Source organism: Muscardinus avellanarius (genome assembly GCF_963383645.1).
Source record: "Muscardinus avellanarius genome assembly, chromosome: 6".
NCBI lineage: Eukaryota > Metazoa > Chordata > Mammalia > Rodentia > Gliridae > Muscardinus > Muscardinus avellanarius.
Genome location: NC_137791.1, coordinates 501,534 through 645,103, shown reverse-complemented (window position 1 = coordinate 645,103; position 143,570 = coordinate 501,534). Strand labels below are relative to the sequence as shown.

Below are 143,570 nucleotides of genomic sequence, written 5' to 3'. Positions count from 1 at the left end.
ATAGGCCCGCCCATTATCTCTGGTGCAAGCCTTTTGATATGATTATGGGAATTTACTATCTCTCATCCTGCTTACCCCAAAGCCTTCTTCCTGTCCTGATGGAGGTGTGGACAAGCCCCTCATCTCCATGACCACGATGTGCTACTTGGTTAACAAAGTCAGGGGTCCAATGGTATCTGCCATCTTTAACAAAGGCCTGCACCATCCTCCCGCATCCTTGGGGAGTTTTAGCCTATCTGCTACAAGTTATTTATTATGTAAACTTGTCTTTAAAATATGAAGGCCCTGAGCTACAACTCTTTTGTGAATTTGCTCATCACTTTGGGTAACAGCTGCCCCCCGTCCCTGCCTGAGTGTCTGCGCAGCACCCAGGCCCTGACTACTTTTACATTTGAAATTAATACCAAAGCAATTTCCCAATACTGGCACATTTCCCATCAAGGAGTTCCCTGGAAATGGGAAGGATTCTACAATGGGGACTAGGGAAGGAAGCCGGCTTTCCCTGGAGCCTTGAGTCTCGGACTGGCCATGTGAAGCTCACACAAATACGCCATCTGCTGCGCCCTCTTCCCAACACATCTTTTCATGTTCCCCCATTCCCCTGGGCCTCTCCTGCCCCACCACCCGCTCTGGAGGCCATTACATACCCCTCATTCCTGGAGCTGCCACTTCCTCTTCCATCTGTAACAGATAAACAGATCTCTCAGCTCACAAGCACAAGTTCCCTTGCCTGTTCAAGATAAACAGATGAACAGTAGAGAACCAGCAGTGTGTGAGAACTTCCTGCAGACTGGCTCCTGCCAGAGAGTCTGAGTCTTCAGCCATCGATAGAGGAAAGGACATCTGCATTGCTGGTTGCTGTAAGGCTGAGAGAGGCACAAATAAAAAACCTTGTACTGTGCTGCACACACAGTCGCAGTCATCTTTTCTCTTCATAAAGTTCAATGACGCCACAGGTTTGGAAATTAAAATAGCTGCCACGTCCCCAGAAATCGACAGTCTGCAGCCCCCGGTCCCAGTCCGTATGTTTAAAAATGTCATATAATTGACGAGCATTTGCATCTACACCTTCGACTCCCAAGGATATTTTTAGCTTTTTTTTTTTTTTTTTTGGTGGTGGTACTGGGGTTCCTGGAAGCCCTTCTACCTCCGGGCTACGCTCCCAGACCTATTTTATATTTTTGAAACAGGGTCTCTTATGCCAGCGCGGCTGGCTTCGAACCTGCGCGATCCTCCTGTCTCCGCCTCCCAAGCGCGGGGATTACAAGCGTGCGCCACCACGCCCGGCTATTTTTAGCTTTATTATGAATTCTAATTCTTGAAAACCTTGGGGGAAAGTGTTCTGTAATATAGTATGTCAAACACAAGCTCTGTTCCTGCTTATTTATACTCAGTAGCCTCTAACCTCCAGTCCACTGTGTAGAACGAGATTTATTTACCAAGTCTGGGGCCAGAGCTGGAGTTCCCCGAGTTCTGAGCATTCATGAACTTCCCTGCAGCAAATTATTGTGGGTCAGTTTTCTTATGTGACTTTGATTTCGGCATGTTTGTCTACTTATGTTTAGAAAAATACATAGTTACGAACAATTTTTCCCCACTGACGGCTTTCTTCACTCTTAAGAGAATCCTATTTAGAACTAAAACTAAATTTATTGACTGTATTCCCACGTGGATTACAAGTTAAATTCTATAGTCAGTGAAAAAGCAACCCCTACATCCTCAGAAAGTCAGGAGGTTCTATAATTTTCAAAATATCCAGTGAGCTCAACTGACCACATTTTGAAGAGCATTCAGATTTGCCTGTGTGGATAAGGAGTCCACAAACCCATGTTTACCCACTTACCTAACTCTCCTCTCTTCTAAGATGTGGAAGAAATTAAATTTATTTTTACTAAGTAAATGACATGTTCCAATAACAATTGTCCTGCGTCTACTGGACATGGCTATCTAACCGGGAGATAACATTAGTGGAAAAGAAATTCATTTTGCAAGAGGTGGTGAGGAAGATAAGTTTTTTTTTTTTTGGTAGTACCAAGGATTGAACTTGGCATTCTACCTTTGAGTTACATTCCCAGCCCTATTTTTTAGCTTTCATTTTGAAACATGGTCTTGCTAGGTTGATGAGAGTCTCACTACTTGCTGAGGCTGTCCTCAAACCTACAATTCTCCTTCCTCAGCCTCCCAAGTACTGAGATTATAGGTGTGTGCCACCACGCCCAGTAAAAGTATCAATTTTCCCTCCAAATCTTCAGTGTTTTATCAGGTGTCCTCAGCACATTAGCAAAACTAAAAAATAAAAAGCATAATTTAAAAGATAACATCCACATGGTTGCTTTTGACACTATTCTTTGTAGAGTACTTATAAAAAGTAGTTTTGAATTGAGACATTAATAGATAAAAACTTCATGAAGTGAAAAAGTTGTTCCCTGCAGAAATATGTCTCAACTAAAATTTAGTGATGGCCGAGACATCAGTTTAACTTGAGACTGCCTAAAACAATATAAACACAGCCGGGCGTGGTTGTGCATCTGTTGCTGGTGGTGTGACCAACCCCAGCAACTTAGTGAGGCCCTGTTTCAAAATAAAACATAATAAAATAGGGCTGAGGGTGTGGCTCAGAGCTAGAACGCCCCTTGGTTCCATCTCCAATACCACAAAAAAGCAAGCAAAAATAGTAACAATATAATCATAAACACACGTGATGTTTAAAATGCTCTTACCTACACTATCATTTATTCACAGATATAAGCCCTAATAAATTCTTTTGAGTTGCTCAAAATGCAGAAAAGGCCACATTCATATCTCAAATACCTTTTATTAGCATCTTACTGATAAAGAAGTAGGGCATTTTGCCAGAAGAAATAAATGTAAGTTTCAAACAAATATATCAGAAAAGTGGTTTTCTTTTGAGGGTAAGACTGTGTACACCATGGTACAATCAGTCCTACTCAGTGAGACCTTTACAACTCAGTGAGACCTTGTTTCAAAATAAGGAATAAAAAATAGGGGCCGGGCATGGGGGCACATGCTTGTAATTGCAGCATTTGGGAGGCTGAGACAGGAGGACTGTGGTTTGTGGCCAGCCTCAGCTGCTTAGTGAGGCCCTTTGCAACTCAGTGAGACCCTGTTTCCAAAGAAAGAATAAAAAATAGGGCAGGGGGTGTAGCTCAGAGGTAGAATGACCCTAGTTTCCATCTCTAGTACCACAAAATAATAATAATAATAATAATAATAATAATAATAACAACAACAACAACAATAATAATAATAGAACCGCAGCCCAGAGCCAGGCTGAGGATGAGGACCAGCCCAAGGTAGAGTTGCGCGTGGATGGAGTAGGCGCAGGCAGAGCATCCTGGGAGTGGAGGGCAGAGCCTGCCCAGGGCTGACCTGGCAGAACAGGGAGCAGTCTTGGAGAACCACAGAGCCCCGCACACACCCTTGCAAATTGGACCCATGGTGTCTCGGCTTCTTTCTCTCGGCTCCTAGTTTCCTTCACTCTCCCAACCAGTACAGAGGGAAGCTTCTCCCTGATTTCAGTGCAACAAGCTCCTGACTGCCAGGGGCTCCAGGGGCCAGGGACACGGTGAGGGTGACTGTCCAGGTTCAGTCAGGAGTGGTGTGGGGAGTTACATTTCTCCTCTATGTGACAACCAGCGTTCTCTGCACTTTTCTTAGCTGCTGCGCCGTATTTAACCAACCCGTAACACTGGTGGATTGCGCCCATGGGTGTGGCCAGGTGTTTTCTGGTATCCTGGGAGGTTTCTGGAAATCAGCGTGTCCTCACACACAGTTAGTGAAGGGAAGGACCAAGTGAGTTGCAGGAACCTACGGTGGAATCTTGAATTGGAAAGTTGCCTCACCATCCATGAAAACGTCTTCTGCAGCAGGTGCCCGCTGGCCGACCACGGCCAGAGGAGTCCACGGCCATCTCGACCATCAGGAAATGGATGAAATGGAAAGCCCCAGAGACTTCTGTTGCTTAGGTCTGCGTGTCAGAAAGACAGTGATGCTACAGTGAGCCGCCCCTTCTCAGTTCACGTCTTACACACATGTAACACACATGCACACAGTGCACATGTGTAGGAACACCGTCTTGTTTTGCACACACATGTAACATGTGCACATGTGCACATACGTAGGAACACCGCCTCGTCTTGCACACACGTGCACATGTGCAGATACGTAGGAACACCATCTCTCCTTGCACACACATGTAACACACACATGTACATACGTAGGAAAACTCATCTTGCACACACATGTAACACACACGTGCACATGTAGGAACACCATCTCGTCTTGCACACACATGTGCACACTTGCAGACACGTAGGAACACCGTCTCTCAACCCCTAACACCTCCTGGCCTGGGATGGGGCCTCAGCGAGCTGTCCTCCTCTCTCCTCAGAGCAGAACCCACAGCCCCTGCACACACAGGCGCATAGGCAGCCTCCTAAATATTTATTTGGCTAAAAGTCCGGCAAATTCCAGTCCTCTGAGGATTAGCTGGTCATTATTTCTGTTGGAAGGCTTGGCTGTCGCTGAAGCCCGGGTTCTGTTTATCTTCCAAGGAACATGCTCGGGATCACGCAAACGATGAAATGCTGGCCGTGGACAGTGGACACACACTTTAATATTGGGGGACCAACGGCTGTTTGGAAGAAGAGGGGTCATCATCTGACTTTCAAACGGTTTCAGCCTTTGTAGAAGTGGCAAGATGAAAGATTTTAGCTGTATAGAAGTGGCGTTTCTAGCCACTCCTTGGTGGTTAAAACTATGCGGATCCCTCTTTATGGTGAATGGGTAGTTGAGACCTCACAAAGGTCAGTAGATTTCGTTGAAGTTAATTATGTTGGCTTCCTTCTGCTGCAACATCACTGTTTGGAAAACTGGGAGGAAATAGAAAAAGAAAAGCTGTGCTTCCAAGCTGTTCTTTCTCCTGGCCATGCAGCAGCACAGGCTCTACTGAATTAGGCAAATACCCCACAGCTGAGAGCCTGAAGGACAGCAAACGCCGCAAACCTCATCAGTCCTCGGTGACAGGAAAGGGAGTATTGCAGGCTCGGCTTCTGTACTAATTACTGACTAGAGAAAGCACAAAGTCTGCTGGGTTGCCACCAAATGGAGGCTCCCTCAACATTCTTACCCCCTCTTTTTTGACCAAAATGCATGTTAACGTTAGAACTCTTTAAAATAACACATCATTTAGGAAAAAAAAATAGTAAGATTTTAGTTTCTTCTCTAAGTATGTTTCCACGAAAGTCAGTGAGGACTCCTTGGCTATATTGCTTGTCTTGGTGGCTGGGTTTTTAATATTCAAACATAAATAACTCTCCTATGATGTAAGCATTATACTCAAAATGCATGTTATGAAAAGACAGGCCTTAACTTAATCAATGGAAGTTGAAATATACATTCTTACCCTTCTTTTGACCCACATTCTATTCAATTACCATTCACTATTCGACAGCCTTTTATGGTGTTGTGGTACTGGGGACTAAACCAGGGCTGTCCTTCCTCCACGTTATACTCCTAGAACTTAGTTTTTGTTTTGAATAGGATCTCACTAAGTTTCTTAGAGTCTCTCTACATTGCTATGGCTGTCCTAGAACCTGCGATCCTCCTGTCTCAGCCTCCCAAATACTGGGACTGCAGGCATGTACCACCACACCCTGTTTCAACAGATATTTACTGATTGTAGATCAGATGCAAGGAGTTTATATTTTAACATTAACAACTACTATTTAAAAATTCGTGCCAGGCATGGTGGCACATGCTTATAATCACCATGCTTGGGAGGCGGAAACAGGAGGATCGTGCAAGTTCGAAGCCAGCTGCTGGTTTAAGAGACCCTGTTTCCAAATAAAAAGTATAAAATAGATCTGGGAGTGTATCCCAGAAGTAGAAGGGTTTCCAGGAACCCCAGTACCACCAAAAAAATAAAAATTAAAAAATTAAAACTCACTTTTCAAGAGTCAGGCATGGTGGTGCACACTTTTAATCCCAGCATTCATGAGGCTGAGACAGGAGGATTGAGGTTCTCAGGCGGCCTCCACGGCGTTCGTCACCTAGTCTGGTATAAAGATGAGCACCATGTCTCGTGCTAAGCTCACGAACTTGGCCTCCCCCACAGCAAAGTTGGGCACTGGTATGTGTCCTTGTCCAGAGCCCACGTGAGCCCCTTGTACAGCATGGGGTGCTGGAGGACATCACTGCCTGGACAGTGGCTGTCGAGGACCACTAGGTCCCATGTGCGGTGACCCAGCAATCAGGTGCAGAGCCGGGCTAGCCTTGGAGAGTGACGTGGGCTTGCTGTGGACGTGTGCACGTGTGTCCCCGCAGCCCACCCCCTTTCTTCTCTGGATTTCAGATTAACCACACTCAAGCCCCTCTCTTCAGCTCTCTCCTCCACTGAGCGCCCAAATTTCTGGACCACAAACAGCAAAACAGCTTCTGCTTCGGAAGCAGCAAGAACTTTCACCGTTCTGTCACCATGGGACCTTACAAAGATAGCTGGGCCTGATGGCACACACCTGTCAGCCCAGTTCTTGGGAAGCTGAAACTGGACGATAGCAGGAGGCTCACCGCCCTTCCAACCCTTCATCTCTTCCTCCCTTCTGCTCAAGATACCAGAGCCTTGTGCTCCAAGTAAAATCCGTAACTTCGTGACGGTCCTCGGCTGTATCCCCAGTAAGTCTTTAACCACTAGGAGATATTGCGGCTCTCTTATTTCGGTGCCAGAAAAGTCCCCGGGCCTTAAGAGTATGCCCATGGTGGCTTGCTCCAGCAGTGGCCAGCGGGAACTGGATGGCGCAGCCGAAGAAGGCACCATGAGAAAGGATTATTTTTAATGTTTATTTTTTGCTCAGCTAAAGTTAAAGCAACAAGTTGATTCAAGACTTCTTAAACAGTTCTGTAAATATGCTCCATTAGTTCTACTTAAGATGAAGTCAATGAATCTAGTGTAATACGTAAACAAATCAACGTTATAAACCCGAGGTTTATTGGTGCTGAAGGATGAACATTGTGGTTGAAGGGGTAACTAGCTGACGGTACATTCTTCAGTGCCACGTGTAAAGCATGAATGAGACAGCGCTCCCCGCAGTGTCCTCCCGAAGCTAGTCTGTATTATAAAGACACAGGTCAGACACTGCAGTGGGTCATTTCTGCACTCGTATACAAACACCATTTCCTCTTTGCTTCTCCTTGTAAATTTTCAAAGTCTAATATTTATTAAGTTGTGTTTGCCAAAGGGACGTTAAAATGCAGCTAAGGCGGGGCTGCACACTGGCCAGCGAGAGCTGCTCGGTGGTCACCTCTGCCTCCCCTGAGAAGAGCATGTGGCAGAACGTCCCCAGCAGGGTGAGCTCTGACTCTGTGCGGGTCAGCATGGTCGCCGCGGGAACGACCAGTGAATTTCCTTTCGTTGCAGTCAGTTTCGGTGTAAATTCAGATCCCGCCCTGCTGGGTGGAAGCTGCTTTGTCTGGTACCACATTCAGCAGTTTGTTGTGTTTCGTTAGCACTAAATCTGCTTCTGTAGAAATCATGATTCTTTGACCCGGATTGACCTACTCTCTCATTGACCCAAGGACCTTAGTAAAAATATCTGACAATCAGGTTCATACTGTAAAATCATTACAGATCAAAGTAATTTTCATAGAAGCATGAGCTAGTTTAGAACTATTAGAATTATTTGAAAACTAAAATAATCGAATATACGCTAGTTACATGATGATGGAACATTTATTTTCCATTAGCTTGGAACAGATCTGAGAGAGGCTTTGCTTGAAAACATTCCTTACTCATTTATTCAAACTGCATCAGACACAGACAACACTGGTGGTCCAAAGCTTGCTCCAAGAAGGTCTTTGCATTTGTAAAGCATCGTGACACTTTATCTACTGTACTGCTCACAGGCAAAATACCAGACTTTTCCAAAATCAGTATAGTGTTGGTTTAAACGTTTTATTTAATTATATTTTGCAATGATTGTTATTTATATGGTTATATTTTTTGTGAACTATAGTAAGGTATATGTGTGTGTGTGTTTAATATATTGCATAGTTTTTATCTACATATATAGATAGCAATAAGTTCTTGATATTCCAGTATTTAAATGCTGATTTAGTTTTTAATATAGTATATAGTGGTATTGTAATAATATAAACATATATGTAGCAGTAAAAGTACTAGATAGCTATAGTAAATACTTTAAGTATACTTATAAAACCATAAGAACAAACATAATTATGTACTAATATGAGGATAAGTACAACTTCTTTTAATTTCCTGCATTCATATTATTGTAATGTCTAATATACACTACCATTAGTAAAGATAATGAATTGGTTTCATTTAATGAAAGATGCTTACTAAGTTTATTTTTCAGGAATACCAAGAATAGGTTGTTCAGTTCCAGCTCCCCCAAACAAGTCACCCAGCCTATCTATAATGCAAGTTCCCCACTGAGAAAGGGCAAACAGTCTCTCCTACTACGGGGTCATTCTGCGGAATAAGAACACTCACCAAGAGTGCTTTAATACTGCGGGGCATGGTGGTGCAGACCTGTAACTCCAGGACGTGAGAGGCTGAGACTGGAGAATCCCAGGTTCAAGACCAGCCTCAGCAACTTAGTGAGAACTTTAATAATCTAGTGAGACCCTATGTAATAGTTTGGATTTAGAATGTTCCCCTAACCTTCATGGAAACCAGGCAGCCATGTTGGAAGTGGGACTTGGTTCCCATGGAGGAGCTTCTGGGGACATGCCCTTGGGGCATGAAGTGAGAGCCTTGTTCCTTCACCTCTGTTTCCTGCCTCCGTGCCTGAATTCTGCAGACATGGCCAGATACAGATGGAACCTCTGAAATCTCCAAAATCTGTAAGCAAATAAATCTCCCTTCCTCTAAGTTGGGTGGTTAGTTGCTTTGGATTATATCAGTGAGAATGCTGTTAGAGAAACCCTATTTCCAAACAAAAAATAAAAAGGGATGGAGTATAACTTGGAGGTAGAATGCCCCTGGATTCAATCCTCAGTACCAAAAAAATGTGCTTTAATGTTTTAACTTTTCAGTAAAACTTGATTGTTATTAATTATTATTAATCAGACATTCTACCAGGTAAAGTAGGTGAGTATCAGATCCAGGGTCAGCTTTTTAGAGAGACTCATTGGGAAGGGGCTGGCAGTGCTCAGTACACAGTACATCAAGTACTGTGCAGAAAACAAACCTAGAGCTTATGTACAGGAAGGTTTTTACTCGTTGGTATCTAAGTGTGTAGGTAAAAACTTCAAGTATTTTCAGTGTCTTATAGAATGTTAACTTACTTATTCTTTTCCATTAAGTACAAGATTAGTCCATCCACAATCTCTTGTATACTTTGCACTTTATTTATTTATTTATTCATTTATTTTGTGGTGCTGGAAATTGAACCCAGAGGCATTCTACCCTCAGGCTATTTTACTTTTATTTTGAGACAGCTTCCCACATACTTGGGTTACCCAGGCATGGTGGTGCAGGCCTATCAACTCAGTACTTAGGAGTTCAACACAGTAGAATCACAGGTTTGAGCCCAGCCTCAGAAATTTAGCAAGATACTGTTTCAAAAATTTATAAAGGGCCAGGCATGGTGGTGCATGCTTGTAGTCCCTGCCCTTGGGAGGCAGAGACAGGAGGATTGAGCAGGTTTGAAGCCAGCCTTGCTGGCTTAAGAGACCCTATTTCCAAATAAAAAATATAAAAATAGGTCTGGGAGTGTAGCCTGGAGGTAGAAGGGTTTCCAGGAACCCCAGTACCACACATACAAAAAAAAATTTTAAAGGTAGCTGGGTGTGGTGGTGTACACTTGTAATCTAGCATTTGAGAGGCAGAGACAGAAGGATCATAGTTTGTGGCCAGCCTCAGCCCCTTAGTGAGGTTCTTTGCAACTCACTGAGATCCTGTTTCAAAAAATATAAAGAAAAATAGGGCTGGGGGTATATCTCAGAGGTAGAATACCCCTGGGTTCCATCCCCAGTACTGCAAAAATTATATATATATTTTTTTTTTTAAAGATGAAAACTGAGGGTATATCTCGGAGATAGAACACCTCTGGGTTCAATCTCCAGCACCAAAAAATAAAAGTAAAAATAAAACAAGGGTAAATGACATGAAGTCATTGCAGGAATAGCCCTCCACATTGAAAATAAATTCATTTTTCTCTGGCAGATATGTGTATATAAAATTGAAAACATGGGCTTTACTCAATATGCCTATAAAGCCAAAGAATGAACATATTTAATTTTTTAAAATCTACTCTGGGAACTTGTTTGTGTATGGTAAATGCTGTTCTAGAAAGAATGTAATGGTTGGGAAAAGCTCTGACCCAAATTCATGATCAGAGACTTTGAAGGAGAGCCTTGAATCAGATGTCTAAATGTCACCCTGCATTCTACAGGAGCAGCGAAGCAAACCCAACGGGAAAACTGAACATCTCGATTTTGCCAACTTGCCAGCCCTCACAGAGGCACATCTCTGACCATGCCTAGGTGGTGTTACAGTGCATGGCACGTCTCATGGTTTAGTTCGGCCCTTGCACCTAACCCCACTCCGCAGCCAGCTGGTGGCAAAGATGTAAAGGGAACGGCTCACCCGGGCTGCGGCTGCACAGGGCCGGTGGGCAGGCAGCAAGCTCTGCTGCTGGACCCTGTTTCTTTCCTTGTATTAGTTCTGTGACCATTCGCTTCTCTAAGAAATAAGCTCACACATGCGTGATAGCGCCACTACAATAGGGACTTACTTTTCACTCATGGAAAATCCCAAGCAGGAGTCCTCAGCTGACAGGTGGTCTCTTTGAGCAGAGACCCAGCCTCCTTTCAGAACTGCTTCCACAACTCCTCATGCTGTGGCCACTCCAGCGTCCATCAGATCCAAGGGGAAGAGCGGGATGGAGTGCAAGGCCTTCCTGGACAAGACCCGGGAGACACTCGGCCAGGGCCTCCCCTCTGCCAGGGGAGCTGGAGCGGAGCCTGCGTCCTGGCGTGGTGACCGCCCTGTCCACAACACTGAGTGTCCACCGTCTGAATTCACCGCCTCCCCTCTGCCCCCAGCTCTCTCTGAGGCTAGTGAGGGCACTGTGTGCTGACCAGGACAGAGCTGAGGGGCGCTCCACCGCTCCACACTCTCGCTCGCCTAGCACTGTCTGCACGAGGCCTGGGCTGAGCACAACGCAGTCTAATAACTTCCCATTGTGCCACCTGCAGTTTCAGAACTCCTTTGACTTTATTCCCACGTCTATGGAAAAGTGCAGTACCATTTATTTCAGTAATCATAACACCATGCATTATATTTATACTATTCATAATTCCATTTATTATTATATTGGAAATGAGAACTAACGACTGTTAGTCTGAAATATAGACACTATCAAACTTAAGGCCCAAACTAAAATTATTTCTGGCCTGGAGAGTGATCATCCCCTCCAAACCTCATGCTGAAATTGCTGCTGTAACAGCGTCAAGAGGGAGGGCTGCAGGACTCAGGTCCTGAGGGCCCAGGCTGGTGGGTGGATGGCTGCTGCTACCACAGGCCTGGGTTGTGGTGAGAAGGATGAGGCTGGCCCGGGTTTCCTCCCTGTCTGTCTTGCACGTGCTCACAGGTAATGTTGCGGTCCAAAGCCCTCACGATGTTCCCAGACACCCAGCTTCCAGAACCGTGAGCCAGGCCGACTCCTGCCCTTTATAAAGTACCCAGCCTGTGGTATTCTGTGATAGCAGGGAAAAATAAACCCAGACCAAGACACCTCAGCCTCCTCCCTTGTCCTGCCGACAGACCACTGTCAGGGGATTAAGGCAAGTGTTAGCTATATAGGAGGAAGAATTTTACATCTATCTCAACCAAACAAGACAATCCGGAAAGGCTGAACCTCACTGGTGATGGATGTGCAACCTCAGAAACCGGCCGCCTCGGGCCCAGAGAATGAAATGTTCCACCATCAGGCCGGAGGGCAGCGCCACGGGCTGAGAACCGCTCCCTAATGAATTTAGGCCTGACAGTCACTGTCTTTCTCTGGCCCTGGCCAATCAGCCCGCTCATCGCCGCTCAGGGAGCGCACGCCAACCGGCCCGCCCGCCCAGCCGCGCACAGGGTGGCAGCGTGCACAGCAGCGTAGGGTGGCAGCTGTTTGACAGGCCGGGAAGGCGTCCCGAGGAGCCTGGGCAGACGGCAGGCCGCACTTCCCGCTTCTGCTCAGTCTCCTTTTATAGACAGGAGCTAAGCACACAGGCCTCTGCGTGCTTGGATTAACGCGAAGCGTGGAAATAGAAGGAAGGCCATATCCAGTGGACTGCGGCCGCATCTCTCTGGACATTGGGTCAAACGTTGTCTTTTGAGGAGCAGTAATGGCTAGCAGAGTTTTTAAACATGCATAATCCATCTACTAGTAGGATATCAATCATGTCACCATCAGGTAAAGCCAGTAGTGTTTAAATATTGCTATTTCATTTTCACTGGCCTAGAAAGTAAGTGAGAAAAACCGGCTTCCTTTTCTGGAGCCTGAATTTTTCCGCTTATAGAAACAACAACAATAAAAATCATCTTTCTCTTTCTGTGATAACAGGAAAGGTCTCACAAACGTAATGTGAACTGTCTCTTCAGGACGGGTGGCGTGGGGCTGGCTCAGGTACCAGCACCTAACAAGCCAAGTTAATCTCAAAGGCTCGTTGGTCTTTCTACCCGTGTTCCGCCTTTGTTCTGATTTCACAGTCTTTTTTAATTAGCTATTTATTTATTTATTTGGGGGGCAGTGGGAATGAAACCCAGGCAGGGACATTCTACCTGTGAGCTGCACCCCCAGCCTTATTTCATTTCTCTTTTTGTAACAGGGTTTTAGTAAGTTATGTAGGGCCTCACTCAGTTGCTAAGGCCTTCCTTCTGTCTCAGCCTCCCAAGTATAGGGCCGCAAGCAGGCACCACCACACCCAGCTTGATTTTATTATCTTTTAACTTGTTCCAGTTCATATGTATTTGTATGATACCTGCTGTGAATCCTTCTGTACTAGAGCAGAGGTATAAATGATCCCAATTTAAAGAAATGCTCTCTTTGGTTGGGTTTTCCAGAACACATGCTGGGTCCTGGGGGACAAAAAACAAGGGACAGTAGGAGGTCCCAATCCATTGTTCAGAAGTCCTAACTTTATTTATTATTATTATTATTATTATTATTATTATTATTATTATTATTTTGCTGGTATTGGGGTTCCTGGAAGCCCTTCTACCTCTGGGCTACACTCCCAGACCTATTTTTTTTTTTTTTTTGGAAACAGGGTCTCTTAAGCCAGCGTGGCTGGCTTCGAACCTGCGCCATCCTCCTGTCTCCGCCTCCCAAACGCGGGGATTACAAGTGTGCGCCACCACGCCCGGCTCTAGGAGTCCTAACTTTAAAATGCACACGTCACAAACAGCAAGGCTCTCCTTAACTTTCAGCAAGAACTCAGTATCTGTTAATACGCTTCCACACTACCTACTGTGGGCTAGACACTACCGCCACTGCTCTGCACGGATCCTTTCAGGCCGTCCACGTGGTGATTCTCTGAAATGTGCTCTATTATTACCACTGTCTCCAAGGGGCTGAGAACTCGCCTCTCGCCACGCGGGTGGGAGCGGCCGCCCGCTTTGACCAGGCAGGCTGGTGAAGAGCTGTCACGCCACCACGCAGCAGCCCCTGCAGACAGCAGAAGATGGACCTGTAGACGGCCCTGTGAGTCCCAGCGCTGAGGTTAGCAGCATCGTCTTAGAGAAGGAGGTTGTGACGCTCTGAGTCAGGGCCCCCTCGGACATGTCAACCGTGTTTTCTAAAAGCCCCACGATGACTTCTGTTCCTTCACGCCAGTTAAGGTCGACGGAAGCAGATGAAGCACTGGTTTCTCTAACGGAGAGAGGTGCAGCTAGGGTGTTGGAGGGACGTTCTATACCCAGAGCGGCCTCTCAGTGACTCAATAAAGCAGCGTCGCGGTGGCAAGCGGTGATGAGAACGCGCTCTGAGCCGAGGGACCAAGCCATGCGCAGCCGGGGCCACTGTCCTGCCAGCAGACGTCACCGGATGGTCCCCGTGGAGTTCCCTCGCGGCCCAGGGGTAAGGTGGCCGGCCCACGCAGCGCCCCTCATGGCCTCCGCCCAGGGCCCCGTCCACCGTAGAAATGGGGAAAACAACGGCAGGGCCAGACGGCTGCTGCTCGGCTCGGCCAGGGACAGACACACCGCCTCTGACCGTACCTCAGGACGAGAGCGTCCTCTGAGCCCGACTTGGAGTCGCAGCCGTAACTGTGCAAAAGAGCCTCGTGACTGCAACTTGTAAGAATGCAGAGACTGGAGGGTCTGCGTTAATTTACACTATACTAAAATTGTAAGTGAGGCCTTCTTGGAAGGACAGAGCAGAGGAGGAGCAAGGGGCAAGACGAGCACATGAAGGGGCCGCACAGGACCCTGGGAGCAGCCGTCCTGCGGGGTGGAGGCCTCTGGGGTGGCCCTCCTCGGCCTGTGGTCCCCCTCAGCACCTGGAGCGCTCAGTAGCACAGGGGATTGTAGAAATTACAGGCAGCGAGCGCGGGCTGTTCACGGGACGTCTCCGTGCCTTCCGTCCGGGTCCACACCACGGGGTGCAAATTTAGGCAGGGAAAGGCGACTGTCTTTTTTTCTCAGCAAGGGCTCAGGTGCTCTGAATCCTTTGTAGCACCAGCAGTGCCAGCCATGGGCACATTAACTCTTAGTGTATTCTGTCTGCCATTTAGAAACCACAGGAGAGAAGGTGTGATCACTGATTCTAACTTTCCAGGGTCACCATAAACATATTGCTTCACATCCTTACAATTTTTTCATCTGTAAAATGAGGGGATTAGCTGGGCATGGTGGTACACACCTCTGATTTCAGTACTTGGGAGGCTGAGACAGGAGGATCACAGGTTTGAGGTTAGCCTCGGCAAATGAGAGAGAACCTGTTCCAAAATAAAAAATAAAAAGAACAGGGTGTAGTTCGGAGATAATGCTCCTGACTCAATCCTCAGGACCAAATAAAATACAATGCAAGATTGATCACTGCTAAAGTTCCCTCTGGTTATTTCACTTACAACTTTCCAAAGTAATACACTTTTTAAAAGCCAGATTCAACTGTGCGTAATAAAGTGTAGCCAAGTGCCCATTTCTTTAAAAACATCACAACTATGTCTAGGTCTTCATCAGAGGTTGGTCAAGTGGGAAACACTTTCCATATGGGAAAAAATAAATAAATTCTCTTCAAGGCTCATTTCTGTATTCTTTTGAGATAATAGAGAAAGTACCTGAAGATAATAGAGCAATTCCCAGCAAAGAAATTTTATATCTTGCATTCTTATCCCACTTGAATTACAAGTTTTATCTGGAAAATTCAAGAAGAACAGAAAGTGGCACGCAAAGATACATGAATCCCAACTATGCCCATGGAATCAGCATCTCACGGCCTCCGGTCTCCAGCGCCAGATGGCTGCGCCAGAGGCCTCATCCCCGGCAGGACTAGAAGCTGCTACCAGAACATAGTCTTGCCTAAAAAGGAAAAGGGTGGGAAAGAGAGCCGGTCCTCTGCACAGCTAGATGTGTTCGATACCGTTAGAGACATTTACGAGTTGAGGTAATTTAAACGCTTGTCATGGCTTTGTGGTGTCGTTAATTTTATTCCCTATTTTATAGAAAAGTCAGTTGGAGTTCAGGGCACGGAATCCCCTGCTTGGGAGCACACTGCTGGTAGGATCTAAAGTCTGAGTCCCTGTGAGATGCCCAGAGCACTCCTTCCCAAGCCATCCCACCTGCCTGGGCCACCGGGAAGGAGGCCCTGAGAGGTAGGAGCCTGGGAGGGCAGTCCTCCCTCCCAGAGGGTGCGCTGCCTTGCACCCCCAGCTCTGGGCTCCTGTTCAAAGAACATCTCCTTGGTCCAAGCCTCACATCCTGGGGAAGCAAGTGAGGGGGCCGTCAGCCACAGTGGACTGCATTTCTTAAATGTTAGATGGAATGAGTTCACGCCACAGACCCAGCATGCAGGTCCTTGTTCAATGTTTGAAAATCTCAGTGTCAAATGGGATTGTTACCAGAACTCCCCCAAAACATACAGGGTCGATGGGAAAGTGACAGGAAGCAAGAGTGGGTCAGAACTCTGAAGGTGCACAGGGATGGGTTTTACGTGCAAGGAGCGAGACCTGGGGAAGACAAAGCCATAAAAGAAGCATTTATAGGCATCAAAAAGTGCATTTCAAAAACGGATTTCAGTTATGCAAGGCAAGAGAATAGGTCAAGAAGCTTGCTCCTCTGCTATAGAAGGAGAAAATGACAGCCTTTTCACAAACTAAACAACTGTACTCTTTCACATACTTTATTTTTTATTAAAAATAATATACATGAAGTGTGTGCATAACTCCCACATTTATATAGCATACATAAAATAACATACATGTTTACAGTGAATTAGCTATAATGCACAACACAGAGAATTCTGAAGGGAACGGAACCAGGAACTTTACACATCAGGACAGTGCAGGGTGCGCTCCCGGGTGTGACCTGGGTGGTTTGAGTTCCTCGCTGGGTGGTCATTTATCGTACATTTACGGACTCTTGGCCTGTGGTCAGCTTGACTTCTGTGAAGGTGTGGAGTGCGCAGGTTCCTGTGTCTGCCCCTTCGTGTGCCTGAGGAGCCGGCCAGTCACCGGCTGGGCGACTGCCCACTCCTGGCACCATGCCTACCGGAGCGTTCACCAGCTCCTGGTGCTCCAGGTTCGTGAATCTGATTAATTTTAGCCATTCTGGAAAGTGTGACGCGGTGTGGTGTGTTGTGGCCGTAATTTGTGTTTCCCTGATGGCAAATAAGAGGCGGGAGATTTCCCTGTGCCTCCTGGGAGGGCGGGTATGCTTTTGGTGAAGAGCACGTCCAACTCTTCCGGGATGTGTTCCATCTTTTCCTTCCTGACTTGTTGGAAAGTATTTCCTTTTTCTTTTTCTTTTAAGCTACAAGTCTTTGGCTGGTTCCTGTGTTCAAATACCTCCTCCGATTTCATGACTTGTCTTTTCACTTTAACCTGATAGTTTTATCAACAGAAGTCTTGGTATAGAACAAAATATCAGTGCTTTCCTTTATCACTAGCATCTCCTGTATCCTGCAGGATTCTCCCTTCTGGGCTCTGAGGATCTTGTGCATTATCTCTGTAATCATTACTGTTTCACCCATCCCATTTGGGTCTCAACACCACTTGGAGTTGATTTCTGTGTATGGTAGAGTTTTATTTTAAATATACAGATTTTAGTCAATGATCCAGGACAAATCTAGAAAGATAGAAAATCACACTAGAATGAGAAAAATAATTTTTTGTGGTACTGGGGATGGAGCCCAGGGACATTCTACCTCTGAGCTACACCCCCAGCCCTATTTTTTATTCTTTATTTTGAATCAGGGTCTCACAGAGTTGAAGAGGGCCTCACTAAGTAGCTGAGGCTGTCCTCAAACTGCGATCCTCTTGTTTCAGCCTCCCCAATGCTGGGATGACAAGCGTGTGCCACCACGCCCGGCTGAAAAAAATAATGTAAAGAAATCTGAAAATGTTCAGATTTGCAACCTTTGGGCTTGAATATGGGATCCTTTTCTACAAAACATATTGGAAGCGGCCACTCCCATCTCAGCACCTTTCTTCTCCCGAAGTAGGAATAGGGAGTGGAGGCTTCTAGTTTCGCCAGAGGCGAGGGGGCTGGAATCCCTGGAGAAGGACTCTTGGGTCAAGGGTCCACACTTGCAGCAGCCGCAGTCATTGGACTGGCTGCGTTACCACTGTCTCCGGGGTGGGTGGAGAGGAGATTGCTCATGGTTTCTGCTCTGTTTACCCCTGCGTCTCCAGCACTTACGGCAGCTCATGTCACGCAGTGGGAGTGTACACCCCACCGTCATTGCGGCTCCTCACTCTCTAACTGGAACAGTCTAGAGCCGTCATCAAGGGGGGACGGCAAGAGGCTTAGAGGCCACCTGGACACTAGAGACGGTCTACTTTCCTGGCTTTTTCAAAGCAAAATTAGATGAGAAAGTAGAACATCATCACTTGAAATGTCCTTGGAAGTCCAGAAATAGAGCCATTAGCATGCTTTTGTGAGCCTGAGTACTACTAGAAAAAGCAATTTATTTCCTTTCCCAATATATAGCCAAGTGGTGTTGATAAACAGGAAGTTGTACATTTAATTCCTTTACTCATCAAAAAGGCCTTTAATTTTAGCCCACCCCTAGAAATGCAAGGTCCTCAGACCTGCCAAGTCAGACCCGCCCTTAGCAAGCTCCCCAGCAGAATCCTATGCACATTCATTTGGAGAAACACTGGACCAGACAATAAAATATCTACTGATCTGCCGGGCGTGGTGGCGCACGCTTGTCATCCCCGCGCTTGGGACGTGGAGACAGGAGGATCGCGCAGGTTCGAAGCCAGCCGCGCTGGCTTAAGAGACCCTGTTTCCAAATAAAAATATAAAATAGGTCTGGGAGTGTAGCCCGGAGGTAGAAGGGCTTCCAGGAACCCCAGAACCACCAAAAAAAGAAAAAAATATATCTACTGATCTGATACCCACGTCTTCAGAGTCAAGTCCAGAGTAAGGATAGAGAGGGTGGAGCTGGGGCAGGCCCAGCGCCCGTGTGGGGTCCGGTCCCTTCTACCTCAGCTCAAAGAGGACTGAAGCAGGTGAAGGAATAAGAAAGGGAAGGCGAACCTCGGCCCAGCATCTGCATCACCACCAGGCACCTGAGCACACCCACCTTTCTCCTCCTCTACATCTGACTTGGGGCATTCTCTCCATCTTCGAGGCCCTCACTTATCAATAATGGGCAACCAAGTTTCTAAGGTATGCTTTGCCAGCTGATTTCTGGTAGGACGCTGGGGTGAGTTAAATAAATGAAATGGGTGCTTCTGATCAGTGTTGTGATCTGTGAACTTGGACCGTGTGAACTGCTGGATGGCTAGGTCCACGCTGTTGCACACACCCAAAGACTTGTGTACAGCAGACTGCTTCCTTAGAGAAAGCTTGCAAAGAACTATCACTAATACGCATTGTGTGAGAAAAACATGCTAGGTGCTGCGCTAGGTGTCTTGGATATGTCCTTGCATTTAGTTTTCTCAGCTATAAAACCCAGGGAGTTAGGGAAACTCTAAATCGGTACTTATTGACTGGGCTCCCGTGTTCAGATGAAAGCACAGGTTACTTAAGTTGGAAAGAGTCGCCAATTAACCAGAGATACAGTGGATTCCCACTCTCTGAAGGCCGCCATCTACGCCAGGGCCCAGGTTTCCGCCCTCTGTTCCTTGTTTGTGGTACCAGGCATCCAGCAGCAGGTGGAAGCCTGCAGTCCTGCACAGTGAGAGATCCCGGTGAGGACGCTGGGTCCACGGAAGGGATGCAAGATGTTTCGGGACACTGTACATCGCAGACATAACAGTGGCCTTGGCAGTCCCGAGCCAACAGAAATCAGGTGGCTGAGGAGTAAAGAAGAGACAATCAGCAGTCTATTGACAAGATATGTTCTTCAAAAAGGATGATTTAAATATCAAGAGTACAATCCTGCCTTAGAAGCAGAGGATCCAGGGAAGCTTGTCCATCATGCCATCTACTGATTTTATCCCACGAAAATTACGCCAGAACGAACACTCAACTTAGTCCCTATTTATGCTCAGAAATAACATGCCTTTGAGGTGTTTGCTATGAATTAGGAAGAATTCATTCCCACTTAGCTTAGCTTGAATATTTAAAGAAGAGTTTTCAAGATTCTTACATCTTGGAATATAATTTTAAGCTACCTAAGTGAATTTGTTTTAGGTTAATTTTTCTTCCACTATCAAACTTACTCGGGTAAGGAGCTTTTGCTGTTTTACCAATTTGATCTAAGGGGATACTGAGTTTTTACATGGCTCCAAATTCGGCCAAGATCACAGCTAGCTATTCAGTTTGAAATATATGGTGTTGATACCTAGAAAGTACTGATTCTAAAATTAAGATTCTGAGATCATTCTAATAAGAAGAATTTTTATTAAAATAACAATGAAAGGACCAAAAAGCGAGCTAAGGGACAGTAAAGTCAACAAGAGAGAGAAACTTTAGATCCCTGATTTTTAAAGTTGTTGAAAGCAATCTAATGGCATATGATATTGTGCAGGGCCAGTGGAACTCTCTGAAATCATTAATTGGGGGCTCTTTCTTCAAGTGGAAATCGTTATTTCAGGGAAACTGGCACTGAAAAAAAACCTTTTGTAGAAGTGCAACATTGGGTCGATCACGTAAGAAGGCAAAATTTGAGACGGGAGAGCATCTGGACCCAGGAAACCATGCCATACTGCATCTGCTCACTCACCGGCTGTGAGTGTGTGGCTGATTGCACCTGCAAATCAAACAAGTGCCATAGACAGGGAGGTAGGGACCTGGGCCGACCTTCCAGGGCCGCACACTTTGGGCCCAGACGCTCAGGTGCGCAGCTGATGGCAGCGTGGTGGCTCTCCTCCGGGCGTCCACTGCATGGCAAGTGTGCCGTGCTTCTGTTGAGTCCAGTTTCTAGAACACGTGGACTGCCGAATCAGGTTAAGCGCTTGTACAAATACGCAGCATTGAATGCTGCTAGTGCGTAGGACGGTGACGCACCAACAGCAAGAAGATATTAGACCCGTGGCTTTGTCCACTCTCCTCTTCGTGTGGTTGGGAGAAACCAATCTTCCTTCAGATTCCTCCAGTCTTAACTGGATTGTTATCCAAGTGGATAACAATCATATCCCTATACGAGCAAGGAGGAGAGACCATTATTTATTTATTTATTTTTGGTGGTACTGGGGTTCCTGGAAGCCCTTCTACCACCAGGCTACACTCCCAGACCTATTTTATATTTTTTTTATTTGAAAACAGGGTCTCTTAAGCCAGCGAGGCTGGCTCTGAACCAGCGCGATCCTCCCGTCTCCGCCTCCCAAGCGCGGGGATTACAAGCGTGCGCCACCACGCCCGGCTGGAGGAGAGACTATTTTATATGGTCCAGTAAGAGCACCAGAATCACAGTAAATGTAAATTTGTTAAAAATGCAAAGGACAAGCCAGGCGTGGTGGTACACGCCTATAATCCCTGTACTTGGGAGGCTGAGACAGGAGGATCGCAGGTTCAAGAACAGCCTCAGCAGATGGTGAGACTCTCATCAACCTAGCAAGACCTTGTTTCCAAATAAGAAATAATATTGGGCTGGGGGTATAGCCCAAAGGTAGTTCAATCCCCAGTACCACACACATACACCACACACACACACACACACACACACACACACACACACACATCCAAAGGATAAAATCAAGACATGTTACTGGCGAGGAAGACAACCTGAACTGCAGGAGTTAGTTGCCTGTGAATGTCAGTCTGTGGAATCAACTAAGACTGTCATCCTCCTTCTTAGGAAAAGCCATCATAGTACAGAAACGTGCAAAACACACAAAAAAGTGCTTTACAGTCTACGTGCATTAGCCAGGGTTGGTGGGTAAGAAGGAGGCTCGGGGGTCCATCATGGTGAGTTTATTTCAGCTAACCCCCCCAAGCATCCGTCATATGTATGAATTGTTCTTCCACATACACAATCCGCTTCACTCTCCTTTTTCTTTTTTGCATATAGTTAGAAAATTAGCGATGGGCTGATTGAAGCCTTTGAGCATTTAGCTGTGTCTTTAAGAGTGACTGTGCACCAGGCTGAAGTCCAGCCATGCACACTCCACGGCATCATGAGGAAGCCAGGATGTCTGGGGTGAGGCTGCAGAGGATGGCTGGATTAGAGCATTCGCATTGTCAGGATAATGGTGAAAGGACCAAAAAGCCAACTAAGGGACAGTAAAGTCAACGAGAGAGAGCAACTTTAGATCCCCGACTTTTAGAGTTGTTGAGAGTAATCTAATGGCATATGATATTGCACAGGGCCAGTGGAACTCTCTGAAGTCATTCATTGGTGGCTCTTCCTTCAAAGAGAAATCATCATTTCAGGGCAACTGGTACGGAAAGGAAGCCTTTTCTAGAAGTGTGACATTCTGTCGATCATGTGAGAAAGGCAACATTTGAGACCGGAGAACATTTGGAAACAGGACCACACGCTGTTTGTAGAAAAGGCCAAAAGAGGTCCTGAGGGGACAACCCATTATTAGTGCTGCTAATAATGAAATCCACAGGCATGGGAAATGAATGAAAGAAAGAGGCCTTCTGTTGATGACTAAGGTAAAGGCTTCTGAGGAAATGGAGAAATACTCAATGTGCACACACAAGATCTTTGGAAGAATATTTACAGAAACATGGAAGGAGGGCCAGGCGTGGTGCCATACACATGTAATCCCAGTGCTTGGGAGGCCAAGACAGGAGCATTGCACAGGTTTGAAGCCAGCCTCAGCTACTGAGTGAGGCTCTCAGCAATTTAGTGAGACCCTGTTTCCAAATAAAGTATAAAATAGGTCTGGAAGTATAGCCCAGAAGTAGAAAAGCCCCTGGGTTCCACCCCCAGTACCACAAAAAAAAAAAAAAGAGAGAGAGAGAGAAAGAAACATGGGAGGAATAGGCAAAGACTCTATCAGAATGTACGTGGATACATCAGCAGAGTCTCCCCAAAGCCCTAAGACTGCAGAAAACAGCTCCCGGCATCTGGCCGGCTCTTCTCTGCATGAAGAATCCATCTGGGCCAATCATTCTTGGCATTTTTGTGTGTAAACTGAATTAATCCTCTCCTCATCTAGAGGCTCAAGTGCTGGTCACAATCCCAGTCACCTCATCTGCAAGACTGCCTTGGGAATACAGGCATAAAGGCACAAACAGCTGCAAAAACATATGTCACCCCCGGCCCAGCCACATGTCCAAGTAGATTCATCCAACTTGTAAAACCTACTGCAAAGTCCCGACACCCTGCTGAGCAGCAGAGGAGGATATAGTGTGCTTGTTAAGTGTTCAAGCAACTAAGTTAGGTGAGCCTCAAAGGACCACATATTGTATAATTCCATTTATACTAAATGTCTGGAATAGCCAATTCTAAAGGACAGAAGGTAGACGAGTTGTCTCAGAAAGGGTCGACGATAACACTCTGGACCTGTGGGCAGTGTACGAAACACTGCTTTTGGATACCTTAGAAGAGTGGGTTCTATGTCTTATGGATTACATTTCAATTTAAGAAACTTGAGTAGTGCCGGGCGTGGGGGCGCATGCTTGTGATCCCAGCATTCGGGAGGCAGAGACCGGAGGATCATGGTTTGCAGACAGCCTCAGCTACTTGGCGAGGCCCTCCGCAACTCAGTGAGACCCAGTTTCAAATAAATAAATAAACAAACAAACAAACAAACAAACAGACTAAAAAATAGGACTGGGGGTATAGTTTGGAGGTATAATGCCCCTGGGTTCCATCCCCAGTATCGCAAAAAAAAATAAAAAGAACCAAAACAACAACAACAGAAAACCTTGAGTAAATGAGAAGGGAGACCCTAGCATTAGGGAAAAAGGGCTCTGTTCTAGGAAGAGTTTTGTCTCAAAAGCAAAACTTCAGCAGCTATAAACTATTCATTAAAAGGAGGGTGCACAATAGTTGCCCTACTTTTAGAAGAGATGAAATAAAATCATAGACTATAAGATTAATGATGCACGGGTTCCCATCCGGTTGGGGCAGACATGCATACAACGCATACAGATGAATGTGGCACCATATTTATAAAACAGAGAAATGAAGAGGTCTACGCAGGTGCTCAGGAGAGGAGGCCCATTTCTGCATGGCGCCCTGGGCTTTGGAGCCTCAAAGAGAGGACGGCTTCTCCTGAGCCTTGAGGGAGGGATGCCTGTTCACCAGACAGGCAGGGTGAAGGCCACGTATTTGGAGCCGTGGGAAGAGAGTCAAAGATCAGGAGATCCAAGGGGTCAGCTTCACAGACCGCGCAGACCACGAGGCTTTGCAGAACGAGGCTGAAAAGGTTTTGTTCTTAAGGTGAAAGAAAACACAAGCTCCGTTTCACAAGAGGTGGAAAGCCATCAAAGACGGTATCAGAGGAAGTGAAATATTCAGATTCTGGCCCAGGTAGACCATCTGGCAGACATGCGGAGGGGGATAGAAGGAGTCTGAGACTGGAGGCTGGGAAGGCTCAGACAAGCGGGTGCAGAAGCCCTTGGAAGAGGAGTGAGGCAGCCGGTGACCAGGACACTTAGACAGGCATCATGAGGCCGGACTAAGAATGACTCAGGAACCCCGTGTGCTGTTGGCATTTCTAGCCAAAGGGCATTTCAGTGGTAATGCTGCTTTCGAAGTGTCTGTCCCAGGCGGAGGGAAGTCTGGGCTGGAGGTGTGAACTGCAGGGATCATCAGCGCACACGCAGAGCAGGAAAGGTGAGCTGGCCCAGGAAGAGCAGACGGAGAACTCCGACGTGAGCGGAGGCCACCGGAGGCCTGGCTGTGGGAGAGAGGTGCAGCCCCCACCCAGATGAGAGCAGATGCAGGCCACATCTTGAAAACCAGGGAAGAAAGAAAATGGTAGAGGTGGTGGGTGGGGCAGAGGCTGCTGCGTGGGGGCAAGGAAGGATGGGGTCCCTGCTGGATGGGGCCAAGCAGAAGTGGCCTGACTGAGCACTTTTCTATGGAGCAGAGTGAAGACGAGTAACTAGCATGAGCTCAGGAGAAAGCCTTGTGAGGGCAAAAGTGGCTGTGGTCCCAGCAACAGACAGCAGCAGGCAGCTTGGCTGTGGAGAGAGTGGAGCCAGGCAGAGCCAGGGCAGAGGCGCAGCCCCGGGAGGACTGGCACACGCGGGACGGAGACCCCGCAGCCTGTGCGGTGCTCGGTGCTCAGAGGACCAAGGCACAGCCGTGCTGATCACCCACAGCAGCAGGAAGCACAGAGCCTGTGGGGCCAGCTGTGGGACGGGTGATGGATTTGGCGGAACTTAGCTTTGCAGATAAGAGAGAGGGAGAGTAATAACTTTCCACCAAGCTGGAAACCAGAACAGCTAATTTTATTTCTATCTAAGAATTAATATGACAACTGTTAAATGCTGACCTAAGTGGGACAGCGTATCATTACCTAGAAATAATGCCTCTATTTTTAGAAAGTCATTCCAATCTCTTCACAAACGTGAGGACAACATACCGTAAACATTTGGTTATAGGAAGCAGTGGGGCTTTGCATACCAAATAATATTAAAGTATTTGCATTGGAATCCACGTGAAGGAACTTTTAATACAACTGGAAAGTTTCTACGGTCAGTTGAAGAGCCTGACATTAAACAGGAAGCCAACATAGCAATATTTACTTTAGGAATACAAATCCAAATCAAACACGCTCAAGGGATACAATTCCTTGCAAAATGAATGGAAAATAATTGCTCTAATATCCGTATTCCCAGCAATCATATCTTTCCACAGATCATTTTGAAATATTCACAGTTTCTTTTACTTAGGAGGCACTCAAAATTCTTTGATATTGGACACAAAAATGGGTGGATAAACCCTGGAGAAATGGGAGGTAGCCCATGAATCTTGAATTATTCTGTCCCTGGCCGCCTCCTACCCCCAGAACAATGCCTGTTGGATCCTAAAGCAGTATAAATAACTTTATAAACTCTACATTCTTTAGCTTCTGTAAAAAAAAAAAATCACATCAGAGATAGAGATATCAGAATAGATTCCAACTTTACTAGACCCTGGAAAATGGAACAAACAGGAAAGGTGACAGACTTTGAACTGGTTTTAGGAGACATCTTGTTTTCAAAATATATAAGCCGAGCATGGTGGCGCACGCTTGTAATCCCTGCACTTGGGAGGCTGAGACAAGAGGATCACATAGGTTCAAAGCCAGCCTCAGCTACTTAGTGAGGCTCTCAGCAACTCCGTGAGACCCTGTTTCCAAATAAAGTATAAAATAGGTCTGGGAGTGTAGCCCGGAGGTAGAAAGCCCCTGGGTTCCACCCCCAGTACCACCACCACCAACAACAAAATATATACTTTTCTAGTAAATGCAAAAATATTAAAAAGAAATCTTTCTGGGATTGCAAAATCCAACCTTCTAGAGCTTACATATACTCGAAAAAAATGTGCCATCAATGATCTTTCAGCCAGGTGTGGTGGTGCACACTTGTAATCCAGCATTTGGGAGGCTAAGACAGGAAGGTCCGGGTTTGCAGCCAGCCTCAGCTACTTAGGCCCTTTGCAACTCAGTGAGATCCTGTTTCAAAATAAAGAATAAAAAAGAGGGCTGGGGGTATAGCTTGGAAGTAGAATGACCCTGGGTTCCATCCCCAGTACTGCAAAAAAGGAAGGAAGGAAGGAAGGAAGGAAATCTTTCTTTACTCTCAGACTCAAAGACACTGCAGGTTTTTTTCTGTACCACTTAAAGCCTAGTATAGATAGTTCTCTAATTGTTTAAAACTTTGATAGCTCATTGAAATTCTGAATACTCTCTTCTAATATTATGTGTACAGCTATCATCTACTCAAGAGTCAAATGTTCTTTTTAAGGTAAAAAGTACCATTCACAACTCAAAACACATTTTAGTGGCTCTGATTCTAGTACTCTTCAAATGTGCTTCAAAACTTTCATGCTTAGCTTAAAAGTTTTCCTTAATTTGTTGGATTTTAAAAGTCTGTTAAGCATTTTGAAAATTGTAATTATTTCATGGCAAAGGCCATATGGAAATTCGTACACAAATTAGACACCCATCTTCCCTCTTCATCTTCTTTTGCCATAAGAATGATTGCTTGGCTGTCTTGCCATCCCAGAAAACATTTTATTTCATGAAACACACAATGCACACAGTTAGGAAAATGGAACTTGATGACTTCAGATGAACAAGCATGTTTGAATTGGATTTTTTTTTTTTTTTTTTTGGTGGTACTGGGGTTCCTGGAAACCCTTCTACTTCCGGTATACACTCTGAGACCTATTTTTATACTTTTAAATTTGGAAACAGGGTCTCTTAAGCCAGCCTGGCTTTGAACCTGTACAATCTTCCTGTCTCCGCCTCCCAAGCATGGGGATTACAAGCATGTGCCACCACGCCCAGCTGGAAAATTTTTTAACTGATGTCATTTAGAGGGTGTGCGGTTTGCCATGCACCTGGATAGAGACTTCTGGGTTGGCACTACAGTCCCTGCACTATCATATCAGGAGCTAGGACTCACAGCATGGGAACTAATTGGTCCTGTGAGAACTGACCCAACTCCTTAAGACCGCATCAGTCTACTTGCCAGGGTGGAGCAGCCATGACCTCTGTCTTCTCACTCACGAGGTCCCACCCCTTAAAAGTTCCCCGCCTCAACGCCACAAACTGGGCACCACGTTTCCAGCTTGGGAACCTCTGAGGGACAAGAGTCAGAGCCACTAACCAAGAACATTTCCCTAGTAGTGGCAGGAGCCACACACACACACAGCTGAGGAGAGGAGATGGCTTCAGAGAGGGTGTCTCTGAGATGTTTTGGCAAAAAAACCCAGCCATCCGGGGATGGCCCAGCCTAGAGGTTTCCAGCCAAGTGTGTGGTTATTTACTGAAGTGCAAAAACTACCCCAAACTTACCAATGTAAACCAACACTTATCACCAGGCTCAGGACTATGTGGGCCAGAAATGCTGGCAGGGAGGGCACTGTGGGAAAGGATGGTCCCTTTCATAGCCGGAGCTCCATGGGCTCATCTGAAGAACTCCGGATGGCTGGGCCAGCCTGACAGGCCGTATATGTGGGCCTCCGTCTGCCCTGGCTGGATTCCTCGGTTCTCTTCATGGTGTATTTGACGAATCTGAGACTCCTCCAATACCTGACTCCTTCGCATGTCTGCCCAGGGGCCTGCAGTACAGAGCAGTGGCCGAGCAACCACCTCTGTCTCTAGCTCCTGATGTTCCCCGACAGGCAGGCCAGGACAGTCAGATTACTCACATGGCCACTTACAGCCAGGCGTCTCCGCCTTGTGCAGGGACCTGGGAAAGAGACCATGCTGCGTTTCAAGAAGCCTGCTCTGACACTTTTGCAGTGGACCGGCGAGGAGCCAGCCGCAAACAGCCTGCGGCTCTATCGAGAGGCACGTCCACATCCTGTGGACAACTCCAAGTCGCTACGGAGTTTTAGAGGGGAATTGACAGAAGCAGACTCTCAGAAAGGCCACGTCCTGCCATACGGAGAAGACACTGGCCTTCGGGTTGAAGACAACTGCTAGATGCAGGATGGAGGAAGTGGGATGGGTTTGAAAGTCAGAGGTGAGGCCGGCCCTCAGGACCCCAGGACAGAGCTCCGGAAGAGAGAATTACAGCATTAACTAGGGGCCCCAAAGTCGAGAGCTGACTTTAAAGGTTGGATTTGGAGGGGTTTGGGAATCACGTGGAAAAGGCGTTTGATAGGAAGGAGGGGCGGAGTCCTTACGCCCAGTTACTCTCCAAGGATCGGCGTCTACTGTGTGCACTTCCTTTTGGCTCAGTTGCCATGAGGATCCCAGGCAGGGGCTGCATCCTACTACCATGAGCAGGGGCGGCCTTGATACCCTGAGTGAGTGACCCACAGTCACACAGCCAGGAGCCAGAAAACAGAAGGACATGTAAACTCCCAGGGTGGAGAATGGAAATTGTTCCCATTTCTCTGGAGCCATTTCTGATTTTGTGAAAATAACTTGCTTTCATTTCCCACCAGAGCATAGGCGGAGTGAGTTTTAGTATTGAATCCTTTGCAACTCAATGAGACCCTGTTTCAAAATAAAAATAAATAAATAAATCGGGTCGGGGGTGCGGCTTGGAGGTAGAATGCCTCTGGGTTCCATCCCCAGTACTGCAAAAAAATAAAATAAAATAAAAATAAAAGCATGGTGACGTCCCACTTCAGATATTACTGGGATGTTTTTGTATTCATGGGAACTTTTAGCCACAGCATGAAAGTGTCGCGTAGACCTTGCTGCCAGGCCGTGGGGCCCCCCGCACCCCGGTGGCCCAGCAGCCAGGGAATCATGAGGGCGTGGGAGGAAAGAATGGCCTGTCCTGGGAGCTGTTTCTTCTTCCCCTGACTTATTGATTACCCCTCTTGGAAGTGCTATGATTTACAGACGGCATTTCTGTAAGCACAGATGAAATGTTACCCTGGACCTTCCAGACTGGAACAGCTGCAAGTTGTTTCCGTCAGCATCCTGTTAATCTCCTGCAGGAGGGGATGGGAAGCGGGGTCCCTGATCCTGGATCTACAGAGGAGGCCTGGCGCAGCCCAGATCCCGCGCCCCTGGCCCATCTCAAACACCAGCATCAAGTCAAAATTATTCTACCCCTTGGCGTGAACTTGATTTTGACATCTTTCTTAACTTTTAATTGATTTTAGTAAACCACAAAATGCTACTTTATTTTTTAAAAAGGAATTGATTCAAAGAAGTTTATCCAGTGACTATTTCTAAAAGATAAAAATCACCTGTATACTTGAGGTTCTTTCTCTTTCTCTGGCATGATAATTCAATCACACTGTTTTTACACATTTGGGAAGGAGCAGGTTTTATAACTATGACTGAAGCATGTCTACTTGGGGTTTTCAGACAAGTCTTTGAACATCAAATAAAAATGTTTATCTACAGTTTATAAAGGAAAAACAATTATCTAGACATTCAAGATCAGTAAACCTCTTTTTCTTTTTCTTTTAAGAACACACATCTCTGTTCCTTCCATTTTTAGTCAATTTTAACTGTCCTACTTTAAGCTGTTTAATTTAGTTACCTGTGCCCCACCTTGACAAGTTAACTGGAAAGCTATTCACTTGCCTACTATTTCTCTCTAAACCGATCATTGTATTCTTAGTCCTCCTGACTAGTGTAGGGTATTTTCTCTAGAGAATGGAATCTCTTCTTTAACAGAAAAGAAGAAGGGAGGGACGCACATGTCCTCACTGGGAGCCTTTCATGTCGTTTTGTGTTTCTGTGAGTGACTAACATTGTTTATCGATAAAAACGACATAATTCCTCATCTAACGTGGGCTGCGTGTAAAGGCCAGCAAGGCGCCTGAGAGGTCTGAAGGTCGAGCCGTCCCCGAGACAGGACTGCAAAGCGCTCTCAGCAGATGGCTGTCCACCCCGTTCACGAGACTCTCCTGGGGAAAATTCCAGTTGTCTTTCCTCGTGAGTCCATCCGGATTGCACCCATCTGTCAGGAAGGTGTGCCCAGTATCTGTCCAGGTCCCGCCTGCTCTGATGGAAGCTTGTCTCCTCCATGTGTGACCTCTGTTGACACGGCGAGCAGCTGCTCCTGGTCCTGTGCATGGGCTTCTCCCACGCATCAGCTTTTCTGTGTCCACCTGCGTTCTCGGCTGCTGCCAGAGGCTGGGGTAGAAACCCGATATTGGACGTGGGGACGGGAGCTGTGTGCTTTCTCGAATCACTGGGCCACAACACAGAGTTGTTTCCACAACGTGGCTTTGTACATAACACTGAGTCAGGGTCTGATTTAAAGTCTAAACGAAGGAGAAGAAACCATAGGTGAGCAAAGAAGGAGGCCTCACTGAGGGGATGGGAGGGGAGGAGGGAAACTCCCCAGTGCACAGGATGTACATCCGCAAACATATCAGTCAATCACTAAGCCAAACATGAGCAGGAGGGAGGGGGAGGGGATAGGGTGGGAATTGGGGAAGGGCTGATTGAGTGACGTGTGCATGTGTGTCTCCACCATCTTGTACCCCGTTGAGATGGATGACTACAATACATCAATAAAATTTAAGAAAAAAATGTCTAAACTAGTAGGCCGATCTTAAGCCCACAGGGTAAGAGAGTGAAGCAGGTGCCCCTGCACCATCAACAGGAATGAGCTCCTTCACGTGGGCTCTGGGCTGTACGACGGGAAAGGCGGTCTTTCAAGACCACAGAAAGAGGCCAGTCTTCCTCAGAGATGGACTGTTGACATATTCACAAACAGCACACAGAAAAACTATACAGCTCTCCAAGGCAACTCCCACGTTTCTTCTTAAACTGACTCAATAAACACGCGCCCAGCACGTTTGCTGGGCTCCGTGCACCAGCATTGTGCTGTGGTGTTCCTGGGACTCTGACGGTGGCTGTGTGGTCCCTCTCCTCACCCGGGCAGGCCTTGATTTGCTCCCCAAAGACACAATACAGCGAAGGAGATGGGATGCTGTGAATATGCTTGTCAGATGATGAGGCCTGCCCTTGCTGGCTTTGAGGGAGCCAGTGGCCACACCGAGGAGCTCCGGGTGGCAGGGACTTGTGAGCAGCCTCCAGCAAACAGCCCAGAGAGCCGGGCATGGTGGCGCATGGGAGGCTGAGATGGGAGGAGGATCGTGGTCTGCAGACAGCCTCAGCTATTTAGTGAGGCCCTGTTTCAAAATAAAGAATGAAGCCGGGCGTGATGGTGCACGCTTGTAATTCCTGCGCTTGGGAGGCAGAGACAAGGGGATCGCACAGGTTCGAAGCCAGCCACGCTGGCTTAAGAGTCCCTGTTTCCAAATTTTAAAAAAAGTATAAAATAGGTCTGGGAGTGTAACCCGGAGGTAGAAGGGTTTCCAGGAATCCCAGTACCACCAAAATAAAATAAAATAAAATAAGATATGGGCTTTTGGCTTGTCCCAATATACGTGATATTAAATCTACCATGCGGCTAGGGTGGTATCTACAAAACCCCTCACTGTAAAGCAGTTATTTTGCCATGGTTTAACTAACGAGCACCTTATGATGGCACGGCCCAGGACAATGTAAACATTCAGTTCATCCTCAAATTCTCACCTATTCATTTCAGCAGCTATAAGTGCTTCCTAAACTGGATGGTAACTTTTATATTTATTAGTTGACATTCTGCCATTAAAAAGCAGAATTTTATTATTTTTGTTTATTTTTATCAATCTAGAGTCATATCTTCCTAATTTAGTCAGTAGATTATAATTTGTTATCATTATACTTTTTTTTTTTTTTTTTGGTGGTACTGGGGTTTCTAGAAGCCCTTGTACCTCCAGGCTACACTCCCAGACCTATTTTATACTTCTTTATATTTGGAAACAGGGTCTCTTAAGCCAGCGCGGCTGGCTTCAAACCTGCGTGATCCTCCTGTCTCTGCCTCCCAAGCGCAGGAATTACAAGCGTGCGCCACCACGCTGCCGGGCTCATTATACATTTTGATATTCAAATCATTCCACCTTTGTCCATCAAGAGTACCCTTTGAGCTGGGTGTGGTGCACACTTGTAATCCCAGCATTTGGGAGGCTGAGGCAGGAGGGATCCCAGGTTCACTGCCAACCTCCACTACTTAGTGAGGCACTCTACAACTTAGGGATACACTGTTTCAAAATAAAGAATAAAAAATAGTGCTGGGAGGTGTAGCTCAGAGGTAGAATACCCCTGAGTTCAATCCCCAGTACTGCCAAAAAAAAAAGTGCCCTTTGAAAGATAACCTCTGTCTTTCTAATAGTTCTCATTCTTCCTTAAGGCTTTCATATTTACAGGCAAAATAATATTTTTTCCAGGCACATCTCATACTTTTTCTTTCCCAGACCTGGAAGCTTCTCTCTAAATATACGGGCTTTTGTAGTGGAGAATGGTGTTTAGAAACCCAGTCTGGGTGCCAAGTGGGCTCATGGCCACTGGGCTGTCACTTCTTCTAGCATTTCTCAATGTAATGGGTAGAACATGCATAGCAATGCAAATATCATAACGTGGGATATTTACTCTGAAAACTGCAAGGGATTGCTGGGGAAAATGGAAAAGATCTGGATAAATGAATAGTTATACCATGTTCATGGATTGTGTGGCTCAATATTATTAAAACATCAGTTACTACTGTTCTCCTCAGCCCCTCACAAGTTACAATGGTCACTGTTTTGGATGGTGATCTCCGAGCTACATCCCCTGCCCTATTTTTTTTTATTCTTTATTTTGAAACAGGGTCCCACTGAGTTGCAAAGGGCCTCACTAAGTAGCTGAGGCTGTCTGCAAACCACTATCCTCTGGTCTCAGCCTCCTGAATCCTGGGATTACAAGCGTGAACCACCACGCCCAGAAAATAGATGTCATATTTTGGTATCAGGTTTTTTCTGGCTTAATGAAAATGTTGGCATGATATTCATTCTTTATCACTTTTCCCTTAAATGTTTGATTGAACTATTTCCTTACATCCTCGGTTGCTTGGCATATAGTCGTTGTTCCACTTGATGGGTCCTAGGTTTGCAGCAGAGGAACAGAAGTCAAGGTGTGGTGGGGGAACCAAGGCAGGATGATGTCATGCCTCTTGAACTTTGTGTTCTCCCTTTGTGAAGAAGAATTTAATCGCTCATCATTTTATTTGCGTGTGTGTGTGTGTGTGTGTGTGTGTGTGTGTGACCAAAACTTTTAACAACAGAGGTAGGTAAAAGCCCAACAATGCCAGACCTTACACACCACATGCTGTATGGTTCCAGAGTGTCCCCAAGGCCATGAGTTGAAGCCTTGGTCCTCAGCGTGGTGCTGTTGAAGGGTGGTAGGCCTTTTAATGGGGGTGTCTGGCAAGAGGCCTTCAGGTCACTGGGGCATGCCCTCGAAGGGGACTGTGGGATACTGGTCTCTTACACTCAGCCATGAGGTAAACAGGCCTTGTTAGCTTGGTACCCCCTCCAAAATGTACTGTGTTGCCACAGGCACTAAACAGGTGAGCCATGGACTGAAAGCTCCAAAATGGAGGGCCAAAATAAACCTTTCCTCTTTTTAAACTGATTGTCTAGATACTTGTTATAGCAGTGGAAAGCTGACTAACATGAATGCTAAGAGTTTTGTATCCCTGGCACAACAGGGATACAATGTATTGAGTCTCTATGTGAACTCACTGCACATTGTTTCTTAGAAATAGCATTAATGTCACTTCTAAAGTTATTTCCTGAGAATGTTTATTATTTTATTTATTGTTCAACTCATTCCAAAACAAGGTCTGAATTGCTTAGAGCAAGGCATCCCAACAAGTTAAAATATAAAATGACTGAGCAAACCAGGAAGAAGAATGGAGCTAGAAAAAAAGAGGCCAAAATAAAGCCCGCTCAGAACATGCGAGGCGGGCGTGGTGGTCCATGCCTGTAATCCCAGTGGTTGGGAGGCTGACATGAGGATTGCAGGTTCAAGGGCATCCTTGGCAACTTAGCAAGACCCTGTGTCAAAATGAAAAAGAAAATAGAGCAGGGGTGTACTTCAGAGTCTGAATGCCCAAGGTTCATCTTAGTACCAAACAAGCACGCAAACAAAAAGTGCTTACCTTCAAGTTCATCATTCAGAGTTCCAGGAGATACTGCCAAAACCTTCCTGAGCATCCCAGCTTAGAACAGTTACACACTCCTGTCCCCACCCTTCTAATGTGTTTCTCAGGTTATGAGCCATCAGAGCAACCCGAGACCACCACCCACACCACTCAAAACCAGGACTCACTGGTGGAGAACACATGGAGAGTTTTTCTTACAACAATGTTTCAGAAACCTTCATGGCTTCTGATCATGCAGTGCTTTCTGGTTAGCAGGGAAAATAGACATCATTGTGCTTTGACACAAAATGCTGTAGACTGGCTGTCCACAAACAGTGGAGGTTTCTATCCATGGCTCTGGAAGCCGAGTCCCCAGGGCTCACTGTCTGGTGAGAGTGTTCCTGCCCTCTGCAGGAGCCAAGCCTGTCCCCATGGGTAGGAGAGCAGAGGGGCAACCTGTCCCCCAGCCCAACTGTAAGGCTCTGTCCACCCAGGAAGCAGATCCCTCTTGGTCTGATCCCCATCTAAAGGCCTACCTCTTAATACAGTGCAACTGGGACAGGAGTTTCAGCTTAAACTTGGGAGGGAGGGAGGGAGGGAGGGATGTGGACACCAAACTATCATACCTGCTCCCAAGGCAACCAAGCAAAGTAAGCACCTCAAGCTCCAAACTTGGTTGGGTAACTCATTTATTTATTTATGTATTTATGTATATATGTATGTATGTATGTATGTATTATGTATGTATGTATTTATTGCTGTACTGGAGATGGAGCCTGGGGGCATTTAACCTCCAAGCTACATCCCCAGCCCAATTTTTTTATTTTTATTCTTTATTTTGAAACAGGGTCTCACTGAGTTGCAAAGGGCCTTATTTTATTTATTTATTTATTTTTGGTACTTGGGGAGGGGGAGGACCCAGAGGCTTTCTACTTCCAGACCATGCTCCTGGACATATTTTATAATTTATTTGGAAACAGGGTCTCACTAAGTTGCTGAGAGCCTAAGTAGCAGAGGCTGGCTTCGAACCTGTGCGATCCACCTGTCTCAGCCTCCCAAGAACAGGGATTACAAGTGTGCGCCACTATGCCCGGCAAGGTCCTTGTTTTAACTTAGTCAATTTACTGTTAGGAGAAATAGACCGATTTTCTTGGGGGTGGTGGAGGATGGAACACGGAGACCTCTCTTTCCTGAGCACTGTAACCACTCTCACAAGTGACAAACTAGGAAATCCCTTTCATTTTAAAAGTGGGTACAATTTATCACCTTTGTTTTAAGCTGGTCCTGTTGACTGCGTACAATGCTACAGTTTCAGAGATACCAAAGTGACAAAAGGACAAGTACTCAGTGCACGGGAAGAAGCCCTGCATGGAGGAGGGAAGGCCTCTCTCAAGTTCTCATTCTATCAACGTGATGATGTGTGTCTGGTGATGAGTAACGCCTTCCGCGCACCCTGAAGGGAGCCTGCGAAAGTGTGTCAGCTCACCGCTGGTCCTCAGCGGACGGCGTCGGTCGCACAGTTGTGCAACGTACAACTCCAGATCTAATTCTGCCCAGAAACCAGGTCATTGCGAAACTCCACGGCCAAACTGCAGGGCTGCCACAGAGCGACTAGGGTGGGGACCGGGCAGAGAAGAAGCCAACTTCTGCTGATATTGTTGTTTTGTAAGCACCGTAGGGATGGACAAAATAGGGTAGGCAGGCTGAGCTCTTCTTACTGGATCGTGGCGGTGGTGGTGGGGGGTGTCTTGATCCCAGTTAAATACAAATGAGTTCATTTAAAATTGGGCTAACGGGTCTCTCTCGAGTGTGCCAGACAGCGCCGGGGCTCTGAGTTAACCTAATTGTAGAGGTGCCCCTGCTTCCCAGCTCCAGATGCAGACCTGCCTGTCGTGTCTGCCTTCTATTTTTTTTCCAGAAGTCCTTCCCAGTTTTGATGCAGTGGTGAAAGCGTGAATCGCCAGCGCGTGGCCGGGCTGGCCGCCGGGGTCGCACGCCCACCCCGCCGGGCCCGGGTCTGCGGGCCTGGGGCAGCTCGGCGGCCTCGCGCACGGCGCCCCCCAGCGGCCGCCCCTCTCGGGGGCCGGACCCGCCCGCCACACCTGGGCGGCGCGGGCCGCGGGCCGAGGGCGCGGGGCGGCGGCGGCGCGGCTGGGCGCCATGGCCCGCGCCCGCCCGGGCCCCGAGGGCGTGGAAGCGTGGCTGGACGACCACCCGGACTTCGCCTCCTCCTACTTCGTCCGCAAGGCCACCAGGTAAGGAGGGCTGCGGCTCCGCTCGCCGCCGCCAGGAGGCCGCCCGCCCGCGCACTGGCGCCCAGGCCGGAGGGCAGCGCCCGCGCATCCTTGGGGGCCCTGGACCCTCGGGGCGGAGCCGCGCCCGGGCCGCCCGCGCCCGCGGGAGCCGGCCGAGCGGACGTGGGTGCCGGCCGCAGCGCGCCCGCCCGGGGGGCCGGGCCCCGGGCCCGCCATGGTGCGGCGGCGGGGGGGCCCGCGATGCTGCCCCGCGGAGACAGGACCAGGTAGGCGCGGCGGGTCCCCGCCCGGCCGCCGGGGCGTGCGCGCTTCGGTGGGGGGCCGGCCCGCGGGGCCGAGACCCCCGAGCCCCCTCCCGCCGGCCCGCGGGGCCAAGCCCGGAGCCCCTCGGCCAGCCCTTCCCGCGGCGTCCGGGGCGGAGAGCCCTCGGAGTGGCGCTTCTCTGCGAGTTCGGGGCGGCCCGAGCCCATCCAGGTCTAGTCGGGACCCTGCGAGCCCGCGGCTTGGGGGGCACCTGCGCGGGAGCCCCCGCCGCGCAGAGGGGAGGGCCGGGCTCTCCCCGGCCCGTTATTAACAGCGCAAGGATAAGGTCAGTTTGTCTAAGTTAGCGCGGACGGTCCCCGGCTTTGTTTTTCTTCTTCCTGTTTAAGACCCACACTTGGGGCGGTTTGGAGATAGTTTTTGACGTATCATAGTTAAGAACTCAGTTTTCAGAGACTATCAAAGCTTTGAAAGTGTAGCCACGATTTCTAAAGAGTTGTTACCCCCCCCCCATTTTATTGTACAAGGCTCGCCGCGAAATTGAGACCATCTGAGACCTCAAGAGATTTCTTTCTTTCTTTCTTTCTTTCTTTCTTTCTTTCTTTCTTTCTTCTAGTTATGGTTTATAAATTATAGTTGATGTTGGTCATAGGCTGAACACTGCGCGTGTGTGTGTTTTAAGTTTTGTAGAATACAACTTATGTTGAATACAGCTTGGAAAACGAAAGTGTAAAATAATTCAAGAGCAAAGCCGCCTACAGCTGAGCTGGGAAGGGCTGAGCCGGCGTGTATGGTCTAGGCGGAGGGTCCCCTGCAGCTTCAGACCCTGGTCGGTGCCCTTCCCCTGGGCCTCCTGCAGGGGGGCATTAGCAGAGAGGTTGGGTACCGCTTGCTTATAAAGCTGCAGACCACCGAGCCGGGTGTTGCTGAGAACTTGCTACATCCATTTTAACTTCACAGCTAAGCTCTTTATGTTTAAGCCAGCAGCTCACATCACTTTGTTACTATGCTTTGTAAGTGCAAAAGGAATACTGTGTGTGGGTTTCAGGGAATTCATGCACCAGAATCTTTCCGAAGATGCAGGAGAAGTGTTTTAAACTTAGACTCTCTAGCTTGTCTGTCGTCTGTCTGTCTGTCTGTCTGCACCGGCCTTGCTGATGGGATCCTTTGCCTGACGTGTCCATTTGACATGATCCACACTCAGCGCAGTCTGTCCTGAACGTCGAGGATTCTGGCAAGTCCCGTTCTCAACACCGCGGCTCTCTCTTGACCTTGGAGCCGGCGCTGCTTTGCTCCATTGTTTCCTGCAATTATCTTCAAATACCCGGCGGAGCACCTCCTTAAAAGCTGTACTTCAGGGCAGAGACCAGGCGCGTTTAAGTAGTCACAGCCTGCTGGTGTCGTGTGAACAGTTCCCAACAGTCCAGTGAAGTGTGCACCCACATGCCTGCCATCCCTGGGGCGATGGGCTGACTGATGGGGCTTTGCTGTGCAGGTGCTTCCAAGCCCTGCCTCCCACGCTAGTCTGCCCAGCTGCGGTTCCTCCTGACCCCTGCTAGAATAGCTTTACCTTTCCTTCCTTGCGAACCAGCTCTGAGGTTGCGGGTCACATGGAGTGTTTAGGGGTGACATGGTTGACTTTTTATGGCTTTGTTTTGTACCAGGGAAAAAGTGGAGAATATTTGGCATCTAATAGAAATAGATACTAAGTGAGGAGAACTTTTATGACAGCCTGGATCAAAGTCCAGTAACAGAAGTTTCACGCCCTGTGTGCTCTCTGCGGCTTTGCGCTTGCCTGCAGAGCTGTGTGGGGTTAGTTGTTGAGTTTCCAGGTGCTGTGTTGGAGAGTCTTTTTTTTTTATCATTCTTTTCTCATCTCTTAAAGCAGTAGCATTTTTAGTTTCTAAGGTTTTCACATTGGAATCAGATAAAGAATATAAAATCAGTATTGCTATTTGTTGTCAAAAATGATTGTTTCTTTAATTCTATAGGAATATAAAGTTTTTCATGGTGTTCGGACGGGTGACTTGTTGAGCCTGCTTCGTTGCTGGTGTTGGAGAGGGCTTGGGCATTACTGGTCCATCTGATGACAGTAATGTTCAGGGTACTGGGCCATCCTTCCTGGTGTAAGTAGGGTCCACACAGCCAGCTCTCCACAGCTGTGGAGTGACCTCCTCATGCCTGTGGGTCGAATTCTTCCTGCTAGAGGAACCCATGGGAGCCCTTGAAGTGAGGTTTCCTGTTGCCTTCTGTCTGATGTCTTCAAAGTTCCAACTGTACACTCATTTTAGGGCCTGAGTCGCATGATCGCGAATCCTAAAAGCGTGGTATATGTAAGAGCACTCATCACATCATGTCTTTAGATCAGTTGACCTGCTTAGGATGACACACACTTAACCAGGCCTGCTGTAAAATTGGACAGCCTTTTTTCAGTTTGTTATCTGAAGATCTGTGCAGACTACCGATGTTTCCATGAGTTCATTCATGTCCGCAGCACTTCAAAGTCAAGAAACATTCACTGGGCGTGGTGGTGCACGCTTGTAATCCCCGCACTTGGGAGGTGGAGACAGGAGGATCGCACAGGTTCGGAGCCAGCCACACGCTGACTTAAGAGACCCTGTTTCCAAATAAAAAAGTATAAAAATGGGTCTGGGAGTGTAGCCCAGAGGTAGAAGGTTTTCCAGGAACCCAAGTACCACAAAAAAAAAAAAAAAATCAAGAAACATTTTAGCCGGGGGTGGTGACGCACGCTTGTAATCCCAGCATTTGGGAGACTGAGAAAGGAGGATTGCAGTTTGCGAACAGCCTCAGCTACATAGTGAGGCCCTTTGCAACTCAGTGAGACCCTGTTTCAAAAAAAAGAGTTAAAAATAGGACTGGGGGTGTAGCTCAGAGGTAGAATGCCCCTGGGTTCCATCCCCAGTACCATAAAAAAAAAAAATCAGGAAACATTTTAGCATGTGATTATACTGGGCAACATAATTTCCTGTTTAAATTATGTCACCTAAGTAGATGAAGTGACTCTGGCCTCTAATATAATTTTTTTTAAATGTTTGAAGTTTTTTTCAAATTGTGGAAGGTTGGAACCTTTGCTCTTATCCGTGGACAGAGTGCATCTTCCTAAGAAAGACCGTTCCTCTAGGTTTGAAAGCATGCAATGTGTCATACGATGCTTGGGAACGATTTCTGTTGTCACTGGAAGGCTGAACAGAACTCTGTGCTGTTTATTAGTTTATGCTGCAGACACTTTCCAGCCTGAAAATTTATTAAGCCCACAACTGGTATGCGAGTTACAGGGGTTTTTTTTTTGTTCTCAGAGCTGAGTGTGGTAAGAAAACTTGTGCCCAGGATAAAAAGCTTCTGGAAGGGTGTGCAAGACAAGTAATAAACCAGCGCTGACTAGTAGCAGAGGACCGATCTCTGGATTTTAGATGCAGGCTGGCTACTGACTTCATAAGACTTCAGTGAAATTAATTTACTATATTTTCTCTGAATAGTAGGAATTTATATTTATTTCCAACCAAATGTTTAAGGCGGGTAACTGAGTGTTAAGCTCCTAGGAATTATTTTGTTAACTATTTGAAAATGCTTTTAAAGCCTTTAAAAGATATGTTTCTCTGGTTGTTAGTTTGTAGTGAACACAGGCTTTTTAGTTTTATGTGCCTTTGCTATGTTTATTTTTTAGAGAGGGGATGATTCTGAGATAGATAGTGTAGAATTGCCTTTGCTATGTCTGTGTTTTGAGAGGGGTGATTCTGAGATATATAGATGGCATAGAATTGCCTTCGATTCTGAGCTGTAAGACAAAGTTTTGCTTATTAGCTTCCTGAATAATTTTGTTTTGCTTTAACTTGGGAGAGAAAAGATCCCCGTTTGACGTCATATCCCATGTGATAATTTTCAAAAATAAGAATAGTCATCTGTACTCTCTGCTGAATACCTATGCTCAGGATAAAAGAAAAGATCCTAATCTTTTGAGCTGATGAAACAATTCGAACACATAGGCCCCGTAAACTTGAGAGCTGGAGATACACTTTGGAGTTGCGTATTTAATTTTAGACTTATATAATCAGTTTCTCAAGCTTGGGTAATGTGGCCTTATTAAAGAATCACATTCTTATTGTGCTTGGGTAGAGTCATCGGGCTTTTGATCACAAGTGACAGGAACTCAGCTTGAATTCAAACAAACTTGGCTTGTGTAATTTAAGTGCCCGGGGATTGGTTTAGTTATGAATTCATCTGATTAAATAATCTTGTTAAGGTTGTGTCTATCCATCATCCATCCATCGACTCCATGTGTCCAACACTCTTGTCTTCCCTTCCCTTCATTCATCATCCATCCATCACCCATATCCACCTCTATCATCTACTATCTATCCATCCACCTCTCTGTCTGCCCTCCTATCCCTCCATCCCTCCATTCCTCCATCCCTCCATCCATCATCTGTCTACCTGTCTATCTACTGCACTATCCCCTGCCTGCCTGCCTGCCCTCCCATCCATCCATCCAACCATCCATCCAACCATCCATCCAACCATCCATCCATCCATCCATCCAACCATCCAACCATCCATCCAACCATCCATCCATCCATCCAACCATCCATCCATCCATCCATCCATCCATCCATCCATCCATCATCTGTCTACCTGTCTATCTACTGTACTCTCCCCCCGCCTGCCTGCTCTCCCTCATCCATCCTTTATCTGTCCTCTTTAGCCCTGCACTGTGCGGGCTTTATTGTTTTTACCCGGTTTCTTCATGTGCTAGAACGGCTTCCTTTGGACCAGTTTATGTGAGTGTTCGGCTTCTGGTCCTAGAGAGATGCCTCATTCTTGCTCTGGCCATACTTGGGTCTTATCCTCACTCTGGGTCTCTGTAGCCTGGAGGGTTGGGCTGCTGACACTTGGTGGAATCCGTCCTTCAAGGGTGGAGGAGGGATTCCCAGAAGAGAGTCGTGTGCTAGACCCGAAGTTTCAGATACCTTCCTTACCTCTGTTGACTTCCTTTTATTTTAAATGTTAGTTGAATATGGAATTCTTAAGTAGAATGAGTAAGAGTAGGCATAATTTAGTCAGAGCTACAACATGTATGCAGCTACAATACCAAAGTAAATTTGGAGTTAACTGTGAACAAACTGATGGAGCCAGAGCTGAGGGCGAATTGGCAGCCTCACGCCTGCAAAGCCAGTCAGGTGGGCCCGGTGGCCGCGCCACAGCCTCCTGGACGATTCGCTGCCGCGTCTCTGGACAGTTGTGGGGCCCGGCAGGCCAGCTCTCAGCTGTTACTTGGTGTGGAGGCATCTTTGCAGATTAACTTTCTCTGTTATTTCCTCACTAACACATCTCAACCTGTGCGCTGCCATTGTAGCACAGTCTCTAAAATGGTCACCCCAGGCATCGAGGGCGTCCTTCTTCACCTTTGACTGTTTTAGTTATGATCTGCTTGGGAACACAAGATTAAAACAGTCTCACAAGGAGTACACAGGTCTCCAACACGTGCTTGTTTGGGGCTCTCGAGGCCTGCGGTTGAGAAATGCCAATCTAGCCGGTTCTCTACATCTAAAAAGCGAAGCAGTCGGCTTACATGGTCACCACACAGATTTCAGTTGTGATGTTCTCTGTAGGATGTAGGTTTCCCTTGAAGCAGTGTTTTAAATATTGAATGGTTGTGGATGCAAGAAAAATTGCAAAATACTACGTCCCTTCCAACTTTCTCAAATTGTTAATATAAAACCACATGCATAACAATTGGAACAATTCTACATATGTACATGAGATTACCAGTTCCCATCTCAAAGACACGTACAAGGAAGGGCAGGACTGCGGAGGCCCTGAGGGAAGTGCTTCGAGAGTTGTGTGTATGTGTGTTCCTCTTACTCTGCCTCAGTACGATATGTAATCACAGCGCACCAAGTAAAAGTGTGTACGTGCCAGTCGTGGGGGCGCACATCTGTCACCCAGCATTGGGGAGGCTGAGACAGGAGGATCGTGTTTCATGGACAGCCTCAGCTAATGAGTGAAGCCCTTTGCAACTCAGTGAGACCCTGTTTCAAAATAAAGAATTAAAAAAGTAGGACTGGGGGTGTAGCTCAGAGGTAGAATGCCCCTGGGTTCCATTCCCAGCACCACAAAATAATAGTAATAGTAATAATAGTAATAGTAGTAGTAGTAGTAGTAATAATAATAATAATAATAATAATAATAATTAATAATAAATAAATAAAAATAGGGCTGGGGTGTAGCTTGGAGGTAGAATGCCCCTGGGTTCCATCCCCAGTACTTAAAAAAAAGTGTGTGTGTGTGTGTGTGTGTGTGTGTGTGTGTGTGTGTGTATGTGTATGTGTGTGAGTGTATGTGTATGTGCATGTACTAAAAATCATATGGAGCAATTCTGCATTTTATTGGTATTTGGTCCCAAGCTCCTCCACTGCTTTCACAGCGGGAGAGAAGTTGGGGTACTCAGAACTGTAGAGGGTGCACTCTGCTCCTCCCCTTCCAGACCCAGGGGATGAGTCCCGGTGATATCAGAGTAGAGGTGGTGGAGTTTGGCGGAGCTGCTCGCGGTCTCCCGGTCTCCCGATGGTACAGGGTTAGGGATGCTCATCCCCTGCTCGCCTGACCGCGCTTCTCAGGAGAGGATGCTGGCATCTGAGGGCAACTGCAGCACTTCATAGGACACTGAACATCCTGTAGCACACAGGACTGTGGACGCAGATATGTCTCAGGATGCCCCTCCAGGGCTGCCACTGCGGCTTGGGTGCGAGCCAGTCTTCGAGACCTCCACAGTTGGTTTCTATTTATGTTAAGAGCTGCAGGAAGGGACAGAGCCAGGCTTCGGCTCCAGAACCCCCTTTCTCAGAGATGATGCTAAGCACAGATTTACTTCATCAATGAGGGCTCTTAGGGAAATGTTGGGGAAGGATGCTTGTTCCCTACTTTTTAAAAAATGATTTATTTTGCCGGGTGTGGTGGCGCACGCTTGTAATCCCTGCACTTGGGAGGCTGAGACAGGAGGATCACACAGGTTCGAAGCCAGCCTCAGCTACTGAGTGAGGCTCTCAGCAACTTAGTGAGACCCTGTTTCCAAATAAAATATAAAATAGGTCTGGGAGTATATCCCGGAGGTAGAAAGCCCCTGGGTTCCACCCTGAATACCACCCCCAAAAAATTATGTTAGTATTTAATCATCTTTTTAACCCTTAGAATCATTAGCACCTAAAATATAAGCAAAACCTTTGGATAGGAAGCCCTTGTTCTATCTGGCACATGGAATCAGGGCAACAGAATAATGATTCTGCAGACCTGAAGCGTCTTAAGGAATCACGGCAGAAAGAGGCGTACACGGGCTTTAAACTCGGCACTTACACGTCTTGATTCTCACAAGGAGAGCAAACGTTCCACTCTTCAAATTGAGTAGTTTCTCTTTTCTAAGAGTAGATCCAGCTCAAATTATGCGACCCACGTAACTAAAACTATATAAAGTAAGGATCCAAGCGTGGAAGAAAAAATCCACTGTAAGCTGGTTTTTGTGTTTTCCTACAGGTAATTTCAGCAGATTTTCATACAAGTATTCTTTTCAAGCAGAAACTTGAGTATGCTGTGCAATTCAACTCTCAGCGAGTGAATTCACAGGGTGGATGAGGAAGGAGAAAGGAGGGCCTTTCCCCAGAAGCTCTCGGTGTCAGGTCTGTGCGGAGCCTGCAACTCTTTCCTCTGTGTCTGAGGTCTCTGAACACACACACACACACACACACACACACACACACACACACACACGCGCGCGCGCGCGCTCAGGACGTGTTCAGCCCCTGGGGCAGCACCACCTGCTGCCGAGGTTCTGAGGTTCCCCAGGCTCCCCTTGGCTAAGAGCTGCCAGTGCAGCTTCCTCCCAGTGAAGAGCTAACGCAGCTCTTCAAGACCCAAACACGGGCTGCGGCTGGAAGGACAGTTACCATAAAGTGGTTCTCTTTATGTGTATGGCTCTCATCATAGGTATTTTTTTGTGTGGTTTTTGTTTGTTTGTTTGTTTGCATTTGTTCTTAGTTTTATCTTCTATATTCCGGAGGAGGGGGAATGTCCCAAATCTGTAACTTATTTCTGGACAAAAGCTTATTTCTAAGCAGTAATGGGAAACAAGTTACAGTCGCTCGTTCATTTTTCTCAGCTAAATGTTTCACTCCTTGATAAAAGATTCAGAAAGTTATGTTCTATGTAAGTATAGTTATCAGCGTGGAGAGTCCATTTTGTTTCAGCTTTACTTTGAAAAACATACATTGAGACAACTTTTTTTGTATGAAGAGTTTCTGTAAAATTGGTGCTTTTAAGTTAGGTGCTTAAAGTGAAGTAATGGCTGACAGCCAGCTATTCTGCTTAAGCTCACTGAATACATTTTCATATTAAGAAAGCTTGCCAGGTGTGATGACACATGCCTGCAATCCCAGTACTTGGGAGGCTGAGACAGGAGAATGACAGGTCTGAGGACAGTCTCAGCAAGTAATGAGACCTGGTTTCAAAATTTTAAAAAAAGAAAGAAAGCTTAATTTATTTAAAATATATTTACTATCTAATAGAATAGTAACTGTGGTGTACTAAATGCTGTATACCAGAGTCTATGTTAACCACTTTATTTATTTATATGCTTATTTATCCTGGTACTGGGGATGGAACCCAGGGGCATTCTACCTCTGAGCTATACTTCCAGCCCTATTTTTTTTTTTTTATCACTCTTTATTTTGTTTTTGTTTTTTGTTTTTGGTGGTACTGGGGGTGGAACCCAGAGGCTTTCTACCCCCGGGCTATACTCCCAGACCTTTTTTATATTTTTTATTTGGAAACAGGGTCTCACTAAGTTGCCGAAAGCCTCACTAAGTAGCTGAGGCTGGCTTTGAACCCGTGTGATCCTCCTGCCTCAGCCTCCCAAGTGCGGGGATTACAAACGTGCACCACTACGCCTGGCTATCACTCTTTATTTTGAAACAGAGGCTCACTAAGTTGCAGAGAGCCTCATTAAGTGGCTGAGGCTGGCTGCAGACCTGCGATCCTCCTGTCTCAGCCTCCCAAGTACTGGGCTTACAGTTTGTGCCTCCTCGCCCAGCGATTTTAAACACTTTATACGCACCACTGCTTTAATTTTTTTAAAGAACCCTATAGGGTAAGTGCCTTTTTCTTCATTTTACAGAGAGTAAATGATGTGCCTGATGTCTTTTTCTTGGTAAGCAGTAGTCCAGGGTGAAGTCCAAATCTGCCCATGTGACAGCCACTGTGCTGTCCTGGAGGAAGCCCCCCAGGCTCAAGCAGGCTCAAGGGTTAACTCCACGCGGCGTCTGGCTCAGGAAGAGGTTAAATTTCTCCGAGGATCTCTAACGTGCAAGCACATTACTTACAGCGCTGTGTCTTGGAGACCTCATTCATGTGGGTCTAGTTTCCATGTATAATTTTAGAATGTAAAATTTTAGAGTGGGAAATCTCCAGTGACATCATAGAATGGCTGAAGACTTAAGCCCTCGACCATTACAATTATATTTTAGTATTAGAACAAAAACACTCTAAGTTCAGTATATTTTCAAATAATTTTTATCCTTTGGTAGTTTATTTAGGCAAAAGTACAAGGCACATTAAACTAGTTTCATCTAATTAGTCGGTTTCATCTAATTATACTTTTAACTCACAATGGGTATTAGGTTTATATCAGAAATTAATATTGCCTAGTAAATTTTTCTTACTTTTCTAGAAGCCAAGAAATATTCCTACAACACATAGACAAAATATTTTAATTATTTTCCCTTTCAAGACATCTGGAATATTGAATATTTTAAGGTGTTTCTATCTTTTCCAAGACTTATATTGTCAGATGAGTGAGCCTCTGGATTTTAGTGGGAAGTGAAGTTACTTCTACATAGAGTCCCTTGTGGACAGAGGCACAGGTGTGTGTGTGTGTGTGTGTGTGTGTGTGTGTGTGTGTGTGTGCGCGTGTGCGCGCGCACATGTATAGGTGTGCTTATTCATGTGTTCATTTTGTCACTAATCACATTTGAAATTCTGTGTGAGAGCTTGCTTCCTTGGGTCCCACCTCTGAGTTTTACATTCAAACTTCTCTTTATTGCTTCCAGAGAACGGGCATTTGGAAGCGGCCAGGACTTGTCTGGAGTAGTGGATAACTTCTAAAGCACAAACCCTACGTGGAGCTTCCTTTCCTGGGAGAGGGTGATAAGAACCTCATTTGAAAACGAGAAGTGGGAAAGAGGGAGGAGTTTCGCTTCTCTACACAGTCTGTGTCCAGTAGTGGGCTTTCTTTGCGCTTTAAAGAATAGTATCAATCAACTTATACATTGTTCAGAGAATGTGAAATGAAGCCCACTCCCAGGCAGGATTTAAACCTGTTTAAATGTCCATCAAAATCATTACTAGCTGGAAACCATCTGATTTAATCATTAACCAATCCAACCGCTTCTCCTGCACTTTTTAAATGGAGTGCATACGGTGTGTAGAACTGAACGTGTCGCATATTGTTGCCATCACGTGTGTGGTTTTGATAAACCGTCTGCAGGCTCTGGGGCAGGCAAGACTGGTGTCTTTCTTTCCCGGCCTGGTCCTCCACCTGCCCTCAAATGTCCTCAGCTTCATTCTGTAAGGACCTCACAGAACCTAGCATGCTAGCGATGAGTGTCCGTGCCGCTGACTAGGAAATCTCTGTCACTCGAGCAGTGGGGTTGCCATTCTTCCCTGCAGTGCACTACTGAGATCATCCATTTTCGATTGGATTCATTGTTTGGAAAGATTGGGATTTGAAGTCTAAGTCAGCTCTGTGACTCGAGCCAGGCTTGTGTTGGTGGCGTTCTCTGGGGTGTTCTGCTGTCTGATCAGCATGCCTCCTCGGCTGCCCTGCGGGGCCAGGCTGCGGGCATGGGGCTGTCGGGACCAGCTACCCAATCTCAGTGCCCTCTGGGTTTCCTTGCTTACTCTAAACATTGTGAGGCTGAAAAACAAATCTAAATGCCCACTTGAGACAGGTGTGTGATATGACTCATTGGTATGGAAGACACTTTTTGGAATGAATATGCAGGAATTGAGAGGCGGCGGTGAGAGCAGGGCTCGGCCGGAGGAGGCCCAGTGGCAGGTTGGACACCAGCATCTTGTCCCCGACAGTAAATCCGCGGCACTAGCCTTCATGGATCTCCCTGGGCCAGGCCTCCCCGCAGCGCAGCATCAGGATGGTGGTGGCCAAGACGCCATGTGCTCTCCGCCCGCTCCTGGAGTATGAGGCAGTGGATGAGACAGGCTTCCACACAAAGGTAGAGCCGGAATTGTTAGTGCTTGGAGCAAAGGGCAAAGGAGCTTGGTGGAGCTTGATTCCATCAGCTGGGATGTGACTTCAACTTTTTTTAAAATACAGAATCAACAGGGGAGGGCTCTGCAAAGAGCAGATCCTGCTATGTGGGAGTCTGCTCTGGCCAAGGACCTGGTGCCCATAGCTAGCCCATGCCCAGACCCTGTCGTCCCCTCTGCCTGGGGCCTGTGACCTTTCTCTGATTCTCTTGGCCCAATCTTATGAGGAAAGCACAGCCACCCCTCCTGACCCTGGGCCTCTGCCTCTCCTGGAGGCCTGAAGGATTAGGACAGAGGGAAGCCCTGGACTCAGCATCCCCTTCTCTCTCTGCACCTGCTCTGCTTGGGGGTTTGTTCCTTCACTGGTTTGTTTGTATTGTGTTAAGGACAGAACCCAGGGGCATTCTACCTCTGAGCTACATCCCCAGCCCAATTTTAGTTTTTATTTTAAACAGGTCTCACTAAGTTTCTGAGAGCCTCGCTAAGTTGCTGAGGCTGGCCTTGAACCTGCGATCCTCCTGTCTCAGCCTTCCACATTCTGGGATGATGGGCCTGTGCCACGGTGCCTGGCTGCTCAGCTTGAGTTCCACTTGGAAAATGTGTCCCTCCACATGTACCATGTGACTTGGCCTCAACCCTGTTCTGTGGGTGAAGGAGTCAGGAGACCCGCCATCTGAAAGGAGAGGGGAAGGCCACCTCCTGGCCTGGTGATCAGGCCAGCTCTTGGGGGTCCCAGTGGCCTACACAGAAGAACTGGACCTCAGAGAAGACAGCTGCGGAGCAGCTGTGGCCTCTGGAGCTAGGACGACCCCTGCCCACCAGTTTGGAATCCCTGATGGTACGCCCCTCTGAGGGCAGCCAGCACCTTATTTACTTTCATGAATAGGTTGGAACTGGTGGTGTCCCCAAGTCATCCAGGGTGACCCAGAAACTCAGAGGGAAGGAAGCTAGCTCACCACCAGTCATATCCCAGTAGCAGCAAATGCAGAGATTAGAACCTATTGTCCAGTCACCAACCATTTCAGTTAGGAAAAACCAGGCAGAATGACTTAAATGGTGGGCAACCAGACCACACACAGTGCAGGGCTCCCTGTTGGCCGTGAATTTCAGACGCCTCTTGTGCTGAACGATTCCCTACCGCTTGCCTCGGCCGTACCCAGCAACACGCAGAACAATTCTCCTCTCAAACACACATGTCACAGGTGTTTTTCAGTGAGTTGCTTCCAACTTATAAGACATGACCTCTTTTCAGAGGAACATAGTCATGACAGGATTCAGTTCAATTTCTTCAAAGGACACTCTCCCTGAGAGTCTTTTTGCATGAATCCTTTGAGACATGTCAAAGTGGCGTGTAGGACATGGTAGAGAACGGCACAGAGCATTGAGCACGTGTCGCTGGCTGTGGGCTTCTGTCTCTGGGCGGTTTGGTTTTGACTTTCCCATGTAGATAGAGTCGTGAGTATCTTCTTTGTGCCAGCACTGGTGCCCTGGGACTCCTGTGTTCTCCAGGCCATAACACCAGGTGTCAGGACTTGGATTGGATTCCTGGTTTTTCCATCTCGTGGTAGAATGGGTTCCATTCAGCCATATCCATTAGCTTCGTGGAGGACAGAGAATTAGAGATGGCTGCCTCACCAGGCCTAGAGAAAAGGATGCTGTTTTTCCCCCAGTCTTTTAAATTTTTTCCAGTATCTGAAATTGAATATTTTTCAAAATCTTCCAGTAGCAAAAAAGAGACACCGAGACAGGAGAATCGCAGTTTGCAGACAGTCTCAGCTACTTAGTGAGGGCTTTTGCAACTCAGTGAGACACTGTTTCAAAATAGAGAATAAAATAAAATAAAGTAAGGCAGAGTATAGCTTGGAGGTAGAATGCCCCTGGGTTCTATCCCTAGTACTGCAAAAAAAAGGGGGGGGAGGATTAAAATCCTTTCCTAGGCATAGAAGCGATTTTCCCAATCAGAGCTATGGTTCAGGTTTCCTGAATCTAACTTGCTATATTTTATTCATATATTAGACATATCTTCATGAATCTGAGGCCGTGTGCTTGCTAAGCTTAAGCTCCATTACTGTGCCAGCCACACCTCTGGGCCCTTTGGAGATGGTTTATTTATTTTTAGTTTATTATTTAAATTTCATATTATATATTATTTTTAGTACTGATTGATTTATTATTTTGTGGTACTGGGGATGAGCCTAGGAGTGTTCCATCTCTGAGCTACACTCCAAGCCCTGTTTTCAATTTTTTATTTTGAAACAGTCTTGCTAGGTTGCTAAGAGTCTCAGTACTTTGTTGAGGCTAAATCCACCTGTGTCAGCCTCCCAAGTACCAGGATGAGGGCGTGTTCCAGCACACCCGGCCTGTGGAGATTATTCACGTTGGCCCCGTGACCATCACAGAACATCACCCTGACGTTCCACTGTGAACATGCACCACGAAGTATCAGCATTCACCCTTCTCACCTTGGCTGCAGCCAGTATCACTACAGTCCATCTCCGGTACTTCCTTTGCCACATGCTTAGTCCCTCTGAGGCGAGAGGTGGTTTTTCTTCACTGCTTTGTACTTGGCATCCAAAGAGAGGTGGAGGCAATCTTCTCCCACACCCTGAAGTCTTGTGGAGTGACTTCAGCCCTACCTGAGAGTCGCCAGCAGCTCTCCCGGCCGCACCTTCCTGCTCTGACCCTAACCTGTCTACACGTTCTGTTCTGCAGAGAGATGGTCAATGCCTGGTTTGCTGAGAGAGTCCACGCCATCCCCGTGTGCAAGGAGGGCCCCCGTAGCCACAGCCCGGCTGGCTCCGGCCCCTCACAGCAGAGCCCCCGTGCCGACGGCAGCGCCCCCGGAACGCCCACCAGGAAAATCTCTGCCTCCGAGTTTGACCGGCCGCTCCGACCCATCGTGGTCAAGGATTCCGAGGGAGCCGTGAGCTTCCTCTCTGACTCAGAAAAGAAGGACCGGATGCCACTGTCGCCCCCCAGGTTCGATAGCGACGGAGGAGACCAGTGCGCCAGGCTCTTGGAACTCGTGAAGGATATTTCTAGTCATTTGGATGTCACGGCCTTATGCCACAAGATCTTCCTGCACATCCACGGGCTCATCTCCGCTGACCGCTACTCCCTGTTCCTGGTCTGCGAGGACAGCTCCAACGACAAGTTCCTGGTCAGCCGCCTCTTCGACGTGGCCGAGGGCTCCACCCTGGAGGAGGCCTCCAACAGCTGCATCCGCCTGGAGTGGAACAAGGGCATCGTGGGGCACGTGGCTGCGCTGGGCGAGCCCTTGAACATCAAGGACGCGTACGAGGTGAGAAGGGCCTGGCGTGAGCCAGGTGGGGTGTGGAGGCATCCAGCCAACGGTGAGGGGTGTTGGGCCTGTGGAGGCCAGGTGTCATGGGTCACTGCAAACGGGGATGTGCAGCACACATCCCCATCTGGTAGATGGTGGGGTGTCTCCCCTGGAGGGTCAGTAAGGGCGTGGGGCTGTGGGAACCCACACTCATGCTTTCCTTAAAGGCCATGCCTCTCCCAGCTGTGCTCACTAACCTGGTGACCGGGTCACTGGACACACACGACCCTGTGCCCACTCTACGTGAATGTCTACAGAGCTTACTGAGGCTCAGAAATAGTAGGTCCTTGCCAGGCGCAGTGATGCACACTCGTAATCCCAGCACTCAGGAGGCTGAGACAGGAGGATCCAGGTTCAAGGACAGCCTCAGCTACTTAGTGAGGACCTTTACGACTCAGTGAGACCCTGTTTCAAAATAAAGAAAAAAATTAGGATTGGGCGTGAAGCTCAGAGGTAGAATGCCCCTAAGTTCCAACCCTAGTACCACAAAAAAAAAAAAAAGAAAAGAAATAGTAGGTCCAAAAACTGTGGGAAAAATCCAGCTCATTCATCGGACCTCCCATTGGCGCCAAAGTCCCGTTCTCTTTCTTTCTGTCTTCTTCTGTTTGTTGTTTTAAGATAGATGAACTTGTGACTGTCTTTTTGAGCAGTGGAAGTTTTTGCTCTAAGATATTTCAGTGGACAGATCTCATAGTTCTGCTTTTGCTATCGCTAAGCACAAGTCTTTAATGGTGGAGTTATGGATGTCACTGAAGAGGTCTTCAGATTTTCTGTTGGAAATGATACCAACCCTTTTATTAGCAAAATTGCGATATTTAAGAGCATCTTCACTGACAAATAGCGCGCTCTGTGTTTAGGAGGTAGCCCTGACAGTCATTCTCACGCCCTCTCTAATGCTGTGAGGAGCCCTAACTCACATCGGCCCCCTGTGATTCCAAGGGTCGTGTTTGCTTTATTCTTGCCCGTCTCTTGGTACCGGTTACAGCCCTTGCAGGTAGGCCTTAGTAAGTCTTGGCTGGATGTAATAATACCAGGGGACAGTAAATAGAATTTCCTTCTTTTCTTTTCTTTTCTTTTCTTTTCCTTTCTTTTCTTTTCCTTTCCTTCTTTCCTTTCTTTCTTTCTTTCTTTTTGCGGTACTGGGGATGGAACCCAGGGGCATTCTACCTCCGAGCTGTACCCCTAACCCTAATTTTTATTCTTTATTTTGAAACAGGGTCTCACTGAGTTGCAGCAGGCCTCTCTAAGTAGCTGAGGCTGTCCGCGAACCGCGATCCTCCTGTCTCACAGCCTCCCAAATGCGTGCGCCAACAAGCCTGGCTGGAATTTGTTAGTAAGAAGATAAAATATTAGCATAGGTAAGAAAGTACTGATTTAGTAATAAATTATATAATACGTATGCTGTTTCTTCTGCGTGAAACTAGGTTTCATCCTGTGAGGTTGGGTAGGAAGCCTCATCTCCTGGGTCTGAAGGCTGTCTGCCGTCGTGGCCCCTCTGTGCCTCGCGGTGACCTGAACTCGCGCCTCCTGTGTCCCTGGGAGCCCGCTCCCTGTGCCGGGGTTTCTAGAGAAAGCATGATGGCCTCCCCACCTGCCTTCCCTCTCCTCCCCCAAACAAATCATCTCCTTTCACCCCGCAGGTCTCTTGTCTGCTGCATGTATGATGATACTTTTCTAAAGGAAAATGAGCTCCCTCAAGTGAAGCTAATGAATAAAATTATTTCCAAAATAGATTTTAGGAGAAAAAAAGAGCAGCAGCAACTGTGTTCATTTAGAAGCCTGCGCGGTGTGATCGGCCCCGGGAGCTCGGTCGGGACCTGCTGTCTGCTCGCTCGTGGCCGCTTACCTTTAGGCATTATCTGAAAAATGCCTTCTGCGAGAAGACAAGCCTCATAGTCCGACAAGTCCTCTGCTTTATTTCCTTTTTTCGCTTTGTTTCTGTTATTTTTATTTTGATATAATTTTGATTTACTGAAAACTTGAAGGACTTGCAGGTATGAAGCACTCCGACACCTTCTCCCCGACTCTCTCCTTGTCTATCTCTTGTTATCATTTGCTCTGCGTTTCTTCTCTCTCTGCCTCTCTTTAATACGGAAGCAATCTGTGCTTACTGGCTTTTGAGCAATTTAATACACTGGGGACATATTTGAACTCAATGTTTCACTGTACGTGTTCTAGGGAGTATTTTTCTTACGTGCCATGTGATGAAATTATCAAAACCAGGAAAGTGTGCGTTGACACAATGCTATTATCTCATTTGAGATCAGACTTTTAATAGTCCATGGTCAAAATGTTGTCAATTGTCCCGTTAACAGATAGCCTTTCTGTGACCAGTTTTCTTTCTGACCTAGAATCTGACCCAGGGCCACACACTGCGCGGGGTCCTGTGTCTTTAGTCTCTTTCTGACTCTTTAGCATTTATTTAGTTCCTGTGGCTTCCGTGTTTTTGAAGGATACAGACCAGTTGTTTTGCTAGAATGGATTCAAGCTAGGTCCTTTACATGGATGCATTCAAACTAGGTCTTTTTATGTTTTTTGGTTCTTTGCAGTACTAGGGATGGAACCCAGGGCATTCTACCTCCGAGCCACATCCCCAGCCCCATTTTTTATTCTTTATTTTGAAACAGGGTCTCACTGAGTTGCAGAGGGCCTCTCTAAGTAGCTGAGGCTGTCCATGGACCGTGATCATCCTGTCTCAGCCTCCCAAATGCTGGGATGACAAGCGTGCCCACCACACCTGGCTTATTGTATTCCAGCTTTGAATGTAGTCTTAGGGAGCCCCACAGCTATGGGATGTCCCCTGCACTGGTGAGGAGCGGCCTTGACCCTGCCAGTGGAATGCCTGGGCGCCTTGAGAATTCCGCTCTGGCTGGGCTGCAAGGCCCCGTCTCCATATACTTCCTGCACTGCTGTCAGCCTCCCACTCTCAGCAGGTAATTTTTGCAGATGCTCAGAATTTTGCCCTGGACCTGCCCAGAGCAAAGAGAGCCTGCAGCCACCTCCCGTTCTCCTCCACCCCCAGCGCAGGGCTTCTCTTGTGCCTTACAAACCCTGGCCACTTGAGAAGTTGAGTTGGGTTAGCACCTCTTTTTAATAAATTGTTCTCATAATTCTAATATTCATTAAAAGTCATTGCAGAAATGCATTTTTTCTTCACATTTTATTTGTAAAGCAAGTCACTATTTTCCAATCATTTTCTACTTCAGTTCATCAGAATCTGTATTCTATTCCTGCAAATTCCTTGCAATGTAAAGATAAAATATCTAAGTGTCTAAAGACAACAACAGAGGCGTTTCATTAGAAACCTTGAGCTAAGGCCTAGCATGGTGGTGCACGCTTGTAATCCCTGCGCTTGGGAGGCGGAGACAGGAGGATTGCACTGGTTCGAAGTCAGCCTCGCTGCCATGAGACCCTATTTTCAAATAAAAATAACATAAAATAGGTCTGGTAGTGTAGCCCAGAGGTAGAAGGGTTTCCAGGAACCCCAGTACCACAAAAAACCAAAACCTTGATCTAAGGTCTCCTGGGTGTCTCCATTCGCACAACCTTGAAGCTTGAAGCATGTTTTCAGAGAAAGCAGGAATCCAGCCGTGTTGATGGTACACAGGGATCCAGTCATGTTGATGGTGCACAGGGATCCAGCCGTGTTGATGGTGTACAGGGATCCAGTCGTGTTGATGGTGCACAGGGATCCAGCCGTGTTGATGGTACACAGGGATCCAGTCATGTTGATGGTGCACAGGGATCCAGCCGTGTTGATGGTGTACAGGGATCCAGTCGTGTTGATGGTGCACAGGGATCCAGCCGTGTTGATGGTGCACAGGGATCCAGCCATGTTTTTGGTGCACAGGGATCCAGCCGTGTTGATGGTGCACAGGGATCCAGTCGTGTTGATGGTGCACAGGGATCCAGCCGTGTTGATGGTGCACAGGGATCCAGTCATGTTGATGGTGCACAGGGATCCAGCCGTGTTGATGGTGCACAGGGATCCAGCCATGTTGATGGTGCACAGGGATCCAGCCGTGTTTTTGGTGCACAGGGATCCAGCCGTGTTGATGGTGCACAGGGATCCAGCCGTGTTGATGGTGCACAGGGATCCAGCCGTGTTGATGGTGCACAGGGATCCAGCCGTGTTGATGGTGCACAGGGATCCAGCCGTGTTGATGGTGCACAGGGATCCAGCCGTGTTGATGGTACACAGAGTGTTTGTGTGGATTTCCACCGTTTTCTAACTTCCCTCTTGAAATTGTCTCTAAGGCCACGTGTGTCCATCTCAAGGGAAAACTGGCCTCGTTTCTGACCCCGTTTGAGGGGAGGTGGGTGATCACCTATTTCAACACAGCCTCAGCCTCCCACGACATGAAACTCAAAGAAAAAAAAGAGGTGACCTTCAAAAAACGAGGATTTTCCAGTGTGAATATTCCGTATTCTCCGCAGGGAATTCCAGGCGCGGCTGTGCTATTATTAGGTTGAACACGTAACTTCCCAAGGCCGCTGCTCGGGAAGAGCGACTTTCCTTCGGGGTTTGGGTTCCCGGACGTTCGCCTCCGGTTCACCTCCATTGCTTGCATTCCATCCTAATAAGCTAAAAAGGACCACGCTCTGTAACTGAGTTATTAATGTTAATGCATCCCCTCATTTATTTAATAAGTTTGTGAGTCCCTATGCTAAGTATTGGGAATACAGTAATATTTAAAAAAATAAATCCTCCTAGGTCCCATCGGCCCATGGCCAGCCTCAGCAACTTAGTGGGATCCTGTTTCAAAATAAAGGAATAAAATAGGGATTCTGGGAGGTAGAACGCCCCTGGGTCCCCTTCCCGGTTCCTCCCCCCCCCCCCACACACACAATCCTCCTAGACTTTATAGCTAATTTTAGATCTTCCTAAAGTTTAATGGGAAGAAATCCTGCCACTGTTCTTTCTTTAACCCACAAATAGAATTTTAAGCCTTTCTAAAGCCCGTTGTGGCTCGTGGATGTGCATAATGTGCTTCGTAGAAAGGGGAAGGATTTAGGATTTTTTTTTTTTTTTTTTTGCAAGCCGGGTCTTTGCATCTTTTTTATTTATCCAAAAAAGAATTGTCAGACACCCCTGAGCTAGAAGTGCAGAATAACAAGGGTGCACAACGCCCGTCACAAAGGGAGGCCAGTCCGTGTTGGGAGGCGGCTTTGCAGGTGGGAGTTTGTAGAGCTGTTTCAGAATGGAGATGCTTTTCCATGGATGGCACAGTAAAATCAGGCATAGGTGATCGGGGCAGGCAAATTGTTGGCACCACACACGCCACTCTTTCCGAATGATAAGGCTATCTATGGTGAGAAATGTTTTGAATTTTTAAACATTTGTTTTTAAACATGTGTTCAAGTCAGATTTTTTTGGGGGGTGAGGAGTTGTCATTTCTTGTAAAGCTGCTGAAATAGTGTTAAATTAGATGATGTATACTTGCATGGTGGGTGTCATTCACAATGATACAATTGCAACCCACGTAACTAGGGAAGTCAAAGGTTAGACTTCTCTGATCTAATCACCAGGAAAACGAATCAATCTTTGTACGGGTCAGTCCTTGAATTGAATTTCTTTTCCTTACTAGGATCCTCGGTTTAATGCAGAAGTGGACCAAATCACAGGCTACAAGACACAAAGCATCCTTTGTATGCCAATTAAGAACCACAGGGACGAGGTAAGCCAATTCTTCTTGTTATAAGGCCATTCAGAGATACTTTTTCTTTGGAAAAAAATGTTTACACTGCATATTCCCAAAATAATACCAGCGGCAAGTTAGCATATAAAATGCTGACACTTTCTGCCTGATGTGTGTGACTTATTCTGTGGCTATTGGGTTGAATCCTGATAGAACCTCCCTATGCTCTTTGACTTAGAACACATTTTACTTGTTATTTCTTGCTTCTGTAAAGCTGAGTACCTTATTCTCTCTTAAGATACACAATTATGGTGGTGGTTAGAGTTTGCCCCATTTTATATTTTATGTATCTGAAGAATATTCATTTCCTAAGTCGTCATCCAGTTATACTGATCATTGGCAGGTATCTTTGGATTCACTTTGAGACTTGAAAAAATAGTATTCCAATTATTGTGGAATTATAACAAGCAAATGAAAATGCATTCGCTTGTATGTTGCCTAACAAGAAGATTTGGATTCTGTTGGCACTGAGTTCCCTCTTCATTTTACACTTATTTGAAAAATAAAAGTTAATAAAATATCAGGTAATGTGTGCATGGGCGACCTGACTGCACATTACAGGGAGCTGGGAATCCTGGAAGACTAGGGCTTGCGTTAGGATGCTTTGGGAAAGAGTCCAGAGGCCACACTAGACATGTGCAAGGGGTTCAATACGAGAACTGGCTCAGAGGGTTAGAGCCCAAGAACCCCTGGGCCTCGTCTTCAGCCAGGAAACCAGGAAAGATGCAGAGAGTTTTACTCTCCATCCCCAGTCCTGAGGCCCTAGAGAACCACGGTGTGAGTCCCAGCCGCAGAAGAGGATGCATTTCCTCTGCCTCTGCCTTCTTGGTTGACTGGGCCCTGAATGGACTGGGGAATGCCCACCCACGTGGTGAAAGGAACTTCTTCACTCAGTCTCCTGCCTCACCTGCTGGGAGACACCCTCATGGACATACCCAGGAATTTTACCAGCTGTCTGGGTGTCCCTGAACCCGGGAACATTGTCACATAAAGTTAACCATTAACACCAGTTAAATCTGAGCCGTAGGGACTCCAGATGCACCCCAGGTAGTTTTAAGGAGTGCCAGGGTCAGAATAACTGCTCTCAGGGAAAGGTCTTTCTTCATCGTAACTGCACACCGGAATGGACACCCAGGCTTTCCCTGATGGCAGCATCCCTGGGGTGGGACCCAGGCATCCCAAAGTGCCCGGCAACTTGCCAAGGTTGACAGCCACTTGCAGTTGTATCAGACGTGTGGACAGTCCCCAGCTTAAAGTGGACAGCGCTCTTTAGGCTTTACCATGGCGCCGAGTTTTCCAGAAACGTGGGTCTCCCTGAGACTAGGGATGTACAGAGGGACGGCCTCTCTCAGGACGCTGGGCCGTGCGGCCAGCTGCAGCTCCTGCTCAGCCCGTCCTGCAGTGCTGGAGCCCCTGCGAGGGATGCGGTGTGTCAAAGGCACCTTCGGTGTGGGACGGTTTTGGTCTGTGATGGGCTCCTGGAACGTGAGCCTTGCCCGCCACAAAGCATCTGTGCTCGACTTATGTTCCGATTCTGACAGCCCTCACGTGGTGTTGCGGAGCTCCGCACGCCCTCTCCTGTTCACTTGTCTCACTTCGAATCCTTCCTGTCCATTCCTCTGTCTGCATGTATATACTTTGAGTCTTGAAGTAATGATGCTGAGCCGGGCGTGAGTGTGTGTGTGAGAGAGTGTGCGCCCATGTGTGTCTGCTGGAGATTGAACCCAGAGGAATTCTACCTCAGAGCTACATCCCAGCCCTTTTTAATTTTTTTTCATTTTGAAAGCAAGGTCTCAATAGGTTGCTGAGAGGCCCAGTGAATTGCTGAGGCTGGTTGCACACCGCACCCAGTACCCAAGTACTGGGATTGCAAGTGTGTGCCACTGTGCTGGCTGCCTGAGCTTTTTTTTTTTTTTTTTTTTTTTTTTTTTTTTTTTTTGCGGGTCTGGGGATGGGACCTAGGAGAATTCAACCTCCAAGCCTGCCCTGTTTTTTATTCTTTATTTTGAAACAGGGTCTCAATGAGTTTCAGAGGGCCTCACTAAGTATCTGAGGTTATCGGCGAACTGCCATCCTCCTGTCTCAGCCTCCTGAATGCTGGGATCTGTCTGAGCTTTAAGTGTCCCTGTAAGGGGTTTCCTTTCCAACCACTCCTGATCCCCGCCCCTGGGATTTTCTTAAAATAAAGCTTTCTAAATCAGTGCTTCCAAAGCTTAAGCATGCACAGGATTGCCTGGGGACCCTGCTCCGTACAGACTCTGAGTTCAGCAGGTCTAGGTGAGACCTAACAGTTAGCCAACAGCTCCCAGCGGGATGGTACCCTGATGCCCTGGGTGGTCATACTGGCTGAGGCCTGAGTAGTGCTTTAGTGCTTTAGTGTTGTGACGTTGCTACGTAGTTTCCTAAGGGGAAAGTTCCTGCAGTCATTACTAAAAACACCTGTAGCTGTGGCATGAATATGATATTAACTAATTAACTGAGCATGTGAGTAAATAAGTAAAAGTGGAAAGCCCACACATGGACTGGTGATCACAGCATTAGCACTCAGGTTAACAGAGCAAAAGAAAATGTGCCAGTGTACTATCCAAACTGCTGCTATACTATACGATTATTTATTCACTCAAATTTCATATGGCAGCCTTGTTATAAACCAAAGACTGCTATTCTATGCAGCTAAACAGACTATGTTCAACTTTTAGTTATAAGTAAACTGTAGAATCGTGTCCCCAAAGGCACCTCTGTCTTGGTGAAGGGACTTAGCCCGAGTCACACTCTGATTACACTTCTTTTTAAGGAACCATCTCCCCAGCTGGAGGGACGGGGCAGCCCCAGACAATGTGCAGAGTCACGGCCACGGAGCAGGGCCGCCTTCCGGGGTTACTTGGGACACAGCTCTTCCTCTTTCTACCCACCAGTCACCAGCGGGTCGATCCCAAGGGCAGAAAGCCTGTGGGTCAGGATAGCATTTACATGCAGACACTTCCCATGGCCAGGGTAGAAGGTGAGCAGCTTTGGTGCCCGTCCAGCCGTCATGTGACCACGGCACCTTGAGGTGGGGAAGGCTTCCACCACCCAGACATCCCGCCCACCCCGTGCAGCCGATCTCTGTCTCTCCCCAACATCCCTCGCACACCCTGCTCTGCTTTGCACCATTGTAGGGTTTTGTTTTTGGTTTTGCCTTTTTGAGAGCACATAGACTCATACAGTATGTGGTCTTTTTTTTCCCTGGATCTATTTATTTTATTTATTTATTTTTATACTTTTATTGGTGCAATATAGTACCAAATCAAGAAATGGGTCATTGAACTAAATAGACGCTTCATAAAAGGAGAGATACAAATGGCCAATAAATACACGGGGAAAAACATTCAACATCATTAGCAATCAGAAGGTGCAAATTAAAACTACACTTGGGTTCCATTGAGCCTCAGTCAGAATGGTAATCAGGAAGAGTCAAATAACAAGAAATACTGGTGAGGATGTGGGGAAATTGGAGCTCTTCTATACTGTTGGTGGAGTAGTGAGCCACTATGGAGATCAGGGTGGCAGTGCCTCAGGGCACTGGGCATGGACCTGCTGTGTGATCCAGCTAGACCACCCCTGGGCATCTTTCCAAAGGACCTGAAGCCAGAATCTCACAGTAATGTGTGCATATCAGTACAGTTCACAATAGCCAAATTATGGAACCAACCTGAGTATCCATCAACAAGTGAATGGATTACAAAATTATGGGATATGCATACAAGGGGATTGCACTCAGCCATCGAGAACAAACTCCTGTCATTGCAGGCAAATGGACGGGCCTGGAGGGCACTGTGTTAAGTGGCTGAGCCAGCACAGGGAGCGAGGGTCGTGTATGCTTTCATATGTGGAACTAGGAAGCCATCAGATGCCAGGGGATAATGGGGGAGACGCCCCAGGGCGAAGGGGGTCCGTGAAGGACGTCTTCATGGACTCTGTCCAGAGGGGAGAACCTGTGTCGAGCATGTGGCCTTGGTGTCCGGCCCGCGTGCCGGCGGCTTGCCCTTGGTCCCTGGTGATCACCGTGTGTGATCTGTGCCTCTGTCTGTTTATCCACTCCCCCAATGATAGACGTTTGGGCTTTCCTGCTCTTTCTTTCTATGTGAAAAGCTGTTTTCAGGGTCTGCGTGCAATGTGGACTTGGGCATCGCAAGGGCTTGAGGCTGTACAGTGGACGGATACTTAATGTACAACCGGTGTATAATGCCGGGCTGCAGTCCCTGGCTCTGCAGCGGGGATGGCAGGTCTGTGACACGGGTGCACAACCCCACGCCCAGCGGAGCCTACAGCTCTGATGGAGGTGGGTCTGCTGCAGGGCCCAGGTGTGCCGAGCGCCCTCCCTGCTCCATCCTGCCCCGCCAAGTTGAGGTGAGCCTCGGGCTGTCACTGGCGCACACCAAGCATCTCCCGAGATAAAAACCCCAGTGACTTCCCCAGAGACCTTGAGGCAGAGCCAGAGAGGGCTCCGAAGCACTCCCAACGAACTGCTCGCTCGCGCTCCCGCTCCCGCTCCCGCTCCCCGTCCTCGCCTTGCGCGGCCCGCTTGACATGATTTCCCTTGAGAATTGCTTCAGAGAAAAGGAATGAGGCCCAGCAGAGGAACAGTCACAGCCTTGCGGGCCGTCACAGCACCAAGGCGTCACCGAGCACCCAGGCCGCGAAGAGACGCAAGGCACGGCTCCCAGGACGGCTGGACGCTGTGGCCGCAGGGGCAGCGTCGGCCAGGTTGGCGCGATGCACACTCGCGACTCCTCTGTCTCAGGATGTTTCTGAAATCAAATTAAGAGACTGTCCCCATGGGGCTTTGGGGAGTTGTGGTAAAGATCCTTAGCTCCAGCTGCAATCCCGTCTCACTTCCGATGACGAGCCTGGACGGAGCGGGGTAATCCTTCTGAGAGCTTCCTCAACCTCAAATGGGGCTGACAAAGGGGCCTGCCTCCAGGGCTGTTGGGAGGATTTACACACTCCGTGCACGAGGCTTAGTACAGTTCCTGTCACACCAGAGGTCAGCTGGTGTTGTTCAGAGGCAGACAGAACTCCTTTGAACAAGGGAGGTGTGCATGCACGCACACCTATAAGCCCAGCACTGGGAGGCTGAGCCAGAAAGATCCCGCATTTGAGGATAGCCTCAGCAATGTAGCACAACTCCCAGCAACTAAGACCCTGTTTCAAAACAAAATTAAAAAGGGCTGGGGGTATAGCTGGAAGGTAGAATGTCCCCAGTTCAACCCTCAGTACCAGAAAAAATAATACTAATAAAAGGAAGCAGAGCTAACAGGTGCTGAGAGGGCAGTGTTGGGCCATCCCACATCATAACTGGCCATCTGGACAGTTGATAACCCATGTGGTTACCAGCTAGACAGAGCTAACCTGACCTAGCCAAGTTAGTCTCTCTAACAGACTTTCACCTTAAAAGAAAAATGTTTTTCACCAGTTTTCGGCATCAGTGAGACAACAGGAATTTGGCATCTTTGTGTAAGCTCAGCTGTACTGAGAAGGCTAGCTCCCAGCCCACTGCTTTACCAGGGAACCTAAAAAGAACTGTGACTGCTGAATGACCATTTGTTGATGCTTACAAAGCACCCTGGCAGCCTAGTGACGCCAGGCTCTCGGGACGTGGGCAGTGGCCGTGAAAGCCGTATGCACAGATCACAGGTGTGTGGAGCTCGAATGTCTGAGCTGTGGCACCGACCAGGAAGCACAGCGCTCGCCTCTTCTTGGGATGGACTCCAACTAGCTCACAGCTTGCCAGAGTTGCTTTCACTAATTTGCTAGTCTTAATGCAATAGATGTAGCAGTGCTGTTTTATAAGGAAAGGTCATGGCATTTCCTAAATCAAACAAGAAACCAAGAGCACGGTTTTGCGGCCTTCCTTGTCTAGTCCCTTCGGAAAGACAGGGATCATGGGAACAGGGAAAGGAGAACAGCTCGGGGAGGCCCAAATCGTTTATCTTGGAAAGGTCAAAGAGCCACTGGAGAGGAAATGAAGACAGACAAAGGACAACTCAGTGGGAGCCTGGGAGAGAAGAGGCAGGCAGGGCTCCAGCAGGACCAGGAGTGCCTTGGAGTGACTGCTTCTGCCTGGAGCCTGCGGCTACAGCTACGGGTGCTGATGGCGCTGTCCTCAGTGGCTGCCCCACCGATGTCAGTCTCCTGCATCTTAGGAGCAGCTGCAGGCCGTGGTCTTCTTCCCCTGCATGGACTGGGCATCTGAGACTCATGGGACTTTGCTCAGAGGCCGGACTTGGACGCTGATGGAGCTGACGTCAGAAGCCAGGCGGCTGGACTCCCAGGTCCTAATATGGAAAGACGCGTCCTCACAATTGTGATGTGGCCGAGGCCCTCCCTTCCCGGCCTGAAGCTGCTGCAGCTGGGGAGGAGGGACCGTCGCCCACAGCCCCCTCAGCTAGGACCGGGCCGCCCACTCACGGCCCTTGGCCAGAGTCTAAACCACCGCAGACACTCTTCTAAATGAGAGGCAGGCGAGAGTCAGACCCCTCTGCTGCCTCGGGAGGAGTTCGTGGAGATGCTCCAGGGGACGCAGAGCCGCGGGAGCACGTCCCTGCTAACCTGGGTCAGTGTGCTCCAGAGAGGCCCTGTGATGGCCCATGGGGCACAGTGGGGAAAAACAATTCTTTCAGACTTAATTTTGGAATTTTTCAGACCTAGACATGGGAGCAGTTTTTCTTTCTCTCTCGTGCATTAGATATTTCTGTAGCCATACAGAATTCTTTTATGTTTAGTAAAGAAGAACGGGACCTTTGAGCTGCCTCCCGCTGGCTGAGACAACCTTTTTCTGGAATTCTGCACTCCCTCCACCTTGCTCCTGGGGACCAGGTGGAGCTGTGTGTTCTGTTTTTCCTGATGGGGACCGGCCCTGGGAACTCACCCAAGTCCTCTTTGTCACTCGGGGCCTGCTGAGTTTTTCTCTGTAGATCATTTGGGAGGAGCAGATGGAGGCAAAGACAGGACATTATCAAATAACACAGGCTCCGAGAATTCTGTATTGATCTGAGCTGGGGATTGTGTCCAGCTAGGCTAAAGTGTGTGGCCAAATACTCCAGTTATGAGGTCGAAATCTAAGTCGGAACCAGAGTTCTCTTCTCTGCTCATTTTTATCTGATCCTGTTTTTTTAAATTTTATCATAATGGATGATAATAATTTACAGCTTGAAATTCAGTGCTGTAATTTAAGACCATTACATTGAAGTATGTATGACAACTTCTTTACAATATGATAAGTGTTTCAACATAATATCTGTCTATTTTTTTCCTAAAACATTCCAAAAAGATTCAAAAGAGTACCAGATAATTTTATGGTATTTATATGAGGAAAATACTTTGATGAATCAAAGCCACATGTTTGCCAAAAATCACAAAATAGGGCATAAATGTAAGATGTGTAATTCCAGCTGTAATATACAAAATAAATGCTGTCTGGAATTTAATATTTATGATTATATCTATTCATTTAAAATATTCTTAGTCATTTCCCCTAAAGTTTCTTATTTTTGACAAGTAGTTCTTGAATTACTGGAATATATAGAACACTGTTAGTAAAAACATTTAAAAAAAAAAAGCAACAGAATTCACTTGGTTTTAATTTTTTTAAAGTGTGGAAACACAGATCTTGTTCACCAAAAATTAAGTATCTATATAAGGGAACAGATAGTGATGTTAAGTGTGTTCTACATTTCGCTCCGAGTTCTAAGGGGAGAGTGGGCCAGGAGCTGGGGAGCTCCCGAGAAGGATGCGGGGGGCTGTCTGTGCACAGGGATCCCGAGGGAGGAGGCGCACCTGCCCCAGAAGCCTTTGCTCCCTCCAGCTCAGGCTGGGGCTAGGGGCCATCTTGCTTGTGACCTGTGCCCACGCATCAGCTGGACCTGCTTAAATTCACAAGTAAGCTTGGTGCAAATAAATGCTATAGCTTCATGCATAATCCTTCAATTCTATGTCAGAAGAGATGGAAATGTGACTACAAAACCAAGGGTGGTTCCACAGCGGCTGCCAGTTGGTCTGCGTTACCCTAAAGGACGGCCAGGTCTGCATGCTCGCAGGTGGACCTCGTTGGCTGAGGGCATTTCCCAGCAATACTCTTCCCTGGAGCTTTGTCTCAGACACAAAGCAGAAGGGCTCCGTCCCCAAGGCTGGTTTGTTCTGGATGTGACGTCATGACGGTCAGGATTCTTTCCCTCTTCCACATTGCCGTCTAAACAATTGATAAGTGTATCTTACAAAGAAGACGTTGATCACTTTCCTAAGGAAAGGCATCTCCTAAGAGCAGCAGATGGACACGTGGCGCTGCCAGGCGAAGCTCCTGTGCGTGTGCTCCAGTAAACGCCGGAGACTTGAGAGCTACAGCCCTGTGCGCTCCGAGTAGCCGGATCGTCTTACTTTTGGCTCAGGAAACTCGGTTCATACTGGATGTTGTGTTTTATTCAACAGAGGGTGTGTCCTCATTGATGCTTTCGGGATAATCATTCGGGAGGAGTACTAGCTTGTAAGAATGTGCTTTTTTTTTTTTTTTTTTTTTTTGGTGGTACTGGGGTTCCTGGAAACCCTTCTACCTCCGGGCTACACTCCCAGACCCATTTTTATACTTTTTTTAAATTTGGAAACAGGGTCTCCTAAATCAGTGCGGCTGGCTTCGAACCTGTGCGATCCTCCTGTCTCCGCCTCTCAAGCGTGGGGACTACAAGCTTGCGCCACCATGCCCGGCCCTTTCTCTTTTTTTTATGTTGAAACAGAGTCTCACTAAGTTGCTGCGGGTCCTGCTGAAGCAGTGGAGAAGTCCTTCTTGCTAGTACGACTGAAGACTGAGCACTTGCTAGGTAAATGGTCACTGCCTCTGACCTGTATGTGATGACGAGCTTCAGGCTGTCTTTCACTTGAAGCAGAAGCACTTGGAGGTGACGTTATGTTTGGTCTGTGACAAATTAATGCACTATATATTCTGTGCCAAAGATTTGTCGACTCTAAAACACCTTGTATACGCTCGTGCGCGCCCCCACACGCCACGTCTTCCTGGGTCTCTGAAGCTCAGCAGGAGGGATGCCCAGCCCCAGGGCTGTGGGTGCAGCCAGCCAGCCAGCCGAGGGCAGCGCGGGGACTGAACACTCCGCTGAACTCTGAGAAGACAGGCTTTCTCAGCCCCTTTGACAACAACTGAGCTTCTCAGCGAGATTCCGCCTTTTGGAGTTCAGATGTGTGACACTTCCTTTTCGCTCTTTTTCCGTGTGAATGCTCCGGCTGGATGTAGATGCACGTTATGGGGGTGCCCTTCGCCCTGAGATTCTCATGAGGTGTGTTAGTCAGCCTTTCGTCGCGCTCGAGAGATGTGGCCGGTTACAGGAGCATGCGGTGCAGACATGAGCCTGCCCTGGCTCAGCAGAGTCTGACCACACCATCCCCAGCAAGGTAGTGCCCGGAGGCTGTGGACCTATACCTTGGTTATCAAGTGGCCGCGGAGTGGTGGGACTATCCTGATATGGAGTGCAGTTTGTCCAATAAGTGTCGATCCACCCATTTTTACTGTAATTTGGAGGACAGAGTGTGAATGGAAGGGCTCCAGTTGTAGCACAAGTGACTGGCTTTGAACTGGCTTCAGAGTGGCTGCTCCAGGAGCCGGACCCTCACTCCCAACTTGGCAGGGCTCCCACACAAGGCTCAGGCCACAGGTGCTTTGACGTCCTCTGGAGAGAAGGCACATGCCAGTGCCTGCCCTGCCTGAGAGCTTCCTTAGGGGGTCAAGGAAATGTCTACTTTTTCCTCTGGAGAGTAGCATGTCAAGAGCCAGGCATGGTGGTGCACACTTGTAATCCCAGCATTCAGGAGGCTGAGACAGGAGGATCGTGGTTTGCAGACCACCTCAGCTACTTAGCGAGGCCCTTTGCAACTCAATGAGACCCTGTTTCAAAATAAAGAATTAAAAAAGGGATGGGGTGTAGTTCAAAGGTAGAATACCCCTGGGTTCCATCCCTAGTACTACAATAAATACATAAATAATAAATAGAATTAAATCATAGGGCTGGGTTATAGCTCAGAAGTAGAATGTCCCTGAGTTCCATCCCTAGTACTGCAAAGAGAGAGAGAAGGGAGAGTGAGAAGAGAAGAGAAGAGAATTGAGCACCAGGCAGATGGAGGACTGGAAAATTCAGTAAAGTCTCCATGAACGAACTGTGGGAAGAAGACCTTCTCTCCTGCCGGCAGCCGTGGTGTCTCTGGCGGCTTCTGAAGGATGGAGAAGCAGCGTGGGCCCCCAGTGGCCCTGTGGGGTTCTGTCTTGGGACCAAGGCTGTGTCCCAGGGGAAGGAAGGTCATAACCAGAGGCAGAAGGTCCCCGTGGTGATAGGTTTAAGAGTTTGTCCTCATTTCTTAAAGGCTAGTGTGGCAGAGTTTAGTTTTTGGCAGGGAGGGAGGTGTTCACTTATGCAAAGGGATAAGAATAATGATCAAGAATTGAGCCAAGAGCCCTGCGTGGTAGGAGCCTACCCCTTTCTCGCCATGGTGTGTCTGGGTGGGGTGGCCGTGGACTCTGGGGCCCGGGAAGCACCCATCCTGCCAGGAGGTCAGGACTCGGGCTGCACCTGAGCCTCAGTGGCGGGGACACAACTCGGCCTCCATGGCCACACGCTGGCCGCAGTTACACACTCACCTGCTTTTAAATACTTCTGTACATTTTCATAAAACCAGCCAGTGTGGTGGTGCACACCTGTAATATCAGTACTTGGAAGGCTGAGTCAGGAGGATTGTAGGTTCAAGGCCAGCCTTAGCAACTTAGGGAGAGCCTGTTCAAATAAAAATTAAAAAGAGGTGGGGGTAGCTCAGAGGCACGGCTGGGTTCAGTCCCCAGTAACACATACACATACATCCACACCATGAAATTTACATGTAGTGAATACATAGGTCTTAACGTACAGGTTTTGATGCCTGAATATGCTTTGGTTTGGCATCCCCGTTTATCTCACCACCCATGAGGACCACTGCCCAGATTTCCACCACAGTAAGTTGGTTTTGCTTATTAGAATCCCCATGTTTTTCAGACTCCATTATTACCCACAGGACGATTTAGGGTTTTTAACTAATTTGCTTATCTTTATTTTTTATGTGGCTTGTATTGAAAGTGGCATACATTCCGACGGTGCTTGGTGCCCTCACCCCATAGATGGTTTGTCTTTATTCATGCGTTTGAGCTTTAAAAGTTCATCGCAAGATTAGTAATCCAACTGAAAGAAAACAACTTCCAGCAACCATGTTAGATTTATCTTTGTTTCTTAAAGCTATGATTTCGAAATTGTTCCATTCCCTTCTAGGGAACTGTGTATGATCAAGATAAGAGTACTCCTGGGATCTGAGAGGAGCCGTGGCCGGTGCCAGGAGCCTCGGGCCCGGTGGTGCGGGTCACTTATAAGGCCGGCCCCTCAGAGCCTGCACTTTGCACTGTGACCCTGGTCGTTGTAGGAATGGCCCCTAGGAGCTTGGATGTTACCCTGGTGTTGGGCCACCTTTTTCCGGGGAGAAAAAGAAAGGATGTGGGTTTTGAGGTCAGAGCCACGGGGCATCCAGTCCGCCCGCTCTCCAGGCACTCACCCCGCTTTCCTGTGGACCCGCTGCCCCTGTGTGGACAGGATCTCTCAGAAGGCTGTGACGAAGAATGAGGAGGTCGTCAGCTAGAAGCTGCCTGTCCTGTCGCAGCCCACCCTCCTCTTCTTAAATGGGAAACTTTAATAGACACGTTTTCCTGCCTTTGGCTGAGAATAGATATGTTATCCGTATTAACAGTGGGGGCGCTGACCGCAGGTCTCTGCTACAAGTTATCTTCTCCCCTTTTATGTCATTCAACTTCCTGGAATCTTATCGTCAGCGTGGTGCCCAGCGGCCCGGCCTGCTGGGTGGACGAAAGCATCACTCTCCTGCATCTTGCTCCATAGATGCAGGGCCACGAATGTCCTCTTGAGATGAACAGCAGGTACAGGTGGGTGGAAGGGATCGCAAGCCAGTAACATCAGTCTTGCTTATCAGTTGGAGAAACAGCCCATCCTTGACTCTAAAATCCATGAATAAAAGCCCAACAACCCCAAACAACAACTAAGATGGTCAAAAACGGCACAGGCAGCCGCACGCTTGTGATCCCCGCGCTTGGGAGGCAGAGACAGGAGGATCGCGCAGGTTCGAAGCCAGCCACGTGTGCTGGCTTAGGAGACCCTGTTTCCAAATTTTAAAAAAATGTAAAAATAGGTCTGGGAGTGTAGCCCGGAGGTAGAAGGGCTTCCAGGAACCCCAGTACCACCAAAAAAAAAAAAAAAAAAAAAAAAAAAAACCAAACGGCACAGGCACCCAGAGGCAATGCAGAGGAAACTCGTATACCAATAAAAGCCAAAAGAATGCACATCCCTTCTAGTAATCAGGAAAATGCAAATTAAAACAGCAATAAAGCCAGTCATGGTGGTACGCACTTGTAATCCTAGTACTTGGGAGGCTGAGACAGGAGGATCTCAGGTTCACAGCCAGCCTCAGCTACTTAGTGAGGCCCTGTTACCCTAAAAAATAAAAAAAATAGGGCTGGAAGTGTAGCTCAGAGGTAGAATTCCCCTGGGTTCCATCCCCAATACTGTAAAAAGCAAAAACCAGGTATTTATTTGTTGATTGTTTGTGGTGCTGTGGACTGAGCCCAGGGACATTCTACCTTTGAGCTCCACTCCAAGCCCTATTTATCTGTTTATTTATTTATTTTGAAATGGAGTCACACTAAGTTCTGGAAGGCCTCACTCTAAGAAGCTGAGGTTGGCCACAAACCTGCGATCCTCCTGTCTCAGCCTCCCAAGTACTGGGATTATAGGTATGTAACACTACACCAGGCTGAGAGGGTTTATTACCTGTTAGGATAGTCCCCTACTGCAAAAAAAAAAAAAAAAAAATAGCCCCCTATCATAGGGGTCAGTGAGGATGTAAGGTGAATGGGATCTTAAGCCTCACTATTAAAAGTACAAGAGTCTGAGATCCCTTTGGAGACTTGACTATACATAGAAGTTGCCTGTGTGTAAGCACAAGGCAGCCTAACCAGAGAGGCTCACTAAAGAGTGCAAAACATCGCAACTAACACCAACAGCCATTACTTGCGGATGTCTCTCCCCCTCTTCCAGAATCCTCTCAGGTTGTGTCAGCTCCATAGCTACTGGTTTATTAAGATCATTGACTTCTTACTGCCACACAGACCCCAGGTCTTCTAATCCTGAGTGAGGGTCATAGAAAACCCAAGTGGACAGATGGTTGTTTGAATGTAAGTTTTCCAGTGACTGCACCACCCCCGATAAATCTGACCTCCTCTGACAGTTCTCCCATTATTCTCCACGGAACGTCTCTCCAGCATCGAGTGCGTTCAGAACAGTACACGGCGTTGATGACTGTCAGGTGTGCGTCATGTCCTTAGGAAATCCAATTGCAGTTTGATAGGTAGGGAAGATGAGGTTAAACAGACGCCTCGTTGTCAGCCGGATGGCACCGAGAATCCCAGCGGGGCCTTGGAAGGCCTTTGGAGGCTCGTGTTGGTAGAGAGGGAGGCAGTGCTCAGGGGAACACTGAACATAGGACTCCAGGTATAGTCATCACTCGAGGGCCACACAAGCAGTTCTAGTTCGAGGCAGGTGTTCAAGGTGAGGCAGAAATCTGACTCTTATCCAGTAGCTGGATGGAACCATTAACATGCAGAAGTTTCCGTGAAGGTCAGTCTGGCTTACGGGTCAGCGAGGGACTGAAGGTGGTATAGCAGGGTGGTCAAACACCAGGGCCCACAGATGGCGAGCCTCCACATGGGCACGGAACTGAAAGGAGGAATGTGAGAATAATGATTTACTGTGATGTATTAGTTTCTTCTTGCTGCTGGAAACGTGTAAAGAATGCTTTATCTCGTCGCTTTGAAAGGTCAGAGTCCAAAATAGTCCTCGCTGGCTGAAGGCAAGTGTGCAGGGCCGGGTCCCCTGTGGGGCCCGGGGAAGCCCCTGCGCCCTTCTGTTCCTGTGTCTGAGGGCACCGGCTTCCCTCTGCCACAGCCGCCAGCTGCAGAGCCCACTGCCAAGCATCTCCCCATCTCGACGGTGCCGTCCTCGGGCCTTGTGATTAGGCCACAGAGATGACCCAGGTGATCTCCACCTCCAGATCCTTAGGGACACCTGTGCCTGCCCTTTGCCATTTAGGGTGACCTGTTTAGAGGTGCCGGGCATTGTCCTAGGATGTTCCGGGGACACCAGTATTTGGCTACCACATGGAATACTGCCATAATTTGAAGTGTGCCTATGGTTTGGAAGAGAGTACTGTTATGAATCCCCTTCCTTCCAGTTGGTTCATCTGTGAAATGGGGAGGGAGATTCCCTTCCACACCCAGCACTCTCTGGCCAGAATGTCAACGCTGTGGGGACAGGTGCTTTTCCTGTCATGTCAACCCTGCATCCACTGCTTGGAACAGAGATTGCCGCGTCACAGGCGCTCCGTGGTCACTTGCCGCGTCACAGGCGCTCCATGGTCACAAGCTGCAGAGTAGAGGAGTGAGCCGAGGACAGGAGCGCCCACAGGCAGAGTTCTCTGCTGGCTCCCGAAGGTCCCACGTGCAGGTTTTCTGGGGAAGGGTGACCCTGGGTGCAGGTTAGACCTCATTGTTGAGTGGAGGTGCCCTGAGATGCGTGCTTTGTCTCCCTGCTAGGCACCCAGGGGCGGGGTGTGCGTGTGTGGAGGTTGCCGTGTGTGCTGTGTACCTTGTGGCTGGGCCGCTGGGCTGGAGAGGGGCTGCTCATTGTCAGGGGTCCCGGCCTGCGCGGCTCTGGAGGACATCGCAGCCACTCCCGCTGTGGAGAATGGCTGACATCTGTGCTCAGCCAGGGCAGCGTGTGGACCTGCATGGCTGGTGGCCTCCCAGTGAGGGGCTGATGACTTCCTGATAGACCCGTGTAGGACTCTGCCTCTCACGGTTGAGGTTGGACAACATTGCATTAGAAGCTGCATTTGAAAATAGACATTTCCTAATGTGTGGTTAGCAGTTACTCAAAAAAATAAATAAGAACTTACTTATTTAAAGGAACAACTGAAAGACCTCATATCAACACAAGGACAGCAGAGGGTGCTGGGCCTGCTCAGGGTCTTGAATTCAGAGAGTTGAACTGCCCTTTGGCTTTTAACTGTCTCCGGGGCCTTAAACAAACACCATACCTTTTCTTCTATTTTTAATCTGATGTTTTTATCAACACTGATTTTTAAATGCCATTCGTCTTGGGATGGAGAAATATATACCTATTAGACAAATTATTTTGATTAAACAATCTCTTAAGAAAATGTGCCTATTTTTAATGTAAAACTCATATTTAATTAGTCATCCATTAAAGAAATGAACCTCTAATATCTAAGCTGATAAAATTAATGATGGAGAAATAATTGCTTACCAGAAAGAATGAAAAATTAATTACTGGGAGTCCTCATTCCATAAAGTGACCTAGCAGTACATATCCTTGTTCTGTGTTGGAAGGAAAAGTCTAAATGGAGCCCGCCCCCCATACCCGAGGCTCTGAGTCTGTGGGTCCAACCAACTGCAGATCAAAAGTATTTGAAGTGAAATCGTGTCTGTACAGAACACACACTGATGTTTTTCTTGTCCTTATTTCTAAACAACACAGAATAGCAACTATTGGCATGACATTTACTGTTAGTTAGGGTTGTGTGTGTGTGTGTGTGTGTGTGTGTGTGTGTGTTACTGGGAATGAAACCCAGGGGCATTCTACTTCTGAGCTACACCCTCATCCCTATTTTTTATTCTTTATTTTGAATTAGGGTCCTACTGAGTTGCAAAGGGCCTCACTGAGTAGCTGAGGCTGTCTATGAATCTTGATCCTCATTTCTCAGTCTCCTGAATGCTGGGATTATAAGTATGAGCCGCTATACCCAGCTAGTCAGGTATTTTAATATCTAGAGATGATTTAAAGTATATAAGAGGGTGTACATAAGATATTTACAAAAATTGACATTTTGTATAAGAAACTTGAACATCCTTAGAGTTTGGTATCTGTGGGGGTCTGGAGCCACCTCCCTGTGGGTACCAAGGGACAACGACATAGGAAATAAATGGTGTCCAGGAGGGTTTTTTTTTGTTTGTTTTTTGTTTTTTTCAGGTCTGGGGATGGAACCCAGAGGCATTCAACCTCCTAGCTACAGCCCCTGACCTACTTTTTATTCTTTATTTTGAAACAGGGTCTCTCTGAGTTGCAGAGGGCCTCACTTAGTAGCTGAGGCTGTCTGCGAACCGCAATCCTCCAGTCTCAACCTCCCGAATGCTGGGATTACAAGCGTGTGCCACCACGCCCGGCTGTCCAGGAGGTTTTGAAGGTAGAATTTGAAGCTGGTGAGCTAGACTTCTTAAGACTTAATGCACACAGAAGAGTGTCTTCCACTCTGAAAACAGAAGATAAAATTTCACCCAAAGCACTTTTAAAAATATACAAATGAGCTCAAGAAGTGAAAACCCTAAGTACCAGAAACCAACTGGCGGGGGGGGGGGGGGGACAAGGTAAGAAAAATTACCGGCCAGAAGCCAAATGGCTTCTGGGCACAAGGGCCATGGGTGAGCCATGCCGTCTGTCTCCTCCTGCGGGTGGGGCCAGCAGCAACTGGGAGACTAGACCCTGACAACCCAGCAGGATGCCGCCTTGCAGCCCTGCCTCCCGCCACAGGCAACAGGAGAGCTGGCCTCCTCCGAGCAGCAGGGAGAGAAGCAGAGGCACCAGAGACCTGTGCCAGTGCCGCACCGCGGATGCAGACCCCACCCAGGCCAGCACAGACATGGGCTGCCGCCCGCTGTGGGCTCAGCTCACTCAGGGACCCAAGACCCCAGGGACCCCGCTTGGGGCGACCTTACAGCCCAAACTATGGTCGCACAGCCGGAGATCAGGCACTAGTGATTCGAGGAAGGAGAAGGAGAAAGAATGGACATCTTTGGGAAAAGAATCCCATGAAAAATTCTAGTATTGAAAGACACAGTAACTGAGCCTCACATGAGCAAGTAAGAACCGTGGATGGTGGCAGACCTACCGTGTGGCTTCAGGAGCAGGACTCCCTTACCAGGAAGAAAACCTCTCAGTTGGAAATAATGCTTGTCCTATAAATACTGCCGAGTGTGAGACAAGACCTGCACTTTTAAAGGAAGTTGAGGCTGGGATGCAGGTTTGGGGGGAGTCTGGGCTGCTGTGTGCCTGCTGGAAGAGTCTAGCCTCTAGTGCTGGTGTGGTGGGTGCAGGATGCTGGGGATCCTGTGGGAGCCACGTGTCTGGAGCTGCTTTCTTAGAGACGGATGCTTTCTGAGGCACCTCTGCTTCCGCTCCAGCCCGGTCTATGGTTTCTCCATCACCATCCGGGTTCCCAGCTCATAGAACTTGGCAGAGTAGGGTGTCTGTGGGCTACAGACTGCAGTGGGATTTGTTATCTAGCTGACCAGCTGGATCGATGTTTCTAGTTTTGATTTCAGAAAACCCACTGCCTAGCTGGGCGTGGTGGTGTATGCTTGTAATCCCAGTACTCAGGAGGCTGAGCCAGGAAGATCGCAGGTTCATGGCCAGCCTCAGCTACTTAGTGAAGACCTCTGCAACTTAGACCCTGTTTCAAAATAAAAAATAAAATATGGCTGGGGATATAGCTTGGAGGTGAATCCCTCTGGGTTCCATCTCCATTACCACAGAGAGTGGGGGGAGGGAAGGAAGGAAGGAAGGAAGGAAGGAAGGAAGAAAACTCACCGTATGGCTGACTTTGTTGTTTTTAAGACTTTGAAAGAAGCTGTCACTTCCCTATCTACTTGTGGTATCACGATGGTCTAAAGCTGTGATGTCATTTTATTTTGGTCATTTATATAGCTTTTTGTGAGCTTTTGAGTGAACACATCACCATTTCTTTCCGTTTTTGTGGTACTAGGGCTTGAACCCCATTCCACCCCTGAGCTACACCCCCAGATCTTTTTTTTTAAACGGTCTGGTCACCCCAGGTTACTGAAAGTCTCTCCATGCTGCTGAGGCTGGCTTTGAACCTCCATCCTCCTGTCTCAGCCTCCCAAATACTGGGATCATAGGCGTGTGCCACCCACCCAGCTCTCGCCACTCTGATACACAGCGGCCACTCCAGCATTTGTTGGGCGGATGGATGAATGAACTGAGGAACACTTAGCGAGGTCACACAGACCACGGGTTCCATATGGTACCACACAGAAAATAAAAAGACAGGCGACCAAGTGAGACCTCTGTGTGCAGGAGCCCAGTGGCCCCGAAGTGGACCTCTGAGTGAGCGAGCCTAGCTCAGCCGCACACGCTGGACCTTGGGCAGAGCCTGGGCCTGTGCCGGCTGTTGTCAAGGGCTTACGCAGGTGCACACACAGGAGAGCCATTGGGACAGGTACTCTGGAGAGGTCCAGAGTAAATGTGGAGCCCTGCTTTTTAAAACTCACATCCTTCATAAAAGAGGGGGCAGAGGTGTTGAGAAGATCGCATCAGACAAGGAGGTTTCTCCTCCCCCACCTGCCATCCGGAAGGGACGCTCCATCATTGTGCTAACGTTGGGGTGGGGACGCGCTGAGAAATCAGGATGAGCCTTCTGCAGAAACCAAGCACTGCTTATTCCTAAGTGCGCCTCTCGGGGTAAGACTTCATTCTGCTGACACTAAAGTGGGAATGAACTTTAATCTGATGCAGAGGAGGCAGAAGTAGGTTCACAGTCTCTTATAAGACTAAGGGCATCACCCAACTGAAGCTGGAACCTAACCGGTAAGCAAAGTGTACTTCCAAGAAGAAAAACGAGGGAATCTTCAAAGCTGTGCTAAACTTCCTGTGGACCGTAAGAAGGATCCACAGCTCTGCTAAGCCCTGTAAGGCCTGCTTTATCTTTCAGAGGCCTTCTGATCTATTCCAAGTAAAGCTCAGCCTGTTAATTCCTGTTTGATTTTTCAATAACTTCTTTCCCCCAAAATAAGCCTGCTTGAAGGTCAAATAATTTTCCAGGGTGGACGTTTCAGAAGGAGTTGGACTGCGTCCCTGTGTTAAGGATTCTTTGAGCCCTGATGGCTCTCCTGCGTCCCTTCTGTGATTTGCCACTGGGTCCTGCTTCCATTTTAGTAAAGGAGCTTTTAGTCCTTTTTGAAGTATTTAAAACATTCATTTTACTATATATTTTATTTGAATTGTCTATTCAAAGACTATGGAAAATGTTCACTTAAAATGTGATTACCAATGATTTCATTTAAAATGCAGGTGAAATCATAGAGCCCAACGTAGTTCAGCCCTCAAGAAGTTAGAAACATGAAGGTTGCTGACACTGGCCTCGAACCTGTGATCCTCCTGTCTCTGCCTTTCCAGTACTGACATTACAGGAATGCTCCACCTATCTGGCTTAATTATATTTTTATTCATCAGAATAATGTGATTGCTATTAAGTATCTTTGAGGTTCTAGCTTCTGACAGAAACTATGCTGAGATAGGTTTCATGGGTTTGTGGCCAGCCCCCGCTACTTGTTGAGCCCCCCAAGACTTGGTGGGACCCTGTTTCAAAGTAAAGAATAAAAAATGGGGCTAGGGATGTAGCTCAGAGGTAGAATGCTTCTGGGTTCAATCCCTGGTATCTCACACACACACACACACACACACACACACACACACACACACACACACAGATATAGAGAATCAAATATGAATATGAGAGCCCTGTCCTCAGGGTTTTTAAGTAAGAAGATTGACTCTTCTCGTTAAGAATATCATAGTCTGCATAAAGGGTAAAGACCTTAGAACTAGCTGATGATTGACAGAAGAGCCAAGATGAATTCTTGTTTAGAAAGAGAAGGCCTTGGTTCTGCTTTCCACCGCTCACTGAGTTTGTAGCCTGTGAAAATTCACTTACATGCTCGGAGCTTTCAAAATGGAGATGATCATATCTTTTCCACTGTCTCCATGTCTGAAGGCACGTAATAAACTATAACGCCACCGTAAAACAAAACAGAGAGTAGAAGCACGAATGCCCCAGTCAGGGAAGAGAGCGTGGCTGACTATTCAGAACTCCTTCCCGCCCAGGCGGGCCCTGTCTTGTGGCTCCCCGTGAGCCTGTCGCAGGCCGAGCACGTGGCCTTCGGGAATCCCTGCCGGCGGTGCCAGTCAACAAAAGAACGTGTCGCTTTTCTGTCTTCTCCCAGGTGGTCGGTGTGGCCCAGGCCATCAACAAGAAATCGGGAAACGGCGGGACATTCACAGAGAAAGATGAAAAGGTAGCAGGCACCAGAGTGGAGGGTGCTTCTCTTTGCTGTTTGTAGACCAGCCACCAGAGGGAGCCCCTGAGGTCCTTGGGCATGAAAAGCAGGATAATTAAAATCCATCTGGAGTGTTCAAAATGCACCTTTGGCTGAGTGCCAGTCGCTCTGCCATGCCCGCCCAGGGGGACACACAGGGCGTTTACCTCTCCTTTGTCTTAGTCACTGCTACAGAAAGGCTCGACCTGGAGGGGAACCCTGACAGCAGGCTCAACCTTAGCCTGCCAGGTGGGCTGGAAGGAAACTGCTTGCTGGGGAAGTGGTCTCCCAGTGTTTGATACGCTTTGCGTGCAGCCAGTGGGGCGCCTGGCTGTGAATTCCAGCTGGATGATGTGGGTTCAGCTTCAGAAGGAGGGACAGCCTCTGTGATTCCCGTCCCCCTCATCCAGGTGGAGGAATGCGGCCCACACACCTGCTGACCTGCTCTTCTTAGACCTGCTTAGACCCCCACTCTGCCTGCGGGCTCACCGCTGCTCCTGCGGATGTGCTGTAGACCCCAGTGCAGGGCGCCCTCTGCCGGCAGCCCTTTGCTCTAATGTTGCTCCTCTGACGTCCGTAGGAGCATTTGGATTTGAAGACACTCAGACAAGTCGTTGTCTCTTGTCCCACGCGGTGGGCTGCAGCGGCACGCATGCTGGCCACGTGTCTTAGCCACTTCACAGTATAGTAAGCACCTTCCAGAATCAGAGTGGCGCACAGCCAGCGTTCCGCCCCTAGTGACACCTGGCACCTGAGAGTAATTGCTGGGAAAGTGTCGTTCTTAGACAGGCCTTTTATTCCACCGCTATGTGTGTATGTGCTAAGGTAAACCCTCCTGAGTCAATTTGCAGTTTTTAGGCCCTATCACATCTTGGCAAAACACACCCATAACTGGATAAAGCATGCCACCTAACAGATTGTTTTAATCAACAATTAACATCACTGACAGCACATCACTCTAGCGTGGTACAATAAAAATACTATATGTTAAAAAGAATGCACTTAAACCCAGACTTACAACTTTCTCTAATAATTTACCTTGTTGTACTGGTATTCGGTTAACTAATCTGGTGCAGTATCAAAGTTATCTACATCGTCTCAGCGGAGGTCCAGGCATGGACCAACCTCGTGTGCATGAAGAGGAGCCAGCCTTCCCCTCCCCTCTCCGTCCTTACTGATGATATCTGATGCTACAGAAGGACAGCACATTCACACTGGCCGGCTGTGCGGCGTGGCTGACCCTGGTCTCCCATCAGCCCCAGCTTTGCGCAGAGCAGAATCCCCACGTTGACTCTTAACGCTGTTCCATCCGTCACTAGTTCGGGGCCTTCTGTCTCGGGCACTGGTGCTGGACCGTTTGCTGGACCTCTTGATGGACACTTCTGGTCCGTTTGTTGTCTGCCCTGTTTTCTAGGACTTTGCCGCTTACCTGGCTTTCTGTGGTATTGTACTTCATAATGCTCAGCTCTATGAGACGTCCCTGCTGGAGAACAAGAGAAATCAAGTAAGTCTGGGGATTCGGGGAGACTAGAGGTATCCTTTTTTTAAAGAATAAACTGTAGGCCTCGAGCCAAGTGGTGGGTGCACAGGGTCAGGAGTTCAGATAGCGCGGGCAGCTTTTAGGTACGCCAGCACTCCTCTACCACCCTGAACTCTGCACCATCCTGGCTGGAGGCGAGGATTGGCCGGCGCTGTCCTAACTGAGCTTCGTCCCTGCGCCCTGGGATCACGGGTCACTGGCGGTGCGTTCCGATGCTTGTCGACCGTGGACGCCACTCTGAGCTGCACTTTATAAGAACGCGCCTTGGCCCCCTGCCCTCCCCTCCGTCCTTCCCAGTGGCCTCTCCTCGCTGCCCTGCTCTCCCAGCTGAGGTCCTTTTTATTACCCACACTGATCGTTGACACATCACCCCACAGCCACGCCGATCATTTCTGAAGTGAGGTCCAAGTTGCCATGTGTAATGGAACATTCGCAGTGTGCGTGTTGTTGGCACCTCTGTTCTGTGACTTGATTTTCCAGATGCGTTTAAGTCCTGCCTTTTCCCCTGAAGCTACTGGGTCTCCTGTGTTCTTATCCCCTTCTGTTAGGCATCCTGTTGAGCTGAGGCCCCAGCCTTCCCCCGTCCCTCTACACAGGCGTCCTGGACTCCCCTTAGAGGGAGCCACGTTGTCTGGACCCAGGGCTGCTCCTGGTTCAGTTTACCCGCTGTGCTGTCGCTGTACATTGTCATTAAATGCTCGGGAAATGGTACTGGGGAGGTCAGGTGCCAGATCCTCGCATGGGGAAATCTGTTATACCATAAAGATTGTCTATTATACCATAAAGGCAGTCTCTCAGAATTCAGAGCCAGAGCTTTGTCTCTCACCTGTTTGTTGTTGAGTCCTGGCTCTTTGTAAACCAACGTATCATCTATTATGCATAAATAGGTGACATAGGCATCTCATGTCCTGTCTCTGCCCGGCACGGCCTTCTCGTCTTCTGGTTCTTCTCTGTAGATTCTGTGCTGCCATAGGCCTGATCAGTACCCTCATATTCTGCTTTCTCTCAGTTCACTTCTTCCTCCTGAACCCCCTTCCCTGTCCACCTGGCCGACACCTTCCAGACACCCTGAAGGGAGTGTTGCCTCCAGCTGAACTTCGTGGAGGAGAGGCCCTTCTGCCCCCTCGCCTCACAAATGCTCTGCGAGATTAGAAGGAACATTTTGGCCGTCAGAGAAAAAAGATATTGCCAGAAGAGACACAGAGAAACTCTTAAAACTTTGTTTACTTTGGACAACGTTGACCATAAAATGCGATACTGATAAATGTTGATCAGAGAAGTTTGGGGGCAATGATAACAGTGTATCAGGTGCCAGGTCTGCTCTGAGACTTGATAAATATCAGAGCATTTAACCTATGATCCTATCACTAACCGTATCCCCACTTTTATGAAAGTTGCCCTAGATGCCCACTTGGGAAGGGAATTTAGGACCCAAACCTGGTCTCTCTGACCACTGGACTAACCATGTTCACAGTGAGTAAGGAATATCAGAGTGTCCTTAGGAGCTGAAGGAGGCTGAGTGCAGGACACAGAGTCGGCATGGCTCATGGACCGCTGGTTCCACCTGTCGCCCATGAACCTGGCCCCTGTGTCCCCGCAGGTGCTGCTGGACCTGGCCAGCCTGATCCTCGAGGAGCAGCAGTCCCTGGACGTGATCCTGAGGAAGATCGCCGCCACGATCATCTCCTTCCTGCAGGTGCAGGTGTGCACCATCTTCATCGCAGACGAAGACGGCTCCGTGAGTATTCTAGCAGAAGGGGAAGCTCACCTCCAGGGCGCGCTGCTTCCAGAACCGTGAGGGAACCGCCCCCAACCCTCTCTCAAAGCCAACATCTGTGCACATTTATGTGAAACTGAGAACAGGAGCCATCCTGCTGAAGAGAGGTGGGGAGGCAGAGGTGCCTCCAACCCTGCCGCCAGCTACCGGCGGTGATGGTAAAATACATTACGCCTCATACCAAGTTTACAGCCAGGAGCAAGTACCCTGGCTGCTGTAACGGTAGACCCACACTCCAAATGGGTTGGCAATAAAAAAAAAAAACATTATTTCTACCACAAATTGTTAGAAACCAGAAGGCACAGCCCAGTTGAGATTGTTGCTAAAGGCGCTTATGAGTCCTGCACCCTTCACCAGCCGTGGAGAGCCAGGGCTCCCACTGGCAGCTTTCAGTCCCTGGGTCTGCACCATAGAGAGACGCCCCCCGGTGGGGGGCGGGGCGCAGGGCGGGGGGCGCTCCCCCAGCACTCACCCCACATGCAGCTGTGCACCTGCAGCTCATCCTTGGAACCAGGTCCCTAGACCCATGAGCCCGTGCTTCTGGACACGACTTGTCAACACAGTTGTCTCTTGCCTTTAGTCTGAGACTGGGCTGCTCATGGCTGGATTGCTAGGAAAAAGGTGGCATCTCCAGGTGTCTAGGTCAGTAATAACCCATGCGTGAGACAGGAGCCGATGGGTTGAGAAGCCGGGCGTGGTATTCCCAGCACTTGGGAGGCTGAGACAGGAGAATCGCACAGGTTCAAAGCCAGCCTCAGCTACTGAGTGAGGCTTTCAGCAACTTAGTGAGACCCTGTTTCCAAATAAAATATAAAATAGATCTGAGAGTATAGTCCAGAAGTAGAAAGCCCCTGGGTTTCACCCCAGTACCACACAAAAAAGTAAATAAAATTAAATTAAAAAGATAATTAATAATTGATACTCAAATTTCAGTTGGCTTGCATTTTAAGACTATATGACCCAGTATCATCTGAATCACTGTGTGTATGCACTTATATCAGAATGGATGTGTCATTAATATAAAATTCTCACTAGCAGGAAATCAAGTGAGAACTCACTGCAATAAAAGACAGCCAGTATTTTCATAGTTACTATTTCATATTTCTAATCAGTTTCTTTAATCTATAAGAGAGATGCTGCAAGATAGTTGCTAGCCTTTTAAAGTTCAGATTGGAACTGATTGATTAGTGTGATATGGCAATTTATCAGGTTTGCTCTGTGACCTGCTCTTCAGCACTTACTTTCTGAAAGTTATACATGAAATATTCTTTTCTTAAACAAATTAAATATCACCTTAATATTCAGAGCTCGCTTCTGCCAGTTAATGTCAATCATGGTAGCAAATGGACTTGGAGCAGTTTTACTTCAAACTAAGGCTAACAATATGCCTTTGAATTTATTTTGCTTATTTTCTGATAACTTAAATTGTCTTACAAAAGAAATTAGATGACTTGTTATTATTTATATTGCAGTTATTTATGCATTAAAATATTGAGCAAAAATAAAAATGTAAGTACCCCCCAGACATACTCCGTTCTCCCATTCCCGAATTAAACACTACCATTGTTTATTTCTGTTTTCTTACATTACTTCCTTATTCGATGTTAACTTAACATGGATGCAAATATGTCTTTTGTTTTTTAATATAATTTCAGAAGTATTCTCTGTGTTAAATAGGCATCACAATTTTATAAGGGGCTTGTAAACTATTACTGAGCCGCGTGTGGTAGGAGGCTGAGTCAGGAGGATCACAGATTTGAGACCAGCCTCAGCAACTTAGCAAGACCCTGTTTCAAGAAGGCATTCTTTCCCTGGGACTTAATAACAGCAGTCACTGTATGCTTTAAAGACTCCAACTTGAGGATATTGGACGAGCATGCAGAAACTTCAGAGCTAGTATATTCATTAAAACCTGGTAGAAAAACTAAGCAGCCCGTATGCAAAGACGTTTTCTTGCAAGTGAAAGCCAGAAGCAATATGCCAGGTGTTTGGCGGGGCGTCCGAGGACCCCGTGAGGCGAGGCGGTGGGGAGATGGGGCCGGTCCTGCTTGTGTCATCAGACTCACGCCCAGGCTGTCTGGTCTCTGTTTTCAGGACTCTTTTTCTAATGTGTTTCACATGGAGTGTGAGGAACTAGAAAAATCTGACACTGTAACAAGGTAAAACAACTTACTATCTGTTTGTCTTTACCACCAGTACATTATACTGGCTAAATAGTTATATTGGTACCGTTTGCTTAAAAATATGCATATATATGTATATAACTTAAATATGTGTATATATGACAGGCTGCCCCCCAGGTAATTTTACTTGTCAAAATGTGTACTGTTGCCGTGCCCTATCTGAGAACTATTCCATAGAGTCACTTGGGTTGGTCAGTGTAGGCTTTGGCATAGAATTACTGTGAACTAGCTCATTTAAGACCCGTGAGCACTATAATTTTTTTCTATTTTTCATTGACTTATTTGACCCTTCCTGGGAGTTTTATCACTTTCTGAGCAGGCTGTTCTGTAAGTTGGTGCTGATCTGGAGTCAGGCAGGCCTGAGCTAACAGCAGAGGGCCCGTGGTCCACCCACCCAGATGCGCACTTCTGTGGCTGCAGTCAGAGTCCCGCTGCTGTTCGCTTTTACTGTGTTTTTGCTGTTTCTAAAGTGTGTTCATCTTGTCATCGATGGCCCATTCCCAGACACAGCGTGACGTATGTATGCGATGGTGAACACAGAGGCCATTTTCCCAATTTTCAGTCTTTCTGCAGATTTCTAAAATAGACTTAGGGTAGCTGGGCGTGGTAATCCCAGTACTTGGGAGGCTGAGACAGGAGCATCGCACAGGTTCAAAGCCAGCCTTGGCTACTTAGTGAGGCTCTCAGCAACTTAGTGAGACCCTATTTCCAAATAAAGTATAAAATCAGTCTGGTAATATAACCTGGAGGTAGAAAAGCACTTGGGTTCCACCTCAGTGCCACACACAATAAATAAATAAATAAATAAATAAATAAATAAATAAGGATTTGGGTAGACTACGAAATGCTCTGATTTGTGTTTCTTTTTCTTTTTTGCACCCTTAGCAAAAAAAAAAAAAAAAAACCCTAGCATTTTTGCACAATTGATAAAGTAGTCTAAATAATATAAATCTGTCAAGAAAAGGTGCTAGAAATACTTGGGGTAATGCTGTTTATCCAGTTAGTCATTTTTTCATTGGTTGAAAGTTATTTTATTCCTCATTGTTGATATTATATCTAAGCTCCTTGCAGGGAAATAGAGCATATTACTCATACTTGACATTTGATATTGAGGTTTCAGATATTTTCAGTAGAGTTACTTCGCTTCGGGAGTGACAGAGCAATCAGTCTAGCTCCCAGTGGCTGAGCCCTTGGCAGAGCTGCTTTGAAAACGACCTCTGTGCACATGTCCTACAGGACACTGTGTGTTAAAAGGGCCTTTTCTCCATGAACAGCCAGTGCCATTAAGAAAGTGGCAGGGAGCCATGCCTGGAGACAGACAAGCCAGCGCACAACCTGAACTTGGATGAGACCCCAGTTGAAAACAAGGCAGCCATCCTCAAGTGGAAATTTGAATCTGGAGTGCAGGCTAGAGGATGGAAGGGAATTAGCCTTCCTCTTTGTAACTCAGAGGGCATGTGTCACGGGGGAGGATATGCACACCCTCAGGACGTTCCTGCGGAGGTCCTGAGGGACAGAGTGTCATGAGGTCAGCAGCGTACCTGAAAACAGTTCAGCCAAAAGTAAATAAGTAAATGTGGTTAAAATGTTTAAACAAATAAAGACATCTCCCAAGGCGAATTCAGATGAAAGCAAATGTGGCAAAATAGTTTAAATTGTGGAAAGTCGAGGAGTAGTGTATTCAGTTTCCTTTTCAGTTTCTTTGACTCTTTCTGTACATTTTAAAATACTTCATCATAAAAGAATGGAAAGAAAATGTTTATCATGAAAAGTGGAAACAATCAGACAGATCATCTCTAGATCAGGCCAAGAAGAATCTCCTGCGTTTGCATCTCAAGACCACGATAAGTACTTGGCTGTGTGGCTCAGCTCCCTCCTGCCTGCCGCTCAGCAAGCTGGCCTCGTGTGTGTGTGTGTGTGTGTGTGTGTGTGTGTGTGTGTGTGTGTGTGTTACGAGGGATGGAACCCAGGGGCATTATACCTCTGGGCTACAACTCCAGCCCTATTTTATTCTTTTTTTTTTTTAACTGGTGCACTGTAGTCATACATCTCAACGGACCACAAGATGGTGGAGGCACACATGCACACATCACCCAGTTAGCCCTTCCCCGTTCCCGCCCCATTCCTTCCCCCTCCCTCCTTCTCATGTTTGGCTTAGTGATTGACTTTGACATGTTTGTGAATGTACAGCATGTATGTTATAGAACTTCCCTCTTTATTTTATTCTTTTATTTTGAAACCGAGTCTCACCAAGTTGCAGATGGCCTCACTAAGTTGCTGGGGCTGGCCACAAGGCTGCTGCTCTTACAAGAAGCTTCAGAAAGCTGCTTGATGAGACACATGTAAATCTTTGAATATCTTACCTTTTTGGCTTGCATAAGTAATGAGTTACTCCATATAAATATAAGTCTGTATCATTATAATTACGTATTTACCTTTATGTCCATCACAGGGCAGTAGGAACATTGGTATGATAGTGCTTATTAGTGTATCAAATGATGACTTGCCTGCTTTGCATGCAAGTGTGATTGCTGGAGCGTATAATCATACCTTATGTATTGGCGGGTACATTGATTTCTGTTATAAATTCAGCCAGGTCCTCTAATTCCTAGTGGGCCTTGACAACACCTAGTGACTTGGTGTGATTGCGACCTCTGCTGGTAAATATGCATTCACCAATGTATTCTTAAACTACAATAGCAAAGACTAGTTACTTTGATTTCTTTCTGATGAGTACCACATCCTCTCTTTATAAGCTGAATGAAAGGTATCCTCCCATTTATTTTTTAATCATTCCAAGACAATATTAGTATAAATATATGTTTATAAAGGATAAATAAGGAGTTGTGATTACCTTAAAAGAGGCTAATTTTAACTCATTATTTTGTTGATTGTATGGTCATAAAAAGCAGTACTAATGGCTTATGTGAGCCAAATATTTCAAAGTTACCTTTCATTTTGATTATGCAGTAGAAAAATTTTGGTTGGTCATATAACAAATTTTTCATTAAAACTTAATTTTATTAAAAATTAGCCAGGCATGGTGGCACACGCTTGTAATCTCCGCACCTGGGAGGGTGAGACAGGAAGATCGCGCTGGTTCAAAACCAGCCTCTCTGGCATAAGATACCCTGTTTCCAAATTTAAAAAAAAAACATAAAATAGATCTGGGAGAGTAGCCTGGAGGTTGAAGGTTTTCCAGGAACCCCAGTACCACCAAAAATAAATAAATAAATTAGGTATCAGAAGCCGGGCGTGGTGGTGCACGCTTGTAATCCCAGTATTTGGGAGGCTGAGACAGGAGGATCACCATTCTTGGACAGCCTCAGCTACTTAGGCCTTTTGCAACTCAGTGTGACCCTGTTTCCAAATAAAAGAATAAAAAATAGGTCTGGGGGTGTCTCTCGGAGGTAGAATGTTCCTGACTTCCATCCTCAGTACCGCCAAAAAAAAAAATAGATACCAGGCCACTTCTTTTGGTGGAGTCTGCCTATCTTTTCCACGTGTATGGAGTGTGCTCTGTTGCCAGCTATTAGCAGAGATGAGGTTTAAATGTGAATCCTCAAATTCTGAAGGAGGAACAGCTTGTGCAGAACTCAGTGTTGCACTCTCTCCCATGAAAGCCAGGAGCTGAGCAGCTCCGGGCAGGCACTGAGGCTCCCTCCTGGAGTCCTCGGGCTTCCTTCACCACCCTTGGGCCTTCCCCTCAGGACCAATGATGTCATGGCTCTGGCACCATGGCCACATTCTAGACAAGAGGATGACGTCCAGGGACCCGGGCAGGACCACGCATCATGTCAGCACCCCGGCTCCCAAGTCCTGTGGGCTGAACGTGGTCCCGTGTCAGCAGCTGAGAAATAATAGTGTTTATTCTGGGGACCCAGCGTCCACAGAGGAAGGGGGAGATTCCTGGGACACAGCTGGCCTTTTGCACGGGACTCCACCCAGACAACCGTGCGGCTTCTGTGAGATCACAGGCTCCTCGTGATGCCTCCCAGCCTGCAGGAGCTCGCCTCCCCTGTGGAGTGCCGACTGCCTCTCAACAAACAGGTGTTCCAGCTGAATTTATTGAGGCAAGAGCTGAGACATCATCAACATTTCCTACAGAATACAAAATAAATAGTGTTGTGTAACTTTCAGAGATCCTGTGCTGGTTCTTCACTAAAGTAGCCATCAGGAAGACTTAAAGTTTTCAGTAAATTTTGAACGGAATTTGGTGCCTGTTGATTTATAAGTAATTTCAGTATGTCTACCTCAGCCACTTCTCTGGGTCAGTTCCTGTGCGTCTGAATTCACCACCTCTGGCCAGCTGCTTAAGCATTTTGGGTTTCTTCTGGCCCCTGGTGATGAAAAGAACAGTTAACAACAGCCAGACATGGTGGCACATGCCTGTAATCCCAATGCTTGGGAGCCTGAGACATGAGGATTGCAGATTGAGGCCATTGCATGGTAACTTAGCAAGACCTTGTTTCAAAATGAAAAATAAGATCGGGATGGAGGTGTAGTGGAGTGCTAGAAAGCCCCTGGGTTTGATCCCCAGTCACACACACACACACACACACACACACACACACACACACGCACACACCTCAGAGGAAACTGAACCAAACCAAAGGAAAGATGTTGAAGGGAAGATGGGGAAAAGTAAAAACTGGAGAAATTCAACCAGAGAGAAGAACTTCGTAAAACCCTCGCAGGCCTGCCTGGTCTTCCCTGGGACCTTGGAATGTGTGAAGGCTGCCTCGCTGAAGTGCATAACTGAGGAAGCACAAGTCATGAGTTTAGTCACTCCACAATCTGATGAAAGCATAAGATATGGAGAAAAGTCCACGTGAATTTTACAAATGACACAAACCACCATGCCCATTTACAGTGGTGCAGGTGCACCTCCTTCCCCTGGAGGGCTCAGGACGGGAGTGTGTCAGGCTCTGGAGTGTCAGTGTAGACCCAGCGAGGTATCTTGGGATGGGCCCAGGTAAGCACGAAGCGCGCTGGAGTTTCTTGGACGTGCAGCCTGAGGTCCTTCCTGCGGTGTTCCTGCGGTGCATGCCTTTCCATGGGCTCCTGTCGGGAGGCCAGGAGTAGAGGTCCCACTTGTGGCCTCATCTAGCATTCAGAAAGTCCCAGATTTGGGGCCTTCCAGAGTTTTGGATTGCTCACTTTGGGTCATAGATGCTCAACCTGTAATAAGATGCCTTGATGGCATTTTCAAGCTTGTTTTAGACAGTTGAACGGTTGTGGGTTTTGTCTTTTCAAAACACTTTATAAACTGCCAACACTGCAAGTCATCAAACCCACTGCAGGTTGTATCTTCCAAGTAAGACACAGATCGACCCTCTAATCTGGGGCAGTGCGTTTCTTCTTAGTTCCTTTAACTCTGCCCCCGTGTTCTCGCTGTGCAGAAGGAACTCACATCCGCTCTTTCCACAGGGAATGTGATACAGACAAGATCAATTACATGTACGCTCAGTATGTCAAAAAGAGCATGGAGCCCCTTAACATCCCAGATGTCAGCAAGGACCAAAGGTTTCCCTGGACGGTAAGTAGCCGCCGTCAGCCGGAGCGCAGGGCTGGTTCTCAGGCTGCTCCTCGGGAGAGGCATCGGCCCTGGAGCTCGCGTTAGGGCTGAGCCGCAGGGGTAAAGCAGTGCATGGCTTCCTGCTGGGAGCTATGCTTGGCTACTTTTCTCTGGACTTGTTTTAGTTTTCTAAATGTGAATTAATAAATTATTATATGCTCATTTTGAAGTAACTCAACCATTACGCACATAATGTCTGTGACATTCCATACAGACTTGCTGGAGATCTTGATTTTTATCTGCAGACACGAAGCACCCTGTGTTTCTAGTGCTCATGTGATTGGGAACCTAGCACCCGGACCTGCTCTGTGGGAAAATGGGTATCTGTTTTTCTCGACAGAAAAGCCGCCAAGACCCATTTCTCAGACATTGAAAACTTTGAATTCTGGTAGTTTCTACCATTTTATTTCAGACAAGCATTGCACTTTAGGGAAGCCGCCTTGATTTTATTAATGTGCACGTCCAGGGCACCTTCTTCGGAGTGCGCAGGGCAGGAGATGGGGGCTACTCAAGGAGGACGCCTTGGCAGCCTCTGGTGTCCTGGATGGGGCGATACTTTGGATTCTGCATGTTTTGTTAAATGAGATGTCTACCTCAACTGTGGTAGATACTGAGTTAATACTTAGTGTTACTATTGCTGAAAAGATCGCAGGCATTGGAATGCTGTTTTTAATGTAGACAGATTGCAGTGCACTTGGGAGGAATTGGTGATGGTTTGCGCCCTGTGGTGCTGGCGCTGTCTCTAACTTATTCATGAAAGAGGACACTCAGTGGTTTCATATGTGCCGAATAGTCACTGTGCCATCTCATCATTTCAGCTTTGTTGTGTTTTTGTTTTTCAGAATGAAAACGCGGGAAACATAAGCCAGCAGTGCGTTAGAAGCTTGCTTTGTACACCTATAAAAAACGGGAAGAAGAATAAAGTCATAGGTAAAGCCTTTTCTGTATTCTGCATTTTTTAAAAAAATGTATCCCTAGCTACTCCTTTCAAGGATAAATTTAAAGATAAAATGCACAAGAAAAGATGAAAATTGGAATGATAAAAGAACTTTGGAATACTCTTAGGTTGGTAAACGCCAATAGACCTTTGTCAAATGTTTTGTCAACTCTGGGGGGTTTTGGCCAGGCACGGTGACACACACCCACCATCCAGCCCGGGCGGCTGTGGCAGGAGGATGGCGGTGTTTGTCCTGCTTAGAATCTTGCTTCCTGGTCTTGCTTCCGTGATGTAGTTTAGGGTGTAGGTTGTATTCCTTTATTCACTCAAGAAGTGCTTGCTGAGCATTACAGCTCTAGGCGCTTGGGACAATTAAGTCAGCCAGACAGAAACCCCATTCTCAGGGTCCTGCATCCTCCCATGAGGGTCACAGAGAAATCCTAGCAATTGGAAACGGTGGGAAAATCATTCTCAGAAAAACGGAGTGATGTTCTCTATTACCAACACATCCATTCCCTGGTATCATGGGTTGCATTAAGTGTGGGGCAAAAAAGTATGGAAGTTTACATGCCAATCATCCATGATTGACGGCCGTCAAGGATTCCCAACTATAAAAATTCTCCAGGCACCTGGAAACAAAGCCAAGATAAATGCCTTCTAAAGTTGCTTTTTTTTTTTTTTTTTTTTTTGAGGTAATAGAGATTGAACCCAGGGGCATTCTACCTCCAAGCTATAGCCACAGCCCTATTTTTATTCTTTATTTTGAAAAGGGTATCAATCAGGTTCGGAGGGCTCACTACAGTGCTGAAGCTGACCACAAACCTGTGTTCCTCCTGTCTCAGCTTCCCAAGTGCTGGGATTACAAGTGTGTGCCATCACGCCTGCCTCTTCTAAAGTTTAAAATCGAAACCCGAGTGGAAGCTGCCCTTTAATATATAAATTTGTCTTAAAAGTTTGAATGGTTTTCAGGTTGCAGGACTTGACTGGGATTTGGTGTCAAGCAGCAGGGTTACAGGCCAACATTACTGAGAACAGAAAAGACCCCAGCAGTCAGAATGGCTGTCCTGCCCAGGTCTGCCCAGGCCTGCCCAGGCCTGCCCAGGTCTGCCCAGCACCGTCCGACAACGGAGAGTTTGAGAGGAAGCCCCTGGAGCGCTGGTGTAGAGAGATGAGCAGGGACGTGTCTGCTGTCTAGAGTGGACAACAAAGCCTGGGCGTCCAGATCATGTGGAATACTGAAGACAAGGAAAGTTCACCGGCGCTGATAGAAGGGACGGGCAGGTAGCTGGGTGCCGCGCAGACTCCGTGAAGTCCTCTGTGGTCCAGGAAAAACGAGAAGATCTGCTCTTCCTGGGAAAACACGTTAGGTCAGAGCTACAGTCCTGCAGTCTTTTCATTAACTCAAAGTTTTCTTGCATTCCTGCTGACTACCAGACATTTTGCTGGCCAAAGTAGTGGATTGGAAGGAATAAATATCTTTAAGGCCTAGCTACTCACAGCTGAGATACACAGACGCACAGGTCTGAATTACAGGGGCAGGAAGTTCGCCTTGATACGCCAGTGCTCGTGTTGGGCTTGGGGGTGAGGGGCGGCTCCTCCCTGGGCACAGGCGGCCTCCAGAGCTCCTCCTGGAGGGTGCGCCTCGTGGGGACAGTAGAGGGGCCATGGGAGGCCGGCTGCGGTGTGCAGGGTGGCTGGGGCACACGTGCTGCCGAGTGGCTCTCAGCAGACAGCACAGCCTTTCTGAGAGCCTAAGCCATTCGTGATGTGGAAGGCCACACCCGCCTGCAGTACACGCTGTGGGACGAAGACTTGTGTTGCTAAGGTGCGTAGCATGGAGGGCGCAAGGAAGGCGTCCTTGGGGGAGTGGTGCAGCCTTCCACACGCTCCGCCCGGCATGGCTGCCCACTGCCGTGTAGAGACGGCTGGCCCTGAGTCTCGGGGACTGCGGTCCAGTGCGGGTTCCTCAAACCATTGACGAATCGTCCACTTTAACTCGGAGGCATGCCTGATATCCTCGTAGGGGCCAGGATTTGGGAGGTTGTGAGAGTCTTCACAGATTAGGTCTGATTTTCTTTCTAAAGTGTCATTTTAGGCTGGGCGTGGTAGTGCACACTTGTAATCTCAGCATTCGGGAGGCTGAGACAGGAGGATCACAGTTCACAGCCAGCCTCAGCTACTTAGTGAGACCCTCTGCAACTCAGTGAGACCCTGTTTCCAAATAAAGAATGAAAAGAAAATAGGTCCGGAGGTATAGCTCAGAAGTAGAAAGCCCCTGTGCTCCATCCCCCCACAAAAAAAAATTGTCCTTTTTATTTGCACTTATTTGCAATATCAGAAGTGGTCTGCAAATATTCTCCTGAGTGTGTATTTGAAATCTGAGGCTGCCTGTGCAAACTGCCTGATTTTCTGCCTTCTTTTCTATGTGTAATTGTATTTTATCTATTTTATTTGGTGTGTTGTCATTATAAATTATACTGAGGTATAGAGTGATAGGCATATATATCACACAATTGTTAGAGCACTCCCCTGGGGGCCCTCTTCCCTCGCCCCCTGCCCATACACGTCTCTGAGGCTGGAATTGGTAACTTTATATATGTATGTACATACTATAGTTGCATTTGAATGTCCCAGTTCTCAGTAAGGAGAGGCAGTCTCTGCAACCCAAAATTCCACTGTGCATCAAAATCGCTCTCTTGGCCAGTGTACAAAAACCCAATTAGTCTCGAAAGGACAAGTTATCTTGGGGACTCAACTAAAGCCCCCGCGGAGCCTGGAAGCAGACAGTGTTCTGGGTGTTCTGGCGCAGGTAGTGCACTCAGTGTGCGTCGAGGACCACGTGCCCCGAGCGTGGATGGTGGGCCCTCGCCTCCGGGCAGTCCTCAGCGAGCCAGAGAGCTGCTCACGAGTAGTGACTGCCCTTCGCTCTTGCAGGAGTCTGCCAGCTGATTAACAAGGTGGAGGAGAGCACGGGCAAGGTCAGGCCTTTCAACCGGAACGACGAACAGTTTCTGGAAGCGTTCGCCATCTTCTGCGGCTTGGGCATCCAGAACACGCAGATGTACGAAGCAGTAGAGAGAGCCATGGCCAAGCAGATGGTGACCCTGGAGGTGAGCGTCCTCCCCCTCAGCCTCACCCTCCTCCCTGCCATGGCCAAGCAGATGGTGACCCTGGAGGTGAGCGTCCTCCCCCTCAGCCTCACCCTCCTCCCCGCCATGGCCAAGCAGATGGTGACCCTGGAGGTGAGCGTCCTCCCCCTCAGCCTCACCCTCCTCCCCGCCATGGCCAAGCAGATGGTGACCCTGGAGGTGAGCGTCCTCCCCCTCAGCCTCACCCTCCTCCCCGCCATGGCCAAGCAGATGGTGACCCTGGAGGTGAGCGTCCTCCCCCTCAGCCTCACCCTCCTCCCCGCCATGGCCAAGCAGATGGTGACCCTGGAGGTGAGTGTCCTCCCCCTCAGCCTCACCCTCCTCCCCGCCATGGCCAAGCAGATGGTGACCCTGGAGGTGAGCGTCCTCCCCTTCATCCTCCCCCTCCTCCCACAGCACATCCTCACAGAAGCAGAGGACACAGGCATCCTCGGCCTCAGTGAAGAGCTAAGACACTAGGCCTGTTATTACTGCTGCTAATGCTCTTTGGGTGGTGCTGAGGATTGAGCTTAGGGGCATTCTACACCTCAGCTACACTCCCAGCCCTATTTTATTTTTTCATTTAAAACAGGGTCAAGATCCGTTGCCGAGAGCCTCACTGAGTTGCTTAGGCTGGCTTTGAACCTGCGATCCTCCTGTCTCAGCCTCCCAAGTCCTGGGGTTACAGCATGCGCCACCACGCCCGGCTTAACACAGAGTATCTTCGAACCTTGCCGGAGGTCACGTGACCTAACCAAGACCCAGGCTGAGGGTCCCAGGAGTGCTCTTCTTTTTCTGCAGAAAGCAAGCCTGGACCTTACGGGTCCAGTCATAGATGTCAGCTGCCTCTGCGACCATCTCTCCTTATCGTCTGAGCCCCCCATCTCTCCAGGAGTGTCCTCCTGGAGAGAAATTTAAAACCCAAAACCACAGCAGCACCCTCAAGGCACTCTTAGGCGGTCAGAAGCTGGGAGCCAATGAAAACCCTAAGCCCACTTCTGCAGCACCTTGGGCAGTAAGCCTACAGAGAGGCTGGGAATGTTGTTTCTGTGAAAAGGGAACTTAAAATTTTTTACTTTAAAGAATAGGATAAACATTTTAAATATCAACACTTCCTTAGCTGAAAAGAACGTCTAAAGTATTATCCCATTGCTTAGCAGTTATTACTTTTGAAAATGGGAACAGTGGTTCTCATCCTGTTGGTTAGAAGACAGTGGTCCTGGCTAAGCCTCCGAGGCCGTGCTCGGTCACAGAGTCAGTGGACTGAAGCTGCGTCCTGGACCCCTCAAGGTCTGCTCATGTAGCCAAGTCCCGCGAGCTGTGCGCCCGGCTGCCCCTGGCTGCTACAGGCCAGTGCGCCTCTCTTCTTAGTGCTGTTTGGTGTAAGGATGGAGGGGTCCCTCAGGCTCTGACATGTCCCAGCTCTGTACCTTTTCTGTATAAATTGTACAGCAGTCACAGGATTAATCAGAAAGCCACTTCTAAACTACTTTCAAAACATCAACTTTAAAGTATCAGTGTATGCAATAGGATTTTCCCCTAATTCTGTACAAAAGCAAAAGTCAATTTTTTTTTCGTTTTGTTTTGTTTTGCAGTACTGGAGATAGAACTGAGAGACATTCTACCTCTGAGCGACACTGCCAGCCCTATTTTTTATTCTTTATTTTGAAACAGGGTCTCAGCTGAGTTGCAAAGGGCCTCACTAAGTAGCTGAGGCTGGCTTCGAACCTGTGCAATCCTCCTGTCTCAACCTCCTGAATGCTGGGATTACAACTGTGCGCCACCACGCCCAGCTTAAAGTCAATGTTTAAAGAAAAAAAAAAACAAGCTAGGCACGGTGGCACATGCTTGTAATCCCAGCATTTGGGAGGCTGAGACCAGAGGTGTGCAGTTCAAGGACAGCCTCAGCTACTTAGTGAGGCCCTTTGCAACTCAGTGAGACCCTGTTTCAAAATAAAGAATGAAAAAAAAAAAAATAGGGCAGGTGTGTAGCTTAGAGGTAGAATGCCCCTGGGTTCCATTCCTGGTACCGCAAAAAAAAAAAAAAAAAAAAAAGTTCATAAACTTCCTTCCAAATTTGAGCCAATAGCTATTTCTTGGGAGGTACATAGATAACACGTAACCACACATCAGAATTAGTTTCTAGAGTTTTCTTTGAAAGTAGAGTAACTTTGTGTTTTTGAAACAGAGCAGTGGATCTCAACCTTCATTTCTCACTCTGCGGAAAGCGGCCAATAAGCTTGATCATGCCAAGAAGCGCCGTTCGCTCTCCGAGACATCCTGGCAGGATTCTGAGGGCAGAATCCCTCAGAATCTGAGGGCCTAACCCCGGCGACCCCACCCGACCTCAGCGTGTCTCTCCTTGGCGCAGGTGCTGTCCTATCATGCTTCAGCGGCGGAGGAAGAAACCAGAGAGCTCCAGGCTTTGGCGGTAATTCCTTCTCTTTAAAACTTACTAACCGTTCGAGGCCAGCCTCAGCTACTTAGTGAGGCCCTGTGCAACTCAGTGAGACCCTGTTTCAAAATAAAGAATTAAAAATAGGGCTGGGGATGTAGCTCGGAGGTAGAATGCCCCTGGGTTCCATCCCTAGCACCACACACACACCAAAAAAAAAAACAACTTATTAACTACTGCCATGTATGTAATTACTACACAAATATGCTCTTCCAAGGGTGTCTGCATCTATGGTAGTGGCCCTTAAATATTTCATCAAATGTAGTAAATATTTACACAGACTCTGCCAGGACAGTCACTGGCCGGGAGCAGCCACGGTGACCGCATGCTCTGGTTCTCTGATGCAGCTCATCACCCTCCTGTCTTTCCGGTAACTGATTTAATCTTTACATCTTTCTTAGTCCAAAATTAATTTTAGTCTCCCCTTCCTGGGGAGATGGTCAGGTGGCCACACAGTGTTTGTTTGGCTAGAGTATTGATAGCAGAGATTGTACAGTGTGTTACCAGGGCCTGGGCTGCTTTGTCAGGAAATTGAGAAGGATTTTCATCTCTGACCATATGGCCGTGGTGTGCTTTTTGGAACTGGGCCTAAAGAAGGCCAGCTACGAATCCTCATGACCCAAGGGAGAATAGTCGGTGTGCGGGCCCCTGACTCTGCCCTAGGTCTCGGTTGAGAGCACCTGGACCTCGTAAAATTGGAAGCACTTTTTATTTTGCAGCATGTTGACACTGGTGTCTCTCGGGATTGCGAGGATGAGGTGACCGTGAGTGGGTCGCCGGGACGCCGGCTGTCACCGGCACAGCCCTGGGCTGCCCTTGTACACTCCGTCTCCTATAAACTGTGTTTTCAAGGCCCTGCTGTACCTGGAGGAGCCAAGCGGCTTGCTCAAGGTCCCACGGACAGGGCGTGGGGTCAGGACAAGCTACCCCTGAGGCTCAGCACCGAGGGAGGGAGACGGGGCTAAGGTCATGGACATTCAGTTCAGCCAGGAAAGGCAGGTGTGCAGCCAGCCATCTTGGGTGGCTTTATCAGAAGGGCTCTGCGTCCTTTGGGCTGACATCACAGAGAGCTGGCTGTCTCTACTGAGTGCCCGTGAGGACGTTCAAGGGATGAGCAGCTTTTCAGTCTCTAGTCTAAAGCTTCTTTCACCTTAGGACTAAGTGAGAACGGTACTCTTGTCCAGGGTACAGTTTCCGCCATGAGCTGTCTCCAGGAAGGGTACTTGCGGCCTTGATGCGCGAGCTAAAGCGAAGGGGAGGCTGCCCTGCGCTGTGCGTCTTAGATGAGCAAACACTGCAAATGGAGCGATTTCTAAAGAAAATGCTAAAAAAAAAATCACCAGAATGTTAAACTTTGTTTTTCATTTCAAAAATAGCATAGTCCTTCACAAAAATCTGAAAATTATTTTCTCAATTATGCTTATAATTTTAGCGAGGAAAAAAGCACCCTGAAATAACTGAAAATTGCTGTGTTGTGCATTGTTCAAAACCATCTGTTGTTGCATTTGGGAAATGTATTTCTGGCAGCTGCATTGGGAAATTGAGGGTCGTAGACCTCTCGGGTCAAGCAATGCGTTTAAACTGGATTTCAGTTCTAGTTGTCTATAAAACTGCATAAAATTCCTCGACAGCCCACCTCACAGGTGTCCGCAGCATCCAGCAATTTCCAAAATTGCTGTCTTTGTCATGTGTCTGACTGTTTACCTCTATTTAAAACCTAAGATAGCTGGGTGTGGTGGCGTATACCTGTAGTCCCCGCGCTTGGGAGGCTGAGACAGGAGGATCACACAGCTTTGAAGCCAGCCTCAGCTACTTAGAGAGGCTCTCAGCAACTTAGTGAGATCCTATTTCCAAATAAAATATAAAAAATAAGTCTGGGAATATAGCTCAGAGGTAGAAAGCCTCTGGGTTCCACCCCCAGTACCACAATAAAATAAATAAATATAAATAAATAAATAAATAAACCCAAAGATAAATTGAAAGGCTACCAAATGTTTCCTTCACTTTTATTTGTGGAAATGTATTCTCTAGAGAATTAAAAAAGGTACTGAAATACACCAAACATTTATGCCTATATCCTGAAAGTTCTCTAGTTAAAACAAATTCACTAGTTGATAGGAAATTGACAGTCCTTGTTTTTTCCCCTCGCTGCCTGATTTTCTAAACCCTGCTTTTATCTAACCTTCTCCTGGCTTAAGTCAGAGTATTATAACAGAAACAGGGCTTTAGGCTGAGCATGTGGCTTCCTAACGATCCGCAGTCTGTCGTGCTGAGATGGCAGAGGACAAAACCAGCTGGCTGGGAGGGTTGTGCAAGTCAATTAGCCAAGACACCAGAATGAAACGTATGCTGATGGGTTATCAGAACAGAAGTGAACATGTGCGATGGGATGATTGGTTTCTTGGCTGTTTGCATTTTCTGCTTTCTGCTCTTGTTAAAAAATGATAAATAAATGCATATTGGCTGGGCCTGGAGGTGTGCTTCTGTAATCCCAGTGCTTGCAAGGCTGAGACAGGAGGATCATGAGTTTGAGGCTAGCCTCAGCAACTTAGTGAAGCCCTGTTTTAAAAATAAAATAAAGTAGGCTGAGATTATAGCTTGGAGGTGAAATGCCCTGGGTTCAATCCCCAGTGCCAAAGTTACTTTTCAATATGCACATATTAAATGAGAATCTTGGTTTTGTTGTCAGGATCATGAGTCTGCAGCCCACCCAGTCTTCAGAGCTTTCCTGCCATTTCTTTAATCAGCCATGTCTCCAGAAGCCAGCAGACTCCTTCTCCTCCTTATAAATATGAGGCGGGGAGCTGCTGAGGCTGGCGGGATCTCCCAGGGCAGGCACCTTCACCTTCAGCTTGGCCTGGCTGAGCCGCCAGTGAGGCCTGGGCCAGCCCTCATCAGGTGTGGCCACACCCAGAGGGAGTGGAGGCTGAGGCCGGGTCAGATCTCCGATGCTGAAGGCAGCGTTGGCGGCAGTCAAATGCTTTGCAGCAAGATGTGCAGGGCACTGCCTGGTGTTCTGGAAAGCCTGTGGGTAGCCAGACGGTAAGCTGAAAACTCTCGTGCAGGCGACCTAGGCGGGAGAGGTCTCTGCTGTTGACCCTGTATGCTCTGTGGCTCTGCGGCCCGTGGGGCCCCGCGCCCTCCACCTCCCCGGGCCTTAATACTACCTCGACCTGTGCCTCTGTTTCTGTAGACTCTGTACTGTGAGCCGGGCCACAGCTTCGCCCTGAAGACTTTAGGCCTCCATTTGATCCTCCCACTTCTTTTACCAAGCTAATCTTTCCTGCCTCGCCTTGATTTCACTAGCCTACGACTTCCAGCAGTAGTCTCAGCTCTGAAGTGTGGGGCACTGACCTGCGACAGCATGGGATTCCAAACACCGTGGTTTTCGTGTGGGTTTTTTGAGAACTAGGTAACCAACATGTTGACCAGATCAGCCCAATAGTCATAAGTTGACCCTAAAGTTTTACTTATAGATGTAGGCATATTTTTTCAGCATCTTGAGAATATTATATGCCTCCTTTATAGGATTTTGAAAATTGTAATCTTGTCCGAGTTTTTAATAGTGTCTCTTCCCTAATTGAGGTTTAGAGGGATCCACTTATGTAGTATCAGAAAGAATGGAGAATCATATTATACACTGGCCTAGTTTTTAAAGAACTTATACCAGGCCAGTTCCTCTGTGCTGTGGTCACTTCCTGTGAATCCTGGGTGCTGTGAACACTTCTGTACTATGGGTAAGATGTGGCTCTGGGTACTGGGGTTGATACTCGTGTCCCTGTATGGATTCATGTCCCTCCTTGAGAAAGACGAATTCCAATAACCTTCTAAACTGTGCGGTTTCTTCTGGAGGAACCCATGTTTGAGGGTGGGAGGAGTGGGGAGGAGAGGCCATGGCACCTGCAGAGCGTGGTGTGGCAGCCGTCTCAGCCACTGGACACGGAGAGCCGAGGCATCTGCCACGCGTGGACGAGGCCCACAGAGCCCCAGCACCTGCAGCCTCGCCTCGCAGCCACTGGCGGGCCCGACTGAAGATATTAATTTTATCCCTGAAAACAATTTCATTAGGAAGACTAGTGAGACTGGAGTCTCTCTTCCCCTTGGCATTTATAGATAAATATCAAGGCACAGTGAGACAGAATGCCCGCACAGGACACGGAAGCCAATGGGAAGAGTTTGACATTTTGTGGGAGAGAAGTTCAGTAGCTGCCCTTCCCGTCACACTTATTTTGATAAATGGCTTTGGGCATCAGGAGCCTTTTTGCTTGTGTAAGGGACACAGGGCCGGGTAAATCATGTTCACCACAGGCTCAGTAGAGACCTTCTTCACGAGGCAGCCACACAAAATAAGGAACTCAGTGGTTTTTAAATTATTATCTTTGCCCAGTGTGCAGTTGTCTGTGAACACGTGGTTTATGGGTTTCCAGAAACCATAAGCCTGCCTTATAAATATATTAGGTGTTGATAAAGCTCAGGGAAGATTCCCCTCAAATAAACAGCAGTGGAGCACAGGCTTCGGTTGTCGTCCTGTGTGGTTGGGATCACCACACCAGACCACTGTGACTGCGCCAACCACTGTACCTCCACTATGCACAGATTTGTTGTTGTTGTTGTTACTGGGGATGGGGCCCAGGAGCATCCTACCTCTGAGCTACACCCTCAGCCCTATTTTTATTTTGAAATAAGTTCTCACTGAGTTGCAGAGGGCCTCACTAAATAGCTGTCCTTGAACCACGGATCCTCCTGTCTCAGCCTCCCGAGTGCTGGGATTACAAGCCTGCACCACTACACCCAGCTTGTGTGCATAATTTACTTTCTCTAGTGGGTTCCTAGTCCCTGCATCGTAGCAATAGCAGGGAGCTACTGCTTAGCAATTGTGTAACAAGACCTGGCTTATGTGTTTTGCTGAGTGACCTCATGAATCAGGCAATGTCTCAATCAGTCCATTCTGGAAAACCCAGACCTTTAGAAACCCTGTGATCTAATGTTAAAAAAATATATGCATATACCTGGAGCCCCGTAAGTCCATTTAGTAATATTTTGCTCCTCTTAAGAGGACTGTGAGGTGACAAAGAGCATCCTCACTGGCCAGTGGAGGGCAACGTGGCCACGGAACCACGCGGGCTCCCCTTCCTCGCTTCTGAGCTGGTCTTTCCGTGACCTTCACTGGCTGAAAGGCAACTGTGGCCGCTGACGTCAGAACTAGTCAGCTGGTCATCAGTTTGGTATTTGGTCCTTATTCATTAGATTGTATTTAGAGCAACTGGCTTGAACTTAATAGAACTTAATATCAAAGAAATTAAAACAACTCTATGTCCAACTACTGCTTACATTAACAAGACAATCTGATGCTCCAGAAAATAATCAATGTACCCACCTCTAGTTATTTTCTCTTAATTTTTGCAAGAATGCTGAGATGGGCCAAGGTCTTAGGAAAAGGGCCGTAACAAGCCAACTCAAAAGAAGGATTTTCTCTGAAGAGCCGCTGGAGGTAAAGTAGTTTCTTTCTTAGTCTGAGTTGTGGAAATAGTTGTAGAACCCAGAATACATGGACCCCAAGCTGGTTGGAAAGCTGGGTATTTAGCCCGTTCATGAGCTCTGTCTGGTTTTTGCATTCCATATTTGGTTAATTTGACACAACTTAAAACTATAGCTCTTCACAATAGCTTAGCCATCTTCCAGTTAAGTGTTAAATACCTAAGTGCTGTTGCTTGAAAATCCAAAGGCATGGTGTTCCCGTGGAGACATGGGGAGTATTTGGTGACATTCAGTGGTTCCATAGTTCCAGGGGTTCTAGATTGGGTTCTCAACCATCAAATAATACATAACAATAATATTTATGTATATAGTATCTGATTATTATACTAATCCTTAAAATGTGTTATTTCTCTTGGTCTTCAAAACAATCAAGAAATTATATTGTTCCCAGAAGGAAATCAAACTCAGGAATCTCACTTTGAAATTTTGGGGGATACTGGGGATTGAACTCAGGGGTATACTACTTCTGAACCACACCTTCAGCCTTTTTATATTTTATTTGAAGACAGGGTCTCACTAGGCTGCTGAGAGTTCTCTGGTCTTGAACCTGTGAACCTCCTGTCTTAGCGCCCCAAGTACTGGGATTCCAATTGTGCAACACCACACCTGGCTTCACTCTGCAAATCCTTAGAGATAAATCCATCAGTAAAAGCAGAATGGGAAGGTCTAGAAGTACATGTGCGCACCCCATCCCAGACTTTAGTCCGTTTAGTATTAGTATAATACTAATAAGGATTATTGTAAACTTTAGTCTCTGCTGTCAGTAAACTGTGGAAATTTTTATGACATGGTAAGGGAGAATTATAGGCAGTGATATAGTTAACTTTAAAATCGCCTCTATCCCAAGTCTTCGAGGCAAACAGAAAGTTGAATTTTCATGCAGTGGTCTAAGAAGCAGCTTGCAAGCACTTTAAAGGATGCCTGAGTTTCCAGTGCCTTGTTAGGATCCAGCCTCAGAATCCCACACCTCTCTTGCCACTTGCCAAGAGCCCTGGGGAGGCACGAGGGACCACAAACTAGGATTCTTTCAGGGAGTGCTCCTGGGGATCTGTGCGTTAATGGAGAGACAGGCTGTGCTGGCTGGAGGAGTATCTTTTGTGGGAGGAAGGAAAGAAAACTTCCTGCCCTAAAAATAATGATACCCTGAGGAAAAACATCTGTTCTGTTCTCTGGCACTGCGGGCCGCAGGAGAGCAGCTGTGGTCTGCTCTGAGCCACAGCCGGGCTCCGTCTGTCCTCCCCGCGGCCCCTCTGCCGCGCCCGTGACGTCCATGGGAGGCTGACCACCCAGCTGGGCCGGTCTGGACATTCCAGCCTCTCCCTCTCAGCCCACACATCGGCCTGCGGGACCCGCCTGGCAGATTTCCTGGTGAATCCGGGTCTTTGGAAAACAGTCTTAGAGTAGGAGCTTTCCCTGGAAGCTCTAAGTCTGTTGTGCGGAGATGGATCCAAACGCTGGGGCGCCTTCCGCTGCAGACGGCTCTTCAAGAGCTGATCGTCTCCACCTAGATTTTAGTTGATGAATGATGAAGGGGCCGCTGAGCAGTGACAGCTCCGGCACTCACAGGAGGCCTGAGGGCTGGGAAGCCTGGCCCCAGTGTCCCGGTGCTGCTTCTCCTCCAAATATATGAGAGCCTCTTTTCATCCGGTTAATCTCAGCCTGATAGTTCAGGAGAACCTAGAAGTCTTTTTTTTAATTCTCTCTTTTGTCAAATAATATAATAAATTTGGTGAATTTTCCAAAACATTCAATACCAGACAAAGCAGACAGGGATGCCTTTCCCAGACCTGCCAGTTTCTGCACAAATTCAGAGACCTCACCCTCCAGGGAGGCTTGGGGCCTTAAGAATAGAATTTGGTGACTCAGATTAATCCCAGAGGCTGAGCTTTATTCCGTCCATGTATTAATGACTGTTCCTAGTAACAAGCGTGCACATGGTGTTCCTCAGTAGTCACAGTAGACATAAAGCTTACTAAGACCTGGCCTTGCCGACCAGCCCCAGCTCTTAAGGGTTAAACATGGTTGAGGTGTGGTGGCCTGGGGAGCCCAGGAGCACCTGCCCACCTGTGGAGGCATCTATTAAAGGAGGACCGGGAGGCAGGAGGAAGACCTTGGGGAAAGGAGCAGGCGTGTTTGAGGAAATTGTTGGTGTTGATGATAATTAAATCACTGTAAAATCAAACCCCAGAATTTCAGTTAAAAAGTGAGCCCCTCCAAAAGCAAACCCTGTTTCCTGAGGCCCATCCAGGTCTAGACTGGAGTCCCCAGTGAGTGCCACTGGGCGCTGGGGGCTGCTGTGACCAGGCGTGCTTGGGATGGGTCGGCCACCTGCACAGGAGAGGAGACCTCCTCTTAGGAGGAGAGAGATCAGGAGAGGGCACCTGGTCCCAGCTCGCTGGGCTCAGCAGCTGGGGACAAACGTTCATCTCCGCTCAGTTTCCAAGCCTGCAAACTGGACCTGAGTGTGATGTGCTGTCTCCCTGTGGCCAGGGGAGAGAGTGTGTGAGCTGCTGCTGTCCTAACGATGCTGTCACTTTCTCCTCCCACCAAGGCTGCTGTGGTACCCTCCGCCCAGACCCTGAAAATCACAGACTTCAGCTTCAGTGACTTCGAGCTGTCAGATCTGGACACGGCCCTGTGCACCATCCGGATGTTCACAGACCTCAGCCTGGTGCAGAACTTCCAGATAAAGCATGAGGTGGGCTGGGCGGCCACGGGTGCATGCCGGGGCTGGAGGGGGGTCCCCTGCATAACTGAGGCTGTTCCTGGGACGCAGCCTCACCAAGGTGCACAGGCTGGTCTCCTGCCTGGGCCTACCGCCTCGGCCTCCCGAGCCGCTGGCGTTACTGAGGTTTCTTAAAAAAACTGTTGACCTTTCAAAACACATTTACTGGGCTCCAGCCACATATGAAGCACTGGGTGAAGGTTAGGGAGAGTTCCTAGGAGTGAGAGCAGGTGTGCCAGGGAGACCAATGGCACAGACTAGGGCCAGTGGCCAGAGAGGAAGGGGAGAGGCATGTGGAGCCTCACGGGCCTCGGTGGAGGTGGACTGTGTCCTGGAGTGAGTGGTAAGCCACTGAGGAAGCTGAAGCCGACGGTGACATCAACACACAGCCCAGTCCTAGTGACCACGTGCAGAGAAGGCCCGGAGCAGGCATCTGGTGTGAGGCCGCGCTGGGAGGGCCGGGTGGCCTGCGGGCCGGGGACGAGAACCACCTCAACCCGATGCGCTCGCTCGCCTCCCGGGAATGGCCAGATGCAAACCAGAGGCTGCGGTGCGGCGTGGAGAGTCGGAGCATGCTTCCTCACGCTGACCGTGGCAGCCAGTGAGGATGCAGAGAAGACCCCGCAGTCTTGCCTGGAGCTGCTCCTCCTGCGTGTCACCTCCCGGCTCCGTGTGCACCTCTCTGTGTGGACATCGAGCCCCTTGCAGGCCTCCGCTGTCCTGATTCCCTGCTTCACACACAGGCCAGGCCTCGCCCTGCCGCGTGCCCGAGTGACTTGGTTACATCGCTGTCGTATCTCCCCATCACAGGATATAGGGGTCAGCTTTAAAAGCCTTCTCTATTCATGGGATGAAGGTCTTGTTTACAGCCGGGGACTCCAAATGGGAATCTCGGTTCTGCTTCTCGCGCACCCCCTGACCACATAAACCTTGACAGCGTCTCAGATCTCTCTTCCTGAGAACTCTCTTCCCTGAAACTAGCAGAGATCCCGTGGAAAGGCCTGGGCTGGAAACAAGTTCACTGATTTCTTCTTTGGCCTTTCGATAGCCTTTGAGGGCTGGACAGTGAAGACAGTCACTCAGCTTCTGCGGCGACGCTGGCTCTCGCTCTTTTATCCCTAGGCTAAGGCTGCTTCTCGATGTCTAATTCCTCCTCTTTCCTCTTCTGCATGAACACCTGCTCACTCTGGACCACATCGACCTGGGTCTTGCGCTGTTCTGGTTGGCCTCTCTGCTTTGGTGCCTCTTCCGTTTTGTGCATTTCTGGCATCGCTGTCTCATTTTACTATGACGGATTTGTGACACAGCTAGAAGGACGCTGGCTCACGAGGAGCCCACGAGGAGCGCCTCGTGTTGGGGGAGCTCTTGGGTCTCCACTGGGCTCCCGTGTCCTGAGTTCATCACTGAGGGTCACGACTCCGCCTCTCACCAATCTCTTGGCAGATTCTTGACTGTGTCCCCAGCGCGGCATGTGCCGAGTGCTTCCCCTCTGTCTGTCTGCCTGTGCGGTTCTCCCGGGTGGCACCTGCTGTGCCTCTCACTACTGTCTTTCTCAGAGCCCGACACCAAACTCCCTGCTTTCAAGAGCGCCTGGACCCGGCGTCCTGCCCTGGTCGCCATCGGGCTTCCTGCCCTGGTCGCCGTCGGGGTTCCTGCATCAGTGCTCCTCATTAGTTGCTCACAAGGCTTGTGTTGCTCCTCGAGCACTGCGACTTCCAGGACTTGGAGCTCCTTGAGGGCAGGCGCCGGGCCTGGGCTCCGAGTCTTCACCTTCTCCCTCAGCACCTGAGCCTGCTCTCAGGATCACTCTGAACTTGTTGAAGACCATTCACTGTTGAATGCACTCTCTAGAGACCTGCAGACTGCACACAACCCCTCCACATCCTGTAGAAAATAAGGTTAGAAATGTGGGTGTTGCCAGACATGATGGGACCGTGATGTCCCAATGTAGCAGCATTGACAACTACTTAATCTAGTTACGAGCTGCTGTGCCCATCAGGTTGTCCATTTCTATTACATGCCTCTCAAATTGAGAATTAGAAAGACATATCCATATGTTGTGTTTCTGGGTTTTCCTGCTTATTTTCCTTGCTTACATGCCATTATATAGTTTTTCAAACATATCCAAGAAAACTTACGGCTTTTACTTACAATTCTCCTAGTAAGATTAAGCCACCATCTTCCTACGGGCTTTATTCAGTGGTGGCCCATGGCACAGACCACATGGTCCCAGAAATTCTTCCGCTCCCAGAAATTCTTTGCTTGAGATACGGCAACTCAGAGGGTGCAGGGGCCGGGAGACATCAGGGCTGTCTTTCGCCAGAATTCCATATGAACAGAGACAGCTACAGGACAGGAGCATGGAGACCTCAGACACGGGAGCACGGTGGTTCCGTTGCTTTCCTCCGCATGGCGGGCCCGTGGGCTCCAGCCCCACACCTGCTGAACAGTCCCCTTCCCTCACTCAGCTCCCCTTCAGTGGCCCTGGTCATGCATGCAGGGCGACCATACATGTATTATTTAAAATCCCTCAAGTGTAGGAAGTCATTCGGGTTTGCAGAGACAGGCTCTGAGGCAAATACTAAGAGTAGCCATAGCTTAGTGCCCCTGAGTTCCAGGGACAGCACCTCACACACCGCTCAGCAGCTGGGTTAAAGCTGGCTTGTGCTGCACACGCAGGAGCCCAGCCTTCTGTCCCACCATATTTTAAAGTGTGTGTTTTCCCTACATGGACCCAGAGCTTTGTTCTGCATAGAGTATCATCAAATGTCACTTCTTGGCCACCAAGCAGCAACTCCACCTTCTCTTCAGCGCAGTTTTACCTTTAAAGGACACAGGCCTCATTAATGGTGGTCTTAGGACGCGCCCTCTGACCTGTCCTGGGGCCTGCGCCGTAGCCCGTGCTGAACACCTTTGCAGATATGCCCAGGAGAAGCAGGGAAGAACTTGCTCTCTGAAGGCGAATTCGCACGCAGTGACTCTTGGACTACCCGCTGTATCACTCAGGGATGGAGCATCTTTTAGAAAGCTCGCCGGGCCCTCCCTATGCCCGCAGCACCTTTCTGTGAGATGTCTTGTGTTGGCACCGAGCTCAGCCAGTGAGTGTTAACGTGCTGGGCTCTGGCCGTGCTCAGGTTGGACTCTGGCCACCCCGTCCCATGATGCTGGGTTCCTCCTCCACAGAGTGGCCAAAGGAGCAGCTCGTCCTCCCTGGCACTAGGGCAGACTGGACACAGTGCCGTGTGCGGGACCTTGACGGTGCCTGTGATTGTCCTTACTTCTTACACTTGGTTTCCTACAGGTTCTTTGCAGGTGGATTTTAAGCGTGAAGAAGAACTACCGGAAGAATGTTGCCTATCACAACTGGAGGCATGCCTTCAACACGGCTCAGTGCATGTTTGCTGCTCTGAGAGTGGGGAGAATCCAGGTATTTCTCAGAGCTGGTCATCTGTTTTAAGGCCGTTTGGTGGGAGGCTGAGGCAGGAGGATCGTGGTTCGCGGACAGCCTCAGCTACTACTTAGTGAGGCCCTTTGCAACTCAGTGAGACCCTGTTTCAAAACAAAGAATAAAAATATAGGGCTTTAATAAAAAAAAGAAAAAAGTCTTTCTGGTTATATTTAACATGCATGGATTATTGAAGGTAACCCACTGCCATTCACATGCCAGTTGTGTTTTGTTAAAAGCAACAAATGGCAGGAAAACTTGGCTGCCGGTTTTCTTTCCTATGGAACATGGGTGACACACTGTGAATCTCTGCATTAACTTCAGGTTACACTTGAGTAGTCTTTGGGCAAAGAAAGACTTCCCCCAGAAGAAGGGGCCGCAGCGTTTAGGAGGCCCCACTTCTGACGGGCTGCACAGCAGGACTCCTCCAAACCCGCGGGGCTGAGCCGGCTTCCTAAGTCCAGGGTGCCCCCTGCATTTTCTCTGGGGCCCTCAGTCAACTTGCTAAGTCCTGTTCCTTAGGAAAGGTCTTGGTTTCATACATCTTGATCAGAAACGGTTTCAAAGGGAGATCAGTGCAGGAAAGTTCCAGGTAATCCACCACTTCGCAGGCCAAATTTTACCCACAACTCTGCCCTTAGATTCTATCCTCTGTGGGAATTGACTAGTTATTCCAGGTAAGGGACTGTAGGTGTCCATCATCTATAGCTGATTTTATTCAGCACTTACCTCTTCTCTTGTAAAAATAAAGTCCTAGGATGCTGCCCTCTGTCTCTAGTGTCTTAGGGTGAGCACCTGAAAGTGGCTGGAGGTGGAAGAAGCGGGGATGTAGAGCTGCTTGGTGGAGTGCTTGACTCTAGAGTGTGCGAGGCCCTGAGTTCCATCCCTAGTCACAAAACAAAGGAGAGAGAGAGAGAGAGAGAGAGAGAGAGAGAGAGAGAGAGAAGGAAAGGAAGAAGATAAATGACTGCTACCCAAGAGACCAGATGAAATACCAGAGCAATATTTTTCCTGCTGTAGCAAACATTTATTTATTTATCTATTTTGTGTGGTGATGGGGATTGAACCCAGGGGCATTCTACCTCCAAGCTACACCACCAGTCCGATTGTTTTGTTCTTTATTATTTTGTTTGAAGTTGCAGAGGGCCTCACTAAGTAGCTGAGCTGGCGGCGAACCCAGATCCACCTGTCTCAGCCTCCTAAGTACTGGGATTACAAGCATGCGCCACCACGCCTGGCTCTGTAGCAAAAATTTAAAAGAAATAAGATGAACGTATTTGGGGCTGGCTGAGCCACAAGGATTATCATCACTGGAATCTATCCTTTCCTTTCATGCTAACTCATGAAGCATGACTTTCACGGATGCTTCAAAACCTACTTAATTAATAGTGCTGAGATTTCCAGCAGATTAGAGCAGTGGGATGATTCAACTTGTGTTTTCTGATTAATGAATGGGAACACATGTGTAGATAATTCAAATGGCAGATAGTCAAAAGCAGCCTATATTTGGCTTGGGACTGTATCATTTACATTTGAAAGCCAAGATCTTTATTCCTAATCATCTTATTCTGCTGTTTTGCTTAATGGTCACATTTTCTACTTTCCTTGAGGATAAAGTAACTGATAGCAGAAACTGCAGGAAGTTAAAGAGAAAAGATAATTATTTGAAGTTTATTATGGCTGGGTGTGGTGACGCACCATTCATTCAGAATTCGGGAGGCTGAGACTGGAGGATCTCAGGTTTGTGGACAGCCTCAGCTACTTAGTGAGGCCTTCCGCAACTTAGTGAGACCCTGTTTAAAAATAAAGACTGAAAAATGGGGGGAGGTTTGCAGGTCGGAGGTAGAATGCCTCTGGGCCAAAGCTCCAGTAACACACACCCCCAAAAATAAAGTGTATTATGGTTATTCCGCATACGTATAGATAGTTAAGAATTGGTGACATTGGGGTGGAGAGAGCTCATAGCTCAGTGGTAGAGCGCTTTCCTAGCATGCATGAGGTCCTGCAGGTTCCATCCCCAGCACTAAAATCAGACACAGCCAAGAGCAGCCTTCGTGACAGAGTGGCGTTGACGGGGCAGATCATCGACTGCTGAGGCCACTCGGCTCTGCTGTCCAGGGCGCACTTGTAATGACCCCAGCGTGAACGGGAAGCGTCGAGGTTGCATCCTCTGTGACCTGCAGAAGCTGAAGCATGGGGAGGAGGAAGCGGACCGCCCTCACCCATGTCCTTCTCCCCTGCACGCTCCCGTGGTCGCAGAGCAAGCTGGCCGACCTGGAGATCCTGGCCCTGCTGATCGCCGCCCTGAGCCACGACCTGGACCACCGTGGGGTGAACAACTCCTACATCCAGCGGTGAGATGACCTGGCAGCCATGCATCCTAGTCTAGGTGTTTTAAGTGAAAGCCCCGGGGGCGGGGTGGGGATGGTGATACAAATGCCCACTGGCCAGGCTCCCTTCTCAGGCTCCACTTCGATTTTTTTTTTTCAATACTAGGGATGGAACCCAGGGGCATTCTACCTCCAAGCTACACCCCCCAGCCCTGTTTTTTATTCTTTATTTTGAAACAGGGTCTCACTGAGTTGGAAAGGGCCTCACTAAGTAGGAGCTGAGGCTGGCCGTGAATCGTAATCTTCCTGTCTCAGCCTCCCGAATGCTGGGATTACAAGTATGCGCCACCACGCCCGGCTTCCACTTAGATTTAAAGGAGCTAGAATAAAAGAAGGCAAGCCAGTGCCACGCCACTCACCGCAGATCTCACAGTGCTTCTGTGGAGACTCCTGTTGTCTCAGATAGCTGCCAGGAGTTTTGCTTCAATTTAAGTGTGCCTCACTGAAGTGCGTCTTGAGGAAACCGTCAAGCCCCTCTCAGTAGAAGTAGAATTTCGCCCTGGGATGGGAGAGGTGATTCTGGAAAGCTCTCCGCTTGCCTCTGCTCACTGGGGAGTGCTCAGGGGACACAGGCCATGGCGCCCCTGGAGGAGTGCAGCCCGGGGCTGGGAAGTGGGCCTGCTGGTCAGACGTGGCTTTGGGTGGGCCTGACAGATGGACAGACTAGCATGCCCACCACGTAGGGCTGGCGAGCTGAGGGGGCCACGGGCAGCAGTACCCCGTGTGCCGTGCTGAGCCGGCAGCAGGTGCTAGAGGCGGCTGTACCGCAGCAGAAGGCCTCCTTGCAGGGTGGGTTTCCTTAGGACAAGCCTCCGGCGACTCCTCCCAAATCAGAGGTGCGTGTGATGGCAGAGACGATGGCGGTGACACGCCCTTTCGTCACAGTTTTCAGACACTGTGACATTCTTATTTCTGTGCAGCATTTTGGTTGAAAAGTCTGCCTTTTAAAGGCAAAATCTCTTACTACTGAGCATCTTTTTAAAGTATGCAAGTAGACCCACTAGTGGGTCAGTCTCTTAAGAACATTCCAGATATCTAGTATCTCGAGGATATTGCAGAAAGCTTTCTCATCTCTGTTTCTTTGTCTGAATAAACAGAAGACTGTGTGCAAAGGGGATCTAGAGACGAGCAGCCATGCCCCATGCTGACTGGCGGGTAAGGGCCGCACACTCTTGCCTGGTGTCAGCCTGGCCGCTTCCTCTTGGAAACTAAAGGTTTTGGAGGGCAGACAGGCGGCCTGTCCTCCGACCCCTGAGCTCTGTCCTGCATCCTGAGCCTCACACGGGCAGGAGAGCAGTTGTGAACGGGATCATCCAGAAGGGAGAGTCCTGGCATTGCACCCTCAGAGGCCTGTGCATCAGAGCTGTCTTAAGGTCAGAGCCGGCGCTCTCTGGGAGCCTCCCCACTCGGCACCAAGCGCACTGTCGTGGGGGACTGCCGGTGCGCGGATTGCTCTGAGATGCTCTGTTGCTCTGCTGCACAGCCAAGAGAAAACATTCAGTTTTGTTTTCCTAAAAATAATCACCCAGAAAAACATCTGGAGCAACGTCATCTTCTCTCTAAGAACAACAAAAGTCCTGGGAAAGAGTCATAGACGGCAGAATCGTGTTTTCTCACACCACAAAGCAGACTTCACCCAAGCAGTCGTGACTTTTTTTAAACTTAAAAGAAGAAATTTCAGACTTTTATTTCTTCCTTTATCCCTGTGGTTTGAGTAGGAGAAACCAAGAATTTTCCAGGGACTTTTTTCCCCTTCCCTTTCTGGTGAATGAGTGAGCCTTAGATCTGCTCAGCTGGAGAACTCTTGGGAGAGTTGTACTAGCATAAGGCTTCCACGTGATGACTGTCTCCTGAAGGGATAGCCTGCCCTGGCCTCATCAGAGAGGGAGACGAGTGGGTCAAGGGAATCACAGCACTGAAAGAAGGACCAGAAGTCAGAGCAATCTATCAAGGAAAAAAAGGTGGTCGTGGGTGGCTGAGAGAGAAACTGAAATCCTCCTCATTCATTATCCAGCAAGCCGTCCTTGGTCCAGGGCTGGGCGCTCTGATTCTGTCCTGTTTGTGAAAATGGCAACCATGAGGTTCCTGCAGGTGTGCAGGGAAGTGCCCAGGAGAAGGGCTCACTCTCCCGCTTCCCTCTCCCACGTGGTGGGAAGGAGAGAGCCATCTCCATCGCGGGTGGCTGCTGAGTCATTATTTTAAAAGTAGGCAGTGCTTCAGGAACACAGCAGGGAGCACGTGGACATTGCTCGGGAAAATGGCCGGCATGGGTGCAGACAGAGCCACTTGCATTAGTCTGCGGGCAGTGTGTGATAAGGCTGTCTTCAGTGCATTCATTTGATTAGCTGCAACCTTGGTGGCTGTGGAACAATAGAGTGCAGTTCTCCTACATGTTGGACTGACGGATACTGAGTGGTTGCTGCAGCTTGGACACTTCTGAGGCAGGAGAGCGCTCTTGTAAAGCATAAAGTGTGGTTTCTGGTATTCAGTCCTCATCCCTCTCCATGGTGAGGGTCAGAGGGAGAAGGCGTCCGGTGCACTCTGTGTTGTTCAACAGCGCGGACTTGAGTGTTCAGGAGACTGGCCAAGACCAGTGCAGCCCATCTCCACTATTAGGGGAGGAAGTGGGCCTTGCACATGGGCAGGAGAGAGCGCAGGGCTCTTTCCAGAGCACCCTGAGGTGGGCATCTTTGTGGATGGTTTCCCAGCATGGTCAACCTCAGGACAGGTGTTTTCAGAGAGCCCCAGGCCACGGTCCCCTGTGCTCTCTGCAGGGCAGGGAAGGGGAGGTGTCCTTGGGGGCTTGGTGGGAGTGGAGCATGGCTCCTCAGGACCCTAGAGACGGCCTGGTGATGAGGAGTGCTGGAAAGTGCTGCTGTAGGGTTCAGACTTGAGAGACCTGTGATCTCAGGATGACGCGGTCCCTGGCGAGGCTGGAGGTCTTCGGACACCATGGATCTGGATAGGAATAAAGTGCAGGCCTCATTAGCCTGGTGTCAGGGACGAGCGGTGATCCCAGAAGTGAACCACAGGTGGAGGCCTTATTGCCTGGTGTTTGGGACACTCTGCAGGGCTTGGGTAGGGGTTGAAGGAGCGTAAATAGATGTCAGGTGCCCGGAACAGTGCCTGTCGCGGAGCCAGTGTTCTCTGGGTGCTGGCCGCTTCCCGGGACTGCTCTGACTGCCAGGTAGGAGCTCCAGGTGTCACCACTGTGCTGCAGTGGACAGAAGCAGCCCCAGCACCGTGCCTGTGGAGGGATGAGGTCATCATGCCCCGCGCTGACCTGCTCGCTGCCCCGCTGTCCAGCTCTTCCTGGGTCAGCGAGAGGGCCTGGGCAGGGGCAGAGGTCCAGGGCATCTTGACAGTGCGTGCAGGGTAGGCATTGGTTCTGGTCTGCTGCTGCGCCCGCCTCCTGCAAGGTGGTTATCTCTGCACCTTCAGCCCTCTAAGACCAAATAACACAACGTCGCTATTGGAGCAGCTCTGAGGTTCCCTGCGGGAACGTCTGGGTGCTGAGTGGGTATGTCTGTCGCTTGTCTCTGAATGCCAACCCTGGGGAGCGAGCGGGAGGAGGAGGTGAGGCCCACAGTGACTCCAGAGGACTCCTCAGTCGCCTGTGGGTGAAGGCAGCTGCCTGACCCGAGCATGGCCAGTCCTGCGGGCAGCCTGGAGGGCACCGAGGCAGCAGGTGGGAGCGAGGACCCTGACAATGTGAATGGAGCTGCCCTGTTCAAGATTACCGTAGAAGTTCAGCAGGGTGACCTCACATGGAGCCCGCATGTCATAGACTCCCCATGAACGGAAGTTGTTCCTGTTAAGGAAACCCGGGTCACCAGACTCAAGATGTGTGTGCAGATTAAAACTGACCTGAAGCCTGTTCGTAGGACGTCCACAAGGAATTTCTTACTTTCGCGAGAATAACAGACACTTTAGAAGCTTTTCATTTTCTGCTGCTGACAGGTACAAAGGAAGTGACCCTTGTCATGTTAAGGTCAACATGTAATCTGAGTGATGCACCAGCCGAGGATGGAGGGCGTGGGTGCAGGCAGGGCTCATCCCTGCCATCCTTGCCACAGGCCCGCCCGGCCTTCTTCCTGCTCATCCCCCTGCCCGATTATCAAGGTTCATCCGTGTGTTAGCTGGGTCTCCACCCAGATCCAGTTCAGACCTTCACCCAGGGGGCAGGGCTCAGGCACCTTGAGCCACCAGGCCCGACCCTCAGCTGCTCACCCCCCTTCATCCCCCCTCTAATCACCTTCCGTCTCACCCCCTCCATGAGTGACACTGAGGTCCAGGGTCCTGACAGCTGCCCAAAGAAGCCTGGCACTCCCCGTCCCCTCCCAGGTGAGGTGTTGCAAGCCCTGCCTTGCTCGTCCCCCTGGACTAGCAGGTCCTCTGACTCCTTCACTGGGGGGACCCGCACATCCCCGGCTTGGGTCCAGCCAGCTCCCCTCCGTCACCATCCATTTGCTGCCGAGGACCACCACCTGTCTTAGCCAGGAAGATAACGGTTCGTGGCCAGCCTCAGCGACTTAGTGAGGCCCTTTGCAACTCAGTGAGACCCTGCTTCAAAACAAAGAATAAAAAATAGGGTTGGGGTGTAGCTCAGAGGTAGAAAAGCCCTGGGCTCCATCCCCAGTGCCATTAAAAAAAAAAAAAAAAAAAAAAAAAAGCGCAGCCGTCCACACTTGGAACCAGCGGTGCCCTTGGTTTGACCGCGGGTCGTTTCCCAGAGACCACCGGGCCTGACGCCTCCCCTCCGCCCTCTTGCAGCAGCGAGCACCCGCTGGCGCAGCTCTACTGCCACTCCATCATGGAGCACCACCACTTCGACCAGTGCCTGATGATCCTCAACAGCCCCGTAAGCACTGGGTGGGGCTGCGGACGGCTCCGGGCGCGCACTCTTATTTTTAGGTTCTGGACCTGATCCCAGCACCATAAATTCTTGAACATACTCCATTCCTTTTAGGGTAAGGAGGGCAAAGCCCGGGCAGGCAGCTCCTCATGGATCCCCCACTCTGCAGAGCTGGAGTGGCCAGTGGTTGCCTGACAGGAAATTTGGTTGCTAGACTCTAAGTGCACCAAGTTAGAAACAAAATGGGATTTTGTGGCTCTTGGCTAATTCTGCCCTTTTTTTAAAATCAAAGCAGATGGCATATACAGCTTGGGGTTTGCTTTCAAAAGCAATACCTTTCCTGATTTTTTTGCTGTGCTGGGGATTAAACACTGGGCCTCAAGCATACTAAGCAGGGATTCTACCAATAGGCTCCACCCAGCCCTCACTCTCTTTATTAAAATTTCGAATCACAAGCAAACTGGTTTGTTAAGGAATAAAGCTGTTCAGTGACTTAGTTAAATAGATCTTTATCAATGTAAAAAATATATGAGCCGGGCTTGGTGGCATACACCTGTGATCCTAGTACTTGGAGACTGAGGCAGGAGGATTCTCGGTCGGGAGGCAGCCTCGGCAATTTAGTGAGACTCAGCAACCTAGCAAGACCCTGTTTCAAACAAAAAAATAAAATAGGGACGGAGGTGTAGCTTAGAGGTAGACTGCCCCTGGGTTCCATCCCTAGCACGACACACACACACAAAGTATGATATGCCAAATATGTTTATGTTAAAGAAAATAAGATTAAAATAGGATCGCCAGAACGTTAACAGTGATCACGTCCTTTCGGTTTGCCCATTATTGACAGTGTTTGTTGTCTGCGTGTTCCCTTTATGATAAGGGCCAGTGGACATTGTAACTACTGCACTGAGCAAGCACCAGGCATGACATGCAACCCCAAAGCAACCCCATGCCCGTCTCTCAGTTTGCTCCTGGCTCTGGGCCAGTTCTTTCCAGAGCCCTGGATGGAAACTCAGGGAAGCCCCTGATTTTTTTGGGGGGTCACTGTCTTATTACGTAAAAGCTCTGTGGTTGTTTTAGGTACCAACGTATAGTACGCGGTTCCCAACTCAAAAGGCAAAATGTCCGTCCTGGGTGGTAGTCCACATTCTGAACTCATCTAGTTCAGGTTCTCCTGTGACTTCCTGTCCACTTCTCATAGCTCACCTCAGGTCTCTTCCAACTCCTTCTCACTCCCTGCCTCCCTGCTGTTTCCAGACTTGGGGGAGGGCGGGAGAGCGGGTCAGGGGCAGGACCACTTGGCGTCCCGCAGGGGCAGCAGAGTTTAGCCGGGTCGTTGTGGCAGTTTCCTGCTGCCCGCAGAGCCTTTAGCGGGGACGTCCCAGCGTAGCCAGCATGCCAACCAGCCTTGCCATAGGTTCCCAGGCAGGAGCCAGACAGGTGTCCACCCCGTCCCCTGCCACCTGCTAGCCTGCAGGACACCGTGTGCACAGTCCTACTTGGGGTGCCTCCTGGACAACTCAGTGGGGTACAGGGTGAAGGCTCAGCCTCCTCCTCGGGAGGCCCACACATGGCCTCCACAGGCTGTCTTGCTGTGTGGTCTGTGACCACCAGAGGGAGCTCCTACCCTCCCATGCCCACGCTGCCTGGGTACCGGGGCCAGGGCTGTGGCAGCTGGATCTCGACCTTTAACAAGACAGGAGAGTGCCTGGCCTCCTGCGCAGTCCTCCCCGCTCTCACTCACCGGTATTAAAACCTGCTCTGGTGCAAGGGTCTCTGCGGTGGACCGCGGAGCCTCTTGCCACCTGCTCACGGCCTTGCCGCGCACACCACCACCGCACGCCACGCCCTTAGCATCCCAGCCGCAGGCCCCAGGCTGGGGTGTCCACCCCGCCCGGGTACTGGCTCCTGGTCTGCTTTGTGCTTGGTTACGAAGCCGCCTGGGTTCAAGCGGTCCACCCAGCACTGGTTTTCCCATCAGCCTTGTTATGTCTAGCGGTTTTCCAAAACGAGACTTTTGCAGCAGAGACATCTGTGCTTTCCTCCTCACACGCTGCCCTTGTGCTTCTGCTGGAGCTTTTAGTTTAATATCCTGTTAGCAATGCAGTTCCAAAGCAAGAACATACACTGACCTTTTATTTTAAAAGGGAATGTGACAGTATTCTAGTCTAGTTACTTCTTTTAGTCCATAACTGAAGTCATTACGAGATATGTTATTACTTAACATGTATGGAACCTGGGTGTATATATGGATGGCCCAAATGATAAGAAGTGTCTGTGTATCTGTCTTTGTAAGCACAGTTATACACACACAAAAAAAAATGAGAGTCTCTACTTTTGGGAGGAAAATTGAAAATATAGCACCAAGATACATCTCATTTTCTGCTTGAAATTGTTTTATCTTAATTAAAAGTATCAGGCATTCTCTAAATAGTTTTCTATTTGGCCCAGAACCTAAAATGATTTAATATTTAAATAACTTTTATGGTAGCAATTGAAGAATTTTGTCATTAATTAGATCCATGCCACAATTCCAGCACTTAAAATTACCCTCTGCCTGCGCTTTGGCTGCACCCTCGAACACCCAGCAGTTCTATCTCCATTAAAAACCCTTGGCCCCCAGATCCCACGCCTAAGCCTCCGAGTTTTTTGTTGGCCTTAAGAGTAATGAAACACATCTGACTAGATTCAAGATGTTTTCTGTATATTCTGAGCACTTGTGCTGTGTGTTTGACTTAGTTCAAGATCAGAGAGCCATTGGGCTTTAAATTACAATGGAGAAATAAAAAACGGTCCCGTAACTAGAGTGTCAGTGGCGTGCATGTGGATTCACGCCGTAGGCAGCTCCGACTGACGCCCCAGCCCCTTTCTCACGCCACTGTGCCCACGCGTGCCCACGCTCAAGCCTCACTCGCCTCCAGCCGCACTTCTGAGGACACACAGTGCTCGGAGACGACGAGGGTCTGTAGATCTGCACCAGAAATGTCTCTGGCCTATTACAGAAGCCATGGGGACGTTTTTTGTAATAATCAGCTGTTTAAAGCCTTCACAACTCCATTCTTTCATCAAATAGCATGACTTCAACTTCCCAGTTTCGCTTGCTGCTAGGTTATAGCAACTAATCTTCTGGAAGGAAAAGAACGCACGCCGTTGGGTCTCGGGTTGGACTGCTCTGAGGAGCCTGCGAGTTGGGAGCCACGCACGCGGAGGCAGGTGGAGCCTTAGGAAGTTGGGTGCTTTTCTTACAGGGCTGTTGGGGGAGTGTTCTCTCATGGGTCCTCCAAGGACGTGCGTCCTCCACGTTTGGAGCCGCACGACTGTCGCTGCGGCTTTCTCGTCATCAGCTTCTCCAGGCGGAGTGCTAACGATGGCTTTCTTTTTTCACGAAGGGGAATCAGATTCTCAGTGGCCTGTCCATCGAAGAGTACAAGACTGTGTTAAGGATAATCAAGCAGGCCATCCTAGCTACGGACCTGGCTCTGTTCATTAAGTAAGTGTTAAGACTCTCCTCTGCAGTAGGTCTGGGAAGGACTCGGAGGGCTCCAAACTTTAACACCACTTTGGGAAGTCCTTCTAGTCTACGGCCGAATGTCCTGACGCAGCTGCTCCCAGGTGGGGGCGTTGCCAAGCGGCAGCACCGAGCACCTCTCCTCTGGCCGCGGCGTGTGTGGTCATCTCTGTGCTGGCCTGCTGCTCTGCTTCTGGAGTTTGTGTCTTGACGTCCCGGTCCATCCCCAGCATCCCAGGCCAGGCTGCCAGCCGGGGGTCTGCAGGCCACCGCCTCCTCCTGGCCCTCTCTCCCCGGCCTCTGCCCTGCCCTGCTTCCTTCCACTGTCACCAAAGCCACGGAGCAGGGAGAGAAGCCAGAGGCAGAGAGCAGTTCTTATCCCCTTCTGCAGTATTCACAGTAATTACTAAGGATTACCAGTATACCAAGAGTCAGGAGAGTATCTGTTGCCCTGATGGCATCTCAACCACTTCAGGCCCTGGGCAACAGGAGGGTCTGTCTTCTGATTCCACACAAATCAGCCCTATTCCTGACTTAGTCGCACACAGCTGGTTTTCCTACGTTAGTTTTCTTTCCTTGGTCTGGTGTCTCCAGCTCTTGTGACTTCCTAAGAAACTTAATGGTGTTGGGCACACAGGAAGTATTTACCATACACTGAACAGTTCAGTGTTCACTGGACATGATAACTCCTATTTTGAGCCCCGCCTGGCCGCTCGACTTCAAAAGCACCTCATGCCTGCATTGTCCTGTTTTACCCTGTGCTGTGATAGATAAGAATGAGATGTGTGACATTAAACTGAAGCCTAGAGACCTTAGTATGCCAGGAGCTTAAGGTATTTTAAATCGTTCTTAATATCACACTTTTAACTCATACTATATTTCTTTTCTTTTCTTTTTTTGTGGTACTGAGGGTGGAACCCAGTGGGTTTTTTTTTTAACCTCTGGGCTATACTCCCAGACCTATTTTATATTTTATTTGGAAACAGGGTCTCACTAAGTTGCGGAGAGCCTCACTCAGTAGCTGAGGCTGGCTTTGAACCTACGCAATCCTCCTGTCTCAGCCTCCCAAGCACTGGGATTACAAGCATGCGCCCCACACCCGGCTAACGCATACTATATTTCAATTAAGAATATTCCAAGCCAGGCGTAGTGGCGCTCGCTTGTCATCCCCACGCTTGGGAGGCGGAGACAGGAGGATCGTGAAGGTTCAAATCCAGCCTCAATGGCTTAGGAGACCCTGTTTCCAAATAAAAATATAAAATAGGTCTGGGAGTGTAGCCCTGAGGTAGAAGGGCTTCCAGGAACTCCAGTACCACCAAAAAAGAAAGAAAGAAAGAAGAAAGAAAGAAAGAAAGAAAGAAAGAAAGAAAGAAAGAAAGAGAAAAGAATATCCTAGAGTTGAAGTGATTATTATCTGTGATGTCTAGTTAATGTCTATGCTTTAATGTTTTATCCAAACCCAATGAGGAGGGAGAAAGTGAACCATTAATTATTTTTAAACTATTTTTATATTGAGTTCTAAGGGGGGGGTTACTCCATGAGTCTGGGGACAAGAGCCTGAGGATTTGTCATAACTATTAAATACTTTCCTTTATTTTCCAGGAGGAGAGGAGAATTTTTTGAACTTATAAGAAGAAATCAATTCAACCTGGAGGACCCTCATCAGAAGGAGTTATTTCTGTAAGTGTCGGCTTCCTCCCGGTTGCTGTTGGCTGCAGTTGTTGGTTACACAGTGATCCTTGAGGCTGTCAGACTTCTCTAGTGTGGTGCCAAGAACTGAACGGGAACCTCTACTTGAAAAGAAACGCAGCTGGGCGTGGGGTGCAGCCCATCATCCCAGCACTCGGCAGGTTCGCCGCCAGCTGCAGCAACTCAGTGAGACCCTGTGTCAAGCGGAACAGCAAAACAGGGCTGAGGGTGTGGCTGGGAAACAGATTGCCCCAGGTTTATCCCAGTACCAAAAAGAAAAGAAGAAGGAAGGAAGGAAGGAAGGAAGGAAGGAAGGAAGGAAGGAAGGAAGGAAGGAAGGCAGGCAGGCAGGCAGGCAGGCAGGCAGGCAGGCAAGCACTGGCAAACTCAAGTGAATAAGCTGTGCCGTTTTTCTCAAGGACCTTTGGGACATGGGGTAGAAGAGTATCAATTCATGGCTGAGGCTGTTTCCCCGTTTCCTCGTGCTTTGGAGTGGAGGAGCTGGAAACTGCAGACCCTGGAGCAAGGGAGGTGGCTGAGAGGTCGCCTGTCCTGGAGGGTGGTGCTGTAGGACTTGTCCTCTCTCTACACCTGCAGTATCTTAGGTCCTCCCTCCCTCTGGGGACGGCAGCCCTGGCCAATACTGTTTCTTCCTCTTCTTGCTGAGTAAGAGCAGGGCCAACCGAGGCCCAGGAGCCCTTTATAAAGAAAAGGCTCTGACGGTCCTTGGGCCATGCAGTTTTTAATCAACATTTCTTTAAATAGTTGGAGATTAGTTATCCTGCCAAGGGAGCTGTGGATGAAGAGGAAATTGTATATAGCTGTTCTGTACACTCAACCTGGGTCTCAGAACAGTGCCCTAGGAGAGTACGGACTTGCCCCCTGGCGCTGGGGAACAGTGCTGCCCCATAAGAGCAGAGGCACGAGGCCGGCACACCCTACCCAGCCATCCTCTCTCTGCCCTCTCCTGACTGTGCGCCCTCCAGCCTGAGCTCAGCTGCACCTGCCCGTTAGAGACCACAGCTCTGCCATTCCCTCAAGGCTGAAATCCCCCCTGGTGTGGGTGCTGAGCGAGCGAGGGAAGGGCCTTGGGCACTGGCTCCTCAGGGGAGTCTGAGGATAGAGTGGCAGTAAGGGCCGATTTCTTTATGGCCTTACAGAGCGAGGGAAAGTGGGCTTTGGCTGGTGTATTCTGAAGCCCTTCTCCTGCTACCCAGGGGCAGGCAGCTTCTGACAGGGGTGGACTCGGCTCTGTGGAGGGCCAGTATGGCAGACTTTTGGCCAGCCTGAGCCCTTTTCCTGGTAGCTCAGTGCTCAGAGGCCCTGTGCTGTCACCAGGAGTGGCGAAGGACATCACGTCCTCAGGTCTCTGCAGATGTTGTCCAGTCCTGGAAAGCCTGTCCGGGAGGCACTGTGGGAGGAGCGAGGCCATGGCTACCACAGAGTCCCTCGCAGGACTTGATCAGTAGGCTGTCTGCCCGGTCCCCATAGTGGTTACGAGCCAGCAGTTGGTATGCCTTACCAGGCTGCGCCAAGAATGGCAGCCAAGATGGAAGCACAGCCATAAGGCCATGTGTTCCCCAAAGCTTGCCTGCTTCTCTTTGTGCCAGGCCAGAGATCAGTGGGGGCATGCGGGGACAGACCCCTCCCCGTGGCTGGCAGGCTCCTCCTGGGGCTTTGGTCCTCAGACACTGCCGCTCCCGCTGTTGAGAGGGTTTAACGTAACCCTCTATTAGTGTCCATGGACGGAGGCATGTGTTCACATGAAAGTAAACAGGAGTCTGGGGTTTCTTTTCCCTCAACAGAGCGATGCTGATGACCGCGTGTGACCTTTCTGCAATCACAAAGCCCTGGCCCGTCCAGCAGCGGGTATGTTGCTTAAAGACCAGCCAAGATGGCTAAATAGAAGCTTTTAGCATCCAAGTAGCTTTTGAAGTACTTGTGGGATTTCTCCCCTAGCCATTAAGCAGCACAAAAGCAGATAATTAAACGTTAAAACATCTTCCCTTTTTAGGAGAGTCGTTTGCACTTTAAACATCCATGTTCTACACGGCAGACACCCGGCTGTTGATAATTTTTAATGTCAGTGCTGTTACTGCTCACCTTGGGAGTTGCATTTTTAGCCCATCCTTTTCAGGACCCTGGAACCGAGAAGGAAGATCATGTTCTTGTGGCTAACCTATTGGGTTACACACTGGCCCTAAGCAGGCTTTAACAGGTAGAACAGAAACATTTCCAGGGCTGGTAGACGGAGGAAGTGTTTCTAGCAGGTGTCAGGCAGGCTCTAGTCAGAGCGAGGAGTAACCCTCCTCAGTGGAGGTGCCTGCGGGTGGCGGAGGCTCAGGACAGCGCCGTGGACACCGTGGTCATCACACTTTCGTTTCTGAGGTTGCGCTTTGAGTCTTGAAGTGCGAGGGAAGACCACAGCTGGTCAGCGGCTGCTCAGGGCTCCAAGCTGTTCGGGCATGGAGCCCAGCAACCCCAGGCTCGTGCCCTGAGGCACACGTGCTCAGAAGAGAAGATAAAGCACTCTCCCTCCGTGAGGCAGAAGTGGGGACCGCCAGCACTTCCGACATTGGCCCTTCGGGCCTCCTTAGACAGGCTCCGTGCCTGTCTCCACATCGGGAGGAGACGAAGAGGGGTCGGGGGACTGGTCTTACCATGTAGCTACTGAATTACACCCTTTCACCTGTGGTTTTACTGGAGGAAGAAGTCTTTTAAAATTAAAATAAAAAGGTAGCATGTTGGGGGCAAGCAAGGAGAGAGAGAAGTGGGGATGAGTCTAGAGCGCAGGCTGGGCACAGACGAGGGGCGTCCGCGCATCGCGATGCTACTAATTAGCTGTCCTCCTATGCAAGTTACTTCCTCTGTGGGCCTCAGTTTTCTCATCCACAGAACACAAGGACAGGCCTCAGAAGATTGTTTTGAGGATCAAAGGACAGTACTTGACGCGTGGCACTTAGATGCTCACTGATACATGACCAGGGTGCTGATGGAGGCTCTGGGTCCCTCGCCTCAGCAGCACCCGCGCCTGTCATGTTCTTACTCTGTCTAGGGTGTTTGTTCCTGAGATGGCTTCGGAGTGATGCAAGTGTGTCCATCATGGACAGACACGCCCACTGCGTTAATAGAGCCAAGAAGAAAAAGATCCTGTCCACAGAGATAACAGTGCCATTTGTCAAAGTGAATATCTTCAAGTTAAAAAAATTATTCCCTAAAAGAGCAAAGTAATAATTTATTCCAAGAAATAAAGATTAAAACTTTGTCTTGGAGGAATTTTCCAGTGGAATTAAGTAGCTGAAAGCAATAGTCCTAAGAATTATAAGTCACCATTTGCCTAAGAAGGAAAACCTTTTTATAGTTATATGCTTAGTGGGAATTTTGCATTGATACTCAGTCACTAGCATGGGTGATGCTGCATAAGTCAGAAACTTTATTGGTGTTGAGAGCTAGGATGTCCAGCTGAGTGGACAGGTAGAATCTGAGAGAGGTGGAGGTTGTGCAGAAAGCCTGTGGTCCTGAATTTGGACTGGAAATATTCCATGAACCTGCGCCGTCCCTCTAAGAGCCTTCCAGCCAGTTGCACCTGGTTTGACACTGTTTTTCATAGCACCTTTTGTTAGTGGTGCTCGATACACACCTCACCGATGATGCACAGAGATCTCACTGGCTTGAACACAGCGCGCCAGTCTCCCACTAATTGGTGAAGTTTAAAAGCATGCTGCTTTATGCCTAGTTACAGAAGATTACGAACTCTAGTCCTGTGGTTAGTTACACATTTAAACGAATGAAGTGTGGCTTCTCTTGCTCAGTATCGCTTCTTTTTAATTTTACTGTTGATGTTGAAAACTACCCATTTGATGATTTTAGTATCTTCATTCAGAGTCCCTGCTTAAAAGACTGGTGTTCCTTCCTTGCCGAAACTGGGTCTGTGGTTTATTTCAGATAGCAGAACTCGTAGCAACGGAATTTTTTGATCAAGGAGACAGAGAGAGAAGAGAGCTCAACATCGAGCCCACCGTAAGTATGAGCCTTGTTGGTAGAGATGACTCCAGAACATTTTTTAAAGTTCTGTGCTTCTGTTTTCTTTTCCTACATGGGGTCTTTTCTTGGGAATATACTTCTTCTTTTGTTTTTTAACGCTTTTTTGGTACTGGAGAACACCCAGGGGTGTTCTGCCTCCAAACTACTTCACCCAGATGTTTTTAGTTTTGTTTTGAAACAGGGTTTCACTAGGTTGCTGAGATTCTTGTGAAGTTGCTGAGGTGGGTCTTGAGCCTGCAATCCTCTTGTCTCGGCCTCCCATGTATTGGAATTATATGCATGTGCCACCATATACAATTACTACTTTTCTTATTAAAGAAATAGTATTTTTATAATATTACAAATATTACTTATTTTATACAGAAAATACTTATACAGGAATATATGATACAGAAAACAATTTTATATGGAAAATACTTTATACAGAAAACAAAAGCAAATCAAGGAGAAAAAAAGGACTCTGGCAGTCATCACATTCTACTCCCTTTTATAGTTTCCTTTTTCATTTAAATGCCGTAAGCCACTTTTTCTTCCAGCAGATGCCCTTCTGCGTCTTGTTTATCTTATCACATGAAGTGCACACGGCCAGGATTTGTCCTCTGGTGTAAAGATGTTTGCATGTCCACAGGGTACATGTCTAGGTTGCTCAACTTCTGCCTGTCCTTCCTTGTTTTCCTATTCAAAGCCATTTGTTCTCTTTTTAACATATTTTATTGGTGCGTTGTAGCTTCCCATGGCAACATAGCGTAGTGTTGGCGACAGTGTGCACCGCGCTGGCGGCTCCCCTGGCTCCAGGCGTTGAGGTTGACATTGCTATTCTCACATATGTGCATAAAGCCAGCGGCGGTGAATCCTTCATTAGCTCTCCCTTGCCCACCCCCACCCTCTTCCCTGGCTCCACTGGGGGTTTCTCCTCGATTATCTGGAGCCCCTCTGGCATCCTGAGGACGCCCCAGCTTCCCATATGAGAGAAGACACGGGACCCTTCGCTTTCTGTGGCGGCCAAATCTCACTTAACATATTGCTCTCCAGGTCCATCTTTCTGCAAATGATATAATTTTGTTTTCTTTGTTCTGAGTAGAATTCCATTGTGTGTGTATCGCATAATTTTATGACCCATTCATCTGTTGATGGACACCTAGGTTGGTTTCATAATTTGACTCTTGTGAATTGTGTTGCTATAAACTTGAATATGCATATGTTACTCTAATGCTCTGATTCCAGGCCTTTTTAAAATCTACCCGGGAGTGGCGCATCCAGGTCACGTGGTGGGTCCATCCCCAAGCTTCTGAGGCATCTCCACCCCGATCCCCAGAGCAGCTGCACTAGTTTGCACTCCCACCAACAGTGTAGAGGAGTTCCAGTCTCCCCACATCTTCAGCGGCACTTCTCGTTTGGCTTTTTGATGTTTCCCACTCTGACTGGGGTTGGGTGGAATCTCAGTGTAATTTTGATTTGCATCTCCCCGATTGCTAACGATGTTGAAATGCTTTTCTCTTATATTTATTGTGTATGCCGTTCTTTGTGGTTCGTTAGGTAAACTTTCAGACGGGAACACAGAATTTGAGGGTGCTTAATAGATGCTGCCTTTTAACCTAGAGTCACGATCTCAAGGGCGTGGTGGCGCACTCTGGTAATCTCAGCATTCGAGAGGCTGAGACAGGAGGATCGCAGGTTTGGGATCAGACTCAGCTACTTTGTGAGGCCCTTCGCAACTTACTGAGACCCTGTTTCAAAATTAAGAACGATTAAAAATAGGGCTGGGAATGTAGCTCAGAGGTAGAATGCACTTGGGTTCCATCCCCAGTACAAAAAAAAAAAATTCTTCTAAAACCATTCTGCATTTCAGAATTGAAGCATAACATAGTTTTCTCTTTTTTTCCTTTTCTTTTTGGGGAGGAGGATGCACCTAGCTGCTATCTGACCTTCCCGAGCTAACCCGCTGATTCATCTTTTCGGAGTCAGTCTTCACTGTGTTCTTGGACTAAATGTAGATCTGTATGTGTCTGTTTATATCTTCAGGATCTAATGAACAGGGAGAAGAAAAACAAAATCCCAAGTATGCAGGTTGGGTTCATCGACGCGATCTGCCTGCAGCTGTACGAGGTACTTATATGAAACCAGTGGGCCTGGTAAACTCAAGTTGTGTTAGAAATTAAAATGAAGTAAAATGGGCAGATTAACCCCAGGTGCATAGTTTTGCTTCTGAATCAAAAAGCCAGAAATAAAGTTGTGAGTATTGTCTTTTACTGATGAACATGATATTTGCACTGAACAAGGAACGCATTTCATATTTCCTGGTTTCAAAAACATTCGTTCATTTAATGTATACGTATCTACTGAGTGCCTGCTTTGTGCTGGGTACCAAGAAACTGTTTTAGGGGAGCTGAGAAGGCTCTCGTGCCAGTGCTCATTCAAAGTATACTGCGCCTAGTCTATCTCTGCACACTCTAGTCAGTTCAACTGTTAACCATCTCAGCCTCCCAGGTGTTGGGATTAAGCTGGGTATAGACGCACTGTATTTTCATGTTCTTTCCATTTAACGAAAATTGCTTCTGCAATTCATAATGTATCTCAACATACATATTTCTGTGTGGAATATGTTTCTGAGTCATTTTAATAGCTGCAAGGTAGTTACATAATCTCCCTCACCCACTGGGTATCTCATTTTTCATTGTTTCTCTATTACAGAGAGGTCTGCCATGAGTCTTTGTAAGTGACTCTTGCCACTAAATATCATGGCACTGTGGTTGGTAAATAATAGTGCCACACTGAAGTGCAACTTGGCTTTAATGTGCTCTTTGATAAAGACCTATCATGTGCACCGCTGAAAGTCAGAGTGTAGGAAAGCACAGAGCCCAGCAACCCCCCGCCCCGGTCTGCCGCACCGCGGAAGCAGGTGCCTGGCCCCACAGCTCGGTCGCCTGAGTGCGGCCTGAGTCTCCACTCCATGGCCGCTGCACTGGCGCAGCCAGATGGGCTGAAGTGGCCTGGATGAATGTGGACGCCCTGAGCCGATCCTGGCTCCTCCTAGCCGGCTCCTCTCTCTTCTCCCTAGGCCCTGGCCCACGTCTCGGAGCACTGCCTGCCCTTGCTGGAGGGCTGCAGGAAGAACCGGCAGAAGTGGCAGGCCCTGGCCGAGCAGCAGGAGAAGACGCTGGCCCACGGGGGAAGCAGCCCGGCGCAGCGGAGCTGAGGTCGTGGGGTGGAGCGGCGGCCTGCCATCTGCCCCGTTCCTCTCTACACCCTGAGACTGCTGTGCACCTGGCCACTGCTGCATTTTTATTTTGCACAGCTTGGAGAGCGTAGCATGAAGTGTGTTTAGGGCACTAGTACGTGTTTTCTCCACGTTTGTCTTAAACCACCCACGGCACCCACGCCAGCACGTCCCGAGAGTGCTGCTTGGCGTTTGGGGCCGGCACTGCGCACCAGTCTTGAACTGGGATCGTTTTTTGCTTGAGGATTATAAATAATTGGGGTTTGTGTTTTCTGGGGTACAGTCTGTCAACAACGTTTGGAATCTTGCCTTTGTCAAAAGTGGGTTAAGAGCAAGCTGAATGCAGCCTGCCGCCTTTCCCTATTTAGAGCAAATGCTGTCTGAGCGGGTTCTAAGGGGAAACACGTTTCTCAGTCAGTGGAGGCACTGAGAAACAGGTGGTAATGGAATGAAAGCCTGGTATCTAACTGGTTTGCTGTCTCCATGAAAGAACAGACAGGGAGAGGCTGTAGTTTGGTGCAGCCCACCCACCCAAGGACTGTCGTGGACGGAGCGTGGGCACTACCGTGGTGTCCACGTCGCAGGAGCAGCTGTGTGTCCCTGGCAGAGAGGCCAGTGCACTAAGCAGTGGGGGGCCGGGCCCCTGCCATCAAGAAACTCTGCCTACAAGGGCCCTGGGAAGACGCCTTCCGAATATTGAGCTTTCGAACAGAATGTCCTCCTCTTCACCTTCCCAGCTGTAGCTTGCAAGTCGGCAGCCTCAATCTCAGCAGAAAAGCCATCTCTGGGCACTGGCTTAAACGAGCATGGCTACAGAGACGAGGGCATGGAATTTACCGTCTCCCCCGTCCCATGTTAAGTGAAGTTGAGAGAAGCCGCTGATTACTTAAACAGCAGAGAGCTGTCCTCGATACTGGGGCCGAAAGTGGATTTGAAGAAGCCGTGAGAGAGGGAGCCTTGGGCGGAACGAAGCTGAGCGGCGTCACGATGAGATTCCTGCTCGCCCGCACACGCACACAGGTCGGGCGCACCCAAACCGGCCTCCGTGCCCTTAGGGCAGTTCCCGCTTTCTCGAGATTCGCGGTGTGCCCCTGAAGACTTATTCAGTGTCGGAGGATAGATAGTGAATCAGACAGCTGCTTTAGGAAATGAGAACGTGTTCCAGATACACAGAAACGTTCAGATTGGTGGGAGGTGGGATAGGCAGAGACCATCTCTTCACTCCCAGCCCACCCTGCGAGGAGGAAGGGTCTTCAGCCTGAGTTTCTGTCCCTGCTCCACATGGGACGTCCTGGGGAGCGGTAAAGCAGCATTCTCGCACATCTTCACCAACACGGTCTCCCCTCTTCTCTGGTCCTTGAAACTCTGCCCAGAATGCCAAGTGTTCACTTTAAAGTTCTGAGTGTGACAGCTGGGCCTGGCACGCTTGTAAGCCCAGCATCTGGGAGGCTGAGACAGGAGGATTGCCGTTCACAGCCAGCCTCAGCTACGCAGTGAGGCCCTCTGCAACTTAGTGAGACCCTCTTTAAAATAAGGAATGAAAAGAATAGGGCTGGGGGTGTAGCTCGGAGGTAGAATGCTCCTGGATTCCATCCCCAGTACCACAAAAAAAAAAAAAAGAATGAAATTCTGATTGTGTGTAGCATTTTGAAGTGATGTGGCTATTTTCCCACTATTCAGGTTAAAAAAAAAAAAGCAAAACAAACTACTTCTATTACTTTGTATTGAAAAGGGCACATCTAGGAAGTCATCATCGGATACTATATATATTTTTGTTGTAAAATGCTTGTATTTTCTGAATGTTTATTTCATGGCATACAGATCAAATGTCAGGTTACCTCTGGTGTGTCGGTTACACAGACTGTCACTAAAATAAGTCACATCTGCATGCCAGTACACGCCTGTGCATGTATACATAATTCCTTAGGATAGAAACTTGTTTAAAGAGTAGTAATGTTTGGTAAACCTCGCCCACACGCACCTTGCGGTTCAGCAGTGATACTAAAGCAAGGCACCAAGGCCTTCAATCGCTGTGCCTCGGCCCCTCTAGTAGCTGCCACTGAGAAACTCCAGAAGGCACAGCAGGTTCGTGGGGAGGAGCTATTTGTGTGTCGCCTTGACAAGACAGTAGATAGATTAGATTAGAAATTGTTCGGTGTGCCTTCTGACGTTGATTTCTTTTACTTCGCTAGCCAAGACAGTAACTGAAGCGGGCAGTGCCCTGCCTGTCTCATTTTATTCTCATTTTAGCTCAAACAGAACAGAGAACTTCTTTGGCACTGGTTAATTGGTGTACATGTTTCAATTTGTAGAAAATCATTCCATACATGGATTGCTATCTATCTGTGGTACTTGGGTACAAACCTAAATTTTATTTTATGACTGTTTCCTTTCCAGCATCTTCTCGAGTTGGAAAAAAAATGCATACAGCCCTCCCTCAGCCTGCCCTATATTTATATTACCCATAACTAGCAAGAAACTGCTCTTATTCTATATTCTTATTTGTGTGTTTGGTGGTTGGTTATAGCAAAGTCACATGATGCCCTTAACTTCAGTTATCAGCAAACCTAAAATCCCCACTATTTTCCTAACTTGTTAAGTGATGTCTATAAAACTTACAGGGTGCGGAGGCTGCGCTTTGCCAGCCATGGTCCTGTGTGCCTCTGCGCACACTGCTTGAGTGTGCAGCCCTGGGCCTGAGCACGGGGAGGTGCGGCCAGGCCTCCGTCCTCGAGTGGCAGAGGAGGAGCCCGTGGGCCTGGGCGACCACTGCTGGGCGTGGACGTGGCTCTTCCAAAGCCCACCAGGAGTGGTCTGTGCAGCCCTGTGCAGACCGCAGCGGGCAGGAGACGGGCGGCTGAGCGCCCCGAGGTGCCGCCACTGCCTGTCGTGCGGGACAGTCGTGTCCCTTCATAGCAGGGACTTGTGGAGGGAACTGGCCACAGATCCTTCTGGAGTGTCTTTGTTTTCAACATTAGACTTGCTCCAATTTGATTTTTCAGTTTGCTGATGTTTTTCACCAAATTGACTCCTAAAACTTAACAGGCCAATCTAAGCAATGTGGTGGTTTTTGGGGGGGTTGTTTTTTGTTTGTTTGTTTGTTTGTTTTTAATAGGATTAAGATGAGAAGGAACCTGCAATTGCCATCTTTCCTGTGAACACTTGTAGTTAAAAATAAAGTGGCAGAATTCAGTTGCTCAGTGTAGACATGCCCCCAGCCACCTTCCAGCCACCCTGCATGGCCAGTCAGGCAAGTGGCTGGGGAGGGCAGTGGTTCCCAGAGCGCACAGTCCATGGGCTGGTAGGAGGCTTCTAGTTCCCAGTCCTGCTGGGTTGCCATGGAGACAGAGGCACCCGTCACCTCACTGTGACGGCACATGCATGGCTCCTGGGATTCCCGGGAGCCTCTCAGTAGCACCCTGCTCCTCCTCAGCGTGAGCTCCAAGAGGATTCTGTAAGAGCCGTCCACCCACAGCGCACGATACTTTCTGCAGGTGGCCAGGCAGAGGCCGCTTGGATTCCTGGTGGGCTCTGTGGGCTGTGTGGTCTCGTCCTCTCCTCCTCTCCCCCAGGAGTGAAGAAGAAAGTACGGCAGCTTGCCTGGCCTCCCCGGGCTTCTGAAAAGCCTGTGTACACGTCCTAATGAATGTCGTTGGAAGCCTGTAAATAGTGAAAATAGAAGTTTATTACCATTTAGGAAAAGACGCCCTGTGGATCATCACTAGCCACTGTTGACACCTATTTGTATTCTTATACCTTTTCAATATATTTGAACAAATACATAGTTTCTCGCACTATTTTTATACTAGGGTAAAGGAGTGACTGGTTTATTAGCTTTGAAGTCCCTCTGGCTCGTCCTGAGGGTCAGCCTCTTTCAGATGCCTATTGGGTGACCCGGAGCCCTCACCACCTCTGCCCCCCACGGCCACAGCCCTCAGGGTGGGTCGCCCAGTGCAAACCCCTTGCCTGTCCAGCCCCTATTTTGCCATGCTTTGTAAAAATAAAAAGAGGAAAGAATGTGTGGGTGTGGCATTGTGTGATTGCTCTGGGCTCTGGGTCTTAAGATGGGAGCTAGGGGCCTTGGGACTGCGGGCTGGGAACTGGCCAGTGGCTCGAGAGACTTTTAATCAAGTTCACCCATGGCCCTCTTGCCCCGGAACAGCATGGCTTGGTAAGACCCTTGCTGCTGGCTGAGACGCCTCTCATTGTGGTCTTCCTGTTATTAATGACCCTTCTGCCTCTTGGAGGGCATGGACACCGTCTATGGTGGAGTCCACCGAGGCTCTGGAGGGAGACAGTGGCCAGCCCCCACCCCACGAGGAGCGGAGGCGTAGGAATTCAGTTCTTGCCGAGTGCCATGATCTGGATCCAGCCCTGGCCTGTGTAGTCTCAAAGCAGGTGTTTATTCCACATAGCTCCTTTATTTTTTAAATTCTAAAAGTAGCCAGTGGCGGGTGGTGCATACCTACAATCCCAGTCCTTAGGAGGCTGAGACAGAAGAACCACAGGTTTGAGGAGCTCCCGGTGGCATGTAGGATGCCCCTGAAGAGCCCCTGTGTTGATCTCAGGTTGGCATGCAGTGGATTCATCTGGGTGGCGGCCAGGGCTGGAGGGTGGGTCCCATGGGGATTATCCATGGCTCCTCCCCTTCCTTGCTCTGGCTTCCAGCCTCCATGATGTGAGGACGAAGCCTCACAGTCTCCCCTCTCCACCGCCCACCCACCATCCTGAGATCCATGCCCCGGCCTCACATTGACTGAACCCAGAATTCTCCAAAGAAATCACAAGCAGATAGACCTCCGTTCCTCTAAGCCATGTGGTCAGGTCTTGGGGTTGCAGCCATGACAGTGCTGACGGAGACAGTAACTTAGGTCCTCAGCAACTCAGAGGCTTTCTAGGTAAAAATAAAATAGTGCTGGAGGCGTAGCTCAGAGACAGAATGCCCCTGACTTCAGTCTCCAGCACCACAGCAACAAATGAGTAGATAAATAAATCCTAGAGGTCCCACATCCATCCTCCTGGAATGGGCTGCCCAGATGCTCCTGACGTGACCTCCCCTGACCCACCCACAGGAGTGGGCTTGCTTGGGTCTTCGGGTCAACTCCCTCATGTAGTTCACTGGTCTTTGCTATTGTGGTGTGTCCCCTGATCTCAGAGGCCACCACGGCTCTGTGTTGCTGGCCCAAAGGCATGAAGGTAGGATCGCATGCAGAGCCACCTACCATCCTTAACTATTCTTCTGCGGCTGGACAGGCCCTCTTGGTGTGGGGCAGAGTATCTGCTATTTCTGGTTCACGACGCTAGAGGGCAGAGGGAAGTGTGTCTGCAGAGGGACCAATAACTTCATCGATGTGGTCACTAGAGGGCGCCAAAAATCCGGTCACATCTAGAAATAAAATCTTTCGCTGGCCAGGAAGAACAAAAACCGATTTTTTTTTTTTTTTTTTTTTTTTTTGGTGGTACTGGGGGTGGAACCCAGGGGCTTTCTACCTCCAGGCTACACTCCCAGACCTATTATATATTTTATTTGGAAACAGGATCTCACTAAGTTGCTGAGAGCCTCACTAAGTAGCTGAGACTGGCTTCTAACCTGTGTGATCCTCCTGTCTCAGCCTCCCAAGCGCGGGGATCACAAGTACACACCACCACGCCTGGCTCAAAAACTGATTTTTAAAAATATTTTGGGGGGCTTTAAAGGGGTTGGGGCCAATAGATAATCTAAAGGAAATTAAAAGTAGGGAGAATTAACTTCTCTGTGGGTTTTAGACTTCCCGACTAAGCCACTGCCCATCGTCGTGTCCTCGGGTTTTCTCCAAGTGGACTACACCATTATCTGCAGCCTCTCCCCACCTGAGTCCTCCGTGTGGGAGGGGGAAGCCTTGAAGCACCCCCATACTCGACGTGCGGGGACGTCAGGACATGGTTTCTGTTCTTGAGGAACATAACAATGAACAGAAACAGTGCGAACGTTCAGAGAGCAGTCTCTGTGGTTTCCAGCTATATTCATCCCGCAGCTCAGGAAGAAAAATGCTCCTAGCTCACAAACTAAGCTTGCGCCCCCAGACCTAAGTGCGATGCAGCATTTTCCTTCTAATTGCCTACGATTCCCAGATTAAAACCAGATGCAGACCCACAGAGCAGTCAAGTAGTATTCAATGATTAAAATAAGATTTCATTGGGCTTCAAGAAGTGCTAACATCAAACTCACTGAAAACTGTGTTCTGTCTCTTAATCATTTGGGGTTTTCCTCTGGGTGGGAGTACTGCAGTGCCCACTTATGTGGGGGAGAGAGACATAACAGTCAGAGCTGAGGCCGGTCAGTCAGGACGCTCTGAGCACTTAGAGTCCCCCTGCGTTATCCACAGCCGCTCGAGCAGGACCGCGGCGTTAGCTGTTATCAGCCTCCCTCCTCACGGGCCAGCTCCTGGAGAACACCACGCACACGGCCCGGGATGGCACAGTTCAGCCTCGGGCTCTTCTGAGAGGCCCCGGCTGTGGCAACCATGGGCTGAGCAGGGCAAAGGGGCTGGCGCGTCTTATCTGAGCTGATACTGCTCACTGGCAGTGCGGTAGATCCTGCGTGGAAGCTGGGAGCCGAGGGCAAAGGTACCCTTCTGATTTATTATCTAAACATGTTCTGTGCAGCAGCTCAACATCCCCGAGCAATTGAGAGGGAAGGGCGCTACCAGCAGCCACCATCCTGAGGTCCAGCAGCCACCATTCCTTACCAGAGCGCTGTAGTCCAGGTCAGAAGGACCCTGCGGAGGGCTATGGGGGACCCCCGAGGGGGGCAGCTGCCCTGGTGGCCACAGAGATGGAGAGACGGATGATAAGTTGGGTGCCCCATGGCCTGGCCTCAGCTGCACGCCTGGAAGCCATTTTGTTTACACGCCGCAGGCCTGGCAAGCCGCACCACCGCTCGTGCACCATCATTTGATTCCGCCGTGCCAGTCATCAGTGCCGCCCATACCAGGCACAGGCGCCGCACACCCCGACTGCACCACGCCCCCGGCAGCTTCTCAGCACTTCTGCCGTAGCTGGCGCTGGCCAGCAACACTTCTCTCTGGAGAGTCACTCCTGTAAGCTTCCTCTCCTTTCCTTGGCTGGCGGGTTCTGGACTTGGGTCTTCCGGTCCACTGGAACCCCGAAATCCAAGCGTTTGGTGACTCACTGTCCCCTGGTCCACTGGGACCACCCTCTGAATGACCAGGTCATCCTCCAGTTTTTGAGAAGGGATGAAGACGCCTTTCCTGATCTCTTAACTTCCGTTTCCGAACGCTTGATCAGGAAAATAGGGACGCCTGTTTCCTGTTCTTCGTTTTCACCCGCAAACCAATCATGAGAAGTTGAACCTCCAAACTAGCAGAGGATGTATGCCCTGAGCGCCTGTCTGGCCTTGATACGAGTTGGGAAATGGGTTATGGTGGCCCAAGAATGGTTAACAACTTTGTAAGCGGTTTGGTAAATGGTCAGAAGTCTTTATGTCCAGGTTTTTTCCCCCTGCATTCCCATCCCTCCAAATGCTCTCCCCATCAGCTGCCATTTTCCTGCCAGCCCCCATTTTGTGATGGCATGTAGTCACTGCCTGATGACATCACAGTCACCATCTTGGTTGCCATCTTGTGACATCACACAGTGACGACCATGTGACGTTACACAGTCGCCATCTTGGCCTGCGCCAGCCTGCACTTTTGCTGAGTCACAGGCACAGTCCACATTTTGTGGCGATACATGGATGCCAGCATCTGACCTGGCTGGCTTGTAGGCACTGCTTTCTGTGGATACTGATTTGCAGTATCCGCAGTATTCTCTCCTCACCGCCCCGGTCACCATCCTATCCCAGGACTGCCTCCCACTCTAACCTGCTCTGTTCCCCCTGCCTTCTTCCCTTAAGGAACCAACTCAGGAGGCTTTTCAAAAAATTAAGAAAGGCTGAAGACGGTCCTCAAACTCCTATCCGAGATTTGGTTAACATGGCACTTAAAGTTCTAATTCCAGAGAGGAACAGGCGGAGATGGAGTGTACACTCCAAGTTCGCCTAAAGCCAGATCCCTGGTAGCTCCCCTTCAGCTAGCGGTGGTGGCTCAGCCCTCTGGAGCGCCACCTAGGGGTGGAGGACAGCAATGACGACTACCTCCAGGAGCCTGCCTCCAGTGGGGCAAGGCCATGCCCACCAATCAGACCGTGCCTGGCGTGTGGCCAGGAGGGCCACTGGAACAGTGAGTGCCCTTGGAAAAGCGGTGAGCCCCAGGTGCCTCAACACAGGGGGACCAGCTTTTCCAGACCAGTCCCCGCCACTGGCCCTACTCAGCCTGGCCAAAGACTGACGGCTCCTGGATCCCTCAACCTCCATCCTCCTTGCCAGCCCAGGGTGGCTCTCCAGGTAGTGAGTAAGCCAGTCTCCTTCTTGGTTGCCTGCTCAGTGCTTCCATCCTTTCAGGTTCTAGTTTTTCCTTTTCTGATCTCAGTACAGGGACACTACAGGCCCTCTTTTACAGGACAAGATTGCTCTGCCTGAAGCTCAGCAGAGTCTACAAAGGGCTCCACTACAACAGCCGCATGCACACTGTCTTGCACAGTTTGGGGCCCACTAAGCTTTGTTTTTCTCGGTATAATTCTCTTCAATGCTTTTATTTTAGCAGGTCCATTTGTTTGCATAGTATGATGCTCTCCCTCTCCAGATGCTAAACAGCCATAAGTATTAAACTCCCCAAAATCTGTTACTGATGCTCCTGACCCAATAGCATGTTTTCATTTGACCAGACTGACCCAAACCCATTCACAGCTCTCACAATTTGCCTTTTCTTTAATAGCTCCTTGGCTGTTAAAGTCTCCTCGAACGCACTTCACCACGCTGTCCAGGGTAACCTCTGACTCCGCTGCAGCCATACTCCCACCTGCCCACTTCTGGAGGACCCAACCTCTCCCGGCCAAGGGGCCCCTCTACGACGCCCCTTGACAGCAGGAAGTAGTTTGAGATTTGAATCACTGCCCATTATCACCAAAAGGCCGGGATGATAAATTAGGTCCCTCCCCCATGTGATCGCGCAGCAGAACCCTGGAAGCCAAAAGCGGAGATATTGCGAGACTCCCGGTGCCTCAAGACTCCAAAAATCGTGATGCTGCAGATGTTGGAGAGAATTGGAACGCCTATAAAACAGCAGTGCCGCCGATCCACCACGACTCAGCCGGCCGATCAGGACTATGGCCGTCAGTCCCTTTCCCCCAGCCGGCTGACCTCCGGAGGGTACTAGGGCTGGGGCCTAATAAAACAGCCGTCTCTGATAACCCGGTTGGTGTTTTTACCTCCCTTCTAAGTCCCCTAACTCTATTTTCTCACCAGTCAGAATCTCAGGGCAGGGCCGGCCCCGCTCCTGCCCTAGTCTGCAGCCTGTAGGATCCCTGAAGTAAATTCCAGAGGGAGCGGGCCCTGCCAGGAGCCTGTGAGCGTGTTCTTAGCTCAGCCCGCCATTTCCTGCCTGAGCGTCTTCCTGTGCTGTTAGCAGAGAACAATTCTCCACCTCACGAAAGGCTTTTGAGCAGAACAAAGGAAAAACGTTTGTGAGCAGCAGCTGCCTGTTCCTTCCCACACACTGCTCATTTTACCCCACAGCAGCCCGGGAGGTGGATGGTGGATTTGCCATGGTGTGCGATGGAGCCCCACCATCGGGCGCCACCTCTTGCTCTGTAATGGTGTAAGTTGTTGCCATGGGTTCTTGTTCTTAGCTAGTTTAGAAAAAACAGCCAGAACTATACTGCTACAAGCTTAAACAAATTTTATTACTACAAAGGTAGAAAGAAGAGACAGAATAGTAAAGCACTGCATCAGAGGGACACAGTGGAGTGCCTTGAAATAAGACACTGAAGTTTCTGAACATAGAACAGTTTTCAGTTTTCATAAGGATTCACGATCTCCCATCCTGCTTGACCAGTAGTCTTTCTATCTGCCCCTGATCTGACAGGTGTGGGCCCGCCCATTATCTCCTGTGCAAGCCTTTGTTACGACCAAGATGTATTACTTGGTTGACAAAGTCAGGGGTCATGTGGTGTCTGCCATCTTTAACAAAGGCCTGTACCATCCTCCTGCATCCTTGGGGAGTTTTAGCCTATCTACCAGAAGTTATTTATTATGTAAACTTGTCTTTACAAAGGCCCTGGGCTACAACTCTTTTGTGTACTTGGTAATCACTTCTGGTGAGGGGAACTCTGCAGGGTAACAGCTGCCTCCCCTCCCTGCCTGAGTGTCTGCGCAGCACCCAGGTCTACTTTTACATTTTGAAATTAATACCAAAGCAATTTTTCCAATACCGGCATAGATTTTGCACAGAAAACCAGGTGAGGAAGCCAGGCTGCAACCTGGGCTGTCAGCAGCCATAAGTGGGGTGTGATCTGAGACCGGGCTCCAAAGTCCAGGCTCCTCCCTCCCGGCCCCAGCACAAAGGCTGATCCTCGGTGTCCCCTGCAGGCTGCCCCCCGTGGAGCAGAAGACGGCAGTGCCCAGCCACCGCACCCCTCGTCCTGCCCTGCGGGCACGCCCTGCCCCGTCTGTCCTGAGGGAGAGGTCATGCACATCTCCCACACCTGCGGGCCTGAGCCGCTCGGAGTTCTCCTCACTGACGCACTTATTGACGCTGTGTATTTCTCTTGCTCTGTACAGACCCTTCCTCCAGTTTTCCCCTGAAGTTCCAGTTAAAGAGAAACCTGTCACCAAAGCCTTCTGTTATCTGCTACATGAGGGGTGGGGCCATGGTGAGCACTTATTGCAAGGGACCAAAGAGCACTGGCTGCAAGCTGCTGGTTTCAGCAGAAGCCACCAAGGGTTCTTTTATTTGCCCCAAGCAGGTTTGATATATAACATGATGATAACTGTGAGAAAACCCCTGCGAGTTCTTGTCTACGGAGAGCGAAGAATGACACCCGCAGACCTCAGGAAGGGGAGTAAAAGGTTTATTGGAAGCAGCAGGGAATGGGGCAAGGGTGGCTGAACACCCCCAAAGGGTCTGGAACTCTGGGTCCAGCAGCTGCCTTCAGGACAATACTTGAGAGTAGCCCAAGCCGAATTGCCTTCAGGTGCAGGCTGCTTTCTTCCAGAGTCTGCGTGGTCTGCCAGAAGGGAATAGAGAAAAGTGGCCGAACACCCCGTAGGGGCTGTCGGAACTCCGGGGTCCAGTAGCTGCCTTCAGGGTCACTACCCGAGTGTCGCCCGAGCCAAGTGCCCATCAGTTGCAAACTACTTTCTCCCAGAGTCCACGCGATCTGCCAGAAAAGAGGTACAGGTCACCCCTAGGGGCCTGGTCAGCCATGATGTCCAGCAGAGGCCTTCAGGTCACTACTCGAGAGTCGCCTGAGCCACGTGCCCTCAGATGCACTCTGCCTTCTCTCAGGGCCAACACGACCTGCAAAAGAGAGAACAGCCCCCCAAAAGGGGAGGGGGTCCCAAGTGGGAAAGTGACCCACTTTTGCCATCTGACTGGCCAATGCCTGACCGCTTGCAAGTCCGTTTGTGGTTAGGGTGACTTTGAGATTCCAAAGAGAATTTGCATAGGACATTTGCAAGTTCTTTGAAGGGTCTCCTTTCAGGAATGCCAGACTTGCTGGGTGGGTTTGTTGATTAGGAAACTCAGGATGGCCTTGTGAAGCTTTGACCTTCTTATCTCCTGAGCCTTTGGAATTTCAGGCATTTGTTGCCCCTCAGGGAACTCAGGAAATTAGCTTTTTTCTACCAAGGCCTTTTCCCTATCTGCCTATTTCCTTTCTATCTCCTCACTAGGACAGTTTCATCAGTCTCAAGTTTACCCAACTAACCCCTCACAGAAACAAGCTCATTTCATATTTTCTATTACATATAGTTTATATAAAATGTATTGTTGTATCCAGAGTTATCCAGAAAGGAGACTCGAGAGTCCAAGGGAAACTGAATTGCCAGTTGAAGCCTTTATTGGCTGGCCAGCAGCGGAGGCTCCTCTAAAATCAGACAGAGGGGCACGCCCCTGGGCGGGTGGGGGCTTATAGGGAATAAGCAAGCAGGTTTACAGAAGGGAAACTTGCAAGTTAGTGTGTCTAGGGGTCAGGTGCTGGGTCGGGCTCAACCCAAGGACAGAGGGTGGAGGAGTTAATGGGGATCTAAGGGTCAGGTGCTGGGTCTGGCCGCCCAAGGGTGGAGGAGAGGACACCGAATTTCAGGCAATTCAGCCAGGAGATAAACCATTAGCTTAGGGCAGGGGAGTGGTTCTCCAGCTGTAGTTAGTTCCTAGAGGTGCAGGATTCAATTTTAGATTAGCTGCTTAAAACAGGAGGGGGGTTGTGTCAGGGAGGCAAAATGGAGTCTCCTCTGCTTCCACAGTATCATGTATGTAACTAGAACATATGTAACATATATGTTATCAGAACACATATAACATTGTATTTTATATATAATATGGATATAGAAACTCCTCACCGGGGATTCATTTAACTACTACACAATGCCTAACTCTGTGTGTATCAACTACAACCATACACCTTTTTTTTTTTTTTTTTTTTTTTGCTGGTCTGGGGATGGAACCCAGGAGCATTCGACCTCTGAGCTACACCCCTGCCCTATTTTTTATTCTTTATTTTGAAACCGGTCTCACTGAGTTGCAGAGGGCCTCACTAAGTAGCTGAGGCTGTTCGTGAACTGCCATCCTCCTGTCTCCACCTCCCGAATGCTGGGATGACAAGCGTGCGCCACCACACCTGGCTCATATCCCTCTTTTTATAAGCTATTTTTCAGGTCAGTTCCTGGACAGAATCCAGTCCTAGAGGGCAAACTTTCTGGCCAGCACCCACCAGGGGTAGTACTTACCATTTGCTGGGGGAGAGCAAGCAATTTGGAATTGAGTAGAAGGAATCTATCCTTTGGAGAACTAATCAAATAAATTATAATAGATTTCTATAAAGAATGTCATGCAGGTGTTAAAATTATTTAGAAATAGTACTACTGTAGTGAGTGTGTGTGTGTGTGTGTGTGTGCATATATATATATATATATATATATATATATATGTAATTTTTTTTTTTTTTTGGTGGTACTGGGGTTCCTGGAAGCCCTTCTACCTCCGGGCTACACTCCCAGACCTACTTTTACATTTTTTTATTTGGAAATGGTCTCCTAAGCCAGCACACACGGCTGGCTTCGAACCTGCACGATCCTCCTGTCTCTGCCTCCCAAGTGCAGGGATTACAAGCGTGCGCCACCACACCCAGTTGTAGTGAGTATATTTTTAAGTAAAAAATATATAAGACCCTAAATACAGAGTTTTAATTTTTCTAAGAAATGTGACTGAACACACATTAAACTGCTAATTATGACAGTCTCTGAACAAAGAAAAACAATCTGTGATTCTGTTTTAGTTGATTTTACTATTTTTTTTTTTTTTTTTTTTTTTTTTTTGCGGGTCTGGGGATGGAACCCAGGGGCATTTGACCTCCGAGCTACACCCTCTGCCCTATTTTTTATTCTTTATTTCGAAACCAGGTCTCACTGAGTTGCGGAGGGCCTCACTAAGTAGCTGAGGCTGTCTGTGAACCGCGATCCTCCAGTCTCAGCCTCCCTAATGCTGGGATTACAAGCGTGCGCCACCACGCCTGGCTCAACTGAGCTTTTTCTGAAGTCGTGACGTCTTCTCAGCTTGCACAGTACCACTCTGCCATGCCAGAGCGCAGCGCTCTGCCGGCATCGTCCTTCCACTCTAGCTGGGAACAAGCTTCGTGTCATCCAAGAGCCAAAGGCGCTCATGGGCCGGAGCCAGTTACCTGCACTTAGTGTCTGGGGCCACATTCTCGCTGTGGTCATCCACACCGCCGGCCACACCACTCAGAGGAAGGAAGACTCATCGGCTCACAGTCTTGGAGATTCAGGGTTCAGGCCGTGCGAGGCCAGGGTCCAGAGCTCAGGGGCAGGGCAGCCGGACCGAGAGAGGGAGAGAGCCGACTCCACTCTCAGACCACAGAGGCTGCGAGCAAGAGTAAGCAAGAAGGGGACCCAGAGACTCAGGCCACATTCTCAGGGACCCGCCTCGTCCAGAAACACCCCGCTGCCGCAGACCATCAGGGCTAAGTTGCTGAGGCCACTTAGAACGTCTCAGCAGCCTCTCCATGTCCCAGTATCAGAAACGAGCCCAGGCGCACATTCCTTTACAGTGTGTCCGCCCTTGGTGCATGCCAAGAATAGCCCTTCCCCTACACTGCAGGTTGCGCTCTGTGTCTCCTGAGCTTGCAATTAACAAACACCCTGTTCAAATTTATCAACAAGAAGCTTCTGTGAGGAGACTTGCAGAAGGAGCAGGGTAGTAAAACGGAGCTCTCTGCTCTTCTCTCCAACTGCCCTTAAATAACTAAGTAAATAATACAGAAATAACTAAGTAACTTGTGTTTATGACTCTGAATCTACACGTGATGACATAAATTAAGTCTGTGGGTCCTGAGAAGTGATCCGTGGCACCTCACCAGCCTGGATTTACACCAGAAAGTCCATTCCAATGGATTGATCTACCATGAGATTAAAACTCTCAGGATTTAATTCTATCAGCTCTGAGCACTAATACATGAGCTTTGCAGGGGACAGTCTGTAGCCAGCTATGACACTTATTCTCCCTGGTGAGCCTGCCAACAGAGCCTTCTCGGTTAGGCAGCAGAGGAGGCAAGCAGTTGAAATACTACCCTGGGAAACCTAGGGCCCCGGTGCCACAGCAGGCACGGTGACGCAGTCCTCAAGCTCGTCCTTGGTGGTGGGACACTGACACTGTCCCCAGAGCAGGGAAGACGTGCCCTGAACACACAAGACAGTGGGAGAAGTACCAAGACGAAGACGTAGGAAGAGGAAACTGCCATTCAGAGGCATGGGTGGGTGGAAGGTGGTGCTGGGCAGGAGTAGATGGTTGCTTGATCATTTATTTATTTTGTTCAGTGACAGGCAGGTCGCCTGCTGGGGGCAAGGATAAAGGCTACGGATGATAAAGGGACAGCCCTCATCATGACAGCGGAGGGAAGCGATGGAAATACAGAGAAATCTTGCTGGCAGGGCGAACGGTTAGGCTGCAGCTGGAAGCCAGGAAGAGACACAGGCTGCTCGCTCAGTGGGGAAGGGCACAGAGCTTGCTATTGGCAAGAGGAGACTGATTGGAGAGAATATAAGTGAAGCAGGAGGGATGAACTTGAGCGAGAACAGGAAGGAACTGACCACAGCTCTCTCCAGGCCAAGATGGCGCTGCAGGAGAAGGTGAGGGGCCAAGGGGGTGGCAGCTGTGGGTGGGCGGGCATGTGAAGCCCACCACAGGCACGGTGTGCTCATGCCAGGGCAAGCCACAGCACAGGCTGGCCCCGCACAGCAGACCAAGCACAGGAGTGAGGGGACTAGATGTGTGGCGTCCGGGAGCTGGTAGGTCAGAGTGACGGGTGGCTTAGCTACGTGGACTTTGACGCCACTGGGAAGACACCAGGACTTGGGACAATGGTGATCCAGAGGTCTGACTACCAGGAGGTAGTTGGTGCTGAATGGGGTGGATGGTAGATGCTTCTAGATAAAAGTGGAGGGGAGAGGTGCAGGATGGGTAGACAGTGGACGGTGCTTGACAGCGGTGGATGGAGACGGTCCTGCGTGGGGCGGGGGGAGATGGCAGCAAACGGCCAGGTGCTAGACAGCAGTGACGATAAAGCTCAGAAGGTGGTACCCACATGAAAGTGGTCTCAAAGAAAAAGGCTCTTTTTATTTTAAGAAGGCAGCAACAGAATGGCTTGGATGTGGCGGTGGTGAACTCTGATCACGCAGACCCATCTTTTTCTTTCTGTGGTATGAGACACAGGAGAGGAGCCATTCTACCTACGCGGCTTGAAGGGACCCGCCAACTTGGAGACAGACTCAGCTCACAAAGATGGAGTTTTGCACCAGGCCACTCAGCGGACACTGCAGCTCCTCTACAGCAGCTGTGGGTGAGAAGTCAGCAGGCCAGGCTCGCCCTGCATGGCGGATACTCCTGTGCTCCACTTCCCCTGGGACGGTAGCTTTCGTTCCTTCTGAGGGAAACCAAACAACCACCCCAGGAATGAAATCCAAACAAAACTAAACATGCCTTAGTGGTCCTAAACGTGGAGGCTCACGGCTGAGGCGGAATGCAGTGGACCCTTAGCCACTCGCGGCTGGGGCGGGCGGGCGGCAGTGACGAGGCTTCCCTGCTACTCCTGCCACCCCCATCCTCCTCTCGAGACCTTGTTTTTCTTTGAGATGTAAAAGTTAAACAACTTGGGATCGAAAAACAGTATGCAGCCAGGTCAGGTGATACACACCTATAATACAAAAAATAAAAATAAAAAAAAGTTTGGAGCATCTGAGTTCAATTCCCAGTACCAAAGCGGTGGGGGAGAGGATGCATAAATTCTGAGGTGATTAAGGAAATGCTGGGCGTGGTGGCACACACTTGTAATCCCAGAGCTTAGGAGGCTGAGACCGGAGGATCACGCGGGTTCAAAGCCAACCTCAGATACTTAGTGAAGCTCTCAGTAATTTACTGAGACCCTGTTTCCAATATATTAAAAAAATAATTAAAAAAAAAAGGTCTGGGAGTGTCACCTGGAGGTAGAAAGCCCCTGGGTTTCATTCCCAGTACCACAAAAAAAGGGAAAAAAAAAGAAAGAAAAAGAAAATGCCCTAAAGTGATGCTTTCCATTTATTATATATGAAAAATAATACAAGGGAAAACATTCCCTCCTGCCATATTTTAGGGCAAAAAAGATTTCTGTGATCTCTAGGGAGGCATTCCAGCGAGACGGCTTGCAGCCTCCTTTGCCCCTTCTAATGATGTCTCTGGACTCCAGGGTAACACCCCTGCTTATCCACCGTTTCTGTCTCTGATGAGCCATGAAGAGCGGAGGACGCTACCTCGCTCACTCCAGAGCAAGCAGTGGCCAGGGGCCTGAACCAGCACGAGCCTGGGTGCCGGGGTGCCGGGGGGCTGGGGGCCGCAGGAAGTTCGGCTGTCTAGGTCCTGGAGAAGCTGGAGACGCGTGGCACTTCTGACAGCCACATTAACAACGGTGGTTAGTAGCTTCCTCAGGGAAATGGGATAGGATTCCACATCCTCCAGCAGTGTGCTGGTGAGATGGCCTGTAGAGCCAGGGATAGGAGAGGAGAGGAGAGAGCGCGCAGCTCGGCCCCCA

At 48.6% G+C, this 143,570-nt stretch overlaps 1 protein-coding gene across 1 annotated transcript; it reads left to right on the top strand.

Annotated features, from left to right (window-relative positions):
* Nucleotides 1–36,388: 36,388 nt before the first annotated feature.
* PDE5A (phosphodiesterase 5A) lies at nt 36,389–126,374 on the top strand (the record flags this gene model as incomplete). Its single annotated transcript, XM_080697819.1, has 21 exons — nt 36,389–36,447; nt 50,749–51,337; nt 56,968–57,057; nt 77,297–77,368; nt 78,804–78,893; nt 80,530–80,667; nt 82,801–82,865; nt 88,320–88,428; nt 89,310–89,397; nt 92,339–92,514; nt 94,904–94,963; nt 103,077–103,223; nt 106,552–106,677; nt 108,955–109,049; nt 113,859–113,946; nt 117,327–117,427; nt 119,048–119,125; nt 120,940–121,003; nt 123,080–123,154; nt 125,201–125,284; nt 126,237–126,374. Exons 2-21 carry the CDS (start codon nt 50,753–50,755, stop codon nt 126,372–126,374), a joined length of 2,469 nt encoding a protein of 822 aa, XP_080553945.1. The 5' UTR covers nt 36,389–36,447; nt 50,749–50,752.
* Nucleotides 126,375–143,570: the final 17,196 nt, after the last annotated feature.